Consider the following 144,179-nt stretch of genomic DNA (forward strand, 5'->3'; position numbering starts at 1 on the left):
TTATTTTTAATCATTTTTAATATATAATAATGTATTTTACAATGTATTTAATGTAAATATTTTACATTTCAATATATATCTATACCTGTATATATTCATATAGATATACAGGTATAGATATTTATTTTACAAAAAATATTTTTTATGTATAAATATATATACGTATATAAATATAATTCTTTCTTCTATGTGAAGAATATTAGAAAGTAAAATATTCATAATTACTTTTGGGTTTAAAGCTGTAGGTCTTACGTAATGTAGGGTTAGCATGCAATCAATAAGTGTTTAGTTGTTTTTTTAAAGCACGCTCCATTGAAGCCTATGGGGAGAAGAAGATAATACGGTTGTGATATCTGAAGACCTGAAGTTAGCGTGCATCATGTTTAGTTTGCATACAATTCACTTTCAATATGAGCGCTAACCCGCCCGCATGAAAAGTTTATGCGGTATTTGCGTGAGTCGAAAAAAATAATGTGCCACTTGTAATCTGACCCTATGGCCCATATTTATCAAGGTCTGTCGGATCTGATCCGATAGTGTGGATCAGGTCCGACAGACCTCGCTGAATACGGCCCATCGTCTGTGGGAAGTTCTGTTTATCAGCCAGTGAGCAGTCTTTTTTTTTTTTTTTAACATGCACACAGAAATACACCTCCTGTTAGCTTCAATATAAAAAAAACAGCATGGAAAAATATTTTAATATGTAAATACCCTTTTATAAGCCTGATAGCAATTGTTTACAGTTTACTAGGCTCATAAGAGCTCAGGAGTGTGCACGTATCTTTAGTATTTTATGGCAGAAGGGTTTTGCAACATTATCTGTAGCTTTGGTATACAATGTTGCAAAACCCAGCTGCCATAGAGAACCACTTTGTGGGCTGCCCTATTGTTGAGTAATTTATTCTTTAAAGGAATGATGGCAATGTTTGAATACCAAATGAGACCAAATGGTAAGAAACATTGGCTTCTTTGATTGACATGTAGATATGGAGTTCAGAACAGCGCCTAGATCTGTTTACCTGCTGCACTATAAAGGACCCCCTAATAGGTCCTTGGGAGTTTAACAGTACAAAGAATTATAGGAGCGCCAATGAAGGCTAAAGTAAACTACAGGTACCTTAATATACAGATGACATAGAACGATGTCACCAATTAGATGAATCCAATAAGTTTAAAAAACAATATCCCCAATTGGGTGAATCGATAAAATTCAAAATTATAACAGAAGAATGAATAAAATGGATAAAATATATCCTTTTTAATAACACACACTGGGTTTAAAGTATAAAATCACAGTTTATTAATACAGTTTATTAATACGACCTGATCAGATGACTTCACTGATCACTACTTTATTTATAACATAGAGGTCACTTATAGCATAAGAAAACTACTATTCTGGTTTTGTACATCCAATTAAAGCTACTCTGTATGAGCCTAGAAAGTGCATAAAGATGATGATTTGAAATAAAATAATACTGATGATGATTGGGATAGAGTAATATCAATTCTTAGGTGAGTGTGCAACAGACACGCAAATCGTGAGAAAGAGAAAGAAAACAAATATATTCACTTGTGAAATTAAATGTGTACCAAAAAATGTGTGTACAAAAAATATACCAAAAAAATATAAAAAATATATATACAAAACGATCTAATACCGGTATGATCTGTGAATAAAATCAAAACATAAAATGTGGATTACCTATGTCTCTGAGAGACCAGGTGGATAACCAGAGCTGTCCTTAGCTGTTTTATCTAAGAACCAGGTTTGGTTATATCAGAAGCTGTTAGTTTCCTAAACAAATTTCTGAATGCTATAACTATCAAGAGCTGTAAGTTTCCTACACAAATTTCTAAATGCTATAAATATCACAATACAATATATGCCAGCATCTAGGAATGACATAAAAATAAAAATAAAAAAGGAAATAATAAAACAATGTTTTGACACTATTAAAACCCAATTCAATGGGGGAGCAATGAAATGTTAAAAAGCAAAGTCCATAGTCCAATGATTAATTAATCCAAATAACAGCCAAATGATGAAGATAATTCTTGGGTCCAAAGGTCTCCGGAAACCTGTTGAAAAAATATAAAGTGCACTAAACAAAGGGCTTAAAGGGACTAAGTCTAACAGGTAATAGACTCTGATTGTCTTGAAAAAGGCCCCATCACAGGGCCGAAACGCGTTGACATTGGAGAGATTTGTGAGGCTCATATATCACCAGGATCAGCTTATTGGGTGAGTCTATTACCTGTTAGACTTAGTCCCTTTAAGCCCTTTGTTTAGTGCACTTTATATTTTTTCAACAGGTTTCCGGAGACCTTTGGATCCAAGAATTATCTTCATCATTTGGCTGTTATTTGGATTAATTAATCATTGGACTATGGACTTTGCTTTTTAACATTTCATTGCTCCCCCATTGAATTGGGTTTTAATAGTGTCAAAACATTGTTTTATTATTTCCTTTTTTATTTTTATTTTTATGTCATTCCTAGATGCTGGCATATATTGTATTGTGATATTTATAGCATTTAGAAATTTGTGTAGGAAACTTACAGCTCTTGATAGTTATAGCATTCAGAAATTTGTTTAGGAAACTAACAGCTTCTGATATAACCAAACCTGGTTCTTAGATAAAACAGCTAAGGACAGCTCTGGTTATCCACCTGGTCTCTCAGAGACATAGGTAATCCACATTTTATGTTTTGATTTTATTCACAGATCATACCGGTATTAGATCGTTTTGTATATATATATTTTTGGTATATATATATTTTTTATATATATATTTTATATTTTTTTGGTATATTTTTTGTACACACATTTTTTGGTACACATTTAATTTCACAAGTGAATATATTTGTTTTCTTTCTTCTTTTTCTCACGATTTGCATGTCTGTTGCACACTCACCTAAGAATTGATATTACTCTATCCCAATCATCATCTATATTATTTTATTTCAAATCATCATCTTTATGCACTTTCTAGGCTCATACAGAGTAGCTTTAATTGGATGTACAAAACCAGAATAGTAGTTTTCTTATGCTATAAGTGACCTCTATGTTATAAATAAAGTAGTGATCAGTGAAGTCATCTGATCAGGTCGTATTAATAAACTGTATTAATAAACTGTGATTTTATACTTTAAACCCAGTGTGTGTTATTAAAAAGGATATATTTTATCCATTTTATTCATTCTTCTGTTATAATTTTGAATTTTATCGATTCACCCAATTGGGGATATTGTTTTTTAAACTTATTGGATTCATCTAATTGGTGACATCGTTCTATGTCATCTGTATATTAAGGTACCTGTAGTTTACTTTAGCCTTCATTGGCGCTCCTATAATTCTTTGTACTGTTCTTTGATTGACATGCAATTTGAAAGGGCAATAGGTTTTAATGACCTGTATTACATTTTTTAAAGTCGAGAGCTGGAGTTACTGAACTCCAGACATCTGCCTGCATATGGAAAAGGAGCACGATCGGTACCATATGAAGACAGATGCTAGATTGTTATAGTTGTGACACTGTGTGGGAGAGAATCCGAGAGGCGGGTGGGCAGCTCAGCAGTGATGGGGGGAGGGAGGAGGGATTGCGAGGGCCCTACACTGCAGAAAAGAAAAAATAAAGAGAGAGGGAGGGAAGGGGCTCTACGCTACAGGAAAAAGGGTGGGTGGAGGTGTGGGGATGCCAGTACCTAAGATGGTGGACACTAGCTAAGGGGGAGGGTTAAAGAGCTGTTTGGGAGGGATCAGGGAGGTTGGAAGGTAAGGGGGAATCCTACACTGCAGAAAATACATTTAACAAAATGCCCTAAGATGGGGGTGAACAGTGGGGGTGGGTGAGGAAGGGAGAGAAGAGGGCTGTTTGGGAGGGATCAGGGGGTGGGAGGGTAATCTCTACACTATAGCTAAAATGAACCTTACAAGCTACCTGATTAACCCCTTCACTGCCAGGAATAATAGAAGTGTGGTGCAATTACCAAAAACCAATGACAAAGTCATGCATGTCTGCTATTTCTTAACAAAGGGGATCCCAGAGAAGCCTTTACAACCATTTGTGCTGTGATTGCACAAGGGGTATGTAAAACATTTCATTGAGAAACCCAAAGTTTGTGAAAAAGTTAACATGTTTGCGATATCTGAAGTTCTACTCTTTGCACGCATCTGGATTTTGCTCACACACAAACGTTTAACTTTCAATTTGTAATTCCAGTGCTACCCGACTTGCACAGAAAGTTTGCCTCTAGTGAAGATAACACTCGAGGAGAATCGCTAAATAGCACGCCACTTGTAATCTAGGTCTTAATAGTGCAAAACTGGAACAACTATTAATCGGAAAGTTATTTAACATTGCATGCTCTATCTGAATTACAAAATAAATATTTTGGGTTCTTTCATTTATACTAATAGAAGTGTGGCTTTGCAATGCAAAGTAGTCAGGCGACAACAGCAAAACAGGTATTAAATGTTATTTTTTTTTTTTAAAGTCTAACTCAGCATTAAAAAACTACTAATACTGTATCTAGGCAGTATAAGATTTGAGTGCTTGCGTAGTAGATTTCACTCTATGAGGCATGTTTAACAATGTGCGAGCGGACATGATACGAAGTAGCATATCATGTCCGCTGCACATCGCTACCCATTGATAAATGCCAACAGCATATGCTGTCGGCATTTATCATTGCACCAGCAGTTTTTGTGATTGGCCGCTAGCAGGGGGTGTCAATCAACCCGATCGAATTTGATCGGGTTGATTTCTGTCCGCGGCCTCAGAGCAGGCGGACAAGTTAAGTCTTTAGACCGCTGCTTCATATCTTCTTGAAATCAAGAGGCCTCATACGGAGCTTGATAAATTTTATATGCCCCTATGTCTTTCCAATAGTTCTTGCATCAATTGTAAAGGAATAAATATGTGAGGAAGCATTAGATGCAAACCCTGAGGACTGAGGGACTGGAAAAAAACTATTATTAAAACTATTATTTCATACAAGAGTCTTTTTAAATGAGATCATTTCTAGACTGTGCATCTGTATATATTATTTATGTGATTACACACACTACTTCACTTAACTGGGTCAATGAAAGATACTTATCTATAGTTAAAGTAATATAAATAGGGAAAAAGAAAATGTTCTAATGTGTTGAATGTGTCTAAAACATTCAGTTTTATTTTTGCACTTTTATGCCCATTTAAGTGTTGTTTTTGTATTTCTAATTCTTGCATCTTTATGTATACCCAGTTTTTAAAGGAACGTGAAACCAAAAAAACATTTCATGAATCAGAAATATGATTGATATAATGTTAAAGGGACAGTCTACACCAGAATTGTTATTGTTTAAAAAGATAGATAATCCCTTTATTACCTATTTCAGAGTTTTGCATAACTAACACAGTTATATTAATACACATATTACCTTCTGATTATCTTGTATCTAAGCCTCTGCAAGACTGCCCCCAAATCTCAGTGCTTTTGACAGACAGGCAGTTTAGCCAATCAGTGCAGACTCCTAAATAACTCCACGAGAGTGAGCACAATGTTATCTATATGACACACATTAACTAACACTGTCCAACTGTGAAAAACTTTCAAAATGCTCTGAGCTAGGAGGCGGTTTTCAAAGGTTAAGAAATCAGTTTGAGCCTACCTAGGTTTAGCTTTTCAAAAATACCACCAAGGGAACAAAACAAATATAATGATAAAAGTCAATTGGAAAGTTGTTTAAAATTGCATGCCCTATCTGAATGATGAAAGTTTAATTTTGACTTTACTGTCCCTTTAAATAACTTTCCAGTGTACTTCTAATAAAAAAATTAGCTTCATTGTACTGGTATCCTTTGTTGAATGAGCAGCAATGCACTTCTGGGAGGTAACTGAGCCCATGACAAGAGGCATATAGGTGCAGTCACAAGTTTAGCATAAAGTGAATTTCAGACAAATTTTACAGTGTCTCTGCCTTAGCTTTTATCATGAATACAGTGCAATAGTTAGTAACACCAAATCCATTAGATCCAGCGCTGTGTTTTATACTTTCAGTAATTACTAAAGTTATAGACAGTGCATTAACAGTCCGTGTGCCAAAAGATCAATTATTACAGATCCAGCTGAATAATAAAAACTTTCACCCTTTGTAGATAAGCAATATCCCTTTAAATCATTGTGGCACCAATGTTCTTTGTCCACCAATCTAAGGCCTAGATTTGGAGTTTGGCGTTAGCCGTGAAAACCAGCGTTAGAGGCTCCTAACGCTGGTTTTAGGCTACCTCCGGTATTTGGAGTCACTCAAAATAGGGTCTAACGCTCACTTTTCAGCCGCGACTTTTCCATACCGCAGATCCCCTTACGTCAATTGCGTATCCTATCTTTTCAATGGGATTTTTCTAACTCCGGTATTTAGAGTCGTGTCTGAAGTGAGCGTTAGAACTCTAACGACAAAACTCCAGCCACAGGAAAAAAGTCAGTAGTTAAGAGCTTTCTGGGCTAACGCCGGTTTATAAAGCTCTTAACTACTGTGCTCTAAAGTACACTAACACCCATAAACTACCTATGTACCCCTAAACCGAGGTCCCCCCACATCGCCGCCACTCGATTAAATTTTTTTAACCCCTAATCTGCCGACCGCCACCTACGTTATCCTTATGTACCCCTAATCTGCTGCCCCTAACACCGCCGACCCCTATAATATATTTATTAACCCCTAATCTGCCCCCCACAACGTCGCCGCCAGCTACCTACACTTATTAACCCCTAATCTGCCGACCGCAAAGCGCCGCCAGCTACATTATCCCTATGTACCCCTAATCTGCTGCCCTAACATCGCCGGCCCCTATATTATATTTATTAACCCCTAATCTGCCCCCCTCAACGTCGCCTCCACCTGCCTACACTTATTAACCCCTAATCTGCCGAGCGGACCGCACCGCTACTATAATAAAGTTATTAACCCCTAATCCGCCTCACTAACCCTATAATAAATAGTATTAACCCCTAATCTGCCCTCCCTAACATCGCCGACACCTAACTTCAATTATTAACCCCTAATCTGCCGACCGGAGCTCACCACTATTCTAATAAATGTATTAACCCCTAAAGCTAAGTCTAACCCTAACACTAACACCCCCCTAAGTTAAATATAATTTACATCTAACGAAATTAATTATCTCTTATTAAATAAATTATTTAAAGCTAAATACTTACCTGTAAAATAAATCCTAATATAGCTACAATATAAATTATAATTATATTATAGCTATTTTAGGATTAATATTTATTTTACAGGCAACTTTGTAATTATTTTAACCATGTACAATAGCTATTAAATAGTTAAGAACTATTTAATAGTTACCTAGTTAAAATAATTACAAAATTACCTGTAAAATAAATCCTAACCTAAGTTACAATTAAACCTAACACTATACTATCATTAAATTAATTAAATAAAATACCTATAATTACCTACAATTAAACCTAACACTACACTATCAATACATTAATTAAATACAATATCTACGAATAACTACAATGAAATAAACTAACTAAAGTACAAAAAATAAAAAAGAACTAAGTTACAAAAAAATAAAAAAATATTTACAAACATAAGAAAAATATTACAACAATTTTAAACTAATTACACCTACTCTAAGCCCCCTAATAAAATAACAAAGACCCCCAAAATAAAAAATGCCCTACCCTATTCTAAATTACTAAAGTTCAAAGCTCTTTTACCTTACCAGCCCTGAACAGGGCCCTTTGCGGGGCATGCCCCAAGAAGTTCAGCTCTTTTGCCTGTAAAAAAAAACATACAATACCCCCCCCAACATTACAACCCACCACCCACATACCCCTAATCTAACCCAAACCCCCCTTAAATAAACCTAACACTAAGCCCCTGAAGATCATGCTACCTTGTCTTCACCTCACCAGGTATCACCGATCCGTCCTGGCTCCAAAATCTTCATCCAACCCAAGCGGGGGCTGGCGATCCATCATCCGGTGGCTGAAGAGGTCCAGAAGAGGCTCCAAAGTCTTCATCCTATCCGGGAAGAAGAGGCGATCCGGACCGGCAACCATCTTGATCCAAGCGGCATCTTCTATCTTCATCCGATGACGACCGGCTCCATCCTGAAGACCTCCACCGCGGACCCATCTTCTTCCGGCGACGTCCAACTGAAGAATGACGGTTCCTTTAAGGGACGTCATCCAAGATGGCGTCCCTCGAATTCCGATTGGCTGATAGGATTCTATCAGCCAATCGGAATTAAGGTAGGAATATTCTGATTGGCTGATGGAATCAGCCAATCAGAATCAAGTTCAATCCGATTGACTGATCCAATCAGCCAATCAGATTGAGCTCGCATTCTATTGGCTGTTCCGATCAGCCAATAGAATGCGAGCTCAATCTGATTGGCTGATTGGATCAGCCAATCGGATTGAACTTGATTCTGATTGGCTGATTCCATCAGCCAATCAGAATATACCTACCTTAATTCCGATTAGATGTAAATTATATTTAATTTAGGGGGGTGTTAGTGTTAGGGTTAGATTTAGCTTTAGGGGTTAATACATTTATTAGAATAGCCGTGAGCTCCAGTCGGCAGATTAGGGGTTAATAATTGAAGTTAGGTGTCGGCGATGTTAGGGAGGGCAGATTAGGGGTTAATACTATTTGTTATAGGGTTAGTGAGGCGGATTAGGGGTTTATAACTTTATTATAGTAGCGCTCAGGTCCGCTCGGCAGATTAGGGGTTAATAAGTGTAGGCAGGTGGAGGCGACGTTGTGGGGGGCAGATTAGGGGTTAATAAATATAATATAGGGGTCGGCGATGTTAGGGCAGCAGATTAGGGGTACATAGGGATAATGTAAGTAGCGGCTGTTTACGGAGCGGCAGATTAGGGGTTAATAATAATATGCAGGGGTCAGCGATAGCGGGGGCGGCAGATTAGGGGTTAATAAGTGTAAGGTTAGGGGTGTTTAGACTCGGGGTACATGTTAGAGTGTTAGGTGCAGACGTAGGAAGTGTTTCCGCATAGCAAACAATGGGGCTGCGTTAGAAGCTGAACGCGGCTTTTTTGCAGGTGTTAGGTTTTTTTTCAGCTCAAACAGCCCCATTGTTTTCTATAGGGGAATCGTGCACAAGCACGTTTTTGAGGCTGGCCGCTTGCGTAAGCAACTCTGGTATCGAGAGTTGAAGCTGCGTTAAAAATGCTCTACGCTCCTTTTTTGGAGCCTAACGCAGCATTTATGTGGACTCTCGATACCAGAGTTATTTTTATGGTGCGGCCAGAAAAAAGCCGGCGTTAGCTACGCGGTCGTTACCGACAAAACTCTAAATCTAGCCATAAGCAAGTTGTCTCACTCTCATACAAAACCTTAAAGGGACAATAAAGTCAAAATTAAATGGACACAAATCTCAATTTTTTTCTTTCATGATTCAGATAGAAAATACAATTTTAAACAACTTTTCACTTTACTTCTATTATCTTATTTGCTTCATTATCTTGGTATGCTTTGTTAAAGAAACAATGGTGTACATGGGTGAGCCAATACCATAAGGCATATATGTGCAGCCACCAAACAGCAGCTCCTGAGGCAACCCAGGTATGCTTTTCAACAAAGAATACCAAGAAAACTAAGCAAATTAGACAATAGAAGTACATTGGAAAGATGCTTAAAACTGTATAATCTAACTGAATCACACACACACACACATGTCCCTTTAACATTTATTGATTCAGATAGGGCATGCAGTTGTAAACAACTTTCCTAATTACTTCCATTATCAAATTGTGCACAGCCTTTATATGAACATTTTTGGAGGCTCCAGTTCCTACTGAGCATGTGCAAGAGTTTACGGTGTTATACAAATATATGTGTCTGTGATTAGCTAATGGCTGTCATGTGACACAAGGATAATATGCATTTGTTTACTATGTATGCACCATTACTCCAACACATATATATTTCTCATAATGAAACAGTGATTTTGGGTTGCAGTATATATACACTGCTATCATTTTATCCCTTGACTGCTTGTAAAAACACAGAACAATAATTTAGCACTTGTTGACAGCAACACACATATGGACCACGTACTTCACTCCCCCTTAGCTGTCAGTAATACAAATAGGTCAGTGAGTTTCTAGCTGCCACCAGGAACACATACGGATCAATGATGTTACCACTCTTCACTTCTAGTAAAGCACATAAAACAGACAATAATCTCACTATTTATAGCCACTAGCACACATAAATCAGACAATAATCTCACTATTTATAGCCACTAGCACACATAAATCAGACAATAATCTCACTATTTATAGCCACTAGCACACATAAATCAGACAATAATCTCACTATTTATAGCCACTAGCACACATAAATCAGACAATAATCTCACTATTTATAGCCACTAGCACACATAAATCAGACAATAATCTCACTATTTATAGCCACTAGCACACATAAATCAGACAATAATCTCACTATTTATAGCCACTAGCACACATAAATCAGACAATAATCTCACTATTTATAGCCACTAGCACACATAAATCAGACAATAATCTCACTATTTATAGCCACTAGCACACATAAATCAGACAATAATCTCACTATTTATAGCCACTAGCACACATAAATCAGACAATAATCTCACTATTTATAGCCACTAGCACACATAAATCAGACAATAATCTCACTATTTATAGCCACTAGCACACATAAATCAGACAATAATCTCACTATTTATAGCCACTAGCACACATAAATCAGACAATAATCTCACTATTTATAGCCACTAGCACACATAAATCAGACAATAATCTCACTATTTATAGCCACTAGCACACATAAATCAGACAATAATCTCATTATTTATAGCCACTAGTACACATAAATCAGACAATAATCTCACTATTTATAGCCACTAGCACACATAAATCAAACAATAATCTCACTATTTATAGCCACTAGCACACATAAATCAAACAATAATCTCACTATTTATAGCCACTAGCACACATAAATCATACAATAATCTCACTATTTATAGCCACTAGCACACATAAATCAGACAATAATCTCACTATTTATAGCCACTAGCACACATAAATCAGACAATAATCTCACTATTTATAGCCACTAGCACACATAAATCAGACAATAATCTCACTATTTATAGCCACTAGCACACATAAATCAGACAATAATCTCACTATTTATAGCCACTAGCACACATAAATCAAACAATAATCTCACTATTTATAGCCACTAGCACACATAAATCAGACAATAATCTCACTATTTATAGCCACTAGCACACATAAATCAGACAATAATCTCACTATTTATAGACACTAGCACACATAAATCAGACAATAATCTCACTATTTATAACCACTAGCACACATAAATCAGACAATAATCTCACTATTTATAGCCCCTAGCACACATAAATCAAACAATAATCTCACTATTTATAGCCCCTAGCACACATAAATCAAACAATAATCTCACTATTTATAGCCACTAGCACACATAAATCAGACAATAATCTCACTATTTATAGCCACTAGCACACATAAATCAGACAATAATCTCACTATTTATAGCCACTAGCACACATAAATCAGACAATAATCTCACTATTTATAGCCACTAGCACACATAAATCAGACAATAATCTCACTATATATAGCCACTAGCACACATAAATCAGACAATAATCTCACTATTTATAGCCACTAGCACTCATAAATCAGACAATATTCTCACTATTTATAGACACTAGCACACATAAATCAGACAATATTCTCACTATTTATAGACACTAGCACATATAAAACAGACAATAATCTCACTATTTATAGCCACTAGCACACATAAATCAGACAATAATCTCACTATTTATAGCCACTAGCACACATAAAACAGACAATAATCTCACTATTTATAGCCACTAGCACACATAAATCATACAATAATCTTACTATTTATAGCCACTAGCACACATAAATCAGACAATAATCTCACTATTTATAGCCACTATCACACATAAATCAGACAATAGTCTCACTATTTATAGCCACTAGCACACAAAAATCAGACAATAATCTCACTATGTATAGCCACTAGCACACATAAATCAGACAATATTCTCACTATGTATAGCCACTAGCACAAATAAATCAGACAATGTTCTCATTATTTATAGCTACTAGCACACATAAATCAGACAATAATCTCACTATTTATAGCCACTAGCACACATAAATCAGACAATAATCTCACTATTTATAGCCACTAGAACAAATAAATAAAACAATAATCTCACTATTTATAGACACTAGCACACATAAATCAGACAATAATCTCACTATTTATAGACACTAGCACACATAAATCAGACAATAATCTCACTATTTATAGACACTAGCACACATAAATCAGACAATAATATCACTATTTATAGACACTAGCACACATAAATCAGACAATAATCTCACTATTTATAACCACTAGCACACATAAATCAGACAATAATCTCACTATTTATAGCCCCTAGCAGACATAAATCAAACAATAATCTCACTATTTATAGCCCCTAGCACACATAAATCAAACAATAATCTCACTATTTATAGCCACTAGCACACATAAATCAGACAATAATCTCACTATTTATAGCCACTAGCACACATAAATCAGACAATAATCTCACTATTTATAGCCACTAGCACACATAAATCAGACAATAATCTCACTATTTATAGCCACTAGCACACATAAATCAGACAATAATCTCACTATTTATAGCCACTAGCACACATAAATCAGACAATAATCTCACTATTTATAGCCACTAGCACACATAAAACAGACAATAATCTCACGATTTATAGACACTAGCACACATAAATCAGACAATAATCTTACTATTTATAGCCACTAGCACACATAAATCAGACAATAATCTCACTATTTATAGCTACTATCACACATAAATCAGACAATAATCTCACTATTTATAGCCACTAGCTCACATAAATCAGACAATAATCTTACTATGTATAGCCACTAGCACACATAAATCAGACGACAATCTCACTATTTATAGCCACTAGCACACATAAATCAGACAATAATCTCATTATTTATAGCCACTAGCACACATAAATCAGACAATAATCTCACTATTTATAGCCACTAGCACACATAAATCAGACAATAATCTCACTATTTATAGCCACTAGCACACATAAATCAGACAATAATCTCACTATTTATAGCCACTAGCACACATAAATCAGACAATAATCTCACTATTTATAGCCACTAGCACACATAAATCAGACAATAATCTCACTATTTATAGCCACTAGCACACATAAATCAGACAATAATCTCACTATTTATAGCCACTAGCACACATAAATCAGACAATAATCTCACTATTTATAGCCACTAGCACACATAAATCAGACAATAATCTCACTATTTATAACCACTAGCACACATAAATCAGACAATAATCTCACTATTTATAGCCCCTAGCACACATAAATCAAACAATAATCTCACTATTTATAGCCCCTAGCACACATAAATCAAACAATAATCTCACTATTTATAGCCACTAGCACACATAAATCAGACAATAATCTCACTATTTATAGCCACTAGCACACATAAATCAGACAATAATCTCACTATTTATAGCCACTAGCACACATAAATCAGACAATAATCTCACTATTTATAGCCACTAGCACACATAAATCAGACAATAATCTCACTATTTATAGCCACTAGCACACATAAATCAGACAATAATCTCACTATTTATAGCCACTAGCACACATAAATCAGACAATAATCTCACTATTTATAGCCACTAGCACACATAAATCAGACAATATTCTCACTATTTATAGACACTAGCACACATAAATCAGACAATATTCTCACTATTTATAGACACTAGCACACATAAAACAGACAATAATCTCACTATTTTTAGCCACTAGCACACATAAATCAGACAATAATCTCACTATTTATAGCCACTAGCACACATAAAACAGACAATAATCTCACGATTTATAGACACTAGCACACATAAATCAGACAATAATCTTACTATTTATAGCCACTAGCACACATAAATCAGACAATAATCTCACTATTTATAGCTACTATCACACATAAATCAGACAATAATCTCACTATTTATAGCCACTAGCTCACATAAATCAGACAATAATCTTACTATGTATAGCCACTAGCACACATAAATCAGACAACAATCTCACTATTTATAGCCACTAGCACACATAAATCAGACAATAATCTCACTATTTATAGCCACTAGCACACATAAATCAGACAATATTCTCACTATTTATAGACACTAGCACACATAAATCAGACAATATTCTCACTATTTATAGACACTAGCACACATAAAACAGACAATAATCTCACTATTTTTAGCCACTAGCACACATAAATCAGACAATAATCTCACTATTTATAGCCACTAGCACACATAAAACAGACAATAATCTCACGATTTATAGACACTAGCACACATAAATCAGACAATAATCTTACTATTTATAGCCACTAGCACACATAAATCAGACAATAATCTCACTATTTATAGCTACTATCACACATAAATCAGACAATAATCTCACTATTTATAGCCACTAGCTCACATAAATCAGACAATAATCTTACTATGTATAGCCACTAGCACACATAAATCAGACAACAATCTCACTATTTATAGCCACTAGCACACATAAATCAGACAATAATCTCATTATTTATAGCCACTAGCACACATAAATCAGACAATAATCTCACTATTTATAGCCACTAGCACACATAAATCAGACAATAATCTCACTATTTATAGCCACTAGCACACATAAATCAGACAATATTCTCACTATTTATAGCCACTAGCACACATAAATCAGACAATAATCTCACTATTTATAGACACTAGCACACATAAATCAGACAATAATCTCACTATTTATAGACACTAGCACACATAAATCAGACAATAATCTCACTATTTATAGCCACTAGCACACATAAATCAGACAATATTCTCACTATTTATAGCCACTAGCACACATAAATCAGACATTTTACATTTTAAGATGTGGATATCACATTCAGATTTTACTCCTCTAGCTCCCAGTAAATCTAAGTGGTTTCTTCCTTTGCTGCCAGCATCACATACACAGTTACTACAGGTCTACAAGGAAAACATGAATAGAGGGAAAATGTGTAAAAGAGAGATCTATGCAGGGACAGTTCTAGAGGAGTATTGGGGAGTGTAGCACCCCAAACCTCAAAGGTGCTAGCTGCCCTGTATTTAAAAGTAGCGCGATTTGTACATATGCCGTACTGTATGCAGAATGGATAAACAGACTAAACATAGTAATAGAATTGGAGGGACCACCAGTACTCATTAAATGAAGCCCAACATTTTCCTTTCATGATTCAGATAGAATATGCAATTTTAAACAACTTTTTAATTTACTTCTATTTATCACGTTTTTTTCATCGTCTTGGAATCTTTTGTTGAAAAGCAGTGATGTATGTTTAGGAGCCTGCCTATTTCCGGAGCACTATATTGCAGCAGTATTGCAAGAAGTGTATCCATTAGCAAGAGCATTAGAGGGCAGCACCATTTCCTGCCATGTAGCGCTCCAGATGCTACCTAGGTATCTCTACAACACAGAATATCACTGGAATGAAGCAAATTTGATAACAGAAGAATATTGGAAACTTCTTTTAAAATGATCTGTTCTGTCTGAATCACAAATAAAAATAATGGGTTTCACATCCCTTTAAACTCTTGATATTTAGCTTCATGGTCAAGTGTTTCACCCAAAAGAAAGAACAACACGGAAGGGGCGCCAATGGTGCAGATCAATGGAGGTTACCATTGGCGCCTCTGTACTTTGTCTCACATCTCTAGTTTCCGTCCGTTTGGATACCGATAGAGAGCTGCCTACTCGCCCATTGGCGTCTCTGTACTTTGTCTCACATCTCAAGTGTTTCACCCACACAATGTTATGATCATCAGTACCAGCAACAATGCCCAGATTCCATTTATATTCTGGCCACTATCTTTATATGATAAGGTATAAACCATTCCCAGAGGTCTAGTGGCTGCATAGATACAGATCAGGGTTGTGGGCAGTGTTATAGCTGTCTAAAGATCTTGTTTTACTTGTGACATGACAGGTGGCAGTTACAAGACCCTGTATTGGATAGTGACAGGTCTGACTGGAGGTCACAGGCCGGAGATGGTGATGTCAGTAACAAGGCTGGGGGGGGGTGACAGGTATGACTGGAGGTCACAGGCTGGAGATGGTGATGTCAGTAACAAGGCTGTGGGGGGGGGGTTGACAGGTCTGAATGAGTCAGTACCAGTCTTGTTTGGTACAAGGTCTTATAGAATAATGGGGCATACAGAGCTCATGTTTGTGAATTACAAAAGATAGAAAAAAGCTGAGACACTAGTGACTGCAGCGATTGCAAGGGCTTTAGGTGCACAATATAAGTGTTGCATAGGTCCAGGGGCTATTGAGGGTACCATTATAATGTTGTAAGTGAACTATTCTTCAACAACAAACAGCCCCAGGAAAGTGTAGCACTGTCTAATTTTGAGAGTTACTACTAGAGTCTAAAATGCCCCCACCAATGCCCTAGTTTAATTGCTTTATGACTATTTGCTCTCCATTCTAGGCACTAAGTGTACTATGCATGCTCAGTGCACTTGTTGGTTATGTTAAACAAGAGAAAAGTACAAGAAAGAACGGACTTATGGTTGTAAAGTATATATTGATTTAAAACAAAACAGAAGAACCCAAACAACTTGCAAGTAAGCTTGAATCCCATTAAACATTTCCCGCATCTATTATGTTTCCCTATCCTTGGCCACTCCCTTCAGGACACGCCCCAGATATGTATTAAGGATTAGAATAAAAATGTTATTACATGTATTAATGATTAGAATAAAAATGTTATTACATGTATTAATGATTAGAATAAAAATGGTATTACATGTATTAATGATTAGAATAAAAATGTTATTACATGTATTAATGATTAGAATAAAAAAGGTATTGCAGGGGACAATGACAGGACTTAATTGGGTGCAGCGATTGGATATAGTAGTGGCAGTGACAGGATATAACTATTGTTGCAAAGTGTGCTATGAATGATGCATGAAGGTAAATCACAGCACACATGCAAAGGTCCTGCAAGCACAATAAATCAAGAAACTTGTTTCTTCTATTTAAATAAATGTATCAATCTCAACACACAGGTCCAAATTAAGGGTCACTAAAGCCAAAATTAAACTGTTATGTTTTAAGTTAGAGTGTGATTCAAAAACATACACAAATATACAAATATACATTTTTTAATCTCCTAAGAAATGCAACCACTAATTCTACACTGTACCTCCAGCACCAAAAACCTTAAATCCCCAACTCTCCTACAGTAGCTGACTCGCTCTACTAAAACATCTCTGCCTGTCAAACAGCATCATTTATTGAGCTACTAATCACTAATAAGCAGAATTTAGAGTGGAGAGTGAGAGAAAATAAATGGTTATATTTAAATAGGAGTGGGAGAAAAGTGATTCAGTGAAATTGTTCAAGGACATCCAGAGGAAATAGCTCCAAGCTCCAGTAAAACTCCCATATGTGCTGAAACAATTCAAATTCAAGGGACAGTAAATACAACACTGTTAATCACTTTTATATGTTACTGGAACCAATGGAGTCAAACTATGCTGTGTATATTACTGTCAAACAAGGATTTATTGACTGCTCTGTGTTTATTACTGGCACAGAACTGCTTGTGCAATGTTAAATGCCAACAGCGATGTCTGTCGGAAATGATATGCTACAGCATATCATGTCGGCCAGACATTCATCATAAATCTGCCCCATAGTGTGTTTTATAGACCACCAAGGGGGAGCAAATGGCAATGAATGGCAACAATGCATATTTTGCTAGAGTAAGAGGCAATGAGAGGGAATAAGATTGTACATAAATCGTGACATTCAAATACAAATCTAAATTTACAAATACATTTTTGTTTTTTTAGAAATACAATTTTATTTTTAGAATACAAATCTCTCCTTACAATGTGCTGGGGTTGACAGCCATTTTCCCACAATTAATTATAAAAGAAAAAGAGCAACTAGTTCCCAGGCAAACTGCTAAAATAACTGCTGTGACATCACAAGTCCTTTAGCAAATTGGGAACTTGCATTTATTTTTTACAAAGTTATGATACATGCTGGAAGTGTAAAAAAATGTGTACTTCCAATATTTCTATGGTTTTGTATAGAGGTGCTTAGATATGTCAGATGCATACAAGCTATATTGCTCTACTGCTCTTGCAGGACCTGCCTGTGTAGAGGGTGTGATTAGCTCCCGACTGCCTGTGTCATGTTGCTGTATAACCTATGGCTGTGTATATAGTATTTAGCTTTATATGAGATGCAGACAAGAGCCCGGGAGCTAACTTACTGTACCACCCTTGCAGGACCTGTATATTTAGGGGGTGTGATTAGGTCCTTATTGCCTGTCATGTTACTGTATAACCTATGGCTGTGTATATAGTACTTAGCATTATATAAGATGCAGACAGACAGGAGCCTAGGAGCTAACTTGCTGTTCCGCCCTTATAGGAACTACCTGTGTAGGGGGTGTGATTAGCTCCCGGCTGCTTGTGTCATGTTGCTGTATAACCTATGGCTGTGTATATAGTACTTAGCTTATATAAGATGCAGACAAGAGCCCGGGAGCTAACTTGCTGTATTGCCCTTGCAGGACCTGCCTGTGTAGGGGGTGTGATTGCCTGTGTCATGCAGATCTATAACCTATGGCTGTATATAGTACTTAGCTTTATATGAGATGCAGAGAAGAGCCCAGGAGCTAACTTGCTGTATCGCCTTTGGAGGACCTGTGTGTGTAGGGGGTGGGATTAGGTCCTTACTGCCTGTGTCATGCAGATGTATTACCTATGGCTGTATATAGAGTACTTAGCTTTATATGAGATGCAGACAGGAGTCCAGGAGTTAACTTGCTGTACTGTCCTTGCAGGACCTGCCTGTGTAAAGGGAGTGATTAGGTCCTTACTGCCTGTGTCATGTTGCTGTAAAACCTTTGTCTGTATATAGAGTACTAAGCTTTATATGAGATGCAGACAGGAGCCTAGGATCTATCTTGCTGTACTGCCCTTGCAGGACCTGCCTGTGTAGGGGGTGTGATTAGGTCCTTACTGCCTGTGTCATGTTGCTGTAAAACCTTTGGCTGTATATAGAGTACTAAGCTTTATATGAGATGCAGACAGGAGCCTGGGATCTATCTTGCTGTACTGCCCTTGCAGGACCTGCCTGTGTAGGGGGTGTGATTAGGTCCTTACTGCCTGTGTCATGCAGATGTATAACCTTTGGCTGTGTATAGAGTACTTAGCTTTATATGAGATGCAGACAAAAGCCCAGAAGCTAACTTGCTGTACTGCCCTTGCAGGACCTGGCTGTGTAGGGGGTGTGATCAGCTCCCGGCTGCCTGTGTCATGCATATGTATAACTTATGGCTGTGTATAGAGTACTAAGCTTTATATGAGATGCAGACAAGAGCCTAGGAGCTAACTTGCTGTACTGCCCTTGCAGGACCTGCCTGTGTAGGGGGTGTGATTAGGTCCTTACTACCTGTGTCATGTTGCTGTATAACCTATGGCTGTATATAGAGTACTAAGCTTTATATGAGATGCAGAAAAGAGCCCAGAAGCTAACTTGCTGTACTGCCCTTGCAGGACCTGCCTGTGTAGGGGGTGTGATTAGGTCCTTATTGCCTGTGTCATGTTGCTGTATAACCTATGGCTGTGTATAGAGTACTTAGCTTATATGAGATGCAGACAAGAGCCCGGGAGCTAACTTGCTGTACTGCCCTTGCAGGACCTGCCTGTGTAGGGGGTGTGATTAGGTCCTTACTGCCTGTGTCATGCAGATGTATAACCTATGGCTGTATATAGAGTGCTAAACTTTATATAAGATGCAGACAAGAGCCCAGGAGTTAACTTGCTGTACTGCCCTTGCAGGACCTATCTGTGTAGGGGGTGTGATTAGGTCCTTACTGCCTGTGTCATGCAGATGTATAACCTATGGCTGTATATAGAGTGCTATACTTTATATAAGATGCAGACAAGAGCCCAGGAGTTAACTTGCTGTACTGCCCTTGCAGGACCTATCTGTATAGGGGGTGTGATTAGGTCCTTACTGCCTGTGTCATGCAGATGTATAACCTATGGCTGTATATAGAGTGCTAAACTTTATATAAGATGCAGACAAGAGCCCAGGAGTTAACTTGCTGTACTGCCCTTGCAGGACCTATCTGTGTAGGGGGTGTGATTAGGTCCTTACTGCCTGTGTCATGCAGATGTATTACCTATGGCTGTATATAGAGTGCTAAACTTTATATAAGATGCAGACAAGAGCCCAGGAGTTAACTTGCTGTACTGCCCTTGCAGGACCTATCTGTGTAGGAGGTGTGATTAGGTCCTTACTGCCTGTGTCATGCAGATGTATAACCTATGGCTGTATATAGAGTGCTAAACTTTATATAAGATGCAGACAAGAGCCCAGGAGTTAACTTGCTGTACTGCCCTTGCAGGACCTGCCTGTGTAGGGGGTGTGATTAGGTCCTTACTGCCTGTGTCATGCAGATGTATAACCTATGGCTGTATATAGAGTGCTAAACTTTATATAAGATGCAGACAAGAGCCCAGGAGTTAACTTGCTGTACTGCCCTTGCAGGACCTATCTGTGTAGGGGGTGTGATTAGGTCCTTACTGCCTGTGTCATGCAGATGTATAACCTATGGCTGTATATAGAGTGCTAAACTTTATATAAGATGCAGACAAGAGCCCAGGAGTTAACTTGCTGTACTGCCCTTGCAGGACCTATCTGTGTAGGGGGTGTGATTAGGTCCTTACTGCCTGTGTCATGCAGATGTATAACCTATGGCTGTATATAGAGTGCTAAACTTTATATAAGATGCAGACAAGAGCCCAGGAGTTAACTTGCTGTACTGCCCTTGCAGGACCTATCTGTGTAGGGGGTGTGATTAGGTCCTTACTGCCTGTGTCATGCAGATGTATTACCTATGGCTGTATATAGAGTACTTAGCTTTATATAAGATGCATACAGGAGCCTAGATGTAGCTTCATGCAGATGTATAACCTATGGCTGTGTATAGAGTACTAAGCTTTATATGAGATGCAGACAAGAGCCCGGGAGCTAACTTGCTGTACTGCCCTTGCAGGACCTATCTGTGTAGGGGGTGTGATTAGGTCCTTACTGCCTGTGTCATGCAGATGTATAACCTATGGCTGTATATAGAGTGCTAAGCTTTATATAAGATGCAGACAAGAGCCCAGGAGTTAACTTGCTGTACTGCCCTTGCAGGACCTGCCTGTGTAGGGGGTGTGATTAGGTCCTTATTGCCTGTGTCATGTTGCTGTATAACCTATGGCTGTATATAGAGTACTTAGCTTTATATGAAATGCAGATAGGAGCCTGGGATCTATCTTGCTGTACTGCCCTTGCAGGACCTGCCTGTGTAGGGGGTGTGATTAGGTCCTTACTGCCTGTGTCATGTTGCTGTATAACCTATGGCTGTGTATAGAGTACTTAGCTTTATATAAGAAACATAGAAACATAGATATTGACGGCAGATAAGAGCCATAGGCCCAGCAAGTCTGCCCCACCTTACCTAACAGTATAAACTTATCTAGTTCGTAGGATAGCCCTATGCTTGTCCCATGCATTTTTAAAGTCCCCCACAGTGTTTGTTGCTACTACCTCTTGAGGAAGTTTATTCCATAAATCAATCACTCTTTCTGTAAAGAAGTGCTTCCTCAAATTACTCCTGAATCTACTACCCTTTAGCTTGAGCTCATGACCCCTTGTTCTTGAATTTTCCATTTTATGTAAAATACCCACAGCCTCAGTTTTACTAAACCCTTTAATGTACTTGAAAGTTGCTATCATATCACCTCTTTCCCTTCTCTCCTCTAAGCTATACATATTTAGGTCATTGAGCCTATCCTGGTAAGTTTTATTTTTTAGACCATGTACCATTTTGGTAGCCCTCCTTTGCACAGATTCAAGTTTGTTAATATCCTTCTGAAGATATGGCCTCCAGAACTGCACACAATACTCAAGATGAGGCCTAACTAATGATCTATAAAGTGGCATAAGAACCTTACTATTTCTGCTGCAAATACCTCTACCAATACATCCAAGCATTCTGCTAGCCTTACTCGCTGCCTTACTACATTGTTTACTAAGTTTTAAATCATCTGAAATAATAATTCCCAAGTCCTGTTCCTCGTCTGTAACAGTCAGTAAAGTGTCATTGAGTCTGTAATTAACATTTGGATTTTTCTTCCCTAAATGCATTATTTTACACTTTGCTGTGTTAAACTTTAGATCCCAGTCGTTTGTCCAATCCTCCAATTGTTGTATATCACTTCTCATTTTGTCTACCCCCCCTGGAACATCCACTCTGTTGCAAATTTTTGTATCATCTGCAAAGAGACATACTTTCCCCTGTAGCCCTTTGCTGATATCGCAGATAAATATGTTAAACAAAACAGGCCCCAGAACTGACCCCTGAGGAACACCACTAGTAACAGCCCCCTCTGCTGAATGAACTCCATTTACTAAGACACTTTGTTTTCTGTCCTTAAGCCAGCATTCCACCCAGTTCACAATTTTTGAATCTAGACCAAGGAGATATAGTTTGTGAATAAGTTTATTGTGTGGGACGGTGTCAAATGCTTTGCTGAAATCTAGATATGCTACATCAACTGCTCCTCCCTTGTCTAATACTTTTGTTACATAATCAAAGAAGTCAATTAGATTAGTCTGACATGATCTCCCTGAAGTAAAACCATGCTGATTTTGGTCCTCTAAATTGTTTGTCTTTATGTAAGTCATAATTCTTTCCTTTAAGAGGCTTTCCATTAATTTCCCTACTACTGAAGTTAAACTAACTGGCCTGTAGTTGCCAGATTCTTCTCTACTGCCCTTTTTATGAAGAGGTATTACATTTGCTATTCTCCAATCATCTGGGACAGCTCCTGTTAATAGTGACTGATTAAACAGATCAGTTAATGGGACAGTTAGCACTGAACGAAGTTCTTTTAAAACCCTTGGATGAATATTATCAGGACCCACTGCCTTTGTAACATTTATTTTTGATAATGCTAACAAAACCTCATCCTCTGTAAAAAGATTACTGTTAAGCTTGTTTCTATTTTGCATAGCATCCCTTAATGTAGACATTGTATCTTCACAATCTTTAGTGAAAACAGAACAGAAGTAATCATTGAGACAGTCTGCAATCTGCTTATCTCCTTCTATTATTCTACCATCAACTGATTTCAATTTTACTATTCCTACCTTATTTTTTCTTCTTTCACTGATATATCTAAAGAATGTTTTGTCCCCATGTTTTACTGACTGTGCTATCTTCTCTTCTGCATCAGCTTTAACCTTCCTAATTAACTGCTTAGTCTTTTTTTGTTGGAGTCTCCATATTTTCATATCATCATCTGCTTGTGTGTGTCTGTAATTTTTATAAGCTATCTTTTTTGTCTTTACAGCATGTGCTACTTCTTTGGAAAACCAAATTGGTTTCCGCTTTCTTTTACTTTTACAGACATGTCTAATACAGTGTGCGGTTGCATCTAAAATGGCACCTTTCACAAATTCCCACTGTTCTTGAACCCCTGTAATAAGATTTTTCCCCTTTAAATAGTTTTTTAGGTATTCTCCCATTAATGAAAAATCTGCCGTCCTAAAGTCTAAAACTTTTGTTTTAGTCTGGGTGTACAGTTCCTGAACATGAATACTAAACCAAACAGATTGATGATCACTGGATCCTAAGTTCTCACCTACAGACACATCTGAAACTGTATCACTGTTTGTAAGTATTAGATCTAATATAGCTTCCTTACGAGTTGGTTCCTTGACTAATTGTTCAAGTGATTCCCCTAGCAGAGATTCAAGAATATACCTGCTTCTAGCCGATCTAGCAGAAGGAATCTTCCAGTCTATATCTGGCAAATTAAAGTCCCCCAGTACTATAACCTTACCCTTCATGGTCATTTTGGTTATTTCATCTAATAACAGATTGTCCAGTTTTTCATCCTGCAATGGAGGCCTATATACAACCCCTATTCTAAAAACATTTTTATCTCCAATTTCCAAAGTCACCCAAATACTTTCCACCTCATCATTTGTTCCTACAATTTCAGTAACCTTTATATTTTCATTTACATACAAAGCAACTCCTCCACCTTTCTTTCCTACTCTGTTCTTTTTAAATAACCTGTATCCAGGTATGACTATGTCCCAGTCATGCAAATCATTGTACCATGTTTCTGTTATAGCTACTAAATCCAAGTTGTCCCTAGTCATTATTGAAATGAGTTCAGGTAATTTATTTCCTAAGCTGCGAGCATTTGTGCTCATGGCACGAAGAATTTTTCTACTAGAATTTCTAGAATTGTTACTTGGACTAACAGTTTTGGCATGCTGTGGGGGGCAGGTGGATATATTAATGCTACCCCCCTTTATTAGTTTAAATGATTTCTAATAAAGTATTTGAACTCCTCTCCCAGATACTCTGTTCCTTTAGCATCCAAATGCAAGCCATCTCTCCTAAATAACCTAGTATCTTTCCAAACAGAGCTATAATGGCCAATAAAACCAAATCCTCGTTCCCTGCACCACTTATCTAACCAAGAATTAAATGTTGTTATCCGCTCCATCTTTCCTGCTTCCTGGTCATACACAGGTAAAATAGCAGAAAATGATAGAGTTGATGCCACAGTCTCTAAATGATTACCTAGGTCACAAAACTCTTTCTGAACAGCAGCAACATGATTACTAGCCAGATCATTTGTTCCTAAATGAACAATCACATCCAACTCACTTCCCTTTCCTGCTGCCTTAACAATTCTCAAAATACGATTCCTATCCCTGTGAGCAGTAGCTCCTGGAAGACATCTAACCTCCCTTGTTTCTCCTTTACTTTCACCTAAATACACATTCCTCAAAATAGAGTCACCCACTAACAGTCTTTTTCTCAAAAACACATCTGCAGTTCTTTCCTGTGTTATGTTACCTGGAGAATCAGGTGCCAATAGCTTTAAATTACCTGTTACAGCTTCAGAGGGCTCAGAAACAGCAATCTCCTCATCACAAGTGTATTCGGCAAGAGCAGCATAGGAGTTTTGCAATGGCAGAGGTTGTGGGCAATGCTTCTGGTCTACTGTTCTAATTCTTCCAGAGCCTACAGTGATCCATCTGCCTCTCCTTGCTGATCTCTGGGGTAGAGGGGCTTCTTTCTGAGGCAGCTTTGTAGAGGTAACAGGTATGTTACTTACCTTAGCTTGAAGTTTAGCTATTTCCTCCCTTAACAGGGAAAACTGCTTACAAACAGGACAGCCCCTAAATCTCCAAAAAGTAGAACGATTAAAAAGTGCAAAACACCCATTGCACTGTATCTGAGACATTTTAAACTATGCAACACTTTAACAATAAGAAAAATATAAGTATTATTTTCTACTGAATAAGCCTGAATAACCCTGAATAACTCCTGAAATAACTCAAATATCCTTATGTATTTAATCCTTTTGTAGTTTGATCTCTTTGCTAAGAAGCAGAGCTAAACAGATCTCTTTAAATACCCTCAGAAAGATAGGGTGGGGTCCCTCCTAATTGCTCACCTATGCAAACAATCTAATTGTTATCTAATTGCAATACTAAAAACCAGAATACAAAAGAATGTAAATTAACTCAAACCTTTAACTATTCAATTTCTGTAGTGAAACTAATTCACAGTTCAGGTCTACCACCTTTAACTATTCAATTTCTGTAGTGAAACTAATTCACAGTTCAGGTCTACCACCTATAAAAAAACAAAATATAAAGTTAATAGAAATACAAAATATATTATCTGAAAGTACAAACTATTCAAGTAACAACAATTTAAAAGAGAAATGTTATATACCTTTCTGAAATAACTCAAATATCCTTATGTATTTAATCCTTTTGTAGTTTGATCTCTTTGCTAAGAAGCAGAGCTAAATGTTTAGCAGAGCTAAACAGATCTCTTTAAATACCCTCAGAAAGATAGGGTGGGGTCCCTCCTAATTGCTCACCTATGCAAACAATCTAATTGTTATCTAATTGCAATACTAAAAACCAGAATACAAAAGAATGTAAATTAACTCAAACCTTTAACTATTCAATTTCTGTAGTGAAACTAATTCACAGTTCAGGTCTACCACCTTTAACTATTCAATTTCTGTAGTGAAACTAATTCACAGTTCAGGTCTACCACCTTTAACTATTCAATTTCTGTAGTGAAACTAATTCACAGTTCAGGTCTACCACCTATAAAAAAACAAAATATAAAGTTAATAGAAATACAAAATATATTATCTGAAAGTACAAACTATTCAAGTAACAACAATTTAAAAGAGAAATGTTATATACCTTTCTGAAATAACTCAAATATCCTTATGTATTTAATCCTTTTGTAGTTTGATCTCTTTGCTAAGAAGCAGAGCTAAATGTTTAGCAGAGCTAAACAGATCTCTTTAAATACCCTCAGAAAGATAGGGTGGGGTCCCTCCTAATTGCTCACCTATGCAAACAATCTAATTGTTATCTAATTGCAATACTAAAAACCAGAATACAAAAGAATGTAAATTAACTCAAACCTTTAACTATTCAATTTCTGTAGTGAAACTAATTCACAGTTCAGGTCTACCACCTTTAACTATTCAATTTCTGTAGTGAAACTAATTCACAGTTCAGGTCTACCACCTATAAAAAAACAAAATATAAAGTTAATAGAAATACAAAATATATTATCTGAAAGTACAAACTATTCAAGTAACAACAATTTAAAAGAGAAATGTTATATACCTTTCTGAAATAACTCAAATATCCTTATGTATTTAATCCTTTTGTAGTTTGATCTCTTTGCTAAGAAGCAGAGCTAAATGTTTAGCAGAGCTAAACAGATCTCTTTAAATACCCTCAGAAAGATAGGGTGGGGTCCCTCCTAATTGCTCACCTATGCAAACAATCTAATTGTTATCTAATTGCAATACTAAAAACCAGAATACAAAAGAATGTAAATTAACTCAAACCTTTAACTATTCAATTTCTGTAGTGAAACTAATTCACAGTTCAGGTCTACCACCTTTAACTATTCAATTTCTGTAGTGAAACTAATTCACAGTTCAGGTCTACCACCTATAAAAAAACAAAATATAAAGTTAATAGAAATACAAAATATATTATCTGAAAGTACAAACTATTCAAGTAACAACAATTTAAAAGAGAAATGTTATATACCTTTCTGAAATAACTCAAATATCCTTATGTATTTAATCCTTTTGTAGTTTGATCTCTTTGCTAAGAAGCAGAGCTAAACAGATCTCTTTAAATACCCTCAGAAAGATAGGGTGGGGTCCCTCCTAATTGCTCACCTATGCAAACAATCTAATTGTTATCTAATTGCAATACTAAAAACCAGAATACAAAAGAATGTAAATTAACTCAAACCTTTAACTATTCAATTTCTGTAGTGAAACTAATTCACAGTTCAGGTCTACCACCTTTAACTATTCAATTTCTGTAGTGAAACTAATTCACAGTTCAGGTCTACCACCTATAAAAAAACAAAATATAAAGTTAATAGAAATACAAAATATATTATCTGAAAGTACAAACTATTCAAGTAACAACAATTTAAAAGAGAAATGTTATATACCTTTCTGAAATAACTCAAATATCCTTATGTATTTAATCCTTTTGTAGTTTGATCTCTTTGCTAAGAAGCAGAGCTAAATGTTTAGCAGAGCTAAACAGATCTCTTTAAATACCCTCAGAAAGATAGGGTGGGGTCCCTCCTAATTGCTCACCTATGCAAACAATCTAATTGTTATCTAATTGCAATACTAAAAACCAGAATACAAAAGAATGTAAATTAACTCAAACCTTTAACTATTCAATTTCTGTAGTGAAACTAATTCACAGTTCAGGTCTACCACCTTTAACTATTCAATTTCTGTAGTGAAACTAATTCACAGTTCAGGTCTACCACCTTTAACTATTCAATTTCTGTAGTGAAACTAATTCACAGTTCAGGTCTACCACCTTTAACTATTCAATTTCTGTAGTGAAACTAATTCACAGTTCAGGTCTACCACCTTTCTGAAATAACTCAAATATCCTTATGTATTTAATCCTTTTGTAGTTTGATCTCTTTGCTAAGAAGCAGAGCTAAATGTTTAGCAGAGCTAAACAGATCTCTTTAAATACCCTCAGAAAGATAGGGTGGGGTCCCTCCTAATTGCTCAACTATGCAAACAATCTAATTGTTATCTAATTGCAATACTAAAAACCAGAATACAAAAGAATGTAAATTAACTCAAACCTTTAACTATTCAATTTCTGTAGTGAAACTAATTCACAGTTCAGGTCTACCACCTTTAACTATTCAATTTCTGTAGTGAAACTAATTCACAGTTCAGGTCTACCACCTTTCTGAAATAACTCAAATATCCTTATGTATTTAATCCTTTTGTAGTTTGATCTCTTTGCTAAGAAGCAGAGCTAAAAGATGCAGACAGCAGCCTAGGAGCTAACTTGCAGTACCGCCCTTGCAGGACCTGCCTGTGTAGGAGGTGGGATTGTGTCACACAGCTACACCAGTAACACACTCAGCTATGACAGGGATCTATTCGTGTCCCATGCCTGGCTCCAGCTGCTCAGGTCATTCCCCGTGTGACACATGCCAGTCCCCTAGCTGACAGCAGCCAGGCAGGCATTCCCTCTCCCCCCAGCTGCATTGTGGGTACACAGAGAAGCAGAATCATGTAAAGATGGCTGAGAAGCAGAAGCACGACGGACGGGTTAAAATAGGACATTACATCCTGGGGGACACGCTGGGAGTCGGCACCTTTGGAAAAGTGAAAAGCTGAGTGTTTATTTCCCTGATTCTCTCTGGCACTTTTCAATGACATTTGCATTTTGTGGAGGGGGGAGCTGTGGGCTGACAGGTCGGGGATTGCTCTGTGCTACGTAAAGTGCGTAGCAGATTGGATCACTATGGAATGAGCGCATAGCTCTGGAGCTAGTATGTTTGTGAATCTTACTACCTAGCTGTCATAGAGAATAAGTGTAAATTAGATACATTGTTGCTGTTAAAGGCACCTCTCAAAATCATAGACCCATATATATAATAAACCTGCTTAACCCTATGGCTGCTGGAAAGGGCTACAGTACATTGGCAAATATGGGGTTAAATTCCCCTTGATGCCCTGAAACTTTTGCTAGGATTTAAAAGTGAAGTAATTTAAATTTGCGTATTGAAATGTTACTGTGTGTGCCCAATTCCTGCATCTGTAGGTGGCATTATACTCAGGAAGGGACGTGTTATTTATATAGAAGTATCAGGTGGAGTTTGGATGTTGACAGCACAGATTCGGATTAATAGCAGAGCCAAACAAAATACCAGGTTGTGTTTCCTCAATATCTACCTATAACATGCAACCACACCCTGTATTTTACTTTATACATTGTCACCTTAAAGGGACAGTACACTGTAAAATTGTTTTTATATTAATGTATTTTCAGTGACTTGTTATACCAGCTGCAGAGTATAAAATATTTGAGAAATTGCATTCTCAGGTTTGTTTGTGTATCTGAAGTAGCTGGTTTTGTGCTTTTAAACCACAGTCTATTACAATGGGTTGAGCTTCAGGTAATATCAGATCTCATTATGTTATCACTTTGTGTACACACACTTGCTTCCTTATCTGATATTTGTCTGGAAAACTAAAGCTCATTACATACATAGAACAATGATAAATTATCATTTTATTACTTAACTATTCCGCACCCCACTGGGAGTGTGATTTCTTCTGCGGGCTGTGTTTACTTAGGCTATTCAATAGCTGAGACTCCAGTATCAAAACGTTCAGTATAGGTTGGGATACCACAAGATAAAATCAGCTATTTCAAAGGGCAAAATAGGGGTAAATGGGCTACTTGTAAACAATTTAATTAAATTCAGCTTGTAAAATAGATCACTGGGAACAATTTAAAAGGGAGAAAATAGTTGGGTGAAACTAAACACTAAATAAATGTTATATAGAATGATGTATTCAAAGAAAAGATTAGCCTTAGAATAATATGTAGATGTATTTTTTAAACTGTCATTAGTTGTTTAAATAGTGACAACATAAGTGCACATTTTAGTGTCTATAAAACATTGGGAGCTGCCATGTTGTAACTTAGGTTACCTCATCTGCTGTGGCCAATTAGGGACAGTTATAAATTGGTCACTAGAGTGTGCAGCCAATGGCTGTGTGCAATATAACAGTGTTCTGCACTTCCTTTTTTAACAGGAACAATTTCAGAATGGAATTACAGGGAAAGGGGACACAATAATGAAAGTATATTGTAAAGTTATTTTATATATACAATTTTACATTTTATTTTACCATCTCAAAGTATTTAATGTCCCTTTAAAACTTTATATTTATACACACGTGTATAATTGCTTTATTTTGTGTGAACCTGTTGATACTCTGTGGGTGGCAATGGGTCTTGGGTGGCAGTTGTTATATTATTCCTGTTTTATTATGCACTTAAAGGCACATCCTAATCAAAATTAAACGTTCAAGATTCAGTCAAGGCATGCAATTTTAAACAACTTTACAATTCACTTTTATCATCAAATTTGCTTTGTTTTCTTGGTTTTCTTTGTTGAAAGCTAAACCTAGGTAGACTCATAAACTGACTTCAAAGCAGTTTAAGGCCGCCTCTTATCTCAATACATTTTGACAGTTTTCACACACTGCTAGTTCACGGTGCCATATAGAATTTGCTCACTCCCGTGGAGTTATTTATGAGTCAGCGCTGATTGACTAAAATGCAAGCTTGTCAAAAGCACTGAAATATAGGGGAAGTCTGCAGAGGCTTAGATACAAGGTAATCACATAGGTAAAACGTATATTAATATAACCGTGTTGATTATGCAAAACTAGGGAATGGGTAATAAAGGGATTATCTATCTTTTTAAACACTTTCCCTTTAAGCAAGTGATGTGCAGACATAATTTGCTTTATGCATTACATTTTTATAAACACCTTCATAAAATAGTTGGAAACCAGTTTTAAAGCTGAACAAATTGTATATATAATCCAACTTCTTATTTTTTTCTCTCTTAATTTAGACCATGCTGATAAGTAAAAGTGACAAACAAGCCCATGGTTATGAGGTAAAGGATTAGATGTCAACCTTAGGCCTACAAGAAAAAAATTGATTAGACAACTAAAAAACAAAAAAAAAATAGGTCAACTCCTTTTTTCTTTTTTTACATTAATGGCACACTGGCTAATGGTTAATCCAGCTCTGTGTTTGTGATGCACGGTCACCATGGCGATCTGAAAAATAATATCTAGGATAGCAATGATCCTCTGCTTCACAAAACAAGCTCTCAAGTGAATGATGAGCGTTATGAAGCGATAGGTCCCTCATTATAATATAGCATAACAGTTTTTAAACGACCAGTAAATACAGTAGATTTGCATAACCAAAAAATGCTTGATAAAAAGACAATGCAATAGCACTTAGTCTGAACTTCAAGTGAGAAGTGGATTTGTTTCAAAGAAATTTCTGTTATGTCTATTTCAACTCCCCCTATATCATGTGACAGCCATCAGCCAATCACAAATGCATATACGTATTTTCTGTGAATTCTTGCACATGCTCAGTAGTAATTGGTGACTCAAAAAGTGTAAATATAAAAAGACTGTGCACATTTTTGTTAATGGAAGTGAATTGGAAAGTTGTTTAAAACGACTGCTCTATCTGAGTCATAAAAGTTTAATTTTGACTTGAGTGTCCCTTTAAAGGGACAGTTTACTCAAAAATGTTCACCCCTTTAATTTGCACCCAATGATCCACTTTACCTGCTGGAGTGTATTAAATTGTTTACAAATATTTTCGTTAAGCTTATATTGGCATTTGAAATAGTTTATTTAGCCTGTGGTATCCCCACCTATTCTAAAAGTTTTTAGCTTCGAGGCCAAGCTGTGTAATCACAGCCAGTAGAAGAAATTACACTCCCAGTGGGTTATAGAAGAGATAAGGTAATAAAATGTTAATTTTCCATTGTTCTCTCCAAGTATTGGTGATTGGTTTATGGACAGATATAAGATAAAGAAGCAGGTATATGTACACAATGTGATACAGTAATGAGATCTGATTATACCTACAGATATAAGATAAAGAAGCAGGTATATGTACACAATGTGATAAAGTAATGAGATCTGATTATACCTACAAGCTCAACCCATTTTATTAGGTTGTAGATTCAAAACATAAAATCAGCTAATTCATATACACAAATAAACCTTAAAAACAAATCTCATACATTTTATACTCTGCAGCTGTCAAAAAAAGTAATTGGGAACACATTAAGGGAAAAGCAATTTTATAGTGTACTGTCCCTTTAAGCTATCACTTAGATAGGGCTCCTTTCAAGAGCCAGCGATGGCTAAAGTAAGGTATCAGGTGGCTGTTTTCTGGTTGTATAACTTTGTGAATTGTATATGCATAATATAGACACCAATGTATTTATCTCTGGCAGGTGAAGGGTTATTAAATAAATACCTTCGTCTGCAAATGTAGTGTTGGTCACAAACTGTAATAATTGTGCAGCAGACAAAAACATTATTACTGTAACTTCCTTTGATTTATAAACATTTGTTAAATAATCACAGCAAAACAATACTATCTAAATATAGCATTTTATATTCTTTTGTTTGTTTCTGTGATGTTAGCTTTGGTGTAAAATATCATCTCTGACTTCACTGAGACTTGAAATCTATATTCCAGAAATGCTCTATTCGCTTTACTGCACAACAATATTCCAATGACCCCAATATTAGTTTATTTATGTGTAATGTTTCTATGGTATATTAGCTATAAATATTTTTATCTTTGGTAACTTTTTTTAAGGTTTTTTTTTTACCCTAACGCACAACTCGTAATCTAGCCGCATGTTTACTAATCAGCTGATTTCCCCTGTGCTCTAGTTTAGATATCCTCAGAATCTGGCCTGTTAGGGAGGTCTGGGGACAGGTTTGAGAATCAGTGCAATAGAGCATACATTTGTAACAACTTTCCAATTTACTTCTATTAACAATTGTGCGTCATTATCTTGGTATTCTTTGTTGAAGGAGCAGAAATGCACTGCTGGGAGCTAGCTGAACACATTGGTAAGTCAATGGCAAGTGGCATATATGTGCAGCCCCCAATCAGCAACTAGCTCCCAGCTCCTGAGCCTACCTAAGTATGTTTCTCAACAACGTATTCCAAGAGAACTCAGCAAATTAAATAAAAGAAGTAAATTAGAAAGTTGTTTAAAATGCTATGCTCTATCAGAATCATGAAATAAACATTTCGGTTTTCGTGACCCTTCAAACCTTCATTATGTAGACAGAGTGTACAATTTTAAACAAAACAAAACAAAAAAATCCTATTTACCTAAATGACAAATTTGCTTCTTTTTCTTGGTATCATTTGTTGAAGAGCAAACCTAAGTAGGCTCATAAATGAGAATTCCCAATTTGCAGATGGTTGTTGAATATATTAGCTAGACTGTGTGAATGAATATGATTTGTATGAAGAATTTTGTTGAAACAAAAATTGCAGTATAGGTGAGCACTAAATGAATAGCGTGTCGAGATAAATAGTGAAAAAGGTATTAACCAAACACTAGATGCCTAATAATGACGTTTAATATGAAATAGTGGGGTACAAACACTTTAATATAGATGAAAATTCATGCAATGATAAAATAGAATAATGTTAATAAAAACATATGTACCTTGCAAGGTTTACTATACAGCGAGTGTACACATTGTAAAGGGTAAATGCCAATAAAACATTAAGGACCATAAGGGCAAATTGTGCACCTCGTTCTGTTTTTGTAAACAGAATGGCAGAAAAAAACTCCAAATGAGGTGAACAAAACAGTCAGTACCTTGTTAGGATAAGGAAACCGGAGGGTTCCGGGTCGGAAAAAAAGCTGGTAAACACAAAAGCAGATTTCGCCAATATGTGTGGCGTGGTTCAGATCAAACCTGGGTGGTTCTAGGTAACGTGACTTGGTTTGTTGCAATGTGATTGGATGGTGATCGATGTCAAACAAGATGTGGGATTGTTACGTTTTCGGTTTTGCTCAATCCAAAGTGTGGGATTGGTTGGATATCGGCTTGGCTTGAGAGTAGGATAGGTTGAAAATTGGCTTTGCACAATCCTAAGCGTGGGATTGGTTACATGTTGCCTTTGCTCAAGCCAAGGCGTGAGATTGGGATTTGTTGGCTTGTCACAAACGTAGCCTTGGGATGTATGAAATACCGGCTAAGTAGAGATCCTGTTTGGTAAATTTTTAGCTTCCAAATGAAGGGCAAGAAAGAAGCTTAACTCCAAACAGACTGTGGGGCACCGTGTTTCTGGCGAGCCTGCAGGCTCGCCAGAAACAGCAGTTATGAAGCAGCGGTCTTCAACACGATCGAGTATGATCGGGTTGATTGACATCTCCCTGCTGGCGGCCGATTGCCCGTGAGTCTACAGGGGGCGACGTTGCACCAGCAGCTATTGTGAGCTGCTGGTGCAATGCTGAATCAATGTCTGTTGGACCTGATCTGCACTGTCGGATCAGGTCCGACAGACATTTAATTATTCGGCCTCAATGTCTGTGTGTGTATAAAATGGCTACAGAACAATACTGCAAGATCCTGCCAGTCACTGGTTATTTGTGATCTGTGCCGAGGACTTCAATGCAGAACGTATAAAATAAAGTGTCCCAAGCAAATGCAGAATAAATGAAATGTCCCAAGTAAATACAGCACTTTGAGCAAAAGATCCACAGCAGGGAGCTTATCAATGTGGTTGCTGTGTTGGATATGAGTGCTGATAAATCTAGCAGTTACAAGTAGCGATAAATCAGTGAACTCTCTAGCGGTTTAGGCCCAGGTGGCCTTTATCAAGATGTTCACTTAGGGTTTGAGTATCTTTTAAATAATATACAAGGAGAGTCTTATTGGTTCTTTGGGGCAGTTAATCAGCCTATCACCTAATAGCGGTTACAGATTTGATTGACATACGTATTAGCCAATGATATCACATACAAGTTGTATCAAAGACAGGTAAATACATTGATACATATAGAAACAATAAATTAATGTATTTTTAAACATTTTTAGATAGGTTATAAATTATAATAATAATAAATAGTACATGTGATATATACACTATGTGTTGGTATATACGCTAAAATAATAACTTAGTCAATGGGAGAGATGAAAACAATTATTGTGAATGAATAAAGCATATGTATGTACTGTATAGAACCCCTGGACATTTCCTACTAGAAAAAAAAAAAAAAAAAAATATATATATATATATATGCATATACAATCCATGAAAAAAAACATGCATACATACATATATAAATATAAGTTCGTGCAAAAATATGCCTATACATCATATGAAAAAACATGCATATATAGATATGTGTGTGCAAAAAAGGCTCATGGTAAAATAGATAAATAATTATAAAAAATAGTTAAAAATAAAAATGCATTGAGATAATACAGTATGTACAACAAAAATGCATATTTAGAATTTCAAAATATGTGATATGATATACTAAAAATATATCAGAAAGATTTTCAATTATTTAAAGATTCCCTATATTAGGACATTTAAATCAAAATCAGTGTGAAAACCTAAGGGGGTCTTTAAATAATTGAAAGTCTTTCTGATATATTAAAATTAAAAATGTACTCTGCTCCTTGTCTGAGAAGTTGTGTCTCAATATTACCTCCTCTATTATTTAAATGTACTTTCTTAACACCCCAGAATTTAGTGTCTTATGTCTCCTTTATTGACTTCTGTAAAGTGTTTGTATAGTGCAGTTTCAGAGGATTTTTTCTCTATTAAAAGGAGGTGCTCACGTATCCTGTCCCTAAGAAAACTGCTTGTCCAAAACATTGTAAATAACATACAATAAATGACATTTTTGTCACTACACCTTATTACATCTTTTATTTTAATACATTTTTTGTGTTATAGGATTTTACCTCCGTTTTAGTACTGTATCTGCATGCTTTGCAAGTGTAGCATGGGTAGAATCCCACTAATTTTGTACCTAAAAAGTCTACATCAAGGTTTTCTTTATTTTTATATTCGCTGGGGGATAAGAAGTTCTTTACATTTTTGGCCTTTTTGCATATAATATCAGGATTGTTTAACTCTATTACCCAAAATCTGATCTTCTTTGATAAAGTGCCAGTGTCTTTTTAAGATCTTTTTAATTTCAAAGTGCTGAGTGCTATAGTTGGTAATAAAAGGTATAGAGAATCATCTTTTTTTGGTGATATTTTTGTCCTTATAGTTTGTTCATGTTTAGGCATTAGTAGGGTTGCTCTATCTATGTGTTTAACTTCTTGTTTAACATTTTGTATAGTTTGCATATTGTACCCTTTCTCTTTAAATCTTTCAGTAAGTATTTCTGATTCTGTCTTGTAATTGTCAATATTGGAACAATTCTTTTTGATGCAAAGAAATTGACCTTTTGGAATATTGGTCTTCGATTTTTCAAGATGACAACTCTCGTTGTGAATATAATTGTTAGCATCAATTAGTTTAAAATACGTACTGGTATTAATCTGTTTGTTTTGAATTTTAATCTCTATGTCAAGAAAATGGGTTTTATTGCAACTATATTCGTGTGTGAAACTTAAGCCAAATTTGTTTGTGTTCATATCCTCAATAAAAATCTCAGGTAGTTCGACATCTCCTCTCCAAATTATGAAGATGTCATCTATATAGCGATTGTACAGCACGAGGTTCGCCTCCCAGTTACCTGGAGTTATGAAAAGTTTTTCAAAATGCCCCATAAATAAATTAGCATAACTGGGTGCGAACCTCGTGCCCATCACTGTACTTTTAGTTTGTATAAATAATTGCTCGTTGAATAGAAAAACATTATTGTTAAAGGGACATGAAACCCCAATTTTTTTTTTCATAGTTCGGATAGAGAATACAATTTTAAACAACTTTCCAATTTACTTCTGTTATTTAATTTGCTTCCTTATCTTGTTATCCTTTGCTGAAAGGTTTATCTAGGAAAGCTCAGGATCAGCAAAGAACCTAGATTCTAGCTGCTGATTGGTGGCTGCATATATATACCGATTGTCATTGGCCACACAGACACTGTCTATTTGGAGTTAAGCTTCTTTCTTGCCCTTTTACCAAACCGGATCTCCACTAAGCCGGTATTTCATATATCCCAAGGCTGTTTGTGTCCAGCCGTTTTCCAACCAATCCCACGCCTTGGATTGAGCAAAGGCAACATCTAACTAATCCCACGCCTTGGATTGTGCAAAGCTGATATTCAACCTATCCTACGTTCAATCCAAGCCGATATCCAACCAATCCAGCGCTTTGGATTGAGCAAAACCGAAAACGTACCAATCCCACGTCTAGGATTGTTTGACATCGATCACCATCCAATCACGTTGCAACAAACCAAGTCACGTGACCCAGACCATCCAGGTTTGATCTAAACCACGCCACACATATTGGCGAAATTTGCTTTTGTGTTTACCAGCTTTTTTTACGATCCGGAACCCTCCGGTTTCATTATCCTAACAAGGTACTGACTGTTTTGTTCACCTCATTTGGAGTTTTTTTCTGGCATTCTGTTTACAAAAACAGAACGAGGTGCACAATTTGCCCTTATGGTCCTTAATGTTTTATTGGCATTTACCCTTTAAAATGTGTGCACTCGCTGTATAGTAAACCTTGCAAGGTACATATGTTTTTATTAACATTATTCTATTTTATCATTGCATGAATTTTCATCTATATAAAAGTGTTTGTACCCCACTATTTCATATTAAGCGTCATTATTAGGCATCTAGTGTTTGGTTAATACCTTTTTCACTATTTATCTCGACACGCTATTCATTTAGTGCTCACCTATACTGCAATTTTTGTTTTTACTTTTATTACATTTAGAGGAAAGGTTGCATTTTGTTAGGTGTAGCTTTATTGAGATTCAGAAGTGTAACACCTCATATTGTTGTGCTGAAGAATTTTGTTGCCCCAAACTTTATTATAGTATAAAATAGAGGTTTTTTTTTCTCAGTAATAACTGTATAATGTGTTGATTTCCTATATGATTTTGTAAATTTCTTAGTCTCCTTTATATTTTTCAGAAAAGTTGGCAACCCTACTTACTGGTGACACCATCCCTACTTGCTGGTGACACCATCCCTTCTTACTGGTGACACCATCCCTTCTTACTGGTGACACCAACTCTTCTTACTGGTGACACCAACCCTTCTTGCTGGTGACACCATCCCTACTTGCTGGTGACACCATCCCTTTTTACTTGTGACACCAACCCTACTTACTTGTGACACCAACCCTACTTACTGTTGACACCAACCCTTCTTACTGGTGACACCATCCCTACTTACTGGTGACACCATCCCTACTTGCTGGTGACACCATCCCTACTTGCTCTTGACACCATCCCTACTTGCTGGTGACACCAACCGCAGATCTCTGTCAGCCACTAAATTCAATTCAACGTTAGCTTTTAACACCTTGCTGTATTTCATCATTATCTAATATACTTGTGTAGATGAATTCTGTTAGACTGTGCTGAATAAAACTTGTGAGAAGGAAGAAAGGTTTAAACAGAGTGTAACATTTTAATTTCTGTTTATTAGTTGGGGAACATCAGCTGACTGGACATAAAGTGGCTGTGAAAATTTTAAATCGACAGAAGATACGAAGTTTAGATGTGGTTGGAAAAATCAAGCGAGAAATACAAAACCTGAAACTTTTTCGTCACCCGCATATAATCAAACTGTAAGTTTCACCAGTTTTGTACAGATGCACCCACATAACTATGTTGTTGTAGCATTGTGTGAAAATAATAGGACTCTTCATAAACGTTATTTTACTGGGAGATACTTATTATCTTTGTTTCTTTGGATATCATCAATATTGATTGTCAAGTAGAACTTTTTCTTAGAATGTGTTTCTTTTGCTTCTGTCAGTGTCTGTGATATCAGTAACACAATCTTCTGAAACACCTGTAGCTCTGAAATGAAAGTATTAAAGGGACATGAAACCCATATTTTTTATTTCATGATTCAGAAAGAGCATGCAATTTTAAACAACTTTTCAATTTACTATTATTTAATTTGCTTCCTTCTCTTGTTATCCTTTGCTGAAAGGTTTATTTAGGTAAGCTCAGGGGCAGCAAATAACCTAGGTTCTAGCTGCTGCTTGGTGGCTGCAATTGCCATTGGCTCACCCATTTGTTCAGTTAAAAACCAGTAGTGCATTGCTGCTCCTTCAACAAATGATACCAAAAGAATGAAACAAATTTGATGATAGAAGTAAACTGGAAAGTTGTTTAAAATTGTAGGTTCTACCTAAATCATGAAAGAACATTTTTGGGTTTCATGTCCCTTTAAGGGGTATCATAATCTCTATGCAGCATAATGGAATTAGATTCTAGATATTTCAACGGTCAGCAGGAATGCTATTCTTATGCTGTAATGATAAAACCTTATAAATATTGCACAGATACATTTTAGATTATTAATGTGACTTTACTGATAAACAAACTTAAAGGGACACTGTACCCAAAATTTTTCTTTCGTGATTCAGATTGAGCATGACATTTTAAGCAACTTTCTAATTTACTCCCATTATCAAATTTTCTTCATTCTCTTGGTATCTTTATTTGCAATGCAATAATGTAAGTTTAGATGCCGGCCCATTTTTTGGTGAACAACCTGGGTTGTCCTTGCTGATTGGTGGATAAATTCATCCACCAATAAAAAAGTGCTGTCCAGAGTACTGAAACCAAAAAAAAAGCTTAGATGCCTTCTTTTTCAAATAATGATAGCAAGAGAATGAAGAAAAATTGATAATAGGAGTAAATTAGAAAGTTGCTTAAAATTGCATGCTCTTTCTGAATTACAAAAGAACAAATTTGGGAACAGTGTCCCTTTAATAATCCATCTAGTGCAGTGTTTTTCAACCAGTGTGCCGTGAGAGATCCTCAGGTGTGCCGCGGCAGACTGACAACAGTGCAGGGGTGTTTGTGAATGAATGTCAATATGTCATGTATAGCTTGTAGGAGGCATGACATGACAGCACAGTACAGTGTGTGTGTATATATATCCTGTATTAGGCTACAATATGTGATTTTGTAATATTTTGGGATGGTGGTGTGCCACAGGATTTTTTAATGTAAAAAAGTGTGCCACGACAAAAAAAAGGTTGCAAATCACTGATCTAGTGAATCTGAACCTAGGGCTCTAAGCAATATTTATTATTGTGCCATATAAGAGTGCTCAACCCAGATCCCTTCTGACAATAAAAGCTTGATTCATGCCATTAAACACAATGCCCAGTATTCAGCTGTGCCAGTACCTGATTTTCTTGGCAAAATCAATTTTATAATTTCAAATTAAAATGTTAAATCGGTGTCCTATCTGTGCTGCAGATTATTTCAAAGCTTTCATAACTTTAAAAACATAAATGTTACACACCTTACATGGGAAATATATTAAGTGGTATTTCTGACTAGCTATAGGAGTTTTAAAATTGTTCAACCTTTACCTCTAGAGAATCCATTGGTCCAGTTCTGTGTGTGCAGGGTATAGTTGTTTTGTGTAACATTCTCATTTAACAGGTTAATATACTTTTTTTTTTATTGTATTATTTAATACAAATTAAACAATATTGATTGATTGACAACTCCTACAGCTATATTTTGTTGACAGGAAGGGGCCTATTTATGAAAGGCCTGTCGGACATGATCCAACATTGCGGGTCATGTCCGACAGATCTCGCTGAATGCGGAGAGCAATACGCTCTCCGCATTCAGCATTGCACCAGCAGCTCTTGTGAACCGCTGGTGCAACGCCGCCCCCTGCAGATTTAGTGCCAATCGGCCGCCAGCAGGGGGTGTCAAGCAACCCAATCGTATTCGATCGGTTTGAATTGCGGCAATGTCTGTTCGCCTCCTCAGAGCAGGCGGACAGGGTTATTGAGCAGCTGTCTTTAGACTGGTGTTTCGGGTGAAGAAACACGGAGCTTTAAGCTCCATACGGAGCTTGATAGATATGCCCTGAAGAGTCTTCTGGTACAGCAGGAACAAAATGTAGATTTATTTAAAGGGTCACTCAAGTCAAAATTAACTTTTATGACTCAGTCAGAGCAGCAATTTACTTCTATTATCAAATTTTGCACAGTCTTTTTTTTATATTCACATTTTCTGGGGAACAAGATCCTACTGAGCATGTGCACAAGCGCACAGGTTATAAGTATACTAGTGTATGATTGGCTGATGTCTGTCACATGATATAGGGGGCTGGAAAACGAGAGAAAAAAATTAATTTGTCTAAAAAAAATCCACTGCTTATTTGAAATTCAGAGTAGGTATTATTGCATTGTCTTTTCATTACGCACTTGTTAATTATGTAATTCTACTGCATTTAGTGGTACAGGGACATCTTGTGTTTTTTGTTTGTTTGTAAATTAAAATAACAAAACAGACATTTTAAAATATAATGTTTCAGGTAGATCAAATCAAAACAGTGAAGCATTTTCCTTTTAGAGACATTTTGAATCATTTATAACCACAGCTCTAGTTTGCAGCTAGTGGGTTTCCCTATTACACGGCATCTATAACCTTTTGGTGCTACTCTGTTTTGTCTCAGATTGAAAATTGTATTTGGCAATCTGCCTGTTACTCGTAAAGCTTTGAAGGCTGTGGAGATAATCTCTATCCATATATTTCTTGTATGCAGAGGTTCTTAACATATTTTACCTGGTAACACCCCGGAATTTGAGGTCCCAGAGTCTATACATAAAACACAATCAGATTCATCTACAATAACCTATAGAAAATGTCAGTATTAAACCGAAAGTGTCCTAAAGCGTAAAAAAATTAAATTAAATTCTTGCCCCTGGGCCCTGTGGTTTCTAGTTACGCCTCTGGCTGTGTGTGTGCTCTCCTAGCATCACTACTATATATGTGTGTTACTGGCAACCAAGGGGATAAAATGACTGCTCAATTGTGAAAAAATTACATTGTAGAATCAAGAGGGGGGACATTATGTGACCTCACATACTACATGTGCCCAGTCACCCACCTATGGGTCTTCAGGTATTTTTATGGAGCACAGCAAGCAACTTTGTACATGTAGATAAAGTCCCACCCAGGAACCACGAACATTGCAACTCCAAAGCATATTATGGTCTGTGAGCCAATCAGAAGTTGCAGTTGCATGACCCTGCCAACCACTGGTCACAATGCATGACCCTGCCAATCACTGGTCACGATGCATGACCCTGCCAATCACTGGTCACGATGCATGACCCTGCCAATCACTGGTCACGATGCATGACCCTGCCGATCACTGATCACGATGCATGACCCTGCCAATCACTGGTCACGATGCATGATCCTGCCAATCACTGGTCACGATGCATGACCCTGCCAATCACTGATCACAATGCATGACCCTGCCGATTACTGGTCACAATGTGCATGACCCCACCAATCACTGGTCATGATGCATGACCCCACCAATCACTGGTCATGATGCATGACCCTGCCATTCACTGGTCACGATGCATGACCCTGCCAATCACTGGTCACGATGCATGACCCTGCCAATCACTGGTCATGATGCATGACCCTGCCAATCACTGGTCACAATGCATGACCCTGCCAATCACTAGTCACAATGTGCATGACCCTGCCAATCACTGGCCATGATGCATGAGCCTGCCAATCACTGGTCACAATGTGCATGAGCCTGCCAATCACTGGCCATGATGCATGAGCCTGCCAATCACTGGTCACAATGTGCGTGACCCTGTCAATCACTGATCACAATACATAACCCTGCCAATAACTAGTCATTTTTCTTCATAATTAATAAAGAAAAAAGTTAATAGTAATTTAAGAAACACAAATGCTGTTAATGATTATCTCAGACGTTAGCGCCTTTGTTATGTCTGACCTTGTTTATTACGTTATCTGTACAGCATAGTTTAAAAATAGAATGAAAAAATAGGCTACACTGAGGCGTCTGGCTGAGGAAATATTGCCGTTCTGCAGTATTTAAAGTTACACTAAACCCAAATTTGTTCTTTCATGATTCAGATAGAGCAGCAAATTTTAAGCAACTTTCTAATTTACTCCTATAATCAATTTTTCTTCGTTCTCTTGCTATCTTTATTTGTAAAAGCAGGAATCTAAGCTTAGGAGCTGGCCCATTTTTTGTTCAGCACCCTGGGTAGCGTTTACTGATTTGTGAATGCATTGAAAAGCAATTAAAGACACAAAAAACACAGGTTTTCCTGTGTAGTCAAACATATATCATTCATATGGAATATCATTTAAAGGGACAGTCTACACCAGAATTTTTATTGTTTTATAAAGATAGATTAACCCTTTATTACTCATTCCTCAGTTTTGCATAACCAATACAATTACAGAGGTAACATTTATATTAATATAACAGTGTTGGTTATGCAGGAATGGGTAATAAAGGGATAATCTATCTTTTTAAACGACACAGATTCTGGAGTAGAATGTCCCTTTAAGTATACAGTCAATATCTATTCTGCAAAAATGTTCCGGCAATTTAACTTTTTCCCCCCATTCTCACAGAGAGGCTAAAGTTCACCCTGATGACTTGAGAACTTCTGCCCTGGTCAAGCAGTCCCTAGATACAGCATTGCAGGGTAAAAGCGTAATTATCTTTGTCACTAATTGACTACAAAGGACATGTGGTAAACATACTCAAGAGGAGTTTGAAGGAGTGTGTCCATGGATTGTTGAATGCTAAACTTACTATTTAAAAATGTTGCTAAATCTTTAAGCATCTGTACATATCAGCCAATGAGCTTTAAGGGGAAGTTCCCATCACCCAATCCTAGTTCGTAGGAAGTCTATATCAGCCAGTGAGAATATGCAGGAAGTAAATAACTGATGCTGCTGTATTTATTTAGTTGTTACTTCACATTGTTTTGTCTGCAGAGACTTGGATACAAGGTAATCACAGAGGTAAAGCCCTCTAGTTATCAAGGTCTGTCGGACCTGATCCGACAGTGCGGATCAGGTCCGACAGACCTCGCTGAATACGGCGAGCAATACGCTCGCCGTATTCAGCATTGCACCAGCAGCTCACAAGAGCTGCTGGTGCAACGACGACCCCTGCAGACTCGCGGCCAATGGGCCGCCAGCAGGGAGGTGTCAATCAACCCGATCGTACTTGATCGGGTTGATTTCCGGCGATGTCTGTCCGCCTGCTCAGAGCAGGCGGACAGGTTATGGAGCAGCGGTCTTTGTGACCGCTGCTTCATAACTGCTGTTTCTGGCGAGCCTGCAGGCTCGCCAGAAACACGGGGCATCAAGCTCCATTCGGAGCTTGATACATATGCCCCTAAGAGTATATTTATCTAAGTCTCTGCAGACTGCCCCCTTATTTCAGTTATTTTGACAGACTTGCGTTTTAGCCAATCAATGCTGACTCCTAGGTAACTCCACAGGCGGCCTTCAAGGGCTTAGAAATTAGCATATGAGCCTAACTAGGTTTAGCTTTCAACTAAGAAGACAAAGCGGACCATTTATCAAGCTCCGAATGGCCGTGTTTCTGGCAAGTCTTCAGAAACACCAGTTATGAAGCAAATCTCCAGAAACGCCAGTTATGAAGCAGCGGTCTAAACCTGTCCACCTGCTCTGAGCTGGCGGACAGGAATTGCCACAATTCAACCCGATCGAGTACGATCGGTTTGATTGACATCTCCCTGCTGGCGGCCGATTGGCCACGAGTCTGCAGGGGGCAGTGTTGCACCAGCAGCTCTTGTGATCTGCTGGTGCAATGCTGAATACGGAGAGCGTATTGCTTTCTGCATTCAGCGATGTCTGTCGGATCAGGTCCGACAGACATTTGATAATTCGGCCTCCAAGAGAGCAAAGCAAAATTTATAATAAAAGTAAATTGGAAAGTTGCCCTATCTGAATCATGAAAAGTTATTTTTGACTAGACTGTCCCTTTAAGCATGAATTGTGTTCTGTTTTTTGTTTTGTTTGTTTTATACAAAAAATGTGAAGTAACAACTAAATAAATACAGCAGCATCAGTTGGTACTTCCTGCATATTCTCACTGGCTGATATAGACTTCCTACGAACTAGGATTGGGTGATGGGAACTTCCCCTAAAGCTCATTGGCTGATATGTACAGATGCTTTTAGATTTAGCAACATTTTTAAATAGTAACAATCCATGGACACACTCCTTCAAACTCCTCTTGAGTATGTTTACCATATGTCCTTTGTAGTCAATTAGTGACAGAGATGATTAAGCTTTTACCCTGCAACGCTGTATCTAGTGACTGCTTGACCAGAGCAGAAGTTCTGAAGTCATCAGGGTGAACTTCAGCCTCTCTGTGAGAATGGGGGAAAAAAAGTTAAATTACAGGAAAATTAGGCAGAATACATATTGACTGTGTACTTAAAGGGACATTCTACTCCAGAATATTTGTTGTTTTAAAAGATAGATAATCCCTTTATTACTCATTCCCCAGTTTTGCATAACCAACACTGTTATATTAATATAATTTTTACCTATGTAATTACCTTGTATCTAAGCATCTTCAGACTGCACCCTTATCTCAGTTCAAGTAACTCCACCTTTAAGTTATTTCAGGGTTATTAAGCATTTTAGGGGAAATTCAGTTTTGTACTGTATCTTCATTTTACCTGGAGTAAGTAATAAAAACATTAGCACTCCCCCCAATAAAGAATATGTGCTATATAACACAATTACACACCGAAAGAGAAACTGTATGCCAGGAAAGAAAAACACCTCAGTGGCTTGTTCTATGGCCCGGTTACAACCTGGGAGTAGTTTCTTTTAGCTCAATTATGCTTTTCACAGAGGAAAACTTTCCTAAAGTATATCAGTCTGATCCCGCATAGCAATGTCAGTCCAGCCCCAAAATACCAGGCAATCCTCATCTTAACAAGGGAAATGGCAACCCCAAACGATCATTTGGGCCTCCTCAGTGAGGTGCAGCCATATCCCTTTAAGCACATTGGGCAAGGAGTCCACGTCTGGGTTCCCCATCAGCCTTAGGGTGACTTTCCACAGCATCATAATACAAATACATACAGAGCGAGAAGCAGTCTGTTAGGAATGAACAACAGCTAAGGAACAAACAAGTTCAACTCAGCAACAAACAAGTTCCGCTCAGGAACAAACAAGTTCCGCTCAGGAACAAACAAGTTCCGCTCAGGAACAAACAAGTTCCGCTCAGGAACAAACAAGTTCCGCTCAGGAACAAACAAGTTCAGCTCAGGAACAAACAAGTTCAGCTCAGGAACAAACAAGTTCAGCTCAGGAATGAACGAACAAGTTCAGCTCCGGAACAAACAGCAGCTCTGTGGTTTGTTCTATGGGTTGCTCTATGGCCCAGTTGTGCTTTTAACCTTTTTAAGATTGTATTCTTTATCTGAATCATGAAAAAAAAATTGATTTCATGTCCCTTTTAAATATAGTGTATTTACTTGCTAAATGAATCTCTGCATATACAGTTACAATATTTATTGTTAATTTGCCATTATAGTGCAAAAATTACATATCCAAATTTGTTAAAGCTTGAAAATGTAACACTGCATGTTGCTATGTGTTTAATCCTTTGCAGGGGTTAAACACATAGTTAAGGTACTGTTCGGGAGCCTCAGAGCACTGCTGGTCTCAAGCACATACTGACGGTCACACAAGATGACAATTGCTAAATTCATACAAATGAAATGTATCTTCTACTGTCATTAAATAAAGATTTCTTATTAAAGAATGTTTTGCAAATTCATATGTTAAATGATATGTAATTCCTGCTCCACAAAGTCTAAATATCTGTAGCACTTTTCTACAGGTACCAGGTGATAAGCACTCCAACTGACTTCTTTATGGTTATGGAATATGTATCTGGTGGAGAATTATTTGATTACATCTGCAAACATGGGAGGGTAAGTTGTGTTTTATACACTTTTTGTTAATATAAATTATATATATTTATGTCTTTAGTGATTTGTCGGTCATTAATTTGATCAGTTATGTAAGTCATGTGATTCTGGACCCTTCTTTGTACGTCTCTTTACTTTCAGTTTTATGTTCCCTCATCTTGCTAATATGGAGGACAGCAGCCCCACTGGAATACACTGTGCCAAATTAAACTACCCCCCCCCAACTCTTTCAAATACAAACAAACCCTAAACTGGCACACAGGGATTACTGTAAATTTGTACTGAGGAAGCAAACAGTATCTGACACAAGCAGGGATTACTGTAAACTAGTACTTATGAAGCATACAGTATCTGACACAAACAGGGATTACTGTTAACTAGTACTGAAGAAGCATACAGTAGCTGGCATTCTCAATTAATACTGTAAACTAGTACTGAGGAAGCATACAGTATCTGACACACTCAGGGATTACTGTAAACTAGTACTGAGGAAGCAAACAGTATCTGACACAAATGGATTACTGTAAACTAGTACTTATGAAGCATACAGTAGCAGACACACTCAGGGGTTACAGCAAACTAGTACTGAGGAAGCATACAGTAGCTGGCACACAGGGATTACTGTAAACTAGTACTGAGGATGAGGAAGCATACAGTAGCTGACACACTCAGGGATTACTATAAACTAGTACTGATTAAGCATAGAGTATCTGACACACTCAGGGATTACTGTAAACTAGTACTGAGGAGGCATACAGTAGTTTACACACTAAGGGATGACTTTAAACTAGTACTGAGTGAGGAAGCATACAGGATCTGACACATTTAGAGATTACTGTAAACTACTAATGAGGAAGCATACAGTAGCTGGCACACTCAGGGATTACTGTAAACTAGTACTGATGAAGCATACAGTATCTGACACACTCAGGGATTACTGTAAACTACTACTGAGGAAGCATACAGTATCTGACATACTCAGGGATTACTGCAAACTAGTATTGAGGAAGCATACAGTAGCTGACACACAGGGATTACTGTAAACTATTACTGAGGAAGCATATAGTAGCTGACACACTCAGGGATTACTGTAAACTAGTATTAAGGAAGCATACAGTAGCTGGCACACTCAGGGATTACTGTAAACTATTACTGAGGAAGCATACAGTAGCTGACACACAGGGATTACTGTAAACTAGTACTGAGGATGCATACAGTAGCTGGCACACTCAGGGATTACTGTAAACTAGTACTGAGGAAGCATACAGTAGCTGACACACAGGGATTACTGTAAACTAGTACTGAGGATGCATATAGTAGCTCACACACTCAGGGATTACTGTAAACTAGTATTAAGAAAGCATACAGTAGCTTGCACACTCAGGGATTACTGTAAACTAGTACTGAGGATGCATACAGTAGCTGACACACTCAGGGATTACTGTAAACTAGTACTGAGGATGCATACAGTAGCTGACACACTGAGGGATTACTGTAAACTAGTACTGAGGAAGCATACAGTAGCTGACACACTGAGGGATTACTGTAAACTAGTACTGAGGAAGCATATAGTAGCTGACACACTCAGGGATTACTGTAAACTAGTACTGAGGAAGCATACAGTAGCTGACACACTGAGGGATTACTGTAAACTAGTACTGAAGATGCATACAGTAGCTGACACATTCAGGGATTACTGTAAACTAGTACTGAGGAAGCATACAGTATCTGACACACTCAGGGATTACTGTAAATTAGTACTGAGAAAGCATACAGTAGCTGACACACACAGGGATTACTGTAAACTAGTACTGAAGATGCATACAGTAGCTGACACATTCAGGGATTACTGTAAACTAGTACTGAGGAAGCATACAGTATCTGACACACTCAGGGATTACTGTAAATTAGTACTGAGAAAGCATACAGTATCTGACACACACAGTGATTACTGTAAACTAGTACTGAGAAAGCATACAGTAGCTGACACACACAGGGATTACTGTAAACTAGTACTGAGGAAGCATACAGTAGCTGACACACTCAGGGATTACTGTAAACTAGTACTGAAGATGCATACAGTAGCTGACACATTCAGGGATTACTGTAAACTAGTACTGAGGAAGCATACAGTATCTGACACACTCAGGGATTACTGTAAATTAGTACTGAGAAAGCATACAGTAGCTGACACACACAGGGATTACTGTAAACTAGTACTGAGAAAGCATACAGTAGCTGACACACACAGGGATTACTGTAAACTAGTACTGAGAAAGCATACAGTAGCTGACACACACAGGGATTACTGTAAACTAGTATTGATGAAGCATACAGTATCTGACACACTCAGGGATTACTGTAAACTAGTATTGAGGAAGCATACAGCATCTGACACACTCAGGGATTACTGTAAACTAGTACTGAGGATGCATACAGTAGCTGACACACTCAGGGATTACTGTAAACTAGTACTGAGGATGCATACAGTAGCTGACACACTCAGGGATTACTGTAAACTAGTACTGAGGATGCATACAGTAGCTGACACACTCAGGGATTACTGTAAACTAGTATTGAGGACGCATAAAGTAGCTGTACACTCAGGGATTACTGTAAACTAGTACTGAGGAAGCATACAGTAGCTGACACACTCAAGGATTACTGTAATATAGTACTGATTATGCATACAGTATCTGATGCACTCAGGGATTACTGTAAACAAGTACTGAGGAAGCATACAGTATCTGACACACTCAGGGATTACTGTAAACTAGTAATGAGGAAGCATACAGTAGCTGACATTCTCAGGGATTACTGTAAACTAGTACTGAGGATGCATACAGTAGCTGACACACTCAGGGATTACTATAAACTAATACTGAGGAAGCATACAGTAGCTGTACACTCAGGGATTACTGTAATCTAGTACTGATTATGCATACAGTATCTGACACACTCAGGGATTACGGTAAACTAGTACTGAGGAAACATACAGTATCTGACACACTCAGGGATTACGGTAAACTAGTACTGAGGAAGCATACAGAAACTGGCACCCTCAGGGATTACTGTAAACTAGTACTGAGGAAGCATACGGTAGCTGGCACACTCAGGGATTATTATAAACTAATACTGAGGAAGCATACAGTAGCTGACACACTCAGGGGTTACTGTAAAAAAGTACTGAGGAAGCATACGGTAGCTGGCACACTCAGGGATTACTATAAACTAATACTGAGGAAGCATACAGTATCTGACACACTCAGGGGTTACGGTAAAAAAGTACTGAGGAAGCATACAGTAGCTGGCACACAGGGATTACTGTAAACTAGTACTGATGATGCATACAGTAGCTGACACATTCAGGGATTACTGTAAACTAGTACTGAGGAAGCATACAGTATCTGACACACTCAGGGATTACTGTAAATTAGTACTGAGAAAGCATACAGTAGCTGACACACACAGGGATTACTGTAAACTAGTACTGAAGATGCATACAGTAGCTGACACATTCAGGGATTACTGTAAACTAGTACTGAGGAAGCATACAGTATCTGACACACTCAGGGATTACTGTAAATTAGTACTGAGAAAGCATACAGTATCTGACACACACGGATTACTGTAAACTAGTACTGAGAAAGCATACAGTAGCTGACACACACAGGGATTACTGTAAACTAGTACTGAGGAAGCATACAGTAGCTGACACACTCAGGGATTACTGTAAACTAGTACTGAAGATGCATACAGTAGCTGACACATTCAGGGATTACTGTAAACTAGTACTGAGGAAGCATACAGTATCTGACACACTCAGGGATTACTGTAAATTAGTACTGAGAAAGCATACAGTAGCTGACACACACAGGGATTACTGTAAACTAGTACTGAGAAAGCATACAGTAGCTGACACACACAGGGATTACTGTAAACTAGTACTGAGAAAGCATACAGTAGCTGACACACACAGGGATTACTGTAAACTAGTATTGATGAAGCATACAGTATCTGACACACTCAGGGATTACTGTAAACTAGTATTGAGGAAGCATACAGCATCTGACACACTCAGGGATTACTGTAAACTAGTACTGAGGATGCATACAGTAGCTGACACACTCAGGGATTACTGTAAACTAGTACTGAGGATGCATACAGTAGCTGACACACTCAGGGATTACTGTAAACTAGTACTGAGGATGCATACAGTAGCTGACACACTCAGGGATTACTGTAAACTAGTATTGAGGACGCATAAAGTAGCTGTACACTCAGGGATTACTGTAAACTAGTACTGAGGAAGCATACAGTAGCTGACACACTCAAGGATTACTGTAATATAGTACTGATTATGCATACAGTATCTGATGCACTCAGGGATTACTGTAAACTAGTACTGAGGAAGCATACAGTATCTGACACACTCAGGGATTACTGTAAACTAGTAATGAGGAAGCATACAGTAGCTGACATTCTCAGGGATTACTGTAAACTAGTACTTAGGATGCATACAGTAGCTGACACACTCAGGGATTACTATAAACTAATACTGAGGAAGCATACAGTAGCTGTACACTCAGGGATTACTGTAATCTAGTACTGATTATGCATACAGTATCTGACACACTCAGGGATTACGGTAAACTAGTACTGAGGAAACATACAGTATCTGACACACTCAGGGATTACGGTAAACTAGTACTGAGGAAGCATACAGAAACTGGCACCCTCAGGGATTACTGTAAACTAGTACTGAGGAAGCATACGGTAGCTGGCACACTCAGGGATTATTATAAACTAATACTGAGGAAGCATACAGTAGCTGACACACTCAGGGGTTACTGTAAAAAAGTACTGAGGAAGCATACGGTAGCTGGCACACTCAGGGATTACTATAAACTAATACTGAGGAAGCATACAGTATCTGACACACTCAGGGGTTACGGTAAAAAAGTACTGAGGAAGCATACAGTAGCTGGCACACAGGGATTACTGTAAACTAGTACTGATGAAGCATACAGTATCTGACACACTCAGGGATTACTGTAAACTAGTACTGATTAAGCATACAGTATCTGACACACTCAGGGATTACTGTAAACTAGTACTGAGGAAGCATACAGTAGCTGACACACTCAGGGATTACTATAAACTAGTACTGATTAAGCATACAGTATCTGACACACTCAGGGATTACTGTAAACTAGTACTGAGGAAGCATACAGTAGCTGACACACTCAGGGATTACTGTAAATGAGTACTGAGGAAGCATACAGTAGCTGACACACTCAGGGGTTACTGTAAACTAGTACTGAGGAAGCATACAGTAGCTGACACACTCAGGGGTTACTGTAAACTAGTACTGAGGAAGCATACAGTAGCTGACACACTCAGGGGTTACTGTAAACTAGTACTGAGGAAGCATACAGTATCTGACACACTCAGGGATTACTGTAAACTACTACTGAGGAAGCATACAGTATCTGACACACTCAGGGGTTAAGGTAAAAAAGTACTGAGGAAGCATACAGTTGCTGGCACACAGGGATTACTGTAAACTAGTACTGAGGAAGCATACAGTTGCTGACACACTCAGGGATTACTGTAAACTAGTACTGAGGATGCATACAGTTGCTGACACACTCAGGGATTACTGTAAACTAGTACTGAGGAAGCATACAGTAGCTGACACACTCAGGGGTTACTGTAAACTAGTACTGAGGAAGCATACAGTATCTGACACACTCAGGGGTTATGGTAAACAGCACACAGGAGCTGGCACAATCAGTGATTTCTATAGAATGACATTTAGAAGGCACACAGGAGCTGACACACTCAGGGATTACTATAAACTAGTACTGATTAAGCATAGAGTATCTGACACACTCAGGGATTACTGTAAACTAGTACTGAGGAGGCATACAGTAGTTTACACACTAAGGGATGACTTTAAACTAGTACTGAGTGAGGAAGCATACAGGATCTGACACATTTAGGGATTACTGTAAACTACTAATGAGGAAGCATACAGTAGCTGGCACACTCAGGGATTACTGTAAACTAGTACTGATGAAGCATACAGTATCTGACACACTCAGGGATTACTGTAAACTACTACTGAGGAAGCATACAGTATCTGACATACTCAGGGATTACTGCAAACTAGTATTGAGGAAGCATACTATAGCTGACACACAGGGATTACTGTAAACTATTACTGAGGAAGCATATAGTAGCTGACACACTCAGGGATTACTGTAAACTAGTATTAAGGAAGCATACAGTAGCTGGCACACTCAGGGAATACTGTAAACTATTACTGAGGAAGCATACAGTAGCTGACACACAGGGATTACTGTAAACTAGTACTGAGGATGCATACAGTAGCTGGCACACTCAGGGATTACTGTAAACTAGTACTGAGGAAGCATACAGTAGCTGACACACAGGGATTACTGTAAACTAGTACTGAGGATGCATATAGTAGCTCACACACTCAGGGATTACTGTAAACTAGTATTAAGAAAGCATACAGTAGCTGGCACACTCAGGGATTACTGTAAACTAGTACTGAGGATGCATACAGTAGCTGACACACTCAGGGATTACTGTAAACTAGTACTGAGGATGCATACAGTAGCTGACACACTGAGGGATTACTGTAAACTAGTACTGAGGAAGCATACAGTAGCTGACACACTGAGGGATTACTGTAAACTAGTACTGAGGAAGCATATAGTAGCTGACACACTCAGGGATTACTGTAAACTAGTACTGAGGAAGCATACAGTAGCTGACACACTGAGGGATTACTGTAAACTAGTACTGAGGAAGCATACAGTAGCTGACACACTCAGGGGTTACTGTAAACTAGTACTGAGGAAGCATACAGTATCTGACACACTCAGGGGTTATGGTAAACAGCACACAGGAGCTGGCACAATCAGTGATTTCTATAGAATGACATTTAGAAGGCACACAGGAGCTGGCACACTCAGGGATTTCTATAGAATGGCATTTAGAAGGCAAACAGGAGCCGGTACTCTCAGGGATTTCTATAGACTGGCATTTAGAAGGCACACAGGAGCCGGTACACTCAGGGATTTCTATAGAATGGCATTTAGAAGCACACAGGAGCTGGCACACTCAGGGATTACAATAGACTGGCATTTAGAAGGCACACAGGAGCTGGCACACTCAGGGATTACTATAGACTGGCATTTAGAAGGCACACAGGAGCTGGCACACTCAGGGATTACAATAGACTGGCATTTAGAAAGCACACAGGAGCGGCACACTCAGGGATTACTATATACTGGCATTTAGAAGGCAAACAGTAGCTGGCACACTCAGGGATTACAATAGACTGGCATTTAGAAGGCATACAGGAGCTGGTACACTCAGGGATTACAATAGACTGGCATTTAGAAGGCAAACAGTAGCTGGCACACTCAGGGATTACAATAGACTTGCATTTAGAAGGCAAACAGTAGCTGGCCCACTCAGGGATTACTATAGACTGGCATTTAGAAGGCAAACAGTAGCTGGCACACTCAGGGATTACAATAGACTGGTATTTAGAAGGCATACAGGAGACGGTACACTCAGGGATTACTGTAAACTAGTACTGAGGAAGGATACAGTACCTGACACACTCTGGGATTACTGTAAACTTGTACTGATGAAGCATACAGCAGCTGACACACTCAGGGATTTCTATAGACTGGCATTTAGAAGGCACACAGGAGCTGGCACACTCAGGGATTACTATAGACTGGCATTTAGAAGGCACACAGGAGCTGGCACACTCAGGGATTACTATAGACTGGCATTTAGAAGGCACACAGGAGCTGGCACACTCAGGGATTTCTATGGAATGGCATTTAGAAGGCACACAGGAGCCGGTACTCTCAGGGATTTCTATAGAAGGGCATTTAGAAGGCACACAGGAGCCGGTACACTCAGGGATTTCTATAGAATGGCATTTAGAAGGCACCCAGGAGCTGGCACACTCAGGGATTACAATAGACTGGCATTTAGAAGGCACACAGGAGCCGGCACACTCGAGGATTACTATATACTGGCATTTAGAAGGCAAACAGTAGCTGGCACACTCGGGGATTACTATAGACTGGCATTTAGAAGGCACACAGGAGCTGGCACACACAGGGATTACTATAGACTGGCATTTAGAAGGCAAACAGTAGCTGGCACACTCAGGGATTACAATAGACTGGCATTTAGAAGGCATACAGGAGCCGGTACACTCAGGGATTACAATAGACTGGCATTTAGAAGGCATCAGGGGCGTGTTAACGGGGAGGCCAACAAGGCCGGTACCTAGAGCGACGGATTTTGGGGGCGGCACTTGTCCACACCACAGTGACACGCTGCAAGTTTTTTTAACTTTGAGCGGGCGTTCACGGCGGCAACGGAGGTGAGACTGAGTAGTAGTCACAGGAATATCAGGCCGGCGGCAGTTCAACACCAGAGAGATGGGGAACGGGAAAGTAAGGTATGCCAAGGTTGGAGGCCCTTTTTACTAGCTATCATGCGAGGAAAGGCTCCATCAGGGGAGGGGTGTGTTTAACTGTGTTACACTTTGGAGGGCGGGCGGGTGGCACTTGTCCACACCACAGTGACACGCTGCTTTGAAAAAAACCATTTTTTTTAACTTTGAGCGGGCGTTCACGGCCGCAACGGAGGTGAGATTGAGTAGTCACAGGAATATCAGGCTGGCGGCAGTGCAACACCAGAGAGATGGGGAACGGGAGTCCCTTTTTACTAGTGATCATGCGAGGAAAGGCTCCATCAGGGGAGGGGTGTATTTAACTGTGTTACACTACTAGTGTCACTGTCAGGCTGTCAGCCCATTCTCAGACACTTGATAGCGCAGCTCACTGCAGACTCTCAGGCATTTCCTCTCTGTTCTTCTGCTCACAGCCCTTTCTGATGTTTTTACCGCAGGGCTGTGAGCAGAAGAACAGAGAGGAAAATGACTCAGAGTCTGCAGTGAGCGCTATCAAGTGTCTGAGAATGCGCTGACAGCCTGACAGTGACAGGTCTTAAACACTTTGCTCATTGCTGGTAGCAGTCATTGATGTAAATGGGCCGGGTACTGAAGTCGGCTGGATGCGTGACTGTGACAGATTACAATGTGCAGTGGCAGTGCGGACCTCCGACCGGTACTTGACAAACTGTTGACTCACCTGGCCTCCTTGCCTGCCTGCTCTCTATATGGTACAACATTCCTCATTACTGTTTCTTAAAACTTTTATAAAATCTTTCAGAGTGTGCAGGGCCGAGCGGTGCCGAAGCAGCTGTTACAGATGACATTAACACCGTTTGGCCACGAACACTCTGAAAGATTTAATAAAAGTTTAGAGATCCATCCAGTAATGAGGAACGTACCATGGAGAGAGCTGGCAGGGAAAGAGTCCAGTCCCCGCCCTCACTGAAACCACTGTTGAATTGAATATACATATCTATTGTTCATGTGTATTTCAAACACATTATTATCAAGTTCAGAAATTCCACAAGAGCCACAAAATGTTTCATAAATGTATTAAACTTTTCTTTATTGTCAACATAAATTTACAATCTTGAAAATGCACATATTAATGATAAACCAATAATTTATTGATGCTGCGTTAATAACACCGTCTTTAAGTAATTGCAATTCTAATCTATGCTGTGAAGGAGAGTGGCTGTGTGTGAAGGAGAGTGGCTGTGTGTGGGAGAGGGGCTGTGTGTGTGTGAGGGAGAGGGGTTGTGTGTATATATATATATATATATATATATTCAAATTACACCATGACCAAAAAATATTATGGCCGAAAAACAGCCTAAAACTTAGGGGGGGTAGGTGGTGGGGGCAGCAGAATTTTAAGTGCCTAGGGCAGCACAAAACCTAAATACGCCACTGGAAGGCATACAGGAGCCGGTACACTCAGGGATTACTATAGACAGTCATTTAGAAGGCACACAGTAGCTGGCACACTCAGGGATTACAATAGACTGGCATTTAGAAGGCAAACAGTAGCTGGCACACTCAGGGATTACTATAGACTGGCATTTAGAAGGCAAACAGTAGCTGGCACACTCAGGGATTACAATAGACTGGCATTTAGAAGGCACACAGGAGCGGCACACTCAGGGATTACTATATACTGGCATTTAGAAAGCACACAGGAGCGGCACACTCAGGGATTACAATAGACTGGCATTTAGAAGGCACACAGGAGCGGCACACTCAGGGATTACAATAGACTGGCATTTAGTAGGCAAACAGTAGCTGGCACACTCAGGCATTACTATAGACTGGTATTTAGAAGGCACACAGTAGCTGGCACACTCAGGCATTACTATAGACTGGCATTTAGAAGGCACACAGTAGCTGGCACACTCAGGGATTACAATAGACTGGCATTTAGAAGGCACACAGTAGCTGGCACACTCAGGGATTACAATAGACTGGCATTTAGAAGGCACACAGGAGCGGCACACTCAGGGATTACTATATACTGGCATTTAGAAGGCAAACAGTAGCTGGCACACTCAGGGATTACTATAGACAGTCATTTAGAAGGCACACAGTAGCTGGCACACTCAGGGATTACTATAGACTGGCATTTAGAAGGCACACAGTAGCTGGCACACTCAGGGATTACTATAGACTGGCATTTAGAAGGCACACAGTAGCTGGCACACTCAGGGATTACTATATACTGGCATTTAGAAGGCACACAGTAGCTGGCACACTCAGGGATTACAATAGACTGGCATTTAGAAGGCACACAGTAGCTGGCACACTCAGGGATTACTATAGACTGGCATTTAGAAGGCACACAGTAGCTGGCACACTCAGGGATTACAATAGACTGGCATTTAGAAGGCACACAGTAGCTGGCACACTCAGGGATTACAATAGACTGGCATTTAGAAGGCACACAGTAGCTGGCACACTCAGGGATTACTATAGACTGGCATTTAGAAGGCACACAGTAGCTGGCACACTCAGGGATTACTATAGACTGGCATTTAGAAGGCATACAGGAGCTGGCACACTCAAAATTACTGTAAGCTTCTATTGAGGATCTATACTGTAGCTGACACACTCAGGGATTACTGTCATTTTCTACTAAGGATCTATAATGTAACTACTACACTCAGCGATAATAATAAAAGTGTACAGATAAATCATACTATTGCTGGCACTCAGTAATCTCTATTTTCGTACCTGTCAAATGCCACCTGTTTCCTGTGGACACTGGGAGACTCAAGATACTTTATGATCGTAAATGTAGCCACCAATCAGCAAGCGCTACCCAGGGTTCTGAACCAAAAATAGACCTGGTCCTAAAATTACACTACTGCTTTTCAATTAAAGATGCCAAGAGAACGAAGAAAAATTGATAATACAATTTAATAAGAAAGTTGCTTAAAACTGCATGCTCTAAATGAATCATGAAAGAAAAAATTGTGTTTCATATCCCTCTAAAATTTAAATTTTAAATAATTTATTTCCTTATTATGTTCATGTGACTTGTTATCAAGCAATAGTTGCTTACGTCAGGTCTCTGCCAGTACTGGGGGGTGGTGGATCAGGGAGGTGGGAGGGTTGAGGAGGGATCACTACACTTCAGAAATAAATAATAAAAAAAAAAGCCCTAAACTGCATACTGGCAAACTGTCTGCCAGTACCTAAGATGGTGGTGACCAGTGGGGAGTAAGGGAAGAAACCGCAGTTTGGGAGGAATAAAAGCATGTGAGGTGTCAGGTTTGAGGGTAATCTCTACTCTGCATAAAAAATAAACCTTTACAAGCTTACTGATTAACCCTTTCACTGGCAGGAATTTCAAGGAAGCTGCGCATCTGCAAGAGGTTTTCTAATTGGCAAAAAGCAATGTCTGCTATTTCTGAACAAAGGGGATTCCAGAGAAGCTTTTTCAACCATTGTCATAGGACTGCAGTAATTATGTGTGAATAACTTTTTACACAAACTGGGTTTCTCGTTGAAATTAACCATTTCTTTATATGATCGCACCTGGTGGCCAAATAAAGGCAGCAAATATACCAAAGTGGGTCTAAATAAATACATTGGGTTGTCTTCATTTATAGTTTTCATAGGTAAATCAAAAGCTCTAATTCTTTTTAAACAGAGTAATTGCAAAAATAGTAAAATTTCTCGGCTAACTTGGGCAAGTTTCTCTCTGAAATTCCTGGTAGTGAAGTGGTTAAACTTATAGCTGTCTCTCAGTACAGTGATGTATCATGTGTTGTGCTGCTCCGAGAATTGTAGGAATATCATTTGACAACTAAATTATGTGCACTGTCATTATTGTAGGTATGTATAGGAAGCAATGCAACAGGGGTATCATTATGTTTAAAGTATATCATTCCCATGTGTTATTTTCATCCTAGAAGGTAATTACTGGAACATAAATAAATATAAAAATGATTAATCTAATAATAACTCTATATATCTATCTATCTATTTATCTATCTATCTATCTTGTCTGTGTACCTGTATGTGCACCTATTTAAAATATTCAATAGGTTTTTTTATGTAAGAAAAAGCCTTTTCTTTACTTAAGGTACATACTCTAATTGTAATAAATAAAATATGCCCTCAGTCATAAATACAGTAATTAAACAAAGGTTACTGATTTCAATGTTTCCATAAAATGACACTGTAGTGCAAAGTGCTCAAATTTATTTGTGTGTAATTTTTGCACTACTCACCATGGATTTATGCTACAAAGCAGTTAAAAACATAGGTAAATCACCACAGTTCCCAAACTCCACATGGCCTGTGATTGGTGGGGTCATCTAACTGCTGCCTTGGTTCAATGGCTGTTTCCTCTTTTGAACCAGCAGTTCTCTGCAGCTCTTGAGCAAGACTTGAGTCTAACACCTTTGCAAGGGTTAAAAACATAGGGGTCAATTTTTCAAAACTTCAGCTGATAATACGCTGGAATCTCATGTCAAATTAGATGCAAAGCTGATCCGCCATAATTAACAAACGCCTAGATTACGAGTCTTGCATTAGCCTTAAAAAGCAGCGTTGAGAGGTCCCAACGCTGCTTTTTAACGCCCGCTGGTATTAAGAGTCTGGCAGGTACAGGTGAACCGCTCACTTTTTTTCCCCGACTCGAGCTTACCGCAAATCCACTTACATAAATTGCGTATCCTATCTTTTCAATGGGATTTGCCTAACGCCGGTATTACGAGTCTTGGAAAAAGTGAGCGGTACAGCCTCTCCTGTAAAGACTGATACCGCATTTAAAAGTCAGTAGTTAAGAGTTTTATGGGCTAACGCCGTAACCTAAAACTCTTAACTAAAGTGCTAAAAAGTACACTAACACCCATAAACTACCTATTAACCCCTAAACCGAGCCCCCCCCCCACATCGCAAACACTATATTAACATTTTTAACCCCTATTCTGCCTAACCGGACATCGCCGCCACTTCAATAAATTTATTAACCACTAAACCGCTGCACTCCTGCCTCGTAAACACTTCTTAAGTATTATTAACCCCTAATCTGCCGTCCCTAACATCGCCAACACCTACCTACATTTATTAACCCCTAATCTTCCGACCCCAACGTCGCCGCCACTATATTAAATTTATTAACTCCAAAATCTAAGTCTAATCCTAACCCTAACACCCCCCTAACTTAAATATTATTTAAATAAATCGAAATAAAATTACTACAATTAAATAAATTATTCCTATTTAAAACTAAATACTTGTAACTATTAGTTATATTGTAGCTATCTTATGGTTTATTTTATAGGTAAGTATTTAGTTTTAAATAGGAATAATTTATTTAATAATATTATTTTTATTTAGATTTATTTAAATTATATTTAAATTAGGGGGGGTTAGGGTTAGACTTAGGTTTAGGGGTTAATAACTTTATTATAGTGGCAGCGACATTGGGGGCGGCAGATTAGGGGTTAATAACTATAATGTAGGTGTCGGCGATGTTGGGGCGACAGATTAGGGGTTCATAAGTATAATGTAGGTGGCGGCGGTGTCCGGAGCGGCAGATTAGGGGTTAATAATATAATGTAGGTTGCGGCGATGTCGGGGGCGGCAGATAAGGGGTTAATAAGTGTAAGATTAAGGGTGTTTAGACTCTGGGTTCATGTTAGGATGTTAGGTGTAGACATAAAAAGTATTTCCCCATAGGAATCAATGGGGCTGCGTTAGGAGCTGAACGCTGCTTTTTTGCAGGTGTTAAACTTTTTTTCAGCCGAATCAGCCCCATTGATTCCTATGGGGAAATCGTGCACGAGCATGTTTAGCCAGCTCATCGCTACCGTAAGCAGCGCTGGTATTACAGTGAGATGTGGAGCTATATTTTGCTCTCCGCTCACTTTTTTAAGGCTAACGCCGGGTTTAAAAAAACCTGTGATACCAGCGTTGTTTGTAGGTGAGCGGTGAGCATATACTGCGCATTAGCACCGCAAGCCTTACCGACAAAAACTCATAATCTAGCCGAAAGTGTCTAGATCGTTAAAAGTTGAAATATGTGACGTAACATACACTCCCGCGATATCAATCCGACGCAGATCGATGCTTGCGTTATTCCAGATGTTTTGAATTCACATTTAACTCTATTTGACCCTCTTCCCAATTTATTAAACATTTAACAGGTTTGCTTGCGTCTATTCCGCCGCAGCGTACCTATCGTTCAAACTGCCACCCTTGAGGCCGCGAATACCATAGAAATCAATGGGAGTCTGAAAACACAGAAAGGTTATGTTCCATGCTGCAAGAGAATGAAGCATATTACATAATAAAAGTACTTATGGATTATGTTACATCTTTGTCTCTCATTACAAAGCAAGGGGATAATATTATTGCTTCAAATTTGGTGCTAACTTCCTTTTTTGGATAAATCTATTTGCACTATGTTTAACACATGTAATACAAGTCCCACTATCCACTTCGCACCAAATTTGACGCACACTCATAAATAACCCACAAACTAGTTACGTTTTCCACCACTTTTGATTGGGATATTATCACATGATTTATGACATCAGCTAATCTGATTGAAATATACATTTTATACTATCACTAATGCATCAAATTGCTCTATACTTGTGTCATTGATAACTCATCAGAAATTGTAAGTGCCATTTGTTACTTTGAAAGTATGTATATGTGAAATTAGCATTAAAGTTAAAGATTGATGATGACATTAGGACACACAGTGTAATATTTTAGACAATGATTTTAAAAATCGAATGATGTTTGTTTCAATATAATCTTAAAGGGACATGAAACCCCAACATTTTCTTTCATGATTTAGGTAGAACATACAATATTAAACAACTTTTCAGTTTATGTCTATTATCAAATTTGTTTCATTCTCTTGATATCATTTTTGAAGGAGCAGCAATGCACTACTGGTTTCTAACTGAACAGATAAGTGAGCCAGTGACAATCGGTATACATATATATATATATATGCAGCCACCAATCAGCAGCTAGAACCTAGGTTATTTGCTGCTCCTGAGCTTACCTATATAAACCTTTAAGCAAAGGATAACATGAGACGGAAGCAAATTAAATAATAGAAGTAAATTAGAAAGTTATTTAAAATTGTATGCTCTGTCTAAATCATGAATGTCTAATTATGACTTTATTGTCCCTTTAAGCTGATAGCTCAAAGGGATAGCCCACCTAACATTAAACTGTCATGAATCTGATACAGCAGAAATTAAAATCTCCTCTTTACTGTCATTCTATTTTCAGTGTTCTTCTTCCTACTATGAGATATTGTTTGTTCAGGTATAAATCTAGTTATTTCTTGGACATTAACAGATGAAAATAAAAAATTAGCTTTAGAGAAATGTGCTTGTTCATGGACAGTAATGAAATTGTATAAATTAAGTTAGAAAAAACAAAATACAAACAAGATCGATGACTCTTATTTATTAACAGTCTGATGTTGATCGCTCTGTACTTGACGCACGTGTTTTTGACAGAGTTATTAATAAATAAAAGCGTTGTATGTAGATTTGCGGCAGCAATATCTAGCGATGTCTGGCGAGAGTATTGACGCCAGCAAATGCACAGAGATTGACGCTTTGATAAATCGGCCCCATATAGTTCCACAGCAAGCAGTGCAGAGATGACATCTTCTAACAAATTACAACATATAATTTTTGACACTAGAAAGTCCCTATAAGAAAACATTGCAATTAATGTAGCTATAAATGTAAATATCTCCCAGTAATACATTGCTGCACATGAGCCTACCTAGGTATGATTTTCAACAAAGGATACCAAGGGAATGAAGCAAATTAGATAATTTAAGTAAATGGTAAGTTGTTTAAAATTGTATGTGCTATCCGCAGCATGAAGTTTAGTTCTGACTTTACTAAACCTTTTTTAATGTTAGTGGTGTTATCGTTTTCAAATGTTTTACATTGTATGATGTACAATTTGTCAATAAAGTTGCAATTTAACGTTCACTTATTCCTGGGATACGCTTGTTGTTGCTATATTTGGGTTTCTTCAGTTCTGTGGATGCGTTTTATGTTGCAGGTTGAGGAATCTGAAGCGAGGCGCCTCTTCCAACAGATTCTGTCTGCTGTTGATTATTGTCACAGGCATATGGTGGTCCATCGAGATCTGAAACCCGAGAATGTGCTGCTGGATGCCAATATGAATGCCAAGATAGCTGACTTTGGTATGTGACTTCTCAAGCCCTCTAGGAATGTAGCCAGCAAACAGGTCATTTGCTGAAGGTTGTCAGTAAAATGTGCTGCAGTGATTCTGTAAGTGGTTTATTGTAACTTGTAAACTATTGTTACAACCTGTTTCATTCTGCATCTATGTTTAATCACTAATCAAATCATGTCTGAGGTCACATTATATTATATTATATATACACACATATATATGTTTAATCACTAATCAAATCATGTATGAGGTCACATTATATTTTATATTTATATATATATATATATATATATATATATATATATATATATATATATATATATATATATATGTTTAATCACTAATCAAATCATGTCTGAGGTCACATTATATTATATTATATATATATATATATACACACATATATATGTTTAATCACTAATCAAATCATGTCTGAGGTCATATTATATTATATTATATTATATATACACACATATATATGTTTAATCACTAATCAAATCATGTATGAGGTCACATTATATTATATTATATATACACACATATATATGTTTAATCACTAATCAAATCATGTATGAGGTCACATTATATTATATTATATATACACATATATATGTTTAATCACTAATCAAATCATGTATGAGGTCACATTATATTTTATATTTATATATATATATATATATATGTTTAATCACTAATTAAATCATGTCTGAGGTCACATTATATTTTATATTTATATATATATATATATATATATATATATATATATATATATATATATATATATGTTTAATCACTAATCAAATCATGTATGAGGTCACATTATATTATATTATATTATATATACACACATATATATGTTTAATCACTAATTAAATCATTTCTGAGGTCACATTATATTTTATATTTTTATATATATATATATATGTGTTTAATCACTAATCAAATCATGTCTGAGGTCACATTATATTATATTATATATACACACATATATATGTTTAATCACTAATTAAATCATGTCTGAGGTCACATTATATTATATTATATTATATATATATACACACATATATATATATATATATATATATATATTTAATCACTAATTAAATCATGTATGAGGTCACATTATATTATATTATATTATATTATATATATATATATATATATATACACACATATATATATATTTAATCACTAATTAAATCATGTATGAGGTCACATTATATTTTATATTTATATATATATATATATATATATATATATATATATATATATATATATATATATATATATATGTTTAATCACTAATTAAATCATGTCTGAGGTCACATTATATTTTATATATATATATGTTTTGTTGTGACCTGAATATCTATGTAATTAAACCCAGAATATAATTTCTCCATAAATGTTCGAAGGGTCAGTAAACACCTTGAGATTTTAATATAAAGTGCAGGATCATCAGCCTTATGCTTGTCCCAGGCATTAGCTAGTATGTACGATAGTCTTATGCTTGTCCCAGACATTTGTTGGTACATAGGATAGCATTATGCTTATCCCATGCATTAATTAGTATGTAGGATATCCTTATGCTTATCCCAGGCATTAGTATGTAAGATAGCCTTATGCTTATCCCAGGCATTAGTTAGTATGTAGGATAGCCTTATGCTTGTCCCAGGCATTAGCTAGTATGTAGGATAGCATTATGCTTATCCCATGCATTAATTAGTATGTAGGATATCCTTATGCTTTTCCCAGGCATTAGTATGTAAGATAGCCTTATGCTTATCCCAGGCATTAGTTAGTATGTAGGATAGCCTTATGCTTGTCCCAGACATTAGCTAGTATGTAGGATAGCCATATGCTTGTCCCAGGCATTAGTTAGTACGTAGGATAGCCTTATGCTTATCCCAGGCATTAGTTAGTACGTAGGATAGCCTTATGCTTACCCCAGGCATTAGTTAGTATGTAGGATTGCCTTATGCTTAGTTAGTACGTAGTATAGCCTTATGCTTGTCCCATGCATTAGTACGTAGATATTGATGGCAGAAAAGAGCCATAGGCCCAGCTAGTCTGCTCGATATTGCCTAAACGTATAAACTTAGCTAGTTCATAGGATAGCCTTATGCTTATCCCAGGCATAAGTTAGTATGTAGGATAGCCTTATGCTTATCCCAGGCATTAGTTAGTACATGGAAGAGCCTTATTGCTTATCCCAGGCATTAATTAGTATGTAGGATAGCCTTATGCTTATCCCATGCATTCATTAGTACCTAGGATTGCCTTAAACTTATCCCGGGCATTAGTTAGTATGTAGGATAGCATAGCCTTATGCTTATCCCAGGCATTCATTAGTACCTAGGATAGCCTTATGCTTATCCCGGGCATTAGTTAGTATGTAGGATAGCCTTATGCTTGTCCCAGGCATTAGCTAGTACGTAGGATAGCCTTATGCTTATCCCAGGCATTCATTAGTACCTAGTATTGCCTTATACTTATCCTGGGCATTAGTTAGTATGTAGGATAGCATAGCCTTATGCTTATCCCAGGCATTCATTAGTACCTAGGATAGCTTTATGCTTATCCCGGGCATTAGTTAGTATTTAGGATAGCCTTATGCTTATCCCAGGCATAAGTTAGTATGTAGGATAGTCTTATGCTTGTCCCAGGCATTAGATAGGATGTAGGATAGCCTTATGCTTGTCCCAGCCATTTGTTAGGGCGTAGGATAGCCTTATGGTTATCCCAGGCATTCATTAGTACCTAGGATAGCTTTATGCTTATCCAGGGCATTAGTTAGTATTTAGGATAGCCTTATGCTTATCCCAGGCATTAGTTAGTATGTAGGATAGTCTTATGTTTGTCCCAGGCATTAGTTAGGACGTAGGATAGCCTTATGCTTGTCCAAGCCATTTGTTAGGTCGTAGGATAGCCTTATGCTTATCCCAGGCATTCATTAGTACCTAGGATTGCCTTATACTTATCCCGGGCATTAGTTAGTATGTAGGATAGCATAGCCTTATGGTTATCCCAGGCATTCATTAGTACCTAGGATAGCTTTATGCTTATCCCGGGCATTAGTTAGTATTTAGGATAGCCTTATGCTTATCCCAGGCATTAGTTAGTAGGTAGGATAGTCTTATGCTTGTCCCAGGCATTAGTTAGGACGTAGGATAGCCTTATGCTTGTCCCAGCCATTAGTTAGTACGTAGGATAGCCTTATGCTTACCCCAGGCATTAGTTAGTATGTAGGATTGCCTTATGCTTAGTTAGTACGTAGGATAGCCTTATGTTTCTCCCATGCATTAGTACGTAGATATTGATGGCAGAAAAGAGCCATAGGCCCAGCTAGTCTGCTCGATATTGCCTAAACGTATAAACTTAGCTAGTTCATAGGATAGCCTTATGCTTATCCCAGGCATAAGTTAGTATGTAGGATAGCCTTATGCTTATCCCAGGCATTAGTTAGTACGTAGGATAGCCTTATGCTTATCCCAGGCATAAGTTAGTATGTAGGATAGCCTTATGCTTATCCCAGGCATTAGTTAGTACATGGAAGAGCCCCATCAACACAAGCGATCCGAATGCACATGCCTACTAAAATCTGCGTTTTTACGTGTCCTTAGCAAAATGCAACCTGATGTAGCTACAAATATATTTTGATTCTTTAATTATTCATGCAGCTGCAGGCTAAAGTAAACATCAATTTTTCAAGTGTCTGCAATACATAATTTGTAATATTCTCCATAGGATTGTCTAACATGATGTCAGACGGAGAATTCCTGCGAACCAGTTGTGGCTCTCCAAATTACGCTGCACCTGAAGTCATATCGGGAAGGTAAGTCCTCTCTTAGCAACATTTCTCAAAGGCTCGGGAATGATGTAGAACATTTTTAACCCCTTCTCTGCCAAATGGTTCAAATAACTTCAAAGTTTTGTTGCTTTCTATAGAACATTAATTTTGTATATTTGCCACAGAACAGAAACATATAACTCACATACAGACACATAGTCACGCATGCACATACTCACAGACACACGTACACACTCATACACTTGCACACATATGCACATACTTATAATGTAGAACATAATTTCACCCATTCTGCTAAAGCTTTCAAATCATTGTAAAACTTTTTTTTTTCTATAGCACATTCTCACACACACATATTTTATATATATATATATATATATATATATATATATATATATATATATATATATATATATATATATATATATATATATATACACACACACACACAAACACATAGTGCTAGATTACAAGTGGAGTGCTATATATCACTTTCGTGGAAGTGATTTTAGTGCTCCATTTTGTAATACCAGTGCGCTGGTATTACAAGTTACCCACAATGTGAACACAAGAAAGTATTGCACTCATGAAAGTGCGCTTCCATAGGCTCCTATAGGAGCTTTGTTCTGATGCTGTCAGAGACGGCATCAGAACTTCAGCGCCAGCGAAGGAGGTAAGTAGTGCAGCAATCAAATACATATGCTGTTATACATATATATATTTATGTGTTAATATGTGTATATTTTCAGTGCCGTTTTTTTATTCTAACACCCCATTCCCGCCAACTTTAACCCCAAAATACTGCAAGTTGTGGTAGCAGTAACCAGCCACTTGTAATGGCTGGTTAATTATTGCACTCCCTCAAACTGGCAAATTTTCCAATTTGCAGGAGAGCAATAATTTAGTGCTCCACTTGTAATCTAGCCCATAATATCTGAAACCATTTGTAACACATTCCCTTAGGACTTTAGTAAAATGAGTAAGACAGGGCCACCAAGTTCCTTTATAGTGTGTCCTGCAGCTGTCAGTATCTTCATTTAAACCTTTGGATGACTCGCATACCTATCTCACAATTGTCACTCTTGTGAGATTGTCATTAAATCTGAGATTAACTGTCACTAGAGTCAATGCACGTTAAAGGGACAGTATACACCAATTTTCATATAACTGAATATAATATTAGAAGCTCCAAGTATAGCTCTGCTGATGAGGTTAGGCTGGGTCATCCAGTTAAAGGGACTGGGATAGAAGGATGAGCAGACATTCTCCCCTCTTCCCTGCATATGAATTGAACAAACAGGAGCAAGCTTGAATCTGTAGACATCAGTATACATCTAAACCTTTGGGGCTTGGTTAGGAGTCTGAAAATCAGCACAATATTATTTAACTATACATTGTTACAAAACTATACAAAACTATACATTGTTACAAAAACACTCCCAGATGGGCTATATAAATGGATCATCTACAAAACATTTATGCAAACAAAATGTAGTGTACAATGTCCGTTTAAACAGTTTACATCATGAGGGGTTTTAGCAACTCCAGATGCTGCCTTCCATAGAGCCCCTTTTAGTATCTCTGATGAGCAGTTTACAGATTTTAGGGAATGTGAGGTTCAGTCCCTTTTTATTGCTTTCACCGCTGAAGATGGGATTTTTATTTACGTTTTTGGTTATCATGTACTATCCAACACATCCATATCATCAAGGTTCAACTTATCCAGCTCCTAAAGATACACAACCTGTCAGTATTCTTATGTAACTTCAATATCTTTAGTGCATACATCTTGGTTGGAAAACATTGCCAGCCATCAATATTTCTTGTCACTCATCTTGAGATAGTTGAGTGCCAATATTGTGGTTGAGGATAAGGTTAACACTTTGGATGGCAGAAAGGTTATTGCCCTCTTTGGTATCAAGTGTTAAAGAGAGTTTGCACACATACCCTACCTCAACAATGCCTGGATGGGGTTTTATATATATATATTAGAGCAATACATTGCAGCTCTCTATGCCATTCAATAGTTAACAAGTTTTCTCCCCAGCATTATTTTTACAATCAGGATAATGTGGCCCAGGCAAAATTGCAGCAGTCATCTCTGAAGATCAGCTTATAATAAGGACCAATGCTACAGTTAAGGCAAGCCAGGCAATTGCCTGAGGGTGCAGCAGCACTCAGAGAAGAATATTCCTTGACAACTTTTCCAGATCACTAAGGTCTGTAGTCATTTCATTGTCTCCAAATCCTGTGTCTCCAAATCCTGTGTCACCGATACCATGGAGGAGTGCATGAACTCTAGTGAACTTTAGCACTGGCGATATTGGTGACACTGGAGAAGTTAGAGATGATAGAGAGGCAGTATGTAGAAAAAAACCCTGTAACCTCATGACCATAGGTGTGGGGTGCATGAGTGGATGGAATATATATACATGTAATTCATTCCTGAAATGAGGGAACTGACACATGATCATTATACAGTAAGAATAAGATATAGTTTGCCTGGAGGCAGGAAATGTTATATTCACCTGGGAAAATCCTTGCACCAGCTTTACTTATAGGTACCTATAGTGGTAAATCTTGGCACCCACTAATTCAAGTGAATTTATAAATTCAAAGTTTTGAAACAAACATAGGTCCGTCTTACTAAAGAACAATTTGGTCACATTCTCTAAGAATAGAGATGACTCTAAGTTTAGCTTGATCCAGTTAGACCTATTCACAAAATGTCTCATAGATCTGATTAAAGGGATATCATATAATAGTATTTTTCTTGTTGTGATAAAACAAGCCCTTAGCAATGAGTTATACCTAATAGAAATTATTGCAATATATATTATTTGTAATTTTAAAAAGAAACATGATTATCTTTTAGAAATGAGCCCTATTTATGAAGGAACCTGTCTTGTTATGAAAAAGGGATTCCTGCTCTCAAATTAAGAACGTAAAGGACCATTAAGTACTGGACAAGCACTTATAAATCTGTACCATTAACTTGTGTGCATGCTCAGCAGTAGCTGGTGTCTCATAAAGTGTGCATAAAAAAATAATGTGCACAATTTGATACTGGAAGTAAATTTCTCTTAAAAGGGCATACTATATGACTCATGAAAGTTTAATTTTGACTTTAGTGTTCCTTTAAGACTCAAAGTAGCAATTCTGCGTATTTAGACAAAATTCCTGGTTCAAAAACCAGCTTCTTTTGGGCAATGAGGATCTTTTGCTTGTTTCTTTTAAAGAAAGCAGAGTAGATGAAAGATGACACAATACAATCTGAATCTCCATGGAAATGTCACTGTAGTTATCTAAACCTTTGAAGATTATAATTATGGGCGACAGATGATGAATTTGTACGACTATAAGAGAAATATGACTCATACAGCAATTCTCCTCTTTGTCTAGGTTGTATGCAGGCCCTGAGGTGGACATCTGGAGCTGTGGCGTTATACTATATGCTCTCCTCTGCGGAACGCTTCCATTTGATGATGAGCATGTCCCAACTTTATTCAAAAAAATTAGAGGCGGAGTATTTTACATCCCAGAGTACCTGAACCGCTCCGTCGCTAAGCTGTTAATGCACATGCTTCAAGTAGACCCTCTTAAGCGAGCCACAATCAAGGATATGAGGTACGGAAATTACAGTTTTAGTTAACTTGATAAAGAATAATGGGCACTTATGCCAAAATTATTGTTCAGTTCAGCTTTCAACACCTTGCAACTCCAAACTTTTTGAAGTTTCAGATTCAAAACTATGTCTCCTTCCTTTTGGCAAGTTATGTTTGAAATCCAAAGCACAATGACTGAATAATGTGTACGACTTTCCTCTAACGAACATGCACACACACTTACTTTAGAAATTATTATTATTTTTACAGTTAATTATAATTTTGATATTTAGATTGCTCTAAAGATGAAGGAGATAAGAAATTAGGTACCAAGTAAATGGAAATACTGGCATATTAGGGCTATAGGATGATGTAGGATTGCTTTCTACTGTGCCTTTTCATGCCAGTCTGGGAGCACCATGTTTATTGCAAACAAGCTATTATAGTGGTATTTAATGTAATCACCTTTAAGGAAAATATTCCATACATGTTAAAGCTTCACTCTCCAAACAATATCTTTGCTTGACTGGGAAGAAATTGTGCTTTTTCTAATGTACAGTATTGTACAATTTTTGATTTTCAGTTTAGCGCATGTTTCTAGATAAATTTATAAGGAGTTTTGAAAGAAATTTCCAAACATCATTTATCAATTTATATACATGCTTGATATGATAAATTCAGTGCAGAATATGACTACACGTTTGTGCACTTCTAGTAAAACATGTCTATGTGTTTGTGCTTAGAACCACATTAAGACTCATTTTAATTTCATAAAAGCTTTGACTTTTCATGGGGAGACTTTTGGCTTATGAAGTGTCATGCTATTATTGTTTCCTGGCTTTAATATACAATGAGATTGTTGCTGTTGTGGTTTTTTCTTTCATAAAGGTGGTGAGAGTCCATGAGCCATTACTTTTGGGAATTCCACTCCTGGCCACCCAAATCAGTAATAAATTAATTTCACTTACTTAACATTTCCCTCATCTAACTCTGCATTAACATATTTCTCAATCTTGCAGACCTCACCTTGTGTTTCTCAACCTTCTAGATTGTAATTTCCCATGGGAATAGGACGCTCAATTCCTCCTGTATGTTTTTGTAATATTTTTGTCCGGTCTCTTACAAGTTTTATATCATTGGTTTATTTAAATGAATTGTACCCATGGACAGCGCTGCGGAATATGTTTATGCTTTATAAATAAAGTATAATAATAATAATAATAATAAAACAAAATAATTCCCTGTAATATTTCAAATAAACTTTAATTTATTGTACACCTACTCCACTCTGGCTGAATGATAAACAAGTCAGTCAGGAATGGGTGGTATAAGGGTAAAGCAAACACTCAGCATTTGTGCACACTTTATAAGAAGTTAAGTGGTCAACAGAAAATATTTGGTATATTAAGAGAATAGTATGTATATCAATCTTTATACAGCATAAGCTACAATTTATAAAACGTGTTTACATTTATATGTTGCTGGAACAATTTTAAATTATGATTTTCTCATATTATGTTTCTACTTTTTCTAATACTGCCCCACACAACAATTTTCAAATAACAAAGTCATTGTAGAGGCTGTTGCAGTTTACTCCCAGTAACACTGCACTTCCAACGTCAATATTCCCAAATGATAGGGTGATAAATAACAGAAAACAAAGTATCTATAATGTTACATGCAGATGGAATCCCCTAATCTGGTCAGTATAAATATGCCTTGTCTGAAAAAGATGATGGTTAAAAGTTTGTCTATAGTAGAGGTGGGTTCTACACTTTAATGTCTTAGTTTTTTTTTAGCAACCTTAGCTTGTACCCTATCAATGGCTGCACAGTGGAGATGGCAGAGGGTATCATATTTACTTAATCTTACTTTTCTTATTTATCATTCTCCTTGTCCTGCTGTATCATAGGATGTGTAAAAAAACTACCTTGTAAAGTTATGGCTGTTACTGCCTTTAAGAAGTAGGGATGCTACAGTAATAAATGTGCCACCTCCATAGTAACTGCAAAACAATTGTGTGTAAGAGAGTTTGTGTGCGTTAGTGATAATATGAGAGAGTGAGAAATAGGATGTGTGTGACAAAGTGAGAATATATGTGAGAGAAACTGTGTGACAGAGTGTTTAAAACATAATTTATGTAAGAACTTACCTGATAAATTCATTTCTTTCATATTGGCAAGAGTCCATGAGCTAGTGACGTATGGGATATACAATCCTACCAGGAGGGGCAAAGTTTCCCAAACCTCAACATGCCTATAAATACACCCCTCAGCACACCCACAATTCAGTTTTAACGAATAGCCAAGTAGTGGGGTGAGTAAAAAATAATACAAAAAGAGGAACTGGAAATATAATGGTGCTTTTTATACAAAAACCATAACCACCATTAAAAGGGCGGGCCTCATGGACTCCTGCCAATATGAAAGAAATTAATTTATCAGGTAAGTTTTTACATACATTATGTTTTCTTTCATGTAATTGGCAAGAGTCCATGAGCTAGTGACGTATGGGATAGAAATACCCAAGATGTGGGAGACCACTGAAGAGTCACTAGAAAGGGAGGGATAAAATAAAAACAGCTATTTCCACTGAAAAAAATTAAATCCACAAAAATAAGTCTTTCTTATAAAATTCAAGAAAAAAACTTAAATCATACGCAGAAGAATCAAACTGAGACAGTTGCCTGAAGAACTTTTCTACCAAAGACTGCTTCAGAAGAAGCAAATACATCAAACTGGTAAAATGTAGTAAATGTATGCAAAAAAAAAACAAGTTGCTGCTTTGCAAGTTTCATTCTTAAAAGTCCAAGAAGTGGCGACTGATCTAGTAGAATGAACTTTAGTTCTCTGAGGCGGAGACTGTCCCGCATCCAAATAAGCCTTGTGAATCAAAAGCTTTAACCAAGATGCCAAAGAAATGGCAGATGCTTTCTGACCTTTCCTAGGACCAGAAAAAAACAACAGACTAGAAGTCTTCCTGAAATCTTTAGTAGCTTTGACATAATATTTCAAAGCTCTTACAACATCCAAAGAATGTAAAGATCTTTCAAGAATATTCTTGGGACTATTGTCCTGTCTGATATTGTCTGTCTGAAAACGAATGAATGATTCTCTCTTTAATAGAGGCCAAGCCTGAAGAACCCTGAAAATAGCATGGAGTTCTAAAATATTGATTGGTAACCTTGCCTCTTGAGGATTACAAACTCCTTGTGCTATCAGAGACCCCCAGACAGCTTCCCAACCTTAGAGACTTGCATCTGTTGAAATCACAGTCCAGGCAGGATGAACAAAAGAGACCCCTTGAATAATCCAATGATGGTCTAACCACCAGGACAGAGAAAGTTGAATGGATACTGAATCTATCTGGAAACCTAAAAATGTGACCCTTGTCTGAGGAATCAAGGAATTCTTTGGCAAATTGATCCTCCAACCATGTCTTTGAAGAAACAACACAAGTTGATTCATGTGAGATTCTGCTAAATGAAAAGAGTGAGCCAGTACCAAGATATCGTCCAAATAAGGAAACACTGCAATACCCTGCTCTCTGATTACAGATAGAAGGGCACCGAGAACCTTCAAAAAGATTCTTGGAGCTGTTGCTAGGCCAAATGGAAGAGCAACAAATTGGTAATGCTTGTCTAGAAAAGAGAATCTCAGAAACCGATAGTGGTCTGGATGAATCAGAATATGAAGATACGTATCCTGTAAGTCTATTGAGAACATGTAATGACCTTGCTGAACAAAAGCCAGAATAGTCCTTATAGTCACCGTCTTGAAATTTGGAACCCTTACAAAATGATTCAAAAATGTCAGATTCAGAAGTGATCTGAAATAATTTTCCTTCTTCAGGACAATGAACAGATTTTAATAAAAACCCAGACCCTGTTCCAGAATTGGAACTGGTACAATTACTCCTGAAAGCTCTAGATCTGAAACACACTTCAGAAAAGCCTGAGCTTTCACAGGATTTGTTGGAATGTGAGAGCGAAAAAATCTTCTCACAGGAGGTCTTATTCTGAAACCAATTTGATAGCCCTGAGAGACAATATTCTGAATCCAATTATTCTGAATGGAACCTGTCCAAACATCTTTAAATCATTTTAATCTGCCCCCACCAGCAGAATTGGATTGAGGGCCGCGCCTTCATGCAGTCTTGGGGGCTGGCTTTGGTTTCTTGTAAGGCTTGGATTTATTCCAACTCGAGGATGGCTTCCAATTGGATCCAGAGTCTTTAGGGGAAGGAGTGGTTTTCTGTTCTCTATTCTGACGAAAGGAACAAAACCGATTAGAAGCTTTAGATTTGCCTTTAGACTTTTTATCTTGAGGCAAAAAAACTCCCTTCCTCCAGTAATAGTGGAAATAATAGAATCCAACTGGGAACCAAACAAATTATTACCCTGGAATGATAGAGATAATAACCTAGATTTAGATACCATGTCAGCATTCCATGATTTTAGCCATAAAGCTCTGCTAGCTAAAATAGTCAAAGACATAGATTTAACATTAATCTTGATGATATCAAAAATAGTATCACAGATAAAATGATTAGCATGTAGAAGCAAACGAACAATGCTATGCAAATCAGAGTCTTTTTCCTGTTGTGCTAAGCTATCTAACCTAAGAGTTGATGCAGCTGCAACATCAGCCAAAGAAATGGCAGGTCTGAGCATATAGCCAGAATACAAATAATCTCTCCTTAGATAAGATTCAATCTTTCTATCTAAAGGATCCTTAAAAGAAGTACTATCTTCCATAGGAATAGTAGTATGTTTAGCAAGAGTAGAAATAGCCCCATCAACCTTAGGGACTTTTTCCCAAAACTCTAATTTAGCCACTGGCAAAGGATACAACTTTTTAAACCTTGAAGAAGGAACAAAAGCACCACCAGGCTTAGACCATTCCTTAGCAATCACATGAGAAATAGCATCAGGAACAGGAAAAACCTCAGGAGGAAAAACCACAGGAAGTTTATAAACAGAATTTAAACGTTTACTGGATTTATTATCAAGAGGACCAGACTCCTCAATATCCAAAGTTATTAAGACTTCTTTTAACAAAGAACGAATATAGTCAATCTTAAAAAGATAAGATGATTTATCAGTGTCAATGTCTGAAGTAGGATCTTCTGAGTCAGAGAGAACCTCATCAGAGGAGGATATATCAGTATGTTGCTGGTCATTACAAATTTCATCAGTATTATGAGAAGTTTTAAAAGACCTTTTAAGTTTATTTGAAGGCGGTATAGCAGCCATAGCCTTTTGTAGCGCATCAGCAATATCATTTTTCATATCAACAGGGATATCATGTACTTTAGATGTTGAAGGAACAACAGATACTGTACTAGCACTAATGCAAACCTTTTCTGCATTCAAAAGCTTATCATGACAACTGTTATATACTACAGCTGGATATATAATCTCCACTAGCTTACAACAGATACACTTAGCGTTGATAGAACTGTTTTCCAAGAAAAACAAGTCAAATTGAAAAAAAGACTATACCCCAGGTAAGACAAACTTCCTAAACATGATTCCCATAACGAAACTGCTGGACTGCAAAGGGAAATACACATAGACCTGACTCATGGCAAATATAATTAAAATACATATATTTAAAACTTTATATCAATACATAAAGCGCCAAACCATAGCTGAGAGTGTCTTAAAATAATGATACATACTAACCGAAAGACACCCATCCACATATAGCAGATAGCCAAACCAATACTGAAAGCTATCAGCAGAGGTAATGGTATATAAAAGTATATCGTCAATCTGAAAAGGGAGGTAGGAGATGAATCCCTATGACCGATAACAGAGAACCCTTGAAAAGATTTCCCGTGAGGAAAACCATAAAATCAAACAGGCGATACTCTCTTCACATCCCTCTGAAAAACACTGTACTCTGAGAGGAATTGGGCTTCAGAATGCTTAGAAGCACTTATCACAGAAGAAATCATAAAAATTTAAAGGGACAGTAAACACCTTGTAGTTATACAACCTCTCTTATATATTGGTGTAGAATAACATACCAGCCAAGTCTAAACTGTTTTTTAAAAACAAATTAACAAAATTATTAGCTACAATTTTTTCAATAAAGAAACACTGCCATTATTTGCATTATTGAGTTATTTGGCATTTGTTATGTACTAAGACTAAATAGGAAAAGATATATAGCAGGGTTAATTTCCAGCTCTGACAATGACAAATTTGTTAGAGCTAAATCACATAAAAAAGGGGCAAAATAAATAATGATAGTATGTTGCAAAAGATGTTTCAAGGTGATATGAGTACTTTACTTTTTGTAACTCCACTTGACAACTGGGGATCATCTTTTTGTAGTAAAATTAATAAATAAACCATTTGGTTAGGGAAGTGTCCTGCTATACATTTACCCCTCAAAATGTTTTGACTCCCACAAATCCTGTTGCTGTACTGACAAGCTTATTCTGCGTATGCTAAACTACACCCCTAATTTGGCCTCATATATTAGAATAAAAACTGAGAATTTTGTACACCAGGATAAATAAATAAGAAAATAAATACATTTTAATGGGTCAGTTAGTCAGAAAACAAGGATTGTTTACTTTAAAAAGATATTAAGCAATGTTTGTATTTTGTGCAAAAATTGTGCTGTGTCCTACGCTCCCGATACTAAAAAGCAAAATCAGCAGCCTATCGGCTAGATTTAGAGTTTGGCGTTAGCCATCAAAACCAGCGTTAGAGGCTCCTAACGCTGGTTTTGGGCTACCGCTGGTATTTAGAGTCAGTCAGGAAAGGGTCTAACGCTCACTTTCCAGCCGCGACTTTTCCATACCGCAGATCCCCTTACGTCAATTGCGTATCCTATCTTTTCAATGGGATCTTCCTAACGCCGGTATTTAGAGTCGTGGCTGAAGTGAGCGTTAGAACTCTAACAACAAAACTCCAGCCGCAGAAAAAAGTCAGTAATTAAGAGCTTTCTGGGCTAACACCGGTTTATAAAGCTCTTAACTACTGTGCTCTAAAGTACACTAACACCCATAAACTACCTATGTACCCCTAAACCAAGGCCCCCCCACATCGCTGCCACTCTAATAATTTTTTTAACCCCTAATCTGCCGACCGCACACCGCCGCAACCTATGTTATCCCTATGTACCCCTAATCTGCTGCCACTAACACCACCGACCCCTATATTATATTTATTAACCCCAAATCTGCCCCCCCAACATCGCTGCCACCTACCTAAATTATTAACCCCTAATCTGCCGACCGGACCTCACCGCTACTATAATAAAGTTATTAACCCTATAATAAATAGTATTAACCTCTAATCTTCCCTCCCTAACATCGCCGACACCTAACTTCAAGTATTAACCCCTAATCTGCCGACCAGACCTCACCGCTACTCTAATAAAGTTTTTAAACCCTAAAGCTAATTCTAACCCTAACCCTAACACCCCCCTAAATATATAATTTAAATCTAACTAAATAAATTAACTCTTATTAAATAAATTATTCCTAATTAAAGCTAAATACTTACCTGTAAAATAAACCCTAATATAGCTACAATATAAATTATAATTATATTGTAGCTATTTTAGGATTAATATTTATTTTACAGGCAACTTTGTATTTATTTTAACCAGGTACAATAGCTATTAAATAGTTAAGAACTATTTAATAGCTACCAAGTTAAAATAATTACAAAATTATCTGTAAAATAAATCCTAAACTAAGTTACAAATAAACCTAACACTACACTCTCAATAAATTACTTAAATAAAATACCTACAATTATCTACAATTAAACCCAACACTACACTATCAATAAATTAATTAAATACAATACCTACAAATAAATACAATTAAATAAACTAACTAAAGTACAAAAAATAAAAAAGAACTAAGTTGCAAAAAATAAAAAAATATTTACAAACATTAGAAAAAAATTACAACAATTTTAAACTAATTACACCTACTCTAAGCCCCCTAATAAAATAACAAAGCCCCCCAAAATAAAAAAATGCCCTACCCTATTCTAAAATTAAAATAGAAAAGCTCTTTTACCTTACCAGCCCTTAAAAGGGCCCTTTGCGGGGCATGCCCCAAAGAATTCAGCTCTTTTGCCTGTAAAAAAAAACATACAATACCCCCTCCAACATTACAACCCACCACCCACATACCCCTAATCTAACCCAAACCCCCCTTAAATAAACCTAACACTAAGCCCCTGAAGATCTCCCTACCTTGTCTTCACCACACCGGGTCCCGATCTGTCCAGAAGAGCCTCCAAAATCTTCATCCAAGCCCAAGCGGGGGCTGAAGAGTGACGTCCATCCTCCGGCTGAAGTCTGGATCCAAGCGGCGGCTAAAGAATTCCATCTTCGGGCAGAAGTCTTCATCCTATCCGGGCAGAAGAATCGATCCGGACCGGCAAACATCTTCATCCAAGCCGCATCTTCTATGTTCTTCCATCTGATCGGAACAGCCAATAGAATGCATGCTCAATCTGATTGGCTGATCGTGATCAGCCAATCGGATTGAACTTGAATCTGATTGGCTGATTCTATCAGCCAATCAGAATTTTCCTACCTTAATTCCGATTGGCTGATAGAATCCTATCAGCCAATCGGAATTCGAGGGACGCCATCTTGGATGACATCCCTTAAAGGAACCTTCATTCGTCGTCTAGTCGTCGGAAGAAGAGGATGGATCCGCGCTGGATGTCTTCAAGATGGAGCCGGTCGTCATCGGATGGAAGAACATAGAAGATGCGGCTTGGATGAAGATTTTTGCCGGTCCGGATCGACTCTTCTGTCCGGATAGGATGAAGACTTCTGCCCGAAGATGGAATTCTTTAGCCGCCGCTTGGATCCAGGCTTCAGCCGGAGGATGGATGTCACTCTTCAGCCCCTGCTTGGGCTTGGATGAAGATTTCGGAGGCTCTTCTGGACAGATCGGGAACCGGTGTGGTGAAGACAAGGTAGGGAGATCTTCAGGGGCTTAGTGTTAGGTTTATTTAAGGGGGGTTTGGATTAGATTAGGGGTATGTGGGTAGTGGGTTGTAATGTGGGGGGGGGGTATTGTATGGGTTTCTTTTACAGGCAAAAGAGCTGAATTCTTTGGGGCATGCCCCGCAAAGGGCCCTTTTAAGGGCTGGTAAGGTAAAAGAGCTTTTCTATTTTAATTTTAGAATAGGGTAGGGCATTTTTTTCTTTTGGGGGGCTTTGTTATTTTATTAGGGGGCTTAGAGTAGGTGTAATTAGTTTAAAATTGTTGTAATATTTTTCTAATGTTTGTAAATATTTTTTTATTTTTTGTAACTTAGTTCTTTTTTATTTTTTGTACTTTAGTTAGTTTATTTAATTGTATTTATTTGTAGGTATTGTATTTAATTAATTTATTGATAGTGTAGTTTTAGGTTTAATTGTAGATAATTGTAGGTATTTTATTTAAGTAATTTATTGATAGTATAGTGTTAGGTTTATTTGTAACTTAGGTTAGGATTTATTTTACAGGTAATTTTGTAATTATTTTAACTAGGTAGCTATTAAATAGTTATTAACTATTTAATAGCTATTGTACCTGGTTAAAATAAATATTAATCCTAAAATAGCTACAATATAATTATAATTTATATTGTAGCTATATTAGGATTTATTTTACAGGTAAGTATTTAGCTTTAAATAGGAATAATTTATTTAATAAGAGTTAATTTATTTCATTAGATTTAAATTATATTTAACTTAGGGGGGTGTTAGTGTTAGGTTTAGACTTAGCTTTAGGGGTTAATACATTTATTATAGTAGCAGTGAAGTCCGGTCGGCAGATTAGGGGTTAATTATTGTAGGTAGCTGGCGGCGACGTTGTGGGGGGCAGATTAGGGGTTAATAAATATAATATAGGGGTCGGTGGTGTTAGGGGCAGCAGATTAGGGGTTCATAGGGATAACGTAGGTTGCAGCGGTGTACAGAGTGGCAGATTAGGGGTTAAAAAAAAATGCAGGTGTCAGCGATAGCGGGGGCGGCAGATTAGGGGTTAATAAGTGTAAGGTTAGGGGTGTTTAGACTCGGGGTACATGTTAGGTGCAGACATAGGAAGTGTTTCCCCATAGGAAACAATGGGGCTGCGTTAGGAGCTGAACGCTGCTTTTTTGCAGGTGTTTGGGTTTTTTTCAGCTCAAACGGCCCCATTGTTTCCTATGGGGGAATCGTGCACGAGCACGTTTTTGAAGCTGGCCGCGTCCCTAAGCACTGCTGGTATTTAGAGTTGCAGTGGCGGTAAATATGCTATACGCTCCCTTTTTGGGACCTAACGCAGCCCTTCTGTGAACTCTAACTACCAGCAGTATTTAAAAGGTGCGGGCGAAAAAAAGCATGCATAGCTAACGCACCCCTTTGGCCGCAGAACTCTAAATCTAGCCGTATTTTTTCCCAAAATGCTACAAGGTTCCCAAACCAGCTTTTGCATCATCTGCAGGTTATATAATTTGCTTTTTAACCTAACTGTACAACCTAAAGTACAATTTTACACACATGCAAGAGATGCTTAATGTCCGTTTAGCAACCCTTAAAATAGATTCAAATTTAGATTAGTCTAAATAACTAATAAAAAAAACATAAAACCGCTCTTTACAAAAAATACCATAATCTGATTCTAAATTCTTTGCAAAAGTCAACCATATTTTTTGCCCCATAAATGAACTTCAGTAATGAGAAAAAGGTGGGATATTTTTTTTACAGTTTAAAAAGACCTATTTAGGGTCTATTAATCTGTTTTATTACATTATGCACTCAACGTAACTATAGAAAAAATTACAGGGACATGGAACAAGGCATTTAGATAATTTACCACATCCTGAATGAGATGTTCTTGCCTTGCCAACATTAAAAACATACATTTTTGTAAAATCTTATAAGCATTCAGCTGTAAAAGCAAGCTGACCTTTCCCTAGTACAAACAAATTTGCCATGGACCTGTTACAAATCCACTTATTTTCTACAGAATTATGTCTGTCAATTGCCTTGTTTAGTTTAAGAAAATGTACATATTAGAAAAAAGAAAAAGTATATTGCAAATTAATTTTAAAAATTGATCATAGCTCTCTAGTGCCACCATGCAGTGAGATATACAGCTCTAAATTTAATTCTATACAACTCTAAATGTATTTTTTCATAAATTTAAACTATTAAACTGTGTCACACACAACTGTTAATAAAGGATACATGTTATGCAAACCACACACAGATTAACTGGCTGAGTGGATTACTTACTATGACACTTGACACATTTTAGATTGCAATGTTCATTTAACTATTGAAAATGAAATGGTTATTGCAATATACATGACTTATTCTGCTATAAAGCTTGTGCTTATCGAATACAGAATCAGCTACATTATCTTTCTTTATTGTCGCCAATCAGGACAAACTGTTAGTAGATTTGTGCACTGCTGTAAGCACTGTTTTGTAAACGATGCTGGGTCAGGCAATTTGTGGCATACTTAAAGTGATGGTAAACTCTCCCCTTTTTAAAATCAGATCTGGAATGTAAGTGCTATTTTAGATGGAGTTGTATTCATCATGTGCAATGAAGATGTGCTATAACTTAGTTATTAATATAGATATGAAATTCAAATACCCCACGTTACACCACCCACTTCAAAAGTCAATTTTCCTGTCAGCTAAATGATTGAATTACTCTCCAATCAATGCTCTAGCTACAACAAAAGTGCCATATGGGGAGAGCGCTGATTGGACAACAATTCAATCTGTTAGCTCACAGAAAATTTTACTTTTGAAGTGGGCGGAGGAGCATGCAGTAATTGAATTTCATATCTATATTAAAAAGCATGTTATACTGCATCTTCATTACAGCTAATGAATTAAACTTCATCTAAAATAGCGCTTACATTCCAGATCTGATTTTAAAAAGGGGAGAGTTTACCATCACTTTAATGGGTCACATTAGTGGACAAATGACATGCTCTATTGACTTCTATGGGGGAATAGGTTATTGCATGCACAATATTGTAAGTTCAGATTTTTATGCTCGTCGGGTTAGCGCTCAAGCAAAAACTGTTTACTTTCAACTTGTAATACGAGCGCAACTCGATGCAAGCAAAAACTTAAAGGGACACTGAACCCAAATTTTTTCTTTTGTGATTCAGACAGAGCATGCAATTTTGAGTAACTTTCTCATTTACTCCTATTATCACATTTTCTTCATTCTCTTGGTATCTTTATTTGAAAAGCAAGAATGTAAGTTTAGATGCCAGCCCATTTTTCGTGAGTAACCTGGGTTGTTCTTGCTAATTGGTGGATAAATTCACCCACGAATAAACAAGTGCTGTCCAGAGTACTGAACCAATAATTGGCTGGCTCCTTAGCTTAGATGCCTTCCTTTTCAAATAAAGATAGCAAGAGAACAAAGTAAAATTAATAATAGGAGTAAAATAGAAAGTTGCTTAAAATCGCTGTTCTATCTAAATCATGGAAGAAAACAATTTGGGTTCAGTGTCCCTTTAATTCTAGTGCAGTTAAAGGGACAGTTCACACAAATATTTTCTCCCCTTTAAATTGTTCCCAATTATTCATTTTACCTGCAGGAGTGTATTGAATTGTTTACAAGTAGCTCCTTTACCCCTATTTTGGCATTTGAAATAGCTGATTTAGCTTATGGAATCCAAACCTATACTGAAAGTTTCTATACTGGAGTCTCAGCTATTGAATAGCCTAAGTAAACAAAGCCAGCAGAAGAGATTACACTCTCACTGGAGGGCATGATAGTTAAATAATAAAATGATAATTTTCCATTGTTCTCTCTATGTATTGAGCTTTAGTTTTCCAGACAAATATAAGATAAGGGAGCAAGTGTGTGTACACAAAGTGATAACATAATGAGATCTGATATTACCTGAAGCTCAACCCATTTCGGTAGGCTGTGGTTTAATAGCACAAAACCAGCTACTTCATATACACAAATAAACCTGAAAATGCAACTTCTCATACATTTTATGCAATGCAGCTGGTATAACAAGTCACTGAAAATACATTCATATAAAAACAATTTTACAGTGTACTGTCCCTTTAATGCTCGAGTGTTAAATAATGTTCCACTTGTAATCTGGCCCTTTCCGTTTTATATCACTTTAGGCTGTAAACTATATTAACAGCAATTCTTACTGACAATAATGAGATAAAGGAAAGACCTTTGTCTGCCTTGGTTATTGCTTGTTCGGTGTTTAGCTTGGTCAATTCTTCTATAATACTTGTTGTATAAGTTCTTTCAGTTATAAAGTTTTTGTTTAGAAGTTGCTACCATTTTATGCCTTTAATCAGCTTCCTTAAAGGGATATTAAACAGTAAATACGCACTAGACATAATGATGTAGTCAAAGTAAAGATTAGCCTTAGAATATTATGTAGATGTATTGTTTACAGTTATATTAAGCGAAAAAATATAGAGGTTTAGTTTCTATAAAGTAATGTGCACTGCCCTGTTTGAACTAGTTTTCTATTTATCTCTGTTTGTGCAATAAAATCTGTGCAGAAACCCTTCTTTTATGGCCTATTTTAATATTTGTGCTAATTGTCTTTGGCAGGCGGAACAGATAAGGGGCAATTTAGGTTAAAGGATTACTTTCTGTTATAATTTTTAAGCTAAACAACTAACATATTAAAGTTAATAAACATTAATTAAAACCTACTGACCTATATTTTCTCCAAAACGAAGTTTCATAACGTTCTAAAAGTTATATCTTTTATTCGCCGATGATGTCACGTTATCCTGCCCACTATTTTCAGCACTGCGTGTTCAAAATACTTAAACCAATAACTTTGTGTTTAAAGCGCCATTTTGAAACCTAGGTATTGTAAACGGATTGGTACCGAGCAAAGGATACCCACGGAGTGGGTTTGGAAAACAATTAAATTTGCAGACAAGATTTCTGATATACGGTAGAGATATGTTAATGAAATGCTATTGATAAAAAGCATATTTGGGGTAGTTAGTTAGTAACAGGGATAGAAAATATTTACTTACAGTGGCCCTTTAATACATGGCATCATCCATTACTTTATAGAGACTCAGTGAAATGTAAAAAAAAATTCAGAGTTAAAATTACAGAAAAGTGGAACAAAATATTAAGGAAAGTATAATGCAAAGTTTCTCAGCAACACATAATAAAACATTTTGTATTATATTCTCATACTATTTAATATCCCTTTAACAATTCTTGTTCCCATATGCTGTGAAAGTGATGCAATATTGATATAACAAAAAATCTGATTAGAAAATATCACTTAAACATCTCTAAAGCTATCTTACCTCAAACGTGCCCCAAAACTGGAATATGGTGTGCAGGAATCTGAATCCTTATACAACAATTGCTTAATCAGTGCAGGAACTCATTTATATCTGCTTCCAAACTGGCCACAGCAGAGCTAATATGAAAAATATACAGGAGGCTTTTCAAATTGTACTAATACAATGAACAGTTGGAATTGCCACTAAAAGGGACATTAAAGGCATAGCATATATCAGTGATTAAGTTGATCATTGCAAACGAAAGTTTTTAAAGTAATTTACCACTGACAGTATATCACAATTTACAAGGTTTTGCAAATCAAGTGTAGTTCAGGAATACACCTCTTGAAACGCATTGGTGGAATCAACATGATTTCATGAAAACCCTGGTGGAATCCATATTCACTGCCACCTTTGCTGTGGCAAATTAAGGACAGATGTAAATGAGCTTGTGGCCCCTATTTAACAAAGGTCTGTCAGACCTGATCCGACAGTGCGGATCAGGTCCGACAGAGCTCGCTGAATGTGGAGAGCAATACGCTCTCCATATTCTGCATTGCACCAGCAGCTCTTGTGAGCTGCTGGTGCAACGCCGCCCCCTGCAGATTTGCGGCTAATCAGCAGACCGGCAGGGAGGTGTCAATCAACCTGATTGTACTCGATCGGGTTGAATTGCGGCGATGTTATGGAGCAGCGGTCTTTAGACCAATGCTTCATAACTGGTGTATATGGCGAGTTTGCACGCTCGCCAGGAAACATCCGGAGCTTGATAAATGGGCCCCTGTATCTGAGCTAACCAATCACTGTGTAGAATATTGCAGGCTTAGGTTAAAGTCACTGTGCTGAAGTGTGATGAAGGTACTCCAGCGTCTCTAGAGGTAATGGTATAAGTGCACATTTTAGAGGTATTTTACTGCAAAATGGTATAAATTTGGTTTATCTATTTTTGTGTGCAGATCTTTGTAATGAATAATTGCTGATCTAAACTAAGCATGTTATAAAAATAACTTGAAAGGAGCATGAAACCCTAAACATTTCATGATTCAGATAGAGCAATTTTAAACACATTTCTAATATACTTCTATTATTACATTTTCTTTATTCCCTTGGTATAATTTGTTGAAAACGTTCGAGTGTGTCTGCAGTATTATATGGCAGCAGTTTTGCAAGAATGTTACCCATTTGTAAGAGCACTATAGGGCAGCACTATAAGAATGTTACCCATTTGTAAGAGCACTAGAGGGCAACACTATAAAAATGTTAGCCATTTGTAAGAGCACTAGAGGGCAGCACTATAAGAATGTTAGCCATTTGTAAGAGCACTAGAGGGCAGCACTATAAGAATGTTACCCATTTGTAAGAGCACTAGAGGGCAACACTATAAGAATGTTACCCATTTGTAAGAGCACTAGAGGTCAACACTATAAGAATGTTAGCCATTTGTAAGAGCACTAGAGGGCAGCACTATAAGAATGTTACCCATTTGTAAGAGCACTAGAGGGCAACACTATAAGAATGTTACCCATTTGTAAGAGCACTAGAGGGCAACACTATTTCCTGCCATGCAGTGCTGCAGATGCTAAATACGTATCTCTTCAAAAAAGAATTCCATGGGAACGAAGCAATTTGATAACAGATAAATTGGAAACTTTTTAAAAATTGTATGCTCTGTCTGAATCACAAAATATATTTTTTTTAATTTAATTTCCCTTTAATATCCCTTTTAATATTATTAGTAGGGAGATAGTAGTCTTTGTGTTGTAAAAGAAGGGGCATGTGGGAGAGGGCAATGCCCTTATATATACTCTGAAATAATAAAAAAATGTTGGTTTCGCTAACCATCTCCGTTTTAAGATAGTTTAATAGATATGCTATTCTTTTTCACAGAGAACACGATTGGTTTAAACAAGATTTGCCAAGCTACTTGTTTCCTGAAGATCCCTCGTATGATGCCAACGTAATTGATGATGAAGCAGTGAAGGAAGTTTGTGAGAAATTTGAATGTTTGGAGTCAGAGGTCATGAACAGCCTGTATAGCGGTGACCCTCAGGACCAGCTAGCTGTGGCATATCATCTTATTATAGACAATCGCCGAATAATGAACCAAGCCAGTGAGTTCTACCTCGCCTCTAGTCCACCATCCACCTCATTTATGGATGAAAGTTCTCTCCATTTCCCACCTGGTGTCAAACCTCACCCTGAACGGATGCCACCATTAGTGGCAGACAGCCCCAAAGCAAGATGTTCCTTGGATGCCTTGAACACCACCAAGCCTAAACCCTTAGCTGTGAAAAAAGCAAAGTGGCACCTGGGGATTCGTAGCCAGAGTAAACCTTATGATATTATGGCTGAAGTATACCGGGCTATGAAGCAGCTTGATTTTGAATGGAAGGTGAGAGTTGTTTTTATCAACGGAGAAAAAAAAGAAATTTGTTTTTATTTTATTTCTTTATTTTTATGCTACTGAGGATTGTCACTGTCCACAAATAAAGCAGTGGGAGCCGCCATATTGTAAACTAGGTTTTCCCCTTATCTCTTCTGCAGATATAAAACAGGCAATAAAAGAGAGTGTGCAAACAAGGCTGTGTTAAAACACTGATAATTATTTTAACAATTCTGTATTCCACACAGCCTTTTTTGCTTAGACTCTTTAATTGCTTGCTTTATATCTAGTTGTCTTCAGCAGAAGAGATAGATAAGAGAAAAACTCAGATTCCAACATGGCAGCACCCATTACTTTATAGACACTATCTAAACCTTTGTGTTCAATATGTTAAGAACTAATTTAATTTAAAAAAAAATACATCTACTGATAATAGAAATATCTGAATCATGAAAGAAACATTTGGCGTTTCAAGTCAAGAGAATATTTTCAAAACAAGAGAAAATATGCGATTCAGGGTCTTGTATGTTATCATCAATAGACACCGCTGTGTGTTCTGACGTTTCTTGCACGTTCTCACCTTGATGTGACACTAAATATGTTTATAGATTTCCTTACACACAGAATTTAGTTAGGCCCCTATCCTTACTGCTAATCTCTAGAGAGAAATCATATCTTTAAGCAATCTATTCTGCTTGACTTGTCAAGAGTCTAAAAGGCAGAGGCAAGAAAACATTTAAACAAATGCAGGATGTTTTTTTTTTAAATTTATTTTATTTTGAAGCACTTTTTTTATGCCACAGGGCTCTATTCTTTACCTGACTGCATTTTATTCTGACAGAATATTTCCTTTGCAGGCGGTCAACCCTTATCATCTGCGAGTTCGAAGAAAGAATCCAGTTACTGGTAACTATGTGAAAATGAGCCTGCAGCTGTATCAGGTGGATAATCGCAGTTATCTTTTGGACTTTAAAAGCCTTGATGGTAAGGAATTGAGTGTCATGTTATCAGCTGAGAGGACATAAGAAAGACAAATGAGATTTAGATTCATTACGTTTGTGCTGCATAGTACATTGTGATGCCCAGGGCTAACCAACCCTGCACCAGTCACTTGTTTGGCGCAGAAAGGGTTAACGGGCTCTTTTCAACTTAACCAATTTGTCACAGTCTAGCCACTACAGGCAAGCTTGTGACTTAGTGCAGTGGGTGTAAGGGTTAACAAACACTCGTAGGGGCATATTTATTAATGTGCTAGCAGACATGATACCAAATAGCGTATCATTTCCGCCACACATCGATAAACATTGATAAATGCTGACAGCATGCGCTGTCTGCATTTATCATTGCACCAGCAGTTCTTGTGAACTGCTGGTGCAATGCCACCCCCTGCAGATTTGTGGCCGCTAGCAGGGGGTGTTAATCAACCCGATCATTTTCAATCGGGTTGATTTCTGTCCGCCGCCTCAGAGCAGACGAACAAGTTATGGAGCAGTGGTCTTTAGACCTCTGCTTCATAACTGCTGTTTCTGGCAAGCCTGAAGGCTCGCCGGAAACAATGGGCATCAAGCTCCATAACGGAGCTTGATAAATATGCCCCTTAGTCTGTTCTAGAAAAACTATTTCAAAAAACATAATTTATGTAAGAACCTACCTGATAAATTAATTTCTTTCATATTGGCAAGAGTCCATGAGCTAGTGACGTATGGGATATACAATCCTACCAGGAGGGGTAAAGTTTCCCAAACCTCAAAATGCCTATAAATACACCACCCACCATACCCACAATTCAGTTTAACGAATAGCCAAGAAGTTGGGTGATAAGAAAGTAGCGAAAGCATCAGCAAGGAATTGGAATAATTGTGCTTTATACAAAAAAATCATAACCACCACAAAAAGGGTGGGTCTCATGGACTCTTGCTAATATGAAAGAAATGAATTTATCAGGTAAGTTCTTACATAAATTATGTTTTCTTTCATGTAATTGGCAAGAGTCCATGAGCTAGTGACATATGGGATAGCAGATACCCAAGATGTGGAACTTCCACGCAAGAGTCACTAGAGAGGGAGGGATAAAAATAAAGACAGCCAATTCCGCTGAAAAAAGAATCCACAACCCAAATCAAAAAGTTTTAATCTTATAATGAAAAAAACTGAAATTATAAGCAGAAGAATCAAACTGAAACAGCTGCCTGAAGAACTTTTCTACCAAAAACTGCTTCTGAAGAAGAGAAAAACAGCAAAATGGTAGAATTTAGTAAAAGTATACAAAGAATACCAAGTTGCTGCTTTGCAAAACTGATCAACAGAAGCTTCATTCTTAAAAGCCCAGGAAGTAGAAACTGACCTGGTAGAATGAGCCGTAATCCTCTGAGGCGGTGATTTACCCGACTCCAAATAAGCATGATGAATCAAAAGCTTTAACCAAGAAGCCAAAGAAATGGCAGAAGCTTTCTGACCTTTCCTAGAACCAGAAATGATAACAAATAGACTAGAAGTCTTTCTGAAATCTTTAGTAGCTTCAATATAATATTTCAAAGCTCTTACCACATCCAAAGAATGCAAAGATCTTTCCAAAGAATTCTTAGGATTAGGACACAACGAAGGGACAACAATTTCTCTACTAATGTTGTTGGAATTCACAACCTTAGGTAAAAATTTAAATGAAGTCCTCAAAACTGCCTTATCCTGATGAAAAATCAGAAAAGTAGACTCACAAGAAAGAGCAGATAATTCAGAAACTCTTCTAGCAGAAGAGATAGCCAAAAGAAACAACACTTTCCAAGAAAGTAATTTAATGTCCAGAGAATGCATAGGCTCAAACGGAGGAGCCTGTAAAGCTCTCAAAACCAAATTAAGACTCCAAGGAGGAGAGATTGACTTAATGACAGGCTTGATACGAACCAAAGCCTGTACAAAACAATGAATGTCAGGAAGATTAGCAATTTTTCTGTGAAACAGAACAGAAAGAGCAGAGATTTGTCCTTTCAAGGAACTTGCAGACAAACCCTTATCCAAACCAACCTGAAGAAACTGTAAAATTCTAGGAATTCTAAAATAATGCCAAGAGAACTTATGAGAAGAACACCATGAAATGTAAGTCTTCCAAACTCGGTAATAAATCTTTCTAGATACAGAGTTACGAGCCTGCAACATAGTATTGATCACTGAGTCAGAGAAACCTCTATGACTAAGCACTAAGCGTTCAATCTCCATAGCTTCAAATTTAATGATTTGGGATCCTGAAGGAAAAACGGGCCCTGAGATAAAAGGTCTGGCCTTAACGGAAGTGGCCAAGGTTGGCAACTGGACATCCGAACAAGATCTGCATACCAAAACCTGTGTGGCCATGCTGGAGCCACCAGCAGTACAAACGAATGCTCCATTATGATTTTGGAAATCACTCTTGGAAGAAGAACTAGAGGCGGAAAGATATAAGCAGGATGATAATTCCAAGGAAGTGACAACGCATCCACTGCTTCCGCCTGAGGGCAGGTACCTGGGAAGTTTCCTGTTTAGATGAGAAGCCATCAGATCTATTTCTGGAAGCCCCCATATCCAAACAATCTGAAGAAACACATCTGGATGAAGAGACCATTCTCCTGGATGTAAAGTTTGGCGACTGAGATAATCTGCTTCCCAATTATCTATACCTGGGATATGGACCGCAGAGATTAGACAGGAGCTGGATTCTGCCCATGCAAGTATCCAAGATACTTCTTTCATAGCTTGAGAACTGTGAGTCCCACCTTGATGATTGACATACGCCACGGTTGTGACATTGTCTGTCTGAAAACAAATAAATGGTTCTCTCTTCAGAAGAGGCCAGAACTGAAGAGCTCTGAAAATCGCACTGAGTTCCAAAATATTGATTGGTAATCTCGTCTCTTGAGATTTCCAAACTCCCTGCGCTGTCAGAGATCCCCAGACAGCTCCCCAAACTGAAAGACTCGCATCTGTTGAAATCACAGTCCAGGTTGGACGAAGAAAAGAGGCCCCCTGAACCAAACGGTGGTGATCTAACCACAACGTCAGAGATAGTTGAGTATTGGGATTTAAGGATATAAATTGTGATATCTTTGTATAATCCCTGCACCATGGGTTCAGCATACAAAGCTGAAGAGGTCTCATGTGAAAACGAGCAAAGGGGATCGCGTCCAATGCTGCAGTCATGAGACCTAAAACCTCCATGCACATAGCTACTGAAGGGAATGACTGAGACTGAAGCTGAAACCAATTTCAGATGTCTTTTGTCTGTTAGAGGGTGAGAGACAAAGTCATGGATACTGAATCTATTTGGAATCCTAAAAAGGTTACCCTTGTCTGAGGAATCAAGGAACTTTTTGGTAAATTGACCCTCCAACCATGTTTTTGAAGAAACAACACAAGTTGAATCGTGTGAGATTCTGCAGAATGTAAAGACTGAGCAAGTACCAAGATATCGTCCAAATAAGGAAACACCGCAATACCCCGCTCTCTGATTACAGAGAGAAGGGCACCGAGAACCTTTGAGAAGATCCTTGGAGCTGTTGCTAGGCCAAAAGGAAGAGCAACAAATTGGTAATGCTTGTCTAGAAAAGAGAATCTCAGGAACTGATAGTGATCTGGATGAATTGGAATATGAAGATAAGCATCCTGTAAGTCTATTGTGGACATATAATGCCCTTGCAGAACAAAAGGCAGAATAGCCCTTATAGTCACCATTTTGAATGTTGGTATTCTTCAAAATTTTTAGATCCAGAACTGGTCTGAAAGAATTCTCTTTCTTTGGTACAATGAACAGATTGGAATAAAACCCCAGACCCCGTTCCAGATATGGAACTGGCACAATTACCCCAGATGACTCCAGGTCTGAAACACACTTCAGGAAAGCCTGAGCCTTTACTGGGTTCACTGGAATGCATGAGAGAAAGAAACTTCTCACAGGCGGTCTTACCTTGAAACCTATTCTGTACCCATGAGAAACAATGTTCTGAATCCAATGATTTTGAATTGAATTGATCCAAACATCTTTGAAAAATCGTAGTCTGCCCCCTACCAGCTGTGCTGGAATGAGGGCCGCACCTTCATGCAGACTTGGGGGCTGGTTTTGATTTTCTAAAAGGCTTGGATTTATTCCAGACTGGAGAAGGCTTCCAATTGGAAACCGTTCCTTTAGGGGAAGGGTCAGGCTTCTGTTCCTTATTCTGACGAAAGGAACGATAACGGTTAGCAGCCCTAAATTTACCCTTAGATTTTTTATCCTGAGGCAAAAAAGCTCCCTTCCCCCCAGTGACAGTTGAATCCAACTGAGAACCAAACAATTTATTATCTTGGAAAGAAATAGATAGCATATCCGCATTCCAAGATTTAAGCCATAAAGCCCTTCTAGCTAAAATAGCTAAAGACATATACCTGACATCAATTCTAATGATATCAAAAATGGCATCACAAATGAAATTATTAGCATGTTGAAGTAGCTTAACAATGCTATCACATTATGATCTGGTACTTGTTGCGCTAAAGCCTCCAACCAAAAAGTTGAAGCCGCAGCAACATCAGCCAAAAGAAATAGCAGGCCTAAGAAGATGACCTGAACATAAATAAGCCTTCCTTAGATAAGATTCAAGCTTCCTGTCTAAAGAATCTTTAAAAGAAGTACTATCTGCCGTAGGAATAGTAGTACGTTTAGCAAGAGTAGAGATAGCCCCATTAACTTTGGGGATTTTTTGCCAAAACTCCAATCTATCAAACGACAAAGGGTACAGTCTCTTAAACCTTAAAGAAGGAGTAAATGAAGTACCCAAACTCTTCCATTCCCTAGAAATTACATCTGAAATAGCATCAGGAACTGGAAAAACCTCTGGAATAACTACATGAGGTTTAAAAAACGAATTTAAATGTTTACTGGTTTTAATATCAAGAGGACTAGTCTCCTCCATATCTAATGCAATCAACACTTCTTTTAATAAAGAACGAATAAACTCCATTTTAAATAAATATGAAGATTTGTCAGTGTCAATATCTGAGGCAGAATCTTCTGAACCAGATAGATCCTCATCAGAGATAGATAAATCAGAATGCTGGCGGTCATTTAAAAATTCATCTAATTTATGAGAAGTTTTAAAAGACCTTTTACGTTTATTAGAAGGAGGTATAACAGACAGGGCCTTCTGAATAGAATTATAAACAAATTCTCTCACATTAACAGGAATATCCTGAACATTAGATGTTGAAGGAACAACAACAGGTAATGGACTACTACTAATGGAAATATTGTCTGCTTTTTAAAGTTTATCATGACAACTAACACAAACTACAGCCGGAGGAACAGTTACCACAAGTTTACAACAAATGCACTTAGCTTTGGTAGAACCGACATCAGGCAGCAGCATTCCAGAAGTAGATTCTGATACGGGGTCAGACTGAGACATCTTGCAATATGTAATAGAAAAAACAACATATAAAGCAAAATTATCAAATTCCTTAAATGACAGTTTCAGGAATGGGAAAAAAATGCAAACAGAATAAGCCTCTGGAAACCAGAAGCAAAAAAGAAACAAAGACTTAAATAATGTAAAAAAAAACTGGCGACAAGTATGACGCCCACAATTGACACATTTTTTGGCGCCAAAAACATCTGCAACAAACACGTGCGTCATAGATGACGCAACTACGTGAAAACTCTCAGCGCCAACTAAGACGGCGGAAATGACATCAACAAACGTAATTCTTGCACCAAAAAAGTCTTGCTCCAAGAATGACGCAATAAATTATAGCATTTTTTGCTCCCGTGAGCCTAACAGCCCGCAATTTAGAAAGAAAAGTCAATTGAAAAAATTTTCAGGTAAAATTTTTTTTATTCATATGCATTTCCCAAAATGAAACTGACAGTCTGTAAGAAGGAAATATGTATAAGTGTATAAGTGTATAACATATGTATACGTATAAAACATATATTTAGAACTTTACATATAAAGTGCCAAACCATAGCTGAGAGTGTCATAAATAAAATAAGACATACTTACCAAAAGACACTCATCTACATATAGAAGATAGCCAAACCAGTACTGAAACGAGAATCGGCAGAGGTAATGGTATATAATAGTATATTGTCGATCTGAAAAGGGAGGTAGGAGATGAATCTCTACGACCGAAAACAGAGAACCTATGAAATAGATCCCCAATAGGATGACCATTGCATTCAATAGGCAATACTCCCTTCACATCCCTCTGTCATTCACTGCACTCTGAGAGGAAACTGGGCTTCAGCATGATGCGAAGCGCATATCAACGTAGAAATCTAGCACAAACTTACTTCACCACCTCCAAAGTTTGTAAAACTGAATTGTGGGCGTGGTGGGGGGGTGTTTTTATAGGCATTTTGAGGTTTGGGAAACTTTGCCCCTCCTGGTAGGAATGTATATCCCATACGTCACTAGCTCATGGACTCTTGCCGATTACATGAAAGAAATCTCCCTTTAATGCCACCTACACTAAACTATCTCTAAGCTGCCAACACCTAAGATTTATCATATGGAAAATCTTAAGGAAAACACAGACTAACAAATTAAAACCCCATAATACAATTTAGCAAAATTGAAGGTAAAGTAAAACACACTACTGTTATCACCGGTCTCTTTCAGTAACGTGGTTCAAATATTAGACAAAGGAAAACATTTATAAAGGGAACATTTATTACGATAATGGTAACTATGTGAAAATGAGCCTGCAGCTGTATCAGGTGGATAATCACAGTTATTTTTTGGACTTTAAAAGCATTGATGGTAAGGAATTGAGTGCCATGTTATCAGCTGAGCGGACATAAGAAAGACAAATGAGATTTAGATTCATTATGTTTGTGCTGAATAGTACATTGTGATGCCCAGGGCTAACCAACCCTGCACCAGTCACTTGTTTGGCAGAGAAAGGATTTACAGCCTCTTTTCAAATTAACTAATTTGTCACAGTCTAGCCACTACAGGCATGCTTGTGACTAAGTGCAGTGAGTGTAAGGCTTAACAAACACTCATAGGGGCAAATCTTTTCCGCTGCACATCGATAAATGCCGACTGCATATGCTGTCAGCATTTATCATTGCACCAGCAGTTCTTGTGAACTGCTGGTGCAATGGCGCCCCTGCAGATTTGTGGCTGCTAGCAGGGGGTGTCAATCAACCCGATTGTATTCGGGTTGATTTCTGTCCTCCGCCTCTTTAGACCGCTGCTTTATAACTTCTGTTTCCGGCGAGCCTGAAAGTTCACCGGAAACAAGGGGCATCAAGCTCCATACGGAGCTTGATAAATATGCCCCTTAGTCTGTCCTAGAATAACAATTTCAAATATTTCCCTTTAATGCCACCCACACTAAACTATATCTAAGCCACCAGCACCTAAGATTTATCATATGGGAAATCTTAAGAAAAACACAGACTAACAAATTAAAACCCCATAATACAATTTAGCAAAATTGAAGGTAAAACACAGTACTGTTATCACCGATCTCTTTCAGTAACGTGGTTCAAATATTAGACAAAGGAAAACATTTATAAGGGAACATTTATTTTGTGCAAAAAAGTAGTCACAGTGCATTTACATAAAAAAAGTGTTAACAAATAAAATTACACACAGCAAACAGTTTTAAAAACAAAAAGGAGAAATAACAGAACCTATAACTTTACCAGAATATAGTCTTCTGCTTCCAGGGATATGGCATCAAAATTGGTCAGACATCCACCGTGTCATGACTAGTTTCACATGTAGAATGACAAAATTATATTGTTGAAATCAAAGTTATATACACTTAACTCTAAGATTCATTTTTTTGACCAAAGCTCCTTCCAGGAAAGTACCCACCCCTCTCTTTTTATAGAAAAACATTATTTTTGCTATGTATATTCAGTACATACACACATATAAGCAGTCCCTTGTGACATCAATTTAGCAACGTCCCATGCACCCGGCAGCTGTCATCAGGCGATAATGATGAAAAAAAAAGGGTACAAGACTCAGACATACTTGCGTATGTACTCGTATATTATAATGAAGTCTCAGGCAAAATACAGGTAACAAACTGGCATCAATTAGCAGGTCAATTTTCCACTAATTATTTTCTTTGACATCATTATGGGCAAGTGTTAGGGGGACATGTATTAACTAAAAAGTGAAAACTGACATTAACATGTTAACTCTTACTGTTCCAAAAATAAAACAATTTATACCTAATTTATAATACTTAATCTTGCAATTGATTTACTCAAAAAGGCTTTGTGCCAATATAACAAAAAATATCTATATTCATGTTTGGTATAAATGACCCTAACTTAAACACTTTTATTATTATTTTTTATCAAAATTTGGATCAATCTTTAATGGGTGTCAACAAACAGTTTGACATTCCATTCAGAGTTTAAACCTGCTGGTATCCTAGTGTCCAGCTGAAATATCCAGAATATTTCACTTTTACTAAGAGTTATATCTCTATTGCCACCTCTAGGGTGTCTGGAAATCAGCTGGACACCCTGGAATGTCAGCAGGGAACTGTCTGAATTGTGTTCCTTTTTAAACTGCAAGGAGACAGGCGTTGTTAATTCAGGGTCCTCAATTGAGCGTAAATGTTCTAAAAACCTATCTTTTAAGGCCCTTGTCGTTTGACCAACGTATTGCCTGTAGCACCCCCTGCAGGTCATAAGGTATATGACATAACAAGAATTGCACGTTATGTGTTCCTGTATTTTGAATTGTTTTTTATTAAATGAAGATACAAAGTCAGTTCCAAATGTGGCATAGGAGCACAATTTACATCTCCTACTGCCACATTTGAAAAAGCCTGGTTTTATGGACAACAAATTAGTGTGTTTAACCCCTGGCAACATTGAAGGTGACAAAATGTTGCCTAGGGTCTTTGCCTTGCGTGAAACAAAATGAATCCCTTCCTTTAATAAAGGTTGTAGAGCTTCATCAGTTTCCAGAATTGGAAGTGCTTTGCGAACAATGTTACAAATAGTACCATATTCCTCACTGTAGGTAGTTATGAATTTTGGCTGATTAAGCCTTTTAGTATCTTTGGCTCTCCTTGTATGAAACAAGGTAGACCTTTCAACCTTGTCAACCTCTTCTTTCGTTCTCATTAGTATATCTCTACAATAGCCTCTCTCGACTAGTCTATCAGTTAGTTCTTCTGAACTTTTATTGTAAACCTGAGTTTTAGTGCAATTCCTTTTGACTCTAATGTGCTGGCTCTTTGGTATAGATTTAATGATGTGTTTTGGATGACATGATTGAGCATTTAATATGGTGTTTCCCGCTATCTCTTTGCGGAATAATTCCACATCAATGCACGAGTCAGCCACGTTAGAAAAAAGTCTAATGTCCAAAAAGGACATTGAAGTTTTGCTCTTTTCCATACTGAATTTCAAATTCATAGAATTATCATGAAGGTATTCTAAAAACAGCTCAACTAAATCTTCTGGACTTTCCAAATTAGTAACATGTCGTCAATAAAATGACCAAAAAATAAAATGTGTTTTCTGAAGGGGTTTCCATCTCCATAGACGTGGGACAGATCCCACCAACCCATATACAGGTTGGCATAGGAGGGGGCAAACTTAGCCCCCATAGCTGTCCCATGTCTCTGGCGAAAGAAACCTCTGTCAAAGAGAAAAAAATTATGCTTCAACAAATAATCCACAGAATTTTTTATGAACTGTTTCAGAGAATCATCATATTCGGAAAATGTATTAAGAAAAAATTCAATGGCCCTGATACCCTGATCATGTGGGATGCAAGTATATAAAGAAACCACATCTATGGTCACAAATATATATTCTTCCTTCCATACAATATGTTCCATACGTGTGATAACATCAGTGGTATCCTTGATATAGCTCATCAGACTTAAGACTAAGGGTTGTAAATAGCCATCAATCATTTCCGATAGTGGCTCATTCAAAGAACCTATTCCAGCCACAATAGGTCTACCGGGTGGGTTATACCTGTCCTTGTGGACTTTAGGTAAATAATGAAAAATGGCTGTTATTGGATGTTCAGTGAATAGAAAATTCGCCTCTGTTATCAAACCTTCATGTAATGCCCAATTTAGAATGTTTTTTAACTCTGATTGATAAAAATGTACAGGGTTAAATTTCAACCTTTCATACACTGATTCATCCGTAAGGTGTCTAAATGCTTCTTTAACATAATCCTTGCGATATAAAACAACCACTTTTCTACCTTTGTCAGAATTATGAATTAATTATCAGCTTTTCATTGTCGGCTAATTCCTTGATTGACAAATATTGTTCTTTTGACAGATTATCTTTTAATGATTTATCTACACTGAGTTTCTTCAGAGAATTCTCAACTGACTTTTGAAATACCTCTAGAGCACTAGATCTTGCCTTAACAGGATAGAATTTAGATTTTTTCTTTAGTCTGGTAATATTGTGTGTTTCCTTACCAACACATAAATCTTTATTCTCTTCATTCTATCCAATAAGATCTAAAAAAGTGCAATCATCTGCAAAATCAAAACCAAGTTTAATGGGTCTTGCATTTTCTCCACTTACCACTCCCAAACTCTCTGAGAGAGATTGACCTGCTAATTGATGCCAGTTTGTTACCTGTATTTTGCCTGAGACTTCATTATAATATACGAGTACATACGCAAGTAAGCCTGAGTCTTGTCCTTTTTTTTTTTCATCATTATCGCCTGATGACAGCTGCCGGGTGCATGGGACGTTGCTAAATTGTTGTTTTACGGAGCGGTGGTGGATCGCTTCACATTTTGCACCGGCACAGCTGTTTACTGAGAGGCGCGTCATTGTGACGTCAGAGAGGGGGTGTGTTGCCTACGTGAAGCACGCATAAGAGTGCACGGCCACACACAGTGGATATCTGAGTGCTCCCTGGATGCCACAATTGAATTTTGATCCTTGTGACATCATGAGAATTAGGTTGATACCATGGTTGTTATATTTTTATCATCTAGTGTCATATGTGATAAGAGCATGTTTAAGGATATACTAGTGTCACCTCTGATTGACCTAAGCCTGCGTTTTGACACGGTTTTCTTTCACTATCTTTGCAATCTTTGGAGCATAAAAATCACTGTAGTGCAAAGGCTTAATTACCCCCTGTATCCTGTTGAACCATCTGCAGATAGAAAAAGTCAGTGGTCCCATACGTCTTACTTAGCCCCTGACATACTAAAATCATGAGGCCTTCATGACATACATAGATACATACAGGGGTGAAAAGATATCAATATGGTTTACTAATCAAGGGTTAAATGCTACTAGCCCAGAAGGGAAAAGTGTTAAAGATAGGAAAAAGTCAAATTTGCAACTCGTCTACTGCTATTTCTAAGTCGTCCAGGACCAGTGGACCATTGGAAATTACAATATATATATATATATATATATATATATATATATATATATATATATATATATATATATATATCTTGTAAGATGATTAGACCTGCTCTCATCCAATGTAATCCTGAAAATCTGGCCTGTTAGGGAGGCCTGAGTATAGGTTTGAAAACCTGTGGTCTATCTGAATTATGAAGGTCTAATTTTATTTTGCTGTCCATTTAACTATTGCTGGTGTAATATTCTCCACCTATGATTTTCTTTATTTAGTAAATCTGTGATTAGCCAATACAATTTCATAAAGGCCATACAGGTTTCTGAGAGTCCTTGGTTTAGGTAATCAGTTTAATAATGTACTACCTTTGCTTTCCAGATGAAGTCATGGAACAAAAATCAGGATCCTCAACTCCCCAACGCTCCTGCTCTGCAGCTGGTCTGCACAGACCAAGACTGAGCATCGACTCAGCCTCCCTGGAGTGTCAGTCACAGAGTGCACCTTTTACACTTGTTAATTCACGTTTAGGGAGCCACACAATGGATTTCTTTGAGATGTGTGCAAGTTTAATCACCACTTTAGCTGGCTAACACGCACTGGAATTTTCTACTCTGCATAATCTGTGTGAATCTTATATTTTATATATGATATGTCAGGATTTATTGTCTAACATTTTTCCCTGCCTTAAGTTTTATTTGGAAGTTGTTCACAACATTTTTTACGAAACAATAATTATAAAAAACTAAACATATTAATGTGATCTGGATTTATCACATATTTAAAAACATTTTCATATATCATTGTTATCATTGTGAGTATGATTATTCTTATTATTTCAATTTGTAAATCTACTTTAAGTATATCCATAGGGGGAGAAAAATGATATAGTCAGTAACACCCCTTAAAGGCTAAAAAAACAAACAAAAAAAACCTTAAAGGAACAGTTTACACTAAAAATTTCTCCCCTTTAATTTGTTCCCAGTCATGCATTTTACCTGCTAGAGTGTATAAAATTGTTCAAAATTAGAACATTTACCTTTATATCAGCTATTGAGATAGCTGAATTTGCTTGTGGTATCCCTACCTATACTAAAAGTTTCTATACTTAGGTATAGGCTATTACAAAGCTATGTAAAAACAGTCAGCATAATAAATGACACTCCCAGTGGGAGGTAGGTGAGATGGAAGGCGAGATAAGTAATAAAATATACATTTCCAATTGTTCTCCCTAAGTATTGGGATTTAGGATACAGAGATGAGCTTTTGTATGTAGAGAAAGCAATAACATAAGGAGCTCTGCAAGCTCAACCCATTTTGGTCTTTGGTTTACAGACAGATATAAGATCAGGAAGCATGTGTGTGTACACAAAGTGATAACATAATGAAATCTGATTTTATCTACATGCTCAACCCATTTTATAAGGTTGTGGTTTCAAAGAACAAAATCAGCTATTCCATATACAAAATTAAACCGAAAGAAGCAATTTCACATACGTTTTATACTCTGCTGCTATAATAAAAAGTAAATGGAAAAATATTAAAGTAAAAAATAAATTGCAATATACTGCCCCTTTAAACGGATATAATACGTTGCAAAATATTCTCTATTATTAACATTTTAAAATAATTTTTAAAACAATAACAACAAAACTGAACACAGTGCATAGGTTACTACTTCTAGCTGTTGTTATTATTAGTTAAATTTTAAACACAGTGCAATACTATTAATTTAATTAACATTACAAATAGTTGTATGTTTTGATAAAAAAGGGTTATCTGGAGCTTAACCCTTTCCTGACGGGAGTAATTTGTCTACATCGGAACAAAGTTCTGATGTAAATAAATTGAAATCACGCAATTGTATGATTTCAATGATGGAATCGGGTCAGGGGGAGTGCTATCACGCTAGCCCTCCAGGCTGTGTCCCCATTCAGGAAGCGCCTTTGTCTTCAGTACACCTAAATGGTTAGGACGTTCCATGCCGTCCTAACGGCTCTAAAGCCCAGTGCAGTTAGGACGGTATGGAACATCCTAACGGTGTTAAGTGGTTAATTGTTGACTGAAAACAAAATAATTATATTCTGGAAAAAGTTTTAATCCCAGAGAAAATAGTTTGTTTTTTTGTAATATCTAACACTTTTGTGTATATTTTAGATGGGAAATTGAATAATTCTACAAATTGTTTGCTCATCAATATCTCTAGATTTTATATTATGTTATTGCTGTAAACAATGTTGAACAACTTGCAAAATGTATTAGGAGAGAAAAACTTGATAAATTCTGATCATATTTCTGTGCATTGTGCACAGTGTAAGCTATAGAACACAAATATATGGCAAAACCTGCTGTTTAATATAATTAACATATATTTAAATTCTGTGGAAAAACCTCAAAAACCCTTTTAGTGACTTGCTAGTGGCCAGCAGAATATACAGTATTTGTGCAAATTATATTAAAGAGCTGCTGTTTGCTTATTTAATATCACTAGAAATTATAGTTTATTTATATAGTTATTATGATAGATGTATTATGAAAAGCAGTTTTTATTTTTATAAGTGCATTGCTGTAATTTAAACTGAATTTTTTTTTTAAATAAAAGTATTTATATTCTAAGTAGTATTTAAAAATGTATTAGCAAGAAACCAGGTGTTTAAGTTGCTTTTAAAGATACAGTGATGTAAATATTCTATCATGCATTTAACCCTTTCGTGCCGGGGTCAACTTGTCTACATCGGAACAACTGTTCCGATGTAAACAAATTGAGATCTCGCGACCGTGCACGTGATCACGAGATGTCAATGATGGGATCACGTCTGGGGGCGTCCCTATGATGCTAGGCACGCCCTTCAGACCGCGATCCTATCAGGGAAGCGCCAGTGGCTTCAGGAAAGCCAAGCGGTTAGGACGTTGTATTTCGTCCTTCGGCGCTAAAGCCCAGCAAAATTCAGACCAAATACAATGTCCTAACGGTGTTAAAGGGTTAAAAGGACATGTTTGAAACATTAGAAATCATTTTCTAATAAACGTCCTTTTCATCCCCTGTAAACACTGATTCAGAATTTTTGGTCCTCTCTATCTGACAACCAAGAAATATGTGAAGGAAAATAATTGTAGGCCAATCACAGCCATCAAAAGTTAAACCTCAGGAGTTACTTGCAGAAGTTAAACATCAGGGGTTCAATTCTCTAAAGCTGTTTGGACTGGTGAGATTATCTGAGTAGTCTTGTCAGTAATGCGGGGGCCTTCAAAGAATTTTAAAAAATCCTAATGTTATCTTGATCTCTTGGCAGTGTTGCGGGTGTGAAGGAGCGATATGCACCTATATTACAATCTAATGCTCAGAAAACCCCCCCACAATTTTGTGTAACTTCTCTTCATGCCAGTGAGCTTTGAAGATAAAGCCCTCAAGCCTGCCCTGTAGAGTAGATCTAGGTAACATAGCTCCTGGACAAAATAAATAATGTATATTGCAATGTTTTATTTTCCTTAATTTAACATTTTATTGGGAGATCAAATGTTGACATTTAGGGAAAGGATTGTGAACTCCTATTACACTAATAAATGGGTAGGAATATGTTGTGAATGGTTGAGCAAAACGGATATGTCATGTGGCACTGGCAATGAGGACAGATTCCTCCTAAACTATAAAAGGGCATTTCCTTATCTTCAGATCACAAATTCACTCTTTCAAATGCATAATAGATCTATGCAACACATAATTCTCTATAGGATACACTATAATATCAATAATAAATAATCACTATTGTCTTTTTATGTTACTTTAGATGAAAGTATTTATACGATTGAGCCTTAATATAAAATAGATTACTGTATTGATGGAAAACTGACAGTGAACTGTTGCGTTTCTGGAGAACGATATAAAGTGCCATGGACTTTAATTTAAATGTTTTTCCTTTAACTCATAACAACGGTTTATATTTGTGACAATCCACATGTTCATAATATACAACGTATTTAATATATTAGTTTCATGTATCTATGTTATATTCTGTGTGTAGTTTATGTTTGTCATAACAGTCAATGCCACAGATCAATTTTAAAAATAGATAAGAAGCTAAACTATTTGCCTAATGTTATCCAGAATCCTTTTCTGCTTTATGTTTGACAATAGGGTGCAGAATTTTGAGAGGAAATCTGCTTTACTATTAAAGTTGCAAGTGATTTTCTTCAATAAAAAGAAAAGTGTTTAAAATGTTTACCTCTAAACACTCATTTTCAACCAGTGTTATACAAACCACTTTAAATGGGCATTAAACACATTAATCAATTCTAGACATAATGCATTCAAAGCAAAGATGAGCCTACGTATAATGTGCAGATGTTTATATTGCAATTATTTTTAAATATTGAAGGAATCTGTGTAAACTCTTTATCCTATATATATATATACACACATGAGTTACTAGACTGATAAAACAATGGCTGTATGGATAAAAATGTTGAAGTCTGGAGTCTACACTTCCAAATCCCAAAAGAACTGGAAAGCTTGCAATTTACAGAGGTAAATTACAGGAAAATAAGACAAAATAAATAACGAAAGTATATTGCTGTACACATTAAAAATGACTCTGTGTAGCTTAATATTTCTTAGTTTAAATATTAGAACCAATGTTGCGTAAAAAAACCATATCTTTTCTACTAACCCCGTGAGGGCTCACAAAGCAACCGGAGGGCAACCATCTCGATCTCTATAGATTTTCTCTGCATATGCTCACTGCTTGACTTGTGCATGCGCAATAGACCCAGACAGCTACCCAATATACACAGGGGATTACTGATTTCATTGTGAGATAGTATTTGTAGAGCTTGTGCTGGTGAAAATTGGATTTAAGATTAACAGGGAAATAAAACAGATTAATAGGTAAGAAAATCAGCCTACACCGTTTTGGATTATTTTATTTTATTTCAAAAATAGCTTTCACCATATTTCATTCTATGTTTATTCCTGGTTGGTTGTTTAGGTCTAAGGGCTCTAAAACTGTCTCACAAGAAAATCAGTGAATAACAACACAGTAGGCTTGAGATCAACTGTATATATAGGAGAGACGGCTGTAACTACTGTGCATGCACAGGTTAAACAGGGAGTGCATGCTGAGGCAAACTATAGGGGCGGGCAGTACACTCTGATTAACAATGCCACCCCAAATCAGTAAGAATGGGGGGGGGCACTCAGTCTTTGTGGGCAGCTTCATAGGGTAATAGTAAAATGTATTACTTTTTATTGTATACATGAACAGCCAAACTGCTATTCAGACTAAGAAATATTAAATATTTAAAGTAAAACTATTTAAGTCATATTAAGTAAAATATTTACACTTTTGATATTGAAATGTTGAACTTAATAAAGTTGTACATGGCTGACTGAGATATGGTAGCTCTCTTTAGCAGCCAGTGCATTAATCAAGTCACCTAACCCTATTCCTGTATCTTATTTGATATTCTGACATAATGTAATGAAAAAAATACAAGCTCGATTATAACATGCAGTAATAATGTATACTGATTTAACAGCATGATACAGTATTGCACTATAAATTTATCCAGCTATAAACTGTGTGTGTGTATTTGTTGTGGTGCAAAAAATTCAATCTGAAATGCTTGACAAATAATTATGGACATTCAAAGTTCAAATTCTACATTTTTTTTCATTTTAGTATAATATCATTTTTACTGGCTTTAATTCACCTGCAATCCTGATATTTTTATGTTGTGTTTCAATGAGTTTGTCTTTTTAATGTGACACATTTAATGACATTCTGTAGCTCGCTGACATTTCTGTTATATACTGGTCAGGCATTTGTATCACTTGCAGAAACTAAAACCTGTATTTGTAGCAGGCAGCAAACAGTGCCATCATGCATCAATTATCTGAGTGTTTTCCAGAAACAAATGATTCAAATAAAGATATCCAAAAGCAGTGACTGGAAGTATCTATGTTTTACTGTTGCAAATTAAAGCCCAAACTATTTAAAAGGGACATGAAACCCAACATTGTTTTGTTTGTGATTCAGATAGAGCAAATCATTTTATAAAAGTTTCCAGTTTACTTCCAGGGCTGGACTGGGAATGGAAAGCAGCCCTGGATAATTTGGTTACCAGCCCTATTTTTTAATGAGTCAGCATAATGCGCATACTCCACCCCAATTTTTCTCAAAGGGGATTACTGGGATACTCATAGAATTACATTTTATTAATTTGTATTGGAAAAAGTGCAAGATTGTTGTTATATAGACACCCTACAACCCAATTGCATCCACCCTTTGTGTAGCTTTCCAGCCCCAACTGCTGCAGCCCACCGGGAAATCTCCTGGTATCCTGGTAGGCCAATCCGGCCTTGTTTACTTCAAATATCAGATTTGCTTTGTTTTCACATTATTATTTGTTTAGGATATTCCTAGGTAGGTTACACAAGTCTGGATCACTGCTGCCACTTAGTGCTCTTGTGGATGTATAACATTGTTACAAGCATTATTGCAAAACTGCTGCCATATAGTGCTTCAGACACGTGCACACTCCTGAGTCTACCTTTTTGCTTTTCAACAGAGGATACAAAAAGAATGAAATAAATATGATAATAAAACGAAATTGAAAAGTTGTGTTTTTTTATTATAACACGTTATCTGAATAATTAAAAGGACAGTAAACGTACTAAATAATGTTACATAAATCTGCACAGCAAACCCGATCACGTTGTTTAACTAAATGCAGCGCTCTCCTGTGCTGGGTAAAGCTGTTGGCTTTAGTCATAGGCTGGAAATTAGATCATCTACGCTACCATAGCAAGTGACCTTAGACATATTTACCTTATCTACTCCTATACACTTGTGATATTCTAATAAAGACATAGGGGCCCAATTAGCAAGCTCCAAATGGAGCTTGATGCCCCTGTTTCCACGGAAACAGTAGTTATGAAGCAGAGGTCAATAAGTTGTCTGCCTGCTCTGAGGCTGCGGAAATCAATCCTATACGATCGGGCTGATGGACACCCCCTGCTAGCGGCCATTTGCCCGCAAATCTGCAGGGGGCGGCATTGCACTAGAACTGTTTGTGTAATGATAAATGCAGACTGCATGTGCGGTCTGCATTTACTGATGTGCGGCAGACTTGATCCGCTATATCGTATCATGTCCATCCGCACTTTAATAAATTGGCCCCATAACCTCAGTTTATTGAGATATGCTGAAAAACATTATAAAAAAACACAGAGCATTCCTGATAATACATCTAGTAGAAGTCTTACACGGCTATGAAGGTCTAAATATTGTGAGCTTCCATAAGTCAAAAAGTACATAACTATCATAAAGAATATTGTTGTGTCAAAATTAATGTCTCTAAATATAATCACATAAATCCCGACAGTAAGACCTCCATATATCCCGAATAGAGAACGCATAAAGCAGATGCAGCTATGGAGCCCTTGCACTGCTGAATCACTCATGTGAACCTCCAACCACAAATCAAGAAGCGGCAATCGTAAGACCACTCCTTATAACCTCTCTGCCACTTCAGAGAGGATGGCGTTAAAGGGACATTGTACACTAGATTTTTCTTTGCATAAATGTTTTGTAAATGATCCATTGATATAGCACATCTGGGAGTGTTTTTGTAATAATGTATAGTTTTGCTTATTTTAAATAACATTGTGCTGATTTTCCGACTTCCAACTAAGCCCCACAGTGTCAGATATATACTGATGTTTACAGACTCCTGATGGCTCCTGTTTATGTTATCGGTCTTTTCATATAAAGGGAAGGGGGGACTGTCTCCTCTTCTTCCTTTCCCAGCCCCTTTCCGTGGGTGTCCCAGCCTAACCTCATCAACAGTGCTAAACTGGTAGCTTCTAAGTAAGTTTTTAAAAGGTTTTATACTGGATTTTTAGATCTGTATCTGTGGATATTCTTCTTTATAGTAGTGTCTATTACATGCAGTTATGAAAATTAGTGTATACTGTCCCTGATCCACCCAAAGTGGTTGGCAACTTCTGCTCTCTCACTATTGGTTTAATTGAGAGCAGGGTCAGAGCTGCACAAGTATTTGCTTGAGCAGTGTTGATGCTCCCTGTGATCTCAAGCTGACAAGTTCCCTGCTTGGAAAACTTGTCCACACACATATTAATGAATGGGGATCATAGTCTTTTTAGCAAACCTAAGATATCATTATAACATCTTGTAAGCAGCTAGTGAATTTTGTGAAGTAAACCATGTATGGATAGACCAGACATACCCCATCTCGCTAAAATACCCCAGTCCTGAGTAGCTCTTCATAATTAGTAAACCTCCTTGCTGAGAAGTAATGCCCTTATTTCTGTATGCAAAAAGTTTACAAGAAGTACAGAGTAGGTGTCCGATTAAACATAGATTTGATACTGAAACAATTTAAGGACCAGTAAATACAGTAGATTTGCATGTTTCATGTGACAGCCATTAGCCAATCACAAATGCATATATGTATAGTGTGTGAATTCTTGCACATGCTCAGTAGGAGCTAGTGAGTCAAAAGTTTAAATAGAAAAAGACTGTGCACATTTTGTTAATGAAAGTAAATTGGAAAGTTGTTTAAAATTGCTGCTCTATCTAAATCATGGAAGTTTAATTTTGACTTGAGTGTCCCTTTGACTCGACATAGGAACAGAGCAGATCAGCAAAAGTCTGATCCAATGCTGGAGACCTAACGATACTCAACCTGATTCATGTATCATAGTCAAACGTGCAACAGCAGCTTATGCCTTGGAAGCTCCTTTAAAGTGCTGATGTAGACAGGGATTCCGCCAATGCCCTGACCATAGTACAGTGCAATATAAAGTCCACAGCACAGAATAGAAGAAATCTTTATCTTTAGGGAGAGCAGGAGCTTAAAGGGACACTGAACCCAATTTTTGTTCTTTCGTGATTCAGCAATTTTAAGCAACTTTCTAATTTACTCCTATTATCAATTTTTCTTCATTCTCTTGCTATCTTTATTTGAAAAAGAAGGCATCTAAGCTTTTTTTTTGGTTCAGGACTTTGGACAGCAAATTTTTATTGGTGGATGAATTTATCAACCAACCAGCAAGAACAACCCAGGTTGTTTACCAAAAATGGGCCAGCATCTAAACTTACATTCTTGCATTTCAAATAGAGATACCAAGAGAATGAAGAAAAATTGATAATAGGAGTAAATTAGAAAGTTGCTTAAAATGTCATGCTCTATCTGAATCCTAATAGAAAAAAATTGGGTTCAGTGTCCCTTTAAGTATCAGCTGCTAAAGAAGGACAAGTCAGCAGTCAGTGAAAACAGCTCTTTATTGCAAAAAAGAGAGGAGCAGATAAATCTGCCAATTTCACACTCACAGACTAAAAGTATATATACATAACCCTAGCACCATCAAGCATAGAGAGAAAAACAGCACAGTGTGAAAATGATCCCCCACATGCTAGCATGTTACTAAGCCGGCAAACTAAAAGAGAGCACTGGGCACTCAAGTGTCAAAGGACACGCTCCGGTAATTCCACTTCCACAATTATAAGGGCATAGTCCATGCAAAAGCAGATGTAGATCACTATGTCCAGATGGCTACTAGCAAATATAGGATGAGGTAAGCGCCACTGCAATGGTGATATTGCAGAAAACGGGGGACTGTAACCTCAATGGTACAGTCCTATTGCTTGATGCGACCATGAGCCTCCTATTAGCCGGACCCAAGCGACAGTGCAGCGGCATCTTCACTTGCTAATTTTTTTCCCCCAGAAAAGGTTTTTATTGAGGTGTGAAACATATACAAGAATAAACAACAGAGCATTACAGGCATTAAGGTACTATAGATATGTCACTCTTAGGCAGCTATATGGGATGACACTTCCACATCTATAAGGGCTGACGACTTGTGCTAGGTTTGTTATGTACCCAAAACAATCTAGGTCCTTCTTTGTAACATAATCACATCAGTTAATAGGGTGGAAGATACAAAATAGATTCTGGGGTAATACAGTAGATAACAGTGTATAATAATGTGGAGCCTGTGTGTGTAGGACCTCATTTTATTTTATAATTTGTGTTGCGTTGGGGTAACTACTATGTAGTAGAAAAAAGACAAAGATAGGATCCAGAGTAGAAAAATATAAAAATGTAATTTATTGGCAAAATCCAGTTAAAAAGCCAAAGTTTAGGCTGGAGACAGTGCAAAAAACGAAGACAAACGGTGTATAAGCGTGACAGCCGTTGGTGTCACGCTTATACACCGTTTGTCTTCGTTTTTTGCACTGTCTCCAGCCTAAACTTTGGCTTTTTAACTGGATTTTGCCAATAAATTACATTTTTATATTTTTTCTACTCTGGATCCTATCTTTGTCTTTTTTCTACTGAATTTCACCAGCTGTCCCTATCGAGATGTTGTAACCCCGGGTGAAGATAACCCCGCCCCCTTTACGGAGGTCTGCGATACGTCACTGCTGACGTCAACGCCCACAAACCAAGCAGAGCTGAGTCTGGAGCCGAGGGCCGCGCCACTGCATCTGGTATATAGCCACTCTGGAAGATAGGAGCGATACGCTCACCGAGTAAGTCCTCGGTCTGTCCTGATGCAGGTACCCGGAAGCTGAGAGGATTTCCCCAGATGGCGTAGTAGTAAGCCACGGCATCCACAAGCAGTATCAACATAGGGGTGAGTGTGGGTTACTGGTGTAAGTCCCGGGAACAACTGTTTGGTAGCTGTTACGCCATATATGTACATTTGCAAAACACAGGAGTTTCAACAAACTTTTTTCCTTTTTGCTGTAACTACTATGTAGGTTACACATGGACCAGTTGAGTATAAGAAGTGATGTTGAATATTAGTTACATAAGCAAAGTGGGGATATGGGGTGTGTACAGCGGGAAAAAGCCTCTCTAGTATAAATTTCTGGTATCTAAGGTTAGAAGAAAATAAAAATAAAAGAATAAATAAGTAGAGGATTGGGGGCGAGAAGGTAGATTGTGATATGTTATTTAGAGCTATATGTGAGCTAGACCCCTATATGGACTTTTAACATTCGGTAGAAAACATTCTATGGCTGTTCTAAAATAAAATGGTCTCTTAGAGTAAATCAGTGCTGGTTAGTAACCAGATATTTAAATCAATAAAATTGTAGGCATGGATGTGAATTGTAGGAGGAGATAAATAGAAGATTAGAACTTATGTAACACAGATGAAGGAAGCTGCAAATAAGTCACTAATGTTTAGGTTGATAGATGGTGCCCCAATATTCACTGATCTAGACTTTATGGCTTAGTGTTTGTATGGCGCCCGTTAACTAACCACTCTCAGCCTCCATTACATATAGCGCTACCTCGGTCGCCGGCAGCACCCATAAATGAAAGCATTGTAGAGATATAATGGAACGGGGTTAAAGTGACTCTTGTCCCTCATAGATACTAAGGGTTCTATTTCTAGAGGAAAGTGGGGGCTTTAACTATTGCTGGCATTTCAGCTGTCACTCTGGGTTCTCTTCATTTAATATGCAATTTCTTAATGTAAAAGTATGGTGTTACTAATGCTAAAAGAGCTCTATGGATCCTACTTATAGAACTTAAACATTCCCCTCCAATATTAACAAGGAGCATGTAAAGGAAACAGTGATAGAACATTCTGTCAGAACTACAGCATATTGAATAAGACATAACCGCATGGTATAACTTGACTAGTCTGCTGCCCTCAAAAGACTAGTAGTGTAACAGTTAAAGGAAAAAGGATCATGCAAACTAAGGAGTGTTCAGGACAACACCTAAAGGCATATGTGGATAGATAGAAGCGCTTAACCCACTCTTGAGTGGACAAAACAAAATAGGACAAGAATATAAATGTGGCTCAATGGCTGTCATAAGTCCCGTATCTGTACTGAGAGAAGGGCGGTAAAGTCACAAATAACATAGCAATGTGACCTGCATTCTTCCCCAGGTAAAGTTAAGTCCCGCACAGGTATTTTCTCCCACCCGTGGCTGGAGACCGCTCGAGGGAAGGAAGTATGTGGCCCAGCGTTAATTGCGTCTGTAAACAGCATGTTTTCAGACCAGCCGTGAGAAAATGTCCCAGTGCCTAAGATCTTAGTGTGAAGCATTGTACATACCACACCTAAGGTGTTTTGATCAATAGGTGCTTCATCGTCTCTTGTAGCACGCATTCTAGCCATCACAGAGGGGATCTCCATGCTTCCATGTTGCGGAGTTGTCTGTGAGGCTTGCAGTAACTGTTTAGCTATATCCATTACTGCTAGCAAGCTTTGCTTAAGATCGGCAAAATGATGTAGTATCATGTCCTCCTCCTTGTCCGTACGCTCTATATCCTTGTTAGGTTAGGATAATTGTATATAAACAGCCACCAGAGAGTGTTGCGGGGATCGTTATCTATTATTTTCTATGAATAAGGCTTCAGCCTAGATACCAGTAGCGAAGGAAGGAGGGAATAAGATGGGGTTCAGCAGCTCTGAACGTGAAGTGTACGATTTCTTATTGAGCAAGGCAGGTATGGTGAAAATAGAAAAAAGAGAAGTCTGGTTGCAGGTCCAGATCTTCTCCCACTAGCTTGTCAATCTGCAGCTTGCTATGCGGCATTATGATGGAATATTCCACTTTACTAGTCTGGAAGAAGAGGCCTATAATGGCGGCTCAGTTTTTCAGTAATTCAGAGCTACTTCATGCAGGAGCATTGCGTCGGAGCTTCCTCTCTTTAGTCTCCATCAAATGAGCTGGTATAGGTACCAAATAATGACATGTTAAGATAGAACAAAAGTTGGTTATTTCCCCCCCCCCAAAAAAAAATTACTTTTAATAGCTTAGTATGTAATTAGTTTACGGAGCTCTGTATGAAAGTGTCTGCTCCGCTTGGCAGTTGGCTCCGCCCCCTCACTTGCTAATTTTAACCTCCCGCCTTACAACAAACAGTTTTCCTCTATGCAGGATGTAGTAGCAATGTCATCAGGACTCCAGCATTATGCTTTTCGCCCCTCCCGCAGTGGACTGGATACGGGGCTTTGTCGGATTTGACGGTTCCTTGCTACCATTTAATTTATATAGTGTATCCTTCATTAAAAAGATATCTCTTTTAACAAACACGGTTTAAAGAGACAAACACAGCTACTTCTGTAAAGGTGCTTATACTAAAACAATTGTTAGGTATACACTGAGTTTACCTGTTTAGAACCAGTATCTATCATGACGCCAAAACTCTAATATATACAGTGGGAGTAACAGAAGGGTTCTGCCTTATTTGAATTTTTTCTTATCAGAATGTTCCAATGGTTTTCATATGTATTTATGATTACTAAACATGCTGTTCACATTGGTATGACAACCATTGTACCTTATAGGAAACAGGAGTACTCTATTCTTTCATTCAACCCTATAGGGGCTAGAGTGTTTAATCTATACATCCACCTCATGCTGTAACAGCAATCTATCTATTTTGCCTCCTCTTCTATTTTGTTTTAAATGTTTAATACCTATTATTTTAAGTTTTGAAAAATCAGAATTATGACACAGCTAAAAATGCCTAGCAACAGGGCTATCTTTATCTTCATTCTTAATGTCGTCCCTGTGTTCCCTAATTCGATTTTTCAGTTCTCTCGTTTTCCCCAACATAGAATTTGGGACACAGACAGTTTAATAAATAAATGACATTTTTAGTTGTACATGTAATCCTTTCTTTAACATAGTGAGGTTTCATTCTTGAAGGGTACTGAAACTAGATGATTTCATCATAAATGTGCAGTATACACAATGTCCACAGGGGTGATTGCCCCCATGTCTCTGAATGGCTCTCAACCAATAAGAGCTTTGTTCCATTTTGAACGCACTGTGTACCAATTTATCCCTGATGCTAACAGATGTTTTTAATGAAGGATACACTATATAAATTGAATGGTAGCAAGTAACTGTCACATCTGACGAAGCCCTGTATCCAGCCCACTGTGGTAGGGGTGAAACGCGTAATGCTGGAGTCCTGATGACGTTGCTACTATGTCCTGCATAGAGGAAAGCTGTTTGTTGTAAGGCGGGGAGGTTAAAATTAGCAAGTGAAGATGCTGATGCACTGTCGCTTGAGTCTGGCTAATAGGAGGCTCGTTGTAGCACCAAGCAATAGGACTGTACCATTGACGTTAGTGAGCGGTTCTATTAAGTCTTGTAAACCCTGTTTTCTGCAATATCACCATCGCAGTGGTGCTTACCGCTTCCCGAATTTGCTGGTAGCCACCTGGACATAGCGATCTACATCTGCATTTGCATGGACTATGCCCTTATAACTGTGGAAGGGGAATTACCAGAGTGTGTCCTTTGACACTTGAATGCCCATTGCTCTCTTTTAGTTTGTGGCTTGCCGGCTTAGTAACATGCTAGCATGTGGGGGATCATTTTCACACTGTGCTGTTTTTCTCTCTATGCTTAATAGGTGCTTGGTTTATCTATATATGCTGTTAGTCTGTAAGTGTAGAATTGACAGTTGTATCTGCTCCTCTCTTTTTTGCAATAAATCGCTGTTTACAGCCTTGTCCTTCTTTAGCAGGTGATACTTAGGCTCCTGCTCTCTCTTTAGTATATTTTTGTATTTACTTGACATGGGACTGCTAACTAGTACCTGTATAAGCGTATAAGCGTACTAAATTTGACTGGGTGCACCTTTTTTATCCTTTTTGGTGTTTCTAAATCTTTATTCAATCAACTTGGTACAAAAGTCGTGCGAAGTTTCGAGACTAGCTCTTAATCTTGCTTCTTTCATGTCCTATCATATAACCCATCTGCCACTGTTTCTGAGTATTGAGGCTGAAAATAAACAATTGAGGCAGCCAAAACAAAAGCTTTGAATCCTTATGGGGAAGGATCTCATCACACGAGGTTTCATACATCCAGCAGTTTGAATGTTTATAAACTCTGAAGAGAGGACATTATCGGCTAGTCCAACAGCCATGGAGCAAACCTTCTAATGGCTTCTGTTGATCCCAGGTATGGAGCACCTGACAGCTCCAAATGATTCTACCAAGTGTATAGGGGCTCATCCTGGTGAACAAAACATATGTGCCTCTAGACAGAGTGTCATCTTCAATAAGAACTATGGTTCATAAAGGAGTTGACGCCCCATAGGCTGAAGAGATTGATGTCAGCAAGCCATCTACAGGTGAATAAAGTTTTTCATTTTTGATAATTTAAATATTTTTAAAGAATATAAAAGTGCAAAATAAAAAAAAATATGTTCTAATGTGTTAGAGCATTTTAATATTGCTCTTTTGCATATAACTACTTAACCCCTTCAAAAACATCACTTAATACATTTTGAAAGGCAGATTATTTTATTACACAATTGCTATAACTTTATACAGATTTTACAAATAAGAGCAAACTTTGCAATTTAATAATTGACTCATGAGGGAAAGAACAAGTTACCATATCAAATATTTAAGTTTACTAACTTTAAAAAACAAAAAGTAACAAATTGTGTTAGAGATGCTATATATATTGTGTTAGAGTATATATCTCCGTCAATCTTTTCATTAAAAGTGCTTTGCAAGTGTTTTTGGATAATATAAAATATTCATATAATTCTAGAAGATCACAATATTGTCTATATAAAAATAGAATTTCAGTAAGTTACGTTTTTTAAAGATTAGTATTATAATTTATTTTCTTTTCCTTTTGAATGAGTCCTTCAGATTAAACTTGTCTGACAGTGTCAATCATTTCTTCATTTGAGGTTTTTGCTTCTGTCAAAAAAAAAAAAGTTGAAAATCACTTGCACATTTGTAATGTGAGGCAAATATTAAATCAGAACATGCTGATAATTAGATAAGTGCATCCGGAGGTTTCAGATACCTCTGAATGTGGAAGACGGCGGACGCATAAATTCAGCTCCGAAAATATCCAAACAGCACAATCGGCTGCCTTCTTACGTGTTTAGGGGTATTTAAAAAATCCAAATGCACAGATCTACTGAGAATTAATGGTAACAAAAAACCTTAGGCACAACTTGCATTTGTGTAAAATTTGTTCTTGTCTCACGCTCCCTAAAGATGCCAAAAAGCGAATTCTGTAACCTGCAAATGCTGCAAAACAAATAGTAGTTTAAGGAAATGTGTAGCATTTTGAAAACATTTGTTACAGATTTCGTTTGTTGGCCTCGCTAGAGAGTGGGGAGAAAATAAAAATTGCACAAAGGTGTTTATACTGTCTCTTTAAAAGGAACATTCTAGCAAGTTTTAAATATATTTGCTGGTACAAAAAAAGCCTTTTTCAGCTCCAAGATGAGCACAATTTTAAATGTTTATGATGCCAATCTGAGAGCATATACATATCCTCTCTGCTGGAGCATATACGTATCCTCTCTGCTGGAGCCTATACGTATCCTCTGCTAGAGCATATACGTATCCCCTGCTGGAGCATATACGTATCCTCTCTGCTGGAGCCTATACGTATCCTCTGCTAGAGCATATACGTATCCCCTGCTGGAGCATATACGTATCCTCTCTGCTGGAGCCTATACGTATCCTCTGCTAGAGCATATACGTATCCCCTGCTGGAGCATATACGTATCCTCTCTGCTGGAGCCTATACGTATCCTCTGCTAGAGCATATACGTATCCCCTGCTGGAGCATATACGTATCCTCTCTGCTGGAGCATATGTTGTGAGCATAAACTTGATTGACAGGCAAGACAAAGCAATACATGATACATACTAGGCATGTGCATTTGTTTACTTATGAAAATTCACACCAAAAAAGGGATATTTGTTTCATTTTCACAAAATAAATATCCGAACAAATGCACCAACTAAATTTAGAAATTTGAAAGAAATGAAATGAAGAAATACTGACTATTTTTTTCTTATAAAAGTTTGATTCTGACTTTACTGTCCCCTTAATAAATCATTTCTTTTATAGCTAGCCCAATGCATTTTTGCTTAATCATGAAGCTGCTTTAAGATTATAGTAATATATTTTTTTTATTAATCTTCATTTTTATCAAAAACCTAAAATGACCAGGGAAACTCTTAGTTCAAATATCAGAATGCAGTTAAAAGAAATTCACTGTTGAACTTCAAGTAATTACTAAAGAGAAATGTTGTTAAAATAAATCCAATTAGTGTTAAACGCTTGCTGGACTATGGTTTTTTTTCCTGTTAATTTTCCCTTTAATAAACTTTAGAATGTCAATTGTAACATTTCAATATTAAAAATTGCATTTTTATTCTTAAAGGGACAGTAAACATCTTGAGATTTGAATATAAAAAGTAAATGCATAAAGAAGCAAATTTGCAATATTTTTATTTTGCCTCCTTTTCATGTAATATAGCTCTGAAAAATTAGCAAATTTCTAATTCTAAGTAATTTGAATGCACCTGCTTACTTCTCAAGGATAACCCTGCTACATACATGTCCCTAACTGGCTTTATCAGATAACAACTACAATTTTAAATTGTTAAAAACATTAAGACTTAACTGATATGTTATTCTATAGCAACACAACAGAAATATCTTGTAATTACAAGGTGCGCACTGTCCCTTTAAAAGTGGGTCAGTGAAAATCAAAAGTTCATCGTTAGATTTGAAAGCTACATTTGAACATTTAATTTGATTATTAACATTTTAAAATTCAGTATTCAAAGGTTAACTTTTATTCTATAGAAATATTCAAATGACTGAACAAATGTTAAAGGGACACTGTACCCAAAATTTTTCTTTCGTGATTCAGATTGAGCATGAAATTTTAAGCAACTTTCTAATTTACTCCTATTATCAAATTTTCTTCATTCTCTTGGTATCTTTATTTAAAATGCAAGAATGTAAGTTTAGATGCCGGCCCATTTTTGGTGAACAACCTGGGTTGTCCTTGCTGATTGGTGGATAAATCCATCCACCAATAAAAAAGTGCTGTCCAGAGTACTGAAACCAAAAAAAAGCTTAGATGCCTTCTTTTTCAAATAATGATAGCAAGAGAACGAAGAATAATTGATAATAGGAGTAAATTAGAAAGTTGCTTAAAATTGCATGCTCTATCTGAATTACAAAAGAAAAAATTTGGATACAGTTTCCCTTTAAGGGAAACTTGTATTTAATCATCTAAAGTCACCCTACTCATGAGTAAATATGCTACAGAATAATAATGTGATAAACATTGAATCAAAATTAAAGAGACACTAAACCCAATTTTTTTCTTTAATAATTCAGATAAAGCAGCAATTTTCATCAACTTTCTAATTTACTCCTATTATCAATTTTTTAGAGCTGGACCATTTTTGGTTCAGAACCTGGGTAACGCACTATACAGGGTGCTGAACCTAAAATGGGCTGGTTCCTAAGCTTTAAATTCCTGCTTTTTAAATAAAGATAGCAAGAGAAAGAAGAAAAATTGATAATAGGAGTAAATTAGAAAGTTGCTTAAAATTGCTGCTCTAGCTAAATCATGAAAGAAAAAATGTGGGTTTAGTGTCCCTTTAACCGTATGACATTGCTATTATTTGATTAAAATAAGAACATTATATAGACTCAAGTACAATATAATAACACAAATAGTATTGTTTAAAGCTAGGTTTCTAAAACTTACCCAGCGACAAGTGATTTATCCATAGCTTGAGTTGAAGGCTGTCACCCTCGAGAGAGACAGATACAGATACATTGATTATTTGGGCACTTATATTATACTTAGTTTTTAAATAAAAAAAATTTAATGATTCCCATATCCTAACAATCCGACAAGGCAGATGACAAAAGGTGTAAACACAAGGTATCAAACACAGAACAAACTGGTATAGGTAGCACTAAATATTGTAAGTAAATCCCCCTTCTTAGGGCTGTTGTTTAATTCACATATTCAAACATAAGGATTTTAAAGGAACAGTAAACATCTTGAGATTTTTATATAAACTGTTCAGTTATGCATAATGAAACAACATTGTGATAATAGTTTTATTTATTTATTTTGCCCATTTTCATCTAATTTTAGCTCTGAAAATGCTCAGAACTTGAAAGGCACCCTGCAGACTTATTACGATTAACCCTGCTACATATTTATTCCTTACTGGTATATGAGATAACTGCAAAACAGTGCGTTTTATATTAACTTTATGACTGTGGCTAGCATTGTTGTCTGCAGACTAAAGCCCAGATTGACTCCTCCAAACAAAACAAATAATAAGTAGAATTTGGCTAAACAATGACTATAAAAAGTATGTTAAAGGGATAGTCTAGTCAAAATTAAACTTTCATAATTCAGATAGACCATGCAATTTTATACAACTTTCTAATTTACTCCTATTATCAATTTTTCTTTGTTCTTTTGGTATCTTTATTTGAAAAGCAAGAATGTAAGCTTAGGAGCTGGCCCATTTTTGGTTCAGAACCTGGGTAGCACTTACTGATTGGTGGCTACATTTAGACAACAATCAGCAAGCATTAGTCAGATGCTCAACCAAAAATGGGATGGCTCCTAGACTTATATTTTTGCTTTTTCAAATAAAGATACCAAGAGAATGAAGAAAAATTGATAATAGGCGTAAATTAGAAAGTGGCTTAAAATTGCATGATCGATCATGAAAGCTTAATTTTGACTAGACTATCCCTTTAAGGCTAGGCTGTTATAAAGATAGCATATCTGTAGCATAACACACAAAATTATACATTAGCAAAAGCACTAGATAACAGCACTATTACCTGTCACATAGTGCTACAGATACTACCTAGGTATCTCTATAACACACAATATTATACATTAGCAAGAGCACTAGATAACAGCACTATTACCTGTCATGTAGTGCTACAGATACTACCTAGGTATCTCTATTACACACAATATTATACATTAGCAAGAGAACTAGATAACAGCACTATTACCTGTCATGTAGTGCTACAGATGCTACCTAGGTATCTCTATAACACACAATATTATACATTAGCAAGAGCACTAGATAACAGCACTATTACCTATCATTTAGTGTTACAGATACTACCTAGGTATCTCTATAACACACAATTTTATACATTAGCAAGAGCACTAGATAACAGCACTATTACCTGTCATGTAGTGCTACAGATACTACCTAGGTATCTCTATAACACAATATTATACATTAGCAAGAACACTAGATAACAGCACTATTACCTGTCATGTAGTGCTACAGATGATACCTAGGTATCTCTCTCTATAACACACAATACTATACATTAGCAAGAGCACTAGATAACAGCACTATTACCTGTCAAGTAGTGCTACAGATACTACCTATGTATCTCAATAATACACAATATTATACATTAGCAAGAACACTAGATAGCAGCACTATTTCCTGTCATGTAGTGCTACAGATGCTACCTAGGTATCTGTATAACACAATATTATACATTAGCAAGAGCTCTAGATAACAGCACTATTACCTGTCATGTAGTGCTACAGATACTACCTAGGTATCTCTATAACACAATACTATACATTAGCAAGAGCACTAGATAACAGCACTATTACCTGTCATGTAGTGCTACAGATACTACCTAGGTATCTCTATAACACATAATATTATACATTAGCAAGAGCACTAGATAACAGCACTATTACCTGTCATGTAGTGCTACAGATAATACCTAGGTATCTCTATAACACAATATTATACATTAGCAAGAGCACTAGATAACAGCACTATTACCTGTCATGTAGTGCTACAGATACTACCTAGGTATCTCTATAACACACAATATTATACATTAGCAAGAGCACTAGATAACAGCACTATTACCTGTCATGTAGTGCTACAGATAATACCTAGGTATCTCTATAACACAATATTATACATTAGCAAGAGCACTAGATAACAGCACTATTACCTGTCATGTAGTGCTACAGATACTACCTAGGTATCTCTATAACACAATATTATACATTAGCAAGAGCACTAGATAACAGCACTATTACCTGTCATGTAGTGCTACAGATACTACCTAGGTATCTTTATAACACATAATATTATACATTAGCAAGAACACTAGATAACAGCACTATTACCTATCATGTAGTGCTACAGATACTACCTAGGTATCTCTATAACACAATATTATACATTAGCAAGGGCACTAGATAACAGCACTATTACCTGTCATGTAGTGCTACAGATACTACCTAGGTATCTCTATAACACAATATTATACATTAGCAAGAGCACTAGATAACAGAACTATTACCTGTCATGTAGTGCTACAGATAATACCTAGGTATCTCTATAACACACAATATTATACATTAGCAAGATCACTAGATAACAGCACTTTTTCCTGTCATGTAGTGCTACAGATACTACCTAGGTATCTCTATAACACAATATTATACATTAGCAAGAACACTAGATAACAGCACTATTACCTATCATGTAGTACTACATATACTACTTAGGTATCTCTATATCACAATATTAGACATTAGCAACAGCACTAGATAACAGCACTATTACCTGTCATGTACTGCTACAGATACTACCTAGGTATCTGTATAGCACACAATATTATACGTTAGCAAGAGCACTAGATAACAGAAATATTACCTGTCATGTAGTGCTACAGATACTACATAGGTATCTCTATAACACACAATATTATATATTAGCAAGAGCACTAGATAACAGCACTATTACCTGTCATGTGGTGTTACAGATTTACTTAGGTATCTCTATAACACACAATATTTTACATTAGCAAGAGCACTAGATAACAACAGTGGCGGCTGGTGACTTTTGAAGCTGGGGGAGCACTAGCCCCGCCCCTCAGGTGGCTCCGCCCATTTTAATGTGCGTGTGTATATATATATATATATATATACACACATACATACACACACTCTGCCAGTTACCTTAACACATCCTTAGGAACAAGGTGAGGGCAGTGTGTTATGTGTATTACTGTGTGTTGTTAAAGTTTGTGTGTGAGGTATGTACATAACTAACCTGTGTTATGCACACAACACACACAACCACATATACACACCAACATATGCACACAACACACATGCCCACATATGCACACAACACACACACCCACATATGCACACACACCCACATATGCATACAAAACACACACCCACATATGCACACACACCCACATATGCACACACACCCACATATGCACACACACCCACATATGCACACACACCCACATATGCACACACACCCACATATGCACACAACACACACACACACACATATGCACACAACGCACACACCCACATATGCACACAACACACACACATATGCACACAACACACCCACATATGCACACAACACACACACATATGCACACAACACACACACATATGCACACAACACACACACATATGCACACAACACACACACTCATATGCATGCATACCACATATATAAATATATATATATAAAAATATCACCCTTTAGTTTACTGTGGGACTTTTCATAGACCATGTATAACAAAATACTGTTACAGACTGATTGCACTGCAAATTAGGATAAAAGTAATTTGAAATATTGAAGGAAACCCCACCAGCACAAGAAAACATGCTGCACTAGTAACTTGTGGTTATTAAGCATTTTGAATGTTTTTATAAACATTTGATTCCTGAATACTGTAGTTAAGTCATCATTCTATTAAAACAACATACCTTCCAATATTTCAAACTTCCAAAGAGGGACACCCCTTTAGAAAGTGTATATATGTACTAAGCAATTTTCACAGCATAACAACCATTTCTAACAGGAGCATAAGGGTTAAAAAAGCATGATGAGTTCTGCTGGGAGCCTTTATGTCCTGTCCTGCATGGCAGCACACATTATTTACAGCCCCCTCTTACCTCATTCAGTATCAATGTAATAATTCTTCACACAAACCACACACAGTACTACTACTGCCTGCCCTGGGGTGTTGGCTGAGACACGGACAACCTCTGCTGCTCTTGAGCTAATAAATAAACGACTACACAAATAAAATAACTGCTTAGATATTCCCACATACAGCGGAGGATAAATATCTGCTAAGAACTGCACATTCCAAAACCAAAGCACATTTTTATTGCCAGTGGCTGGTACATATAAGGGACCTTGCTGTCACAATGTGTATGAAGAGTTAATTCAGGATTAAACATGAAAATACTCTATGGGTTACATAATTTGACTTTTATGACGTCTCTATTAAAACTTTTTTTTTTATTTAGTTTTTGTATTTCCATCAAAACTAAACACTTTAAGTATTGAGCAGTTGCCTGGAGGATATGTGCCAGAGAGCAGCGAAAACTGCAGGGATATCACAACAGCCAGGCTCAGCCGCTAAAGAGTTAGCTTAGTAAGGTTAGGTCAGGTCAGGCAGTGACAGTCTCTCAAAGAAGAGTAGAGCTTCAAATATTGCTGTTTGCCACTCAAAAGACACTGCATTCTTTCTCCCTGCTCCCGCGCTAACTGCCTCTGCAGATACTCACAGACAGACTGTGAAGAAAAGCAGGGGTGCAGGAGAAGCAAAATGAAAAATGTCATCCCACGCTAACTGCCTGCTCTACATCAGTTAGCAGCAGGGTGCTCCTTAGGCTTCCAAAGGCTGGCTAGCACCAGCAGCAACAATTAGGATAAAGACAACACACCTTGTTACAGAGCTCCTTTCCACTCAACGGCTATCTCCTCAATGAGATTTTCGCGCCGTTGAGGGGGAGGAGCCTTGTGAGGGCAGTCACATGACGCTAGTAGCGTATCAGAGGCGAGGATCACCCATGACAGGCAGACTGGGAGGAGCCAGAGCACAGGCTGAAGTCAGCTCGCACACTTCAGCCTGTGCGAATAGGGCTCAATTACCAGTGCCGGGCTGGGAGGAGCAACGCCTGCACAGTGATGCATAGAGATCACTGTGCAGGATAGGGTTTTGCTTGATCACACGTGCGATCAGTGTGACAGTGTCTGGTCTGGTGTGCACAGTGCGCGCACTCGCGCAGTGAGACTCAGCAGCCCGAGGAGGAGATGCTAGTGACTGATGCGGTCTGGTCTACGCTGGTGATGTCAGCGTCCGCCTGGGTCCTAGCTCCCTCCTGCTTCAAGTTCAATCTATCTTGACTAGTTGACTTACTACTATAATGGTAAATGGTGTGGTACTGCTGTACCGGTCCTACAGCCTACAGGATGAGCTAGTAAACAGAGCCTACATCATGTTTAAACAATATAATAACACACACACTAATAAAAAAATAAAAAAATTAAACCAAAAAATTATGGCTGATTGTTTTTTTTTTTTTTTGGCTCAATTTTTTTTTCCTCCTTGCCCCCTGGGGGGTTCACGTGCGAATGTGCACAACTGGAGGAGCCTCCACTGGATAACAACACTATTACTTGTCATGTAGTGCAACAGATACTACCTAGGTATCTTTATAACACACAATATTATACATTAGCAAAAGCACTAGATAACAGCACTATTACTTGTCATGTAGTGCTACAGATACTACCTAGGAATCTCTATAACACACAATATTATACATTAGCAAGGGCACTAGATAACAGCACTATTACCTGTCATGTAGTGCTACAGATACTACCTAGGTATCTCTATAACAGGCAATTTTATACATTAGCAAATGCTCTAGATAACAGCACTATTACCTGTCATGTAGTGCTACAGATTTACTTAGGTATCTCTATAACACAATATTATACATTAGCAAGAGCACTAGATAACAGCACTATTACTTATCATGTAGTGCTACAGATACTACCTAGGTATCTCTATAACACACAATATTATACATTAGCAAGAGCACTAGATAACAGCACTATTACTTATCATGTAGTGCTACAGATACTACCTAGGTATCTCTATAACACACAATACTATACATTAGCAAGAGCACTAGATAACAGCACTATTACCTGTCATGTAATGCTACAGATGCTACCTAGGTATCTCTATAACACAATATTATACATTAGCAAGAGTACTAGATAACAGCACTATTACCTGTCATGTAGTGCTACAGATACTACCTAGGTATCTCTATAACACACAATATTATACATTAGCAAGAGCACTAGATAACAGCACTATTGCCGGTCATGTAGTGCTACAGATACTACCTAGGTATCTGTACAACACACAATATTATACATTAGCAAGAGCACTAGATAACAGCACTATTACCTGTCATGTAGTGCTACAGATGCTACCTAGGTATCTCTATAACACACAATATTATACATTAGCAAGAGCACTAGATAACAGCACTATTACCTGTCATGTAGTGCTACAGATGCTACCTAGGTATCTCTATAACACACAATATTATACATTAGCAAGAGCACTAGGTAACAGCACTATTACCTGTCATGTAGTGCTACAGATGCTACCTAGGTATCTCTATAACACACAATATTATACATTAGTAAGAGAACTAGATAACAGCACTATTACCTGTCATGTAATGCTACAGATGCTACCTAGGTATCTCTATAACACAATATTATACATTAGCAAGAGTACTAGATAACAGCACTATTACCTGTCATGTAGTGCTACAGATACTACCTAGGTATCTCTATAACACACAATATTATACATTAGCAAGAGCACTAGATAACAGCACTATTGCCGGTCATGTAGTGCTACAGATACTACCTAGGTATCTGTACAACACACAATATTATACATTAGCAAGAGCACTAGATAACAGCACTATTACCTGTCATGTAGTGCTACAGATGCTACCTAGGTATCTCTATAACACACAATATTATACATTAGCAAGAGCACTAGATAACAGCACTATTACTTATCATGTAGTGCTACAGATACTACCTAGGTATCTCTATAACACACAATATTATACATTAGCAAGAGCACTAGATAACAGCACTATTACCTGTCATGTAGTGCTACAGATACTACCTAGGTAGCTCTATAGCATAATATTATACATTAGCAAGAACACTATATAACAGCACTATTTCCTGTCATGTATTGCTGCAGATGCTACCTAGGTATCTCTTAAACACAGAATATAACGGGAACTAAGCAAATTTAAAACTAAATTGGAAAATGCTCTGTTCTTTTAACTACAAATGTAGCACATAAAGTAAGCAGAATAATTATAGAACACCAACAGTTGCAATTAAACTATTCTGGGTTATATTTCTTTCATTTAAAATAAATTAAAAAATAAACTTAAAGGGACAGTAAAGTCAAAATTAAAAACACACTCGCTGTTCAAATAGAGCATGTCATTTTAAACAACATTGCCATTTATTGCTAAAATCCAATTTGGTAAACAACTGGTAAGCTTAGGAGCATGCACATTTCTTTAGTAGTCTATGGCAGCATTATTAGCAACTATGTATAACATCACTATAAATATTGTTGCAAACACTGTTGCCAGATGACTAAAGAGACGTGCACACTCCTGAGCTCACCTAGGATTACTTTTTAAAGGGACATGAAAGCCAAAATTGTTCTTTTCTGATAGAGCATTTAATTTTACACAACTTTCCAAATTACTTCTATTATCAAATATGCTTCATTCTCTTAGTATCTTTGGTTGAAGAAACAGCAGTGTTCTAGGAAGTTAGCTAAGCACATCAGGTGAGCAGTAGTGCTGCTCCTGAGCCTACCTAGATATGCTTTTCAATAAAAGATACCAAAATAACAAAACACATTTGATAATAGAAGAACATTATACTGTACATTTATTTAAAATTGTATGCTCCATCTGAATCATGGAAGAACAATTTTGGGTTTCATATCCATTTAGCAAAGGATACCAAAAGAACTAAGCAAAAGTGATAGTAGAAGTAAATTAGAAAGTATTTTAAAATGCCATGTTCTATGCAATCCATTTAAAGGGATATGAAACAGTTTTTGTCTTGTATGATTCAGAAAGAGCATGCAATTTAATATAACTTTGTGCCCTTAAAATAAATTCTAGTCTGAAAGGCGCAGAGGAACAGGCACGTTTTTAGCATTCATACATTTTCTATAACAATTATTGCAAACACTGCTGTCAGATGCTTAAAGATGTGCACACTCCTGAGCTCAACTATGATTAGTTACTCTTTAACAAAGGATACCAAGAGAACTAAAAACATTTATAATAGAAGTAAATTGGAAAGTTGTTTAAAATGTCATGTTCTATCTAATCCATACACGTTTTAATTTTGACCTTACTGTCCCTTTAGACTGAAGAAATATATATCATAGTAAATAAAACAAAGTTCTTGGTATAATACTGACTGAGGGGCACCCTTATCTATCACAAGTTTATCAGGCAAGTTTTACGCAAGAGACTTAGTAGAGAAAATATTTAAAATACAAAAGTTTCACTACGTGTTTGCAATTACTTAATATTTAAAGAGCCATGGTAGTCTAGAAATGACATGCTCTAATTCGTCAGAGCATGTAATTTATAGACTAATGACCCCACACTAATGTGTATTTAACCCCAGAAAAAGAGTTAAACACACAGTAGAATTACTGCTCATGATCTGCAGTGCACTGCTGGTCCTGAGTAGTGATGTCGCGAATAGTTCACCGGCGAATAGTTCCCGGCGAACATAGCTTGTTCGCGTTCGCCGCGGCGGGCAAACATATGCGATGTTCGATCCACCCCCTATTCGTCAGCATTGAGTAAACTTTGACCCTGTATCTCACAGTCTGCAGACACATTTCAGCCAATCAGCAGCAGACACTCCCTCCCAGACCCTCCCAGCTCCTGGACAGCAGTCATTTTAGATTCATTCTGATCCTGCATTCTTAGTGAGAGGAGGGATAGTGTAGCTGCTGCTGATTTTATAGGGAAATTGATAGCTAGGCTAGTGTATTCAGTGTCCACTACAGTCCTGAAGGACTCATCTGATCTCTGCTGTAAGGACCCCAAAAAGCCCTTTTTAGGGCTAGAACATCTTTTTTTTTTTTTTGCCTGTGTAATTTTGACTGCGAAACTTCAGTCTGCTAGTGTAATCTAATTGCAGTTGCCTGCCTGCAGTGCCACCACTCATATCTGTTGTAACAGTAGTGTAAATTTTGTAAAAAAAACTTTTTTGACTGTGAAACATCAGTCTGCTAGTGTAATCTATAAGCAGTTGCCTGCCTGCCTGCCAGCGTGTGTGCCAGGCCCACTTGCCAACTAGTGCCACCACTCATATCTGTTGTAACAGTAGTGTAAATTTAAAAAAAAAAAAACTTTTTTGACTGTGAAACATCAGTCTGCTAGTGTAATCTAATAGCAGTTGCCTGCCAGCGTGTGTGCCAGGCCCACTTGCCAACTAGTGCCACCACTCATATCTGTTGTAACAGTAGTGTAAATTTTTTTTAAAAAAAACTTTTTTGACTGTGAAACATCAGTCTGCTAGTGTAGGAACGGGACATGGCTAGCTTGGTATCCAACCTTGTGTAAATGGGGAGTTTGCGTTGTGCAAATGGACTGTTTGCGGTTGTTTGCAGTGCGTTAAACGGGGAGTTTGGTCTGTCACTGTGAAGAGGGCATAACCCTTACACTACCTGAACGATACAACATCATACCTGATGTTTTAAAGCACGTTATTCCAAACAATTTAGGAATTTTAGGTGATTTATGCCCTTTATGGATAAAAACAGACTCTGCATCAACTATGTAATTTTCCATGGGAGTTTTGATATGGATCCCCCTCCGGCATGCCACAGTCCTGGTGTTAGTCCCCTTGAAACAACTTTTCCATCACTTTTGTGGCCAGAAAAAGTCCCTGTGGGTTTTAAAATTTGCCTGCCTATTGAAGTCTATGGCGGTTCGCCCGTTCGCGAACATTTGCGGAAGTTTGCGTTCGCCGTTCGCGAACGCAAAATTTTAGGTTCGCGACATCACTAGTCCTGAGCGGAAACTGACGCTAGTCTAATCAGCAGCACTAGTTTCACCATTGAGTCATACGACTAGCGCTGCCGATTAAATCAGCAGCCGTTTATGCTCAGGACCTGTAGTGCTCTGTGGATCCAGGTGGCACTTCTACTGTGTGCTTAATACCTTTCCTGGGTTAAGCACAAAGTAGTGCAAGGTCGATAGTCTTAAAATAACATGCTGTAAAGAATTAGAGTATGTCATTTTTCGAAATAATATGGTCCTTTAAATGTTACATGTTGGGGGTCATAAGAACAATACAACAAAAAGTGTTACATTAAATGAGGTACTTACTTGAAGTCTAAATGTTGGATCAGGACTTTCCCAACTGAAAAAAAAATAACATTTAGTCACAACTCTGATGTGCTCTATTGTTTAGCAGCTTCTATTTAAAAATGTTATTTCTTATTATTTGTGTAGTCACACAGTGCGGAGTACATGATCAGTGGGGTAGGTGCTTTTTCCATATGGATTACAAATAAAGAATGTTACTTATTATTAGTGTAGTCACACAGTGCGGAGTACATGATCAGTGGGGTAGGTGCTTTTTCCATATGGATTACAAATAAAGAATGTTATTTCTTATTATTAGTGTAGTCACACAGTGCTGAGTACATGATCAGTGGGGTAGGTGCTTTTTCCATATGGATTACAAATAAAGAATGTTACTTATTATTAGTGTAGTCACACAGTGCGGAGTACATGATCAGTGGGGTAGGTGCTTTTTCCATATGGATTACAAATAAAGAATGTTATTTCTTATTATTAGTGTAGTCACACAGTGCTGAGTACATGATCAGTGGGGTAGGTGCTTTTTCCATATGGATTACAAATAAAGAATGTTACTTATTATTAGTGTAGTCACACAGTGCTGAGTACATGATCAGTGGGGTAGGTGCTTTTTCCATATGGATTACAAATAAAGAATGTTACTTATTATTAGTGTAGTCACACAGTGCGGAGTACATGATCAGTGGGGTAGGTGATTTTTCCATATGGATTACAAATAAAGAATGTTACTTATTATTAGTGTAGTCACACAGTGCTGAGTACATGATCAGTGGGGTAGGTGCTTTTTCCATATGGATTACAAATAAAGAATGTTATTTCTTATTATTTGTGTAGTCACACAGTGCTGAGTACATGATCAGTGGGGTAGGTGCTTTTTCCATATGGATTACAAATAAAGAATGTTATTTCTTATTATTAGTGTAGTCACACAGTGCTGAGTACATGATCAGTGGGGTAGGTGCTTTTTCCATATGGATTACAAATAAAGAATGTTATTTCTTATTATTAGTGTAGTCACACAGTGCTGAGTACATGATCAGTGGGGTAGTTGCTTTTTCTATATTGATTAAAAATAAAGAATGTTGGCTGCATTTGTCAGTTTGAAACAAATGTTAAAGATATTTTTCAAATATATAATTCAGATATGTGGATGGATTTTGTTGGCAATATCTCCGTACAACTATATTGCAGTTATTATTTATTATTTCAGAAATGTCCCTATAGGCAGAATGATATAGATGACATCCCCTTGTTTATTAACCTGTTGGATACCAGAAAGTGCATCATCCGCAAACACTCCCTAACACTGAGATAACAAAGTCTATGATGCTTAATTGATGCACAGTTACTATTAAGGTATTATAGGTTAAGGAGAGAAGGGGAAGTGACTTACATTTGCCTTCAGAATTGCGGCAGATTACCCGATTCTCATCAGTGACGTCTATAACATCCAGCTCCTCTCCAGGCTTGATCAGTAAATCAAGTTTGTCTTTTGCTTGTATCGGCGCCATCACATTGACAACAGCAACGTTAATGACCTCAATCTCTTTGTTATACTAAAAACAAATGTTATATGTGAAAGAATTTTCTCATAAGACCTCTCCACCATTCACCTTCAGAACAGGGGCATATCTACAGGGGTCTCAATTAACACTGGATCTGCATATCAAGGGTGCCCATATGCCCTGAAAACAGTAGTGATGTTGCTACCAGGATTCTGGGATCCACCTGCATCATTTCTGTCCCATTTTTTGCCTCTGGGCTCAAAGTTTAAAGGAATAGGAAACCACAAAAAAGTATTTTGTGATTCAGACAAAGCATTTCATTTTGAAAAAGTTTCCATTCAATTTACTTCTATTATCAATTCTGCTTTCTTACCATGATATTCTGTGTTGAAGTGATATCTAGGTAGTTTTCTGTGCACTACACGGCAGGAAATAGTGCTGTCCTCTAGTGCTCTTGCTAATGTATAATATTGTTATAAAACTGCTGCCCTCTAGTGCTCTTGCTAATGTATAATATTGTTATAAAACTGCTGCCATCTAGTGCTCCTGCTAATGTATAACATTATTATAAAACTGCTGCCATCTAGCGCTCTTGCTAATGTATAACATTATTATAAAACTGCTGCCATCTAGTGCTCTTGCTAATGTATAACATTGTTATAAAAACTGCTGCCATCTAGTGCTCCTGCTAATGTATAACATTGTTATAAAACTGCTGCCATCTAGCGCTCTTGCTAATGTATAATATTGTTATAAAACTGCTGCCATCTAGTGCTCCTGCTAATGTATAACATTATTATAAAACTGCTGCCATCTAGCGCTCTTGCTAATGTATAACATTATTATAAAACTGCTGCCATCTAGTGCTCTTGCTAATGTATAACATTATTATAAAAACTGCTGCCATCTAGTACTCCTGCTAATGTATAACATTGTTATAAAACTGCTGCCATCTAGTGCTCTTGCTAATGTATAACATTGTTATAAAACTGCTGCCATCTAGCGCTCTTGCTAATGTATAACATTATTATAAAACTGCCATCTAGTGCTCTTGCTAATGTATAACATTATTATAAAACTGCTGTCATCTAGTTCTCTTGCTTATGTATGACATTATTATAAAACTACTGCCATCTAGCGCTCTTGCTAATGTATAACATTATTATAAAACTGCCATCTAGTGCTCTTGCTAATGTATAACATTATTATAAAACTGCTGTCATCTAGTTCTCTTGCTTATGTATATCATTGTTATAAAACTGCTGCCATCTAGCGATCTTGCTAATGTATAACATTATTATAAAACTGCTGCCATCTAGTACTCCTGCTAATGTATAACATTGTTATAAAACTGCTGCCATCTAATGCTCTTGCTAATGTATAACATTATTATAAAACTGCTGCCATCTATTGCTCCTGCTAATGTATAACATTATTATAAAACTGCTGCCATATAGTGCTCTGGCTAATGTATAACATTGTTATAAAACTGCTGCCATCTAGTGCTCTTGCTAATGTATAACATTGTTATAAAATTGCTGCCATCTAGTGCTCTTGCTAATGTATACCATTGTTATAAAACTGCTGCCATCTAGTGCTCTTGCTAATGTATAACATTGTTATAAACTGCTGCCATCTAGTGCTCTTCCTAATTTATAACATTATTATAAAACTGCTCCCCTCTAGTGCTCTTGCTAATGTATAATATTCTTGCAAAACTGCCGCCATATAGTGCTCTTGCTAATGTATAATATTATTATAAAACTGCTGCCATCTAGTGCTCTTGCTAATGTATAACATTATTATAAAACTGCTGCCATCTAGTGCTCTTGCTAATGTATAACATTATTATAAAACTGCTGCCATCTAGTGCTCTTGCTAATGTATAACAGTTATAAAATTGTTGCCATCTAGTGCTCTTGCTAATGTATAACATTGTCATAAAACTGCTGCCATCTAGTTCTCTTGCTAATGTATAACATTGTTATAAAACTGCTGCCATCTAGCGCTCTTGCTAATGTATAACATTGTTATAAAACTGCTGCCATCTAGTGCTCTTGCTAATGTATAACATTGTTATAAAACTGCTGCCATCTACTGATCTAGCTAATGTATAACATTGTTATAAAACTGCTGCCATCTAGTGCTCTTGCTAATGTATAACATTGTTATAAAACTGCTGCCATCTAGTGCTCTTGCTAATGTATAACATTGTTATAAAACTGCTGCCATCTACTGATCTAGCTAATGTATAACATTGTTATAAAACTGCTGCCATCTAGTGCTCTTGCTAATGTATGACACTATTATAAAACTGCTCCCCTCTAGTGCTCTTGCTAATGTATAATATTCTTGCAAAACTGCCGCCATATAGTGCTCCAGACACATGCACATTCCTGATCTTTTTCTAGCAAAATATACCAAGAGAACAAAGTAAATTAGATAATAGAAGTAAATTAGAAAGTTGTTTCAAATTGTATGCTCTGTCTGTATTATGAAAGAAAAAAAATTGAGTTTCATGTCCCTTTAAAGGGACATGAAAGTTCAAAATGGTAATGCACTAATCACTTGCAAATAACTATGTGTTTAACCCGTGCAATGGGGTAATTCCCTTAAAGTCAGCTCCAGAGCAGAAATGCACTACTGGGAGCTAGCTGAAAATGTCCAATGAGCCAATGACAAGAGGCATATGTGTGCAGAAATCACTCACTATTTAGCTCTCAGTAATGCATTGCTACTACTAGCTATGCTTTTGTACAAAGGATACCATGAGAAGGAAATAATAGTTATAGTATAAGTTAATTGAAAAGTATCTTAATTGCATGCTATGTCCGAACCTGGAAAGTTTAATGTTGTCTCTTTAAACTGAATGTAAATTTTGATGCTAAAGTGCCGGTTTCATTAATTCATCAAAATTTACATTTCACTCGTGTTGTGAAAAAATACTTACCTTTTAATCTTGCCAGCCAATCCAGCTTCCCCCGGTTGTCGCAAAGCCTCTTCCTGGGTCTAAAATGAGGAATCCGGCTTCCTCCAATCACAGCATTGAATCAGACACGGATTCCTCCGGGGGGGAAGCCGTGATTGGAGGATGACCTATCCATCATTTCTGACGTCAGAAATGACTTGCGACGACCGGAGGAAGCTGGAGCTGCTGTGAAGATTAAAAGGTAAGTATTTTTTCACAACTCGAGTGAAATGTAAATTTTAATTAATTAAAGTGCTCCTGTTTTTAATCAAATTTTTAAAAACAGGGCACTTTGGCATCAAAATTTACATTTGTGTATGGATTTGCCTTTACAATATGGTGGTTGGGTATCCAAGATGGCTGTAACAAGGTTCTGTACAGAACAATCCTGCTACCATATTTGTACAGGAAGGATCATATTTGTATAATGGGGCCCAGTGAAGTCCAGTTACACCACTGCTTCAGAATGTTGACACTTTTTCCACAATTACTTATTCTCCAAATTAAATTTGCCCTTGTCTTTTATAGTATCTCTGTGCATATTTATTAGTTTAGTATCCTCACGTTGTTCCCATTCTTCCTGTTGTCATATTATCACTATTATAGGAACAGTGTACTGTAAAATTGTTTGTTTCCAATTAAATGTATGATGAATTGTGTCTTTAGGTTTATTTTTGTATATAAAATAAAAATATTTGTACTTTGAAACCACAACCCATTAAAATGGGTGAGCTTGCAGTGAAATCAGATCTAATTTTATCACTTTCGGTATACACACATACGTCTTATCTGTGTCTGTAAACCAAAGCCCAATACTTAGACGGAAAAATTACAAATTTAAACTGTAATAATCATCTCTCTTACCCATCACTGGAAGCGTAATTTCTTCAGTTGGCTATGCTTATACAGCTTTTCTATAGCCAATACTTAAATAAAGAAACTTTCAGTATAATAGGGAAGCTATAGGCAAGATCAGGTATTGCAAATGTCAATATAAAGGAGCTATTTGTAAAAAAAAAAAAATACACTTCAGCAAGTAAAATGAATAATTGGAAATTAAAAGGAGAAAACAATTAGGGTAAGCAATGTTTTAAGAGCCCTTGCCGTACCTGGAACCTTTCACGAAACATCTTCTCTTCTTTGGCCATTTTTTTACTTTCTTCCGTCTTCTTTCTATAATAAAATATTTTACTTTGTAATATTGTTTTTATTTTATACCATAACAAATTAAATAATCCTACATACAGTAATAAATTAACAAAATTAAGTGCATAGCCGTTAGAAACATAAACTAGTATCTATATTAAATTAAAGTCCATGATAGTCCATCGAAAGACCCCTTCAGGTTCCCTGGGGTCTCTTACTGTCCACAAAATTATTTTCCTTAAAAAAAATACAAGCTAAAGATTCCAAATGTGTATAAAGCCTAACAAAAAAAAGAACAATAAAAAAAAATAAATAAAAAAAAAATATATAACAAGAAAAAATTATTCTCATGGATATAACATTAAATTGTTATTTATAACATCTTCAGCAACAGATAATTTTATAACTACTTTACTATAATACTTAAATATATGCCTCATGTTTTCCTTTGTAAAAGATTTTTTATATTATAATACAGATCCAGCTGATCTACTGATTGATAATAAAATTTCTCCATAGATATAGAATATTGTATTTGTAACTGCCATTCTGTTATTGTTGGCGCTCTTTTCTGTTTCCATAATCTCGGTATTATCTGCTTTGCGCTATTTAAAAGTATATATAATGCTTTATCATATTCTATTGATAATTTTAAAACAGGCTTGTACAATAGAACTATTGTTGGTTCTAAAGGAAGCTGTATTGATAGTAATTTATTTATTTCTCTAATTATTAAAGACCAATAGTCGAATATTATTGGGCAAGACCACCAAATATGTATCAATGTACCTTTCCCTCCACACTCTCTCCAACATTGTCCTGAAAAGTTAGGGAATATTGTTTTAATCCTATTCGGTGTTAAATACCACCTCATCAATAATTTATAATTTGTCTCCTGTATACTAGCTGATATTGAGGTTTTTGCATGGCGTTGGAAGATTATACCCCATTCTTTTGTTGTAGGTGATACTGCTAGTTCTCGTGACCAAGCTTTGGTATATGTTGGTAATTCTGAAATTGTTGCTGTAGTTAATAATTTATATACCATTGATATTGTCCCTTTTACTAATTGATTTCCTGAACAAATTATTTCAAAAGAGGTCCTTTGTCTGACTAGTTCTATTCTCTTTGGGTGGGTATTTAAAAATGATTTAAGCTGAAGATACCTCAACCATGGACTTAAAATCAGTACCCCGTTATTGATTAATTCTGATTGTGATTTTAATATATTACCATTCATTAATGTATAAATTGGGATTAGATCCTCCAGAGTTCTTATATTGGTATCTCCTATAAATTCACAGAATGGTAGAGAGTCATTTAACATAATAGGTGTAAGTGGGGATGGGATGGTTGTTATTGATTTTTCCATTTTAAGAATAATATTCCATGTTCGTAATAATTCTTTTAAGATAGGATATTCTTGCATTATTTTCGGCCAAGCTTTTATAGGTTGCCAACACTTACCTCCTAATTGTTTACTTTGTATTAAATTATGTTCTAATTGTACCCATTCTTTCTGTTCTATATTCTTACACCAGTCAATAATCCTTTGTAATATGGATGCTCTCCTATATTTTATTAAGCATGGTACCCCTAACCCTCCCTTTTCTTTAGGAAGATACATAGTTAATCTTGATACTCTCGCAGTCGTGCCGTGCCATATATATTTGTTTAGTAAAGATTGGAATTTATCAACATAAGAGTTTTGTAAAGGGATTGGTAATGTCTGGAATAAATATAGCAGTCTTGGTAGAATGGTCATTTTCACCGCTTGAATTCTTCCAAGCCATGATAAATTTCTATTTTTCCATCTGTTTATTTCTATTTGGGTTTCTTTAAACAGTTTATCATAATTTAGTATAACTAGTTCTTTATGACTAACTGCTATAATAATCCCCAGATATTTTATCGTATTTGAGATTTCTTTTAAGTTAATATTTTGTCTAATTAATTGTAAACTGTTTCTATCTAATCCATAACTAAGCAATTCAGATTTCAACTGATTTATAGAAAAATTAGAGTATTTACCATACTCCTTAAGTGTATTTAAAACTACAGGGATAGATTGAACCGGGTCAGAAAGTGTAAATATAACATCATCTGCATATAATGAAATTTTACAGCTAATGTTACCTATATTAATGCCATGTATTTCTTCATTCTGCCTTACTTTAGATGCCATAATTTCTATTGCTAAAACAAATAATATTGGTGATAAAGGGCATCCCTGCCGTGTTCCGTTGTTTATTTTAAATGGTATCGATAAAGAGTTATTAAATTTAACAGTCGCATAAGGAGCGTTATATAAGGAAAAGATTCGTTCTACAAATAATTTGCTAAAGCCGAAATGATATAAAGTGAGACGTAAGAATTGCCAATTCAGCCTATCGAAGGCTTTTTCAGCATCCATCGCCAGAAGTGTAGATGGTATACCTTTATTCTTTATATATTCTAAGATCTGTAAAACTTTATTAGTGTTGTCACGTGTCTCCCTTCCTGGGACAAAGCCTACCTGGTTTAGATGAACTAAATAGGGTAAGAAGTTATTTATCCTAGTGGCCAAGATTTTACCATATATTTTTATGTCTAAATTTAAAAGAGAGATAGGTCTGTAATCACTAGGTGTTTCCATTAATTTCCCTGGCTTTGGTATAACAGCAATCCTTGCCTCTAACATATTAGATGGAAACGGTTTTCCTGAGTCTATCTGTTGGAAAACAGCTAATAAATGCTGGGTGATTATATCTTGGAAGATTTTATAATATTTTGCAGTTAAACCGTCTGGGCCTGGGCTTTTCCCAACTTTTAAATTTTTGATAATGTCCTTTATTTCCTTATCTGAAATTGGTTGGTCTAACATCTTTCTCATCTCTGTTGTGAGGTGCGGTATATCTGCTTTTTGAATATATTCCTTACTTTCATTTATAAAATCTTTTGTAGTATAATCATCATGTAGGTTATACAATTCCTGGTAGTAACTGCTAATCGTGTGTCCTATCTCTTTGATAGAGTGAACAGTTTTCCCCTCTTTAGTTTTTATTTTATGTATGTAAGCTTTAAGGTTTTTTCTTTTAAGAACTCTTGCAAGCAGTTTCCCTGACTTATTACCTTCAGTATAGAATTTCCTCTTTAAATAAAATGCCGATTTACATGCTTCTTGGTTTAGCTGATTTTGTATTAACTGTCTGACGTCTGTTAATTGTTTTAATATGCTCTCATCCTTAGGGTGGAGTTTATGTAAATGATCTAATCTTGAAAGATCCGTCGTTAATAATTTGTATTTTTCTCTTTTTTGTTTTTTCAAATGTGCATTTATTTTTATGAAATCTCCCCTAATATAACATTTATGTGTTTCCCACAGTACTGCCGGGTTTAATTCCTGTGAGTTATTTATAGTAAAAAATTCTTGGAGTGAACTTGATAGTTTCTGTATAATAGCTGGTTCCGATAACAAAAAATCATCCAGTCTCCATAGAAATGTAGTATTTGGTTTAGTTGGCCATTCCAGAGAAATTGTCATCGCAGAGTGATCTGACCATGCAGTATGGCTAATATAAGCTCCCTTGAGAAGGTGTAAACATTGCTGATCTAAAAATATATAATCGAGACGTGAGTATGTTTTATTTGGGTTAGAGAAGAAAGTGTAATCTCTTTTATTGGGATTTAAATATCTCCATGTGTCATATATGTGCCTATTATAAAATTGAGACCAAATTTTTTTTAATATTTTTTGTGAGACTGCTGATTTCGAGGTGGACGCATCTAACTTTGGGTCAAAGGGGAAATTTAAATCCCCTCCCAAAATTAGCATTCCTTGTGTAAAGTCTAATATCCTGTTAAATAATTTTTTGAAAAATTCAATATTAGTTTTATTAGGTGCATATATATTAATGATTGTTACTAAACTGCCATACATTAATCCTTTTACTGCTAGATACCTACCCTCTTTATCCCTATCCACTTTATGTAGTGTAAATGGTAACCCTTTTCTAAATATTATACTGACACCCCTTTGTCTTGAATTGTATGAGCTATAGTATCCAACATCAAAATTTGTTTCAATATACTTTGGCTCTCTATTAGGTCGAAAGTGTGTTTCCTGAAGTAACAGAATGTCTGCCCCTTTAAATTTGAAATCCAAGAATGCTTTCTTCCTTTTTTGTGGTATATTAAAACCCTTCACATTCTGTGAAATTATAGTTAATTGTTTATTAGTGTAGGCCATATCTTAAATAATAGTTATTGATTTCCTCTATTATATGTTGCTGAAGAGATCTATATGTATAAAGAATCAAGTACATAACTTGTACTTTTAGAAATCTGTTTTGCTTATTTATCCTTTTACTTATCAAAATTCCAAATTTCCAAATACTGTATATATAATTCAATTTATACCCATAGGAACTATAAAAATCAAAACAAAACCAAAACAATAAAAATATAAAAAAAACTTCTGAAAAAACCCACAACTTCATCCTATCAAGAATAAAGTTTAGGGAAGGACCTTGGAGACCATCTTTCTTTTAGAATTTGTAAAATATATATTAATTTCACCTAAGCAGATATAGTGACTATAATAACCTTTCCTTTCTTTTCCCCTTCCCTCCCTCCTTCCTCTCCCTCTCTCCTTAAAAAAAAAAAAAAAAAAAAAAAAAAGGGGCAGATAGAAAGATTATCATATATGCTTATTTACTTACAAAAAAAAGAAAAAGGAAAAAAGAGAGAGAAAAGAGAGAAAAAAAAAAAAAGGGGGGGAAAGAGATAAAAAAAAAAGATATAATTGTATTTCTCCACATCTATAAATTTATTCATCTCTTGAACGTCCATCTTTTTCCACGTTTAATATAGCTCCCATCTCTCTGGCATTTAACCTCTCCATCGGTGTTTCAGAGTTAAGAGTAGCCCCCTTTGTCTTAATCGGAATCTTTTTCCATTCCTCCTGTAATTTTCTCCTCACGTTCCCATTATCGGTGTTACTTCTAATCTGTGAGTCTGAGGATAGTTCTGGCTGCTCTATTCCTAAAATTTTACAAAAGTCTTTTATTTCCGCAAGTTTAGAGCAGGTAACTCTTTTATCTTCATGTATCACTGAGATATGGAACGGAAATCCCCATCGATAGGTTATTTGTTTTGCTCTTAACATTCTAGTGAGAGGTGCAAACTCTCTCCTTTTTTGTAAGGTTCTTGGGGATAGGTCTGCGTAAAATTGTAATTCTAGACCTCTAAATCTAACCTCTAAAATATTTTAATAAACAATTATTGAAAATACCACGGAGGGTCAATAAGGACTGGAAATCATTTCAAAACCCCAAGTAAAAGTGAAACAGTGACAAGTTGATAACTAGAGTATTATTTAAGTGTCATGTGACAAGGTAAAACCGCACAGCAAATTAACTTCTTTAGTAACCTAGAGGAAAAAAGTCACTGTTTAAACTATTTTCCTTTTATCTCTTCTTCTATTTTGTTTCCTTACCTTATTGTCACACTGACTGCTGGCACGTTTTGTGCATAAACAAACAAATGTTCCTATCTGAATGTGCTCATACAGTAATGAAATACCCATGAAAAAAAGCCAGTGAGCGGCATCTTTTATTTTTCTTCTACAAATTATAAGGACAACTGAAAATCTTAAAACAGTAAAGTAAAAACTAAACTTGCAGGATTAAGAAAGAGAGAGCAGACAATTTTAAACAAATTTCTAATTTGCTTCTATTATCTAATTTGCTTTGTTCTCTTGTTATCCTTTGAAGAAAAGTATACCTGAGCAACAAAGCACTACTGGGAACTAACTGCTGATTGGTGGATGCCTGTGTGTGTCTCTTGTCCAAGTCTCCCCTGACGTGTTCAGCTAGCTCCCAGTACTCCCAGCAGTGGATTGCTGCTCTTAAACAAAGAATATCAAGAGAATGAAGAAATGTGACAATAGAAGTTGACACACTGAAATAATTTCAATAATATCACAACTAACAAAAACAAAGCAGTGATTTAACCTCCATGTTGCCACTACAACGCACAGACCAAAAATGTAAATCTCATACAGTGAGTACCACACACGCCAGTTCCCCGTATAGTGCACTGATTTAACCCCTGTTTAGCCAGTTCCCCGTATAGTGCACTGATTTAACCAGCTATAGCCAGTTCCCCGTATAGTGCACTGATTTAACCAGCTATAGCCAGTTCCCCGTATAGTGCACTGATTTAACCAGCTATAGCCAGTTCCCCGTATAGTGCACTGATTTAACCAGCTATAGCCAGTTCCCCGTATAGTGCACTGATTTAACCAGCTATAGCCAGTTCCCTGTATAGTGCACTGATTTAACCAGCTATAGCCAGTTCCCCATATAGTGCGCTGATTTAACCAGCTATAGCCAGTTCCCCGTATAGTGCACTGATTTAACCCCTGTTTAGCCAGTTCCCCGTATAGTGCACTGATTTAACCAGCTATAGCCAGTTCCCGTATAGTGCACTGATTTAACCCCTGTTTAGCCAGTTCCCCATATAGTGCACTGATTTAACCAGCTATAGCCAGTTCCCCATATAGTGCACTGATTTAACCAGCTATAGCCAGTTCCCCGTATAGTGCACTGATTTAACCAGCTATAGCCAGTTCCCCGTATAGTGCACTGATTTAACCACCTATAGCCAGTTCCCCGTATAGTGCACTGATTTAACCAGCTATAGCCAGTTCCCCATATAGTGCACTGATTTAACCAGCTATAGCCAGTTCCCCATATAGTGCACTGATTTAACCAGCTATAGCCAGTTCCCCATATAGTGCACTGATTTAACCAGCTATAGCCAGTTCCCCGTATAGTGCACTGATTTAACCAGCTATAGCCAGTTCCCCATATAGTGCACTGATTTAACCAGCTATAGCCAGTTCCACGTATAGTGCACTGATTTAACCACCTATAGCCAGTTCCCCGTATAGTGCACTCATTTAACCACCTATAGCCAGTTCCCCGTATAGTGCACTGATTTAACCAGCTATAGCCAGTTCCCCGTATAGTGCACTGATTTAACCACCTATATAGCCAGTTCACCGTATAGTGCACTGATTTAACCAGCTATAGCCAGTTCCCCATATAGTGCACTGATTTAACCAGCTATAGCCAGTTCCCCATATAGTGCACTGATTTAACCAGCTATAGCCAGTTCCCCGTATAGTGCACTGATTTAACCAGCTATAGCCAGTTCCCCGTATAGTGCACTGATTTAACCAGCTATAGCCAGTTCCCCATATAGTGCACTGATTTAACCAGCTATAGCCAGTTCCCCATATAGTGCACTGATTTAACCAGCTATAGCCAGTTCCCCGTATAGTGCACTGATTTAACCAGCTATAGCCAGTTCCCCGTATAGTGCACTGATTTAACCAGCTATAGCCAGTTCCCCGTATAGTGCACTGATTTAACCAGCTATAGCCAGTTCCCCGTATAGTGCACTGATTTAACCAGCTATAGCCAGTTCCCCGTATAGTGCACTGATTTAACCAGCTATAGCCAGTTCCCCGTATAGTGCACTGATTTAACCAGCTATAGCCAGTTCCCCGTATAGTGCACTGATTTAACCAGCTATAGCCAGTTCCCCGTATAGTGCACTGATTTAACCAGCTATAGCCAGTTCCCCGTATAGTGCACTGATTTAACCAGCTATAGCCAGTTCCCCGTATAGTGCACTGATTTAACCAGCTATAGCCAGTTCCCCGTATAGTGCACTGATTTAGCCAGCTATAGCCAGTTCCCCGTATAGTGCACTGATTTAGCCAGCTATAGCCAGTTCCCCGTATAGTGCACTGATTTAACCAGCTATAGCCAGTTCCCCGTATAGTGCACTGATTTAACCAGCTATAGCCAGTTCCCCGTATAGTGCACTGATTTAACCAGCTATAGCCAGTTCCCCGTATAGTGCACTGATTTAACCAGCTATAGCCAGTTCCCCGTATAGTGCACTGATTTAACCAGCTATAGCCAGTTCCCCGTATAGTGCACTGATTTAACCAGCTATAGCCAGTTCCCCGTATAGTGCACTGATTTAACCAGCTATAGCCAGTTCCCCGTATAGTGCACTGATTTAACCAGCTATAGCCAGTTCCCCGTATAGTGCACTGATTTAACCAGCTATAGCCAGTTCCCCGTATAGTGCACTGATTTAACCAGCTATAGCCAGTTCCCCATATAGTGCACTGATTTAACCAGCTATATCCAGTTCCCCGTATAGTGCACTGATTTAACCAGCTATAGCCAGTTCCCCGTATAGTGCACTGATTTAACCAGCTATATCCAGTTCCCCGTATAGTGCACTGATTTAACCAGCTATAGCCAGTTCCCCGTATAGTGCACTGATTTAACCAGCTATAGCCAGTTCCCTGTATAGTGCACTGATTTAACCAGCTATAGCCAGTTCCCCGTATAGTGCACTGATTTAACCAGCTATAGCCAGTTCCCTGTATAGTGCACTGATTTAACCAGCTATAGCCAGTTCCCCGTATAGTGCACTGATTTAACCAGCTATAGCCAGTTCCCCGTATAGTGCACTGATTTAACCAGCTATAGCCAGTTCCCCGTATATTGCACTGATTTAACCAGCTATAGCCAGTTCCCTGTATAGTGCACTGATTTAACCAGCTATAGCCAGTTTCCCATATAGTGCACTGATTTATCCCTTGTTTAGCCAGCACCTAACACAAGGGTCGATCACAATATTTATGATTGAGTTTTCACATTTAGACAATATCGTTCGTCTACTTCCATGTGATAACGAAAGATTTCTGCTGATAACATTCATTAGCCACAAACTAGTTTTAACTGGAAAACCTTAAAAAAATGAGTTTTTCAGTTATAAACCAGTTCTGCATTGATGCACCTTCAACAAATGATACCATGAGAATGAAGCAAATTTTATAATAGAAGTAAACTGGAAAGTTGTTTAAAATTGTTTGTTCTAC

At 37.1% G+C, this 144,179-nt stretch overlaps 2 protein-coding genes across 3 annotated transcripts in view; one reads left to right on the top strand and one right to left on the bottom strand.

Annotated features, from left to right (window-relative positions):
• The first annotated feature begins 28,870 nt into the window (after positions 1 to 28,870).
• Positions 28,871 to 104,681, top strand: PRKAA2 (protein kinase AMP-activated catalytic subunit alpha 2). Of its 2 annotated transcripts, XM_053693619.1 has the most exons (9): positions 28,871 to 29,130; positions 38,976 to 39,117; positions 47,223 to 47,316; positions 63,893 to 64,037; positions 67,778 to 67,865; positions 71,244 to 71,468; positions 87,625 to 88,129; positions 88,978 to 89,104; positions 100,843 to 104,681. In XM_053693619.1, exons 1-9 carry the CDS (start codon positions 29,037 to 29,039, stop codon positions 101,052 to 101,054), a joined length of 1,632 nt encoding a protein of 543 aa, XP_053549594.1. In that variant the 5' UTR covers positions 28,871 to 29,036; the 3' UTR covers positions 101,055 to 104,681. The 2 variants fall into 2 exon arrangements, with proteins under 2 accessions (XP_053549594.1, XP_053549595.1); XM_053693620.1 differs by lacking the exon at positions 38,976 to 39,117 and having other exon boundaries at positions 28,885 to 29,130.
• An 11,078-nt stretch (positions 104,682 to 115,759) lies between these two features.
• The window catches only part of FYB2 (FYN binding protein 2), a gene marked incomplete in the record, with an annotated part of 262,855 nt that continues 234,435 nt past the window's right edge, over positions 115,760 to 144,179 (bottom strand). Inside the window, 5 exon segments of the mRNA XM_053693621.1 lie at positions 115,760 to 116,189; positions 119,027 to 119,072; positions 129,614 to 129,647; positions 131,004 to 131,166; positions 135,193 to 135,256. Coding sequence (XP_053549596.1) covers positions 119,042 to 119,072; positions 129,614 to 129,647; positions 131,004 to 131,166; positions 135,193 to 135,256 — 292 coding nt within the window.

Source organism: Bombina bombina, chromosome 10, assembly GCF_027579735.1.
Source record: "Bombina bombina isolate aBomBom1 chromosome 10, aBomBom1.pri, whole genome shotgun sequence".
Taxonomy (NCBI): domain Eukaryota; kingdom Metazoa; phylum Chordata; class Amphibia; order Anura; family Bombinatoridae; genus Bombina; species Bombina bombina.

Bases quoted from the DNA above. Each gene is read 5' to 3' on its own strand.
- PRKAA2 (XM_053693619.1), top strand. From the start codon at position 29,037: ATGGCTGAGAAGCAGAAGCACGACGGACGGGTTAAAATAGGACATTAC. The intron at 67,866-71,243 runs GTAAGTCCTCTC...CTCTTTGTCTAG, and splicing joins CCTGAAGTCATATCGGGAAG to GTTGTATGCAGGCCCTGAGG. The intron at 71,469-87,624 runs GTACGGAAATTA...TCTTTTTCACAG, and splicing joins GCCACAATCAAGGATATGAG to AGAACACGATTGGTTTAAAC.